Consider the following 104,565-nt stretch of genomic DNA (forward strand, 5'->3'; position numbering starts at 1 on the left):
TACTCAGCTGTCCTTCCCAAGGACCCCAAGAATGCTGGGGACTGAGGGAGACAGAGCCTTGCCCTGCAGGTGGCCAGGCAGGCCTGCCACCCTCTTGGCTCAGCTTGGAGTCACCAGCTTTGGTAGCACCTCACCTTTCATCTTAATAGAGGGAGAACAAAGATCGACATGACTGGTCCCCAGACAAAAACAGACAGAGCATTTTAATGATTAACATCGTAACACTGTTATTGGCCTGCGCCAGCCTCCTGCTGTCATTGGGCAGCACACCCTGCTGTCAGCTCCCCGGTGCCCTAAGCCCTGTGGTGAAGAACAATTTCATCAGGATTCAGTGCTTCCTTGTGAAAGTCCCCGTACAAGCTAGCATCTGCCATTAAGAGACTGCCCGGATGGTCCCAGCAGGTCTAAAACCCTTCCCAGAACCCAGGAGCACTTTATACCTGCTCCCAGGTGATCTGCTGGGCACTTTTCACCAGTTACCTCATTTTTACCCTCTCAGCCACCCATCAAAGCAGCTACTATTAACTCCATTTTATAGATGGGAAAGCTGAATCCAAGCCTTAATCCTTTACTCTCAAGTGCTATTTCAAGGAATCTAACAACCCTGAAATGAAGTGCCTGGAAATAAGATGGTGCAACACAGCCAGCAGTTTACCTACTTCTTAATCACTTCTTTTCTTTTTACCTGTCCTAGTAGAATCCTCTGACCTCTTAATTCCTCCTCACCTTCCTTCACCCCCTTATCTAGAGTAGATGCAGAGGGACTTAAATTTGTCAAGTTGAGTATCATGATTTGCTGACTAGTCTTTCAGTCAGGTGCTGACTCAGGTGTTCATTTATTCATTTACTCCCGGCTCATTTATTGAGCTCCTTCTTCACCCAGCACCAGACGCCATGCCACACACTGAGGAAACACAGGTTATGGTCCAAATTTTTAGAATCCTCATTGTCTGGTGGAGAAGGCAGAGCCCCAGGAAAGCAGTTTCTAGTTAACAAGGAGAGTGTTCCTATAGAGGGATTCACACTGAATTGCTAGAATGTAAGGAGTAAAAGCCAACCTGGAGAAATCATGGAAGACCTCCCAGAGAAAGTGTCACCAGAGTTGGGAAGTGAAGGATGAATAGGAATGCATTTGTTTCTCATTTATTCCTACATAGACCATGTTAGCAGTGCTGGCTTGCCTTCTTAAAGCTTCCTTCACAGAAGCAGACATTCTCCATATCACACACCTGGCCTTTACTGTCAATGGCCGTTGAGATCAGAAATTGACCTTGGACCCCAGGACAGCTGATTCTCAGGTAGGCCGGTGACCACTGATTAGCAACCTAGCTTACAAAGATGTGCTCAGCCAACCAGAGTCCTTTTCCAGGAAGTTGCTGCTGCTGCTGCTGCTAAGTCGCTTCAGTCATGTCCGACTCTGTGCGACCCCATAGACGGCAGCCCACCAGGCTCCCCCGTCCCTGGGATTCTCCAGGCAAGAACACTGGAGTGGGTTGCCATTTCCTTCTCCAATGCATGAACGTGAAAAGTGAAAGTGAAGTTGCACAGTCATGTCTGACTCTTCGTGACCCCATGGACTGCAGCCTACCAGGCTCCTCCGTCCATGGGATTTTCCAGGCAAGAGTACTGGAGTGGGGTGCCATTGCCTTCTCCAGGAAGTTTGACTTGGGAATAGAGATGAATCTGGTTGGCACTGGTACTGCATTTACGAAGTTACAGGGTAGAGTTGAGATTGGGAGATGACTCTGATTGGCAGGAAAATAATAGATAAGCAGAGATCATGGGAGAAAAAGGAGACTGGGGCAGACAGGTGGAGAGAAGCCTGGGACTCTGCCTTCTCTTGGTGGTTTCCACGAGAGAGGGAGCAAGAAGTACCTGGGTGGCAGCAGTTTTCCAGTCCCCAGTGTCGTCCTCTACTTTTGCCCCTGTCTTGGGGTATCTTTAGGAGACCTCTGAGCAGCCCCACTATATATACCCTCTTTTAAAATGAACTTGAATAATGAAAAACAACCTGATATATATATATATATATGTTATGAAGTGAAATGAAGTGAAAGTTGCTCAATCATGTTTGACTCTTTGCGACCCCATGGGCTATACAGTCCATGGAATTCTCCTGGCCAGATTACTGGAGTGGGTAGCCTTTCCCTTCTCCAGGGGATCTTCCCAACCCAGGGATAGAACCCAGGTCTGCTGCATTGCAGGTGGATTCTTTACCAGCTGAACCACAAGGGAAGCCCCAAAACACTGAGTGGGTAGCCTATCCCTTCTCCAGTGGATCTTCCCAACCCAGGGATCGAACCAGGGTCTCCTGCATTACAGGCGGATCTTTACCTACTGAGCTATCAGGGAGTATGGAATCACTTTGCTGTATGCCTGAAACACTGTACATCAACTATACTTTAATAAAAAAATCCATGAGAAAAAATATTTAAAAATCTAAGAATTTGATAGATGCTGAAAAGGCCTTCAATAAAAACAACATTCATGGAAGATAAAAATACTCAAGAAAATAGGAATTGAGAGTTTTTAACAAGAGCAAATATATATAAAAATAGAGATTTTATTTTATTGATCTATAAATAAAAGTATATTATATATATGTTATATATACACACAAATACATTTGATCCTTGAACAACACAGGTTTGAACTACACAAGTTTACCTGATGCGTGAATTTTTTTTTAATAAATATAGTATCCGTAAAGATTAATAGTTAAAAGATATAAAAAAGGAAAATGAAGTCTTCTTAGTTCTTGAAACCCAGAGTGTTGCTCTAACAATAATCTATTCTAAAAATGCTTTCAGGCAAGCAGAGTTTTTCCAATTAGGGACCAGGAAGAGGTCATGGTAGAACATTCTGCTGCTGCTAAGTCACTTCAGTCGTGTCCGACTCTGTGCGACCCCATAGATGGCAGGGGTCGCCACCAGGCCCCGCTGTCCCTGGGATTCTCCAGGCAAGAAGGGCCAAGTTCTGGGGAGCTGGGTGGGTCAGTCGGATTGGTCCTAGGGTCAGTGATGGGGCTGGTGAGTTCTAGAGCCAGCTTGGGAGGATTTTCAGGAGTCCTTCCTGATTTGTGGAAGTGCAATTGCAGTAACAATTAGTAAGCCCATCTGTACATCAGGATGCAAAAGACTGGTCTTTGTCAGGAATGAAGCCATTCATTTCCCTTTTGTTCTATAGACAGTTCTTCCCTGAGGCATCTTAGTTGGACTTTTGGCAAAGGAAGAGGTAGAGGAAATTTTTTTTTTTTTTAAATAAGCCTCCACCTTTTTACCTTTTAACCGCTCCTCTTGCCAACACTCTTTCTGTTGTTAGGAGCTGAGAGATCTCACGGTTCTCATTTGTTGGTTGAATGAGAGAGTTTGTCTTTCCTGCTTCTTGGTGTTGACCTTGGGCAAGTGACTCAGTCTCTTTGAGTCTCATTATTTTTGCCTGTAAAATGGGAGTAATTATGTCTACGCAGAGAACATTAGGGTGGTGCTTTTCCAGTGCTCTGTGGTAAAGAAGTGGGGTTTAAAAAAATTTATTGATTTACTTTCGGTAAACACTTAAAAAATTCATCACACGCCAGTGCTAGACCATAGCCTGTGGGAGATGCAACCTGCGTTCAATACTCAAACAGACCCCGTTCCATGAGAGTCTGCTAATTACAGGCTTCAGCATCACAGCTGTGTCAAAGCATTATAAAGGTTTCTACTCGCTTTCCTTTCTGTATTTATCTTGAGTTGGAAACAAACAGTTTATGGCCCATCGTGGGTCCATGGACCATTCTTTGAGTGACACTGGTTTAGGGGGTCTTATGAAATCCACTTGTGATGACCCATGGATGCGGCTTTGGGAGTGGAGGGTGCCTTGTTTGGCCCTTGTGTGTGTATGATCTGTTTATGGGGTCATAATGTGATGCCAACTCTGGGTTCCTGAACATTGTTAACTCTTTCTTCAGCTTTTCAGGCAATGTTCCTACACTGACTTCACAATTTCTGTGTGTGTCTCTTTCTCATCACTGGTGGCTTGGTACTCCATCCCCCACTGGAGGGTAACACGTCTGCACTCAGAGGCTGCTGGTTTTAGAGTCAGGCGGCTTGAGGCCTGGCTCTGCCGCTTTCTAGCTGTGGGATGTTGGCAGCTGTTTAATCATGCCTCAGCTTCCTCATTTATGACAGAGTGCTGGTGACAACTTAGCTGGCAGTTACTGTGAGAATTAAATGATTTGGTGTGTAAAAAAAGTGCCGTGTGTCCCCGAGGTACCAATAAAGTGGCTCCTTTTGCTCTTGTACCCTGACTATATTTTTTCCTAACATATCCTGTGAGATGCAGAAGCCTGGAGAAGTGGTGTAAACAGGTGAACAACTGGTAGTGGCCGCACTGCCAGAAATCGTCACACCAGCGCTCCCCTCCACTCCTCCACCACAGACTTGGCTGAGGCCCTTAGAGGAGCCAGAAGCAGACAACATGGGTGACCCAAGTGCCTAAGCCCTTCCCTGCCATAGCCTCCCTGCCTGAAGAGATGCCTAGAACCCAGGCAGCTTCAAATCGGAAAGGCCCCAGTTCATGGGGAACCTTTTGTACAGGTCCTATTGCTTGCCCGGACTTTGCCTACTCCCCCTTTCTAACAGAATCTCAGTTTGGTAGTGAAAGGCATCTACCTCACGTGAATTGTCATTCATTTACTTAGTTACCATAATCACCCTTTGCTTCTTCAGCAATGGATTTTAGGGCAGGTGTATCATCTAGTATGGCCTAAGAGACAGAATAAAGGGGGAGCTGCTGGGAGGCTCCCTGGAAAGGTTTCTTCAACTCATCAAAAGGGGAAACTAGAAGATTAAGTCTCTGTTCTGTCTCTGGATATTTCTCTGTTCCTGTGGTGCCTGGCATCCATTTTGTGACCATGAAGGGAGTCAGTCTGGGAACAAAGTTGATGTATTCTACATGGAAAAATTCTGGATCCTTGATGAAGTTGTCAAATCAACCTCAAACTCACCCTACCTCTTTCATCTTCATGTTATCTGAATTGGAAAAAATGGGTTTGTCATCAGTGGGCTAGCATTCTGTATCAAAATTCCCAAATAAAATATGAGAAAATGGGTTTTCTGGTGTCCTGTGATACTGAAGGCAGAGTGATGTTTGAGGATTCCTGAGCACACTCTGCTTTCTTCTGCAGGTGAGGAAATGGACTCACTCGTGATTGGTTTGAATACGCCCTTGGAACAGAAGCCGTAGATGTAAATTCCTCTAATCTAGAGATACAAGCCATGAATAAGAAAAGTCAGTGACACAGCCGTGTAAGTTCAGGGGAGCCTCACTAAGACACATGCTCTGATCTACACCTGCCTTGTGTGGTTACTGTGAGTAACTGTGGTTACTCTGAGTTCAATAAGATTCTCTACCTTTGGATAATGAAACTGAAAACTTACTTTAATGGGCACTCATGCTTAATAGTGTGTGGGGGTGGGAAGGGCCTCTTCTGTAACAACCTTTGAAGCCCCAGTAGTTGGTGTATTTGAGACCATTTGTTGTTTAGTCAGTAAGTCTTGTCCAACTCTTTGTGATCCCATGGACTTTAGCCCACCAGGCTCCTCTATCCATGAGATTTCCCGGGCAAGAGTACTGGAGCAGGTTGCCATTTCTTTCTCCAGGGCATCTTCCCAACCCAGGGAATGAACCCATGTGGCTTGCACTGTGGGTGGATTCTTTACCACTGAGCCACCAGGGATGCCCATTCTTGTTCCAATTCCTTAAGCCACTTTAGATTGGGTGGCTTATCGTTTGCTGTTGAAAACACCCTAATTAATATATGTTCTTTAAACTGTGAATGCTTGACCAATGGGTGTAGGGGCAACCCTAGGATTAGGGACAGGAAAGGATATGTTTTTAAAATTCAACTTTACATTTTCACAGTGAATCCTAGAGATAAGCAGGCTCATGTTTGAAACGGTCTACTCCACCTACTCATTCATTCATTCATTCATTCATCCGAACCTGTCACCTCCCTCCCATATGCCAGCCCCTGGGAACACAATGGGTGGTGGGGAGGCTGCCTCTGAGGCATGACTCTGAGGAGTCATGTTCTAATTGACAAACACTGTGGCTGCTGTATATGCACAAACTTCCTTATGGGAATTTCAATACCTCAGCAACTGCACATGTGTCATATCAGTATTTTCAAGTCTTCTGAGATATGTCAGGGAAGGAGAGATTTATTCCAACTGTCATTAGAAAATCTAGGTTTATATGGCATTGCTTTCAATAGATATGTCCACTGAGTCGGTCACAGTGGGAAATGTTAACGGCCACATCTTGTCCTTTACATAGTTAAAAAAAAACAAACATTTACATTGAGGTGTAAAGTAGGCATACATGATCATTTATGCATAGTGATTATTGGCGTTCATTTGGGCATCTGTTCAGCTTTATGACCCAGCCCAGGAACAGTGGTGATAATCTTCAGTTCTCCTGTACATGTTCTAGTGAACTTTAACTGGCTCCTACCTCATTATCTGCAAAGCACTGTATTTATAGAAGATAACAATAAATCTAATCTTCAGGAAAATATCTTTCTTTGCAGGTGGATAGGGATAATCATATCCAGCCCTGAAGGATTTGAGCTTGTGATCAATTTCTGGGGAGAAATGAAGATGTGAATTGGGGGAATAACTCTGCTTTTATGTCACGAGCTAGCGAATAGCATTCTTGTGATAGTGTAATTCTCAGGACACGGGTCTCTGATTCCAACTCTCTGGAACTTGTGTTTTTGCTTCTCAGAGGAGTGCCCCTTTAATATCTGGTCCTTCTTTCTCTGATAGCTCAGTTGGTAAAGAATCCGCCTTCAATGCTGGAGACCCTGGTTCGATTCCTGGGTTGGGAAGATCCGCTGGAGAAGGGATAGGCTACCCACTCCAGTATTCTTGGGCTTTCCTGGTGGCTCAGCTGGTAAAGAATCCACCTGCAATGCGGGAGACCTGGGTTCGATACCTGGGTTGGGAAGATCCCCTGGAGAAGGGAAAGGCTACTCACTCCATTATTCTGGCCTAGAGAATTCCAAGGACTGTATAGTCCATTGGGTTGCAAAGAGTTGGACACAACTGAGTGACTTTCACTTTCACTTTCCTTCTTTTTCATCCCCTTCCTCCATCCCTGAGCCCCAGAAAGAGTGGCTGGGAAAAAGAAAAAGTGGTTGAAGGACCTCTGGCGCGTGGGGAGTGGTGATTCTGACCTTTAGCATGTGCAGACATGCTGTTCATTCTGCTTTCCTTTAAGCTCGGGTGAAGAAAATCAGCAGGGTAGAGCGGTGGCTTGAGGCCTGTGCGTGCTCCTTGTGGGCACCCACGAGGGTGGAAAGCAGACGACCTGATTCACCCTGTTGGGCAGAGCTGGGGCCGATTGGAAGGAACAAGGCTCCTTGGTAAATGCAGAGCCTTTGCTCGAGTGAGTGAGTGAAAGTCGATCGGTCGTGTCCCGCTCTTTGCTACCATAGGGACTATACAGTCCGTGGAATTCTCCAGGCCAGAATACTGGAGTGGGTAGCCTTTCCCTTCTCCAGAGGATCTTCCCAACCCAGGGATTGAACCCAGATTTCCCACATTGCAGGTGGATTCTTTACCAGCTGAGCCACCAGGGAAGCCCAAGAATACTGGAGTGGGTAGCCTATCCCTCCTCCGGGGGTCTTCCTGACCCAGCAGTTGAATCGGGGTCTCCTTGACAATTGTTCACTCTCTCCTTGTGTGTGTGTTCAGTCGCTCAGTCACGTCCAACTCTTTGCGACCTCATGGACTGTAGCCCGCCAGGCTCCTCTGTCCATGGGATTTCCCAGGCAAGAATACTGGAGTGGGTTGCCATTTCCTCCTGTAGGGATCTTCCCAACCCAGAGATTGAACCTGCATCTCTGGCGTCTTCTGCATTGCAGGAGATGGATTCTTTACCTCTGAGCCACCAGGGAAGCCACCAGAATTGTTTCTGCTGCACAGTGCGCGGTTTCTCATATATCCATTCAATCCAAGGCAGGCTGAGCTCAGTGAGAGATACATGGGAGAGGGAAATCAATCAGATCAGAGTCTGCAAGAGGGGACTCAAGGAACTCATGGGGTAGACTGACAGCTAGGCATCCCCCGAAAGCTTAGTGTCTAAGTGTCTCCTGAGCGCAATACACAGGCTCTGAGGGAGCAAGAGATGAGACCCCCTAGCCCAGCCATGAGAGATCATGATGCCGTGTCCAAGTGCTGAGAGCAGCAAGAGGGGATCCTGGGAGGGAGGCTCAGGTTGGACCCTGGAGCCCCTCACGTGGGGCGTGTCAAGAGGATGGACTTCATCCTGCAAATGAAGGGGGTTGACCAGCAGGATTTATGCTGGGGAAGCTTGTGGTCACGTTTCTCCCTCCCCCGCCCGTCTCTCCCTTCCTTTCTTTTGTCCTCTCATTTTTAATAACTTCCTAACTGGCTTCTGATATCCTCTCTCGAGTCTTTGTACTACTGCTACTGCTGCTACTAATAACTGTTGCTTTTCGAACACATACTATGTCCAGAACTTGTGCTAGGCATCATCCCCAAATCTTATTTAATCCTCGTAATAGCCTCAGCAGAGAATGGCCTTGGGGAGTTGAAATAACTTGCCCAGAGTCACAGCTAGGAAGAGGCAGAGCAAGAATTTAGATAGAGATGCAGTTTGACTGTAAACCTGTTCTTCCAACGAGGTCAGGGAGGCCCAGGGACTGCTGTAAGGTGCTTGCGGTGAGGTCAGGGAAAGCCAGAGACAGCTAGGAGCAACGCTAAGAGGACGAATCGTTGGCACACGGGATGGATTAGATCTCTGTCTGCTTCTCAGGAGAGTGATGGACCATGTGCAAAGCGGTCCTGCCCCTTCAGTGGTTCCTGATGTGTCTCTGTATCTTGGGAGACAGCTCCTCTTGGGCATGGACAGCATCTGCTTCTTCGCCTGATCTCAGAGCTCAGGAGTAAAGAAGGCCTGCAGAAGAGAGGGCAGATGACTTAGGCTTCCCCCACTCGACTCCCAGTGAGCAGCGAATAAGTGATTGCAAAGCACTTTACAAGAGTCAAGTACTCTTTTGATGTGACATAGGAATAATATAAAAAAAAATCCCCTCTCTTGAAGGGTCAGTGATTCATTTCTTTCTACACATCTGTGTCCATTGAAGCCTTTTTCTCTGCACCCAGTTAACAACAGTAAAGGGATTGCGGGCCTCGGCTAGATCAAGGAACAGAATAATAGAGGCCTGATTGAAACTTCGTTCCCCATGACTCTTACTGCTCACTGCTGACGGTGATGGTGGTGATCTCTCCTGAGTTCTTGCCAGATCCAAGGAAGCTTCAAAAGAACTGGACAAGGTAGATACTGTCATCATCTCCTTTTACACATGGGGACATGGAGGCTTCTAGATGTTAAATATTTTCCCCAAGGTCACACAGGTAGGAGTGGAGCCCATCCTCCTACCTTCAGATAATGATGCTTATCAGCATTATGCTTTTATTTAGTTCTTTTATTACTAAATTTTATGGAACAAACATTTATACCAGACCTACTTCTAAATCCAGGATCCCATGTAAACTTCACAAGAGTTCTGTGGTCGACACTATTCCTAATTTTATTCTGAATCTGATCATTTTGCACAATTCCATGTTGCCCATTTACTGTTAAATCCACTTGGAAGGAGATAAGCAGTACTGTTAAAAAAAAAAAAAAAGACCTGGATCCACACACCCTCCACATCACCTGTTTATTTTTGTGCCTCCCCTCCCTTCCTGTACTTATCCACATGTGTTTAGATTTTGATTACAGGTAGGTGTTTGTCTTTAAATACAAGCACAATCCAGATAATGTTTTAGTCCTTCCTTTATCACTTGATATCATTTGAGGACATTTTTCTAAACTTTTTAATTCTCTCAGACTGCAGTAACCACTTTGTGGCGATGGCATTATTCACCTAAGGACCTTGATTTTGAAACAGTTTTGTTTGCAAGGACTATCTGTGTTTCTATTAAATGGTTTTCTTTTGAGTAGCCTTTTTGGAATAATTGTCAGGAGAGTAGGTCTGGGGTCAAAGGGTGGACAGACTGTATTTATTGAGCACCTGCTGTATTCCGACTGTGTTTAGGCGCAAGAGACGCAATAGCTAGGGGAGCTGAATAGAAGAGATATGTCCCTGTCTTCCTCAAGCTTGCCTTCATTCCCCTGGGAGAGACAGACCAAAGGGACAAACAAATAAGTAAGCAAGATAATTGTGGACCACGGCGATATGCTGTGAACCCATGAGCCAATTGATGGGATGGAAAAGAACCAGTGAGGGGACTTCCCGGGTGGTCCAGCAGCTAAGACTCTGTGCTCCCAATGCAGGGGACCCAGGTTCGATCCCTGGTCAGGGAACTAGCTCCCACATGCTGAAACTAAGAGTTTCCGTGCTACAACTAAGACCTGGTACAGCCAAAATAAATAAATAAATATTTATTTTTTTAAAAAAGACGTGGTAGAGTCCACTTGGGTAGACGCCAGTCTGAGAAAGGGTCCTTTGAACTGAGACCTAGAATATGGGAGTGATCCAGGCTGGTGGAGGGAACACACGCGAAGTGTGGGTGCCTCTATCCATCAGGTGAACCTGACCTGTGAGAGGGATGCAGTATACAGATGGCCAAACGTTTCAGTGTAATCAATTGCTCCAAAAACCTGGATGCTGTTGGGTGGAAGTTTGGATCCTGCTCTCCTGACGCCCAGATGGCCTCCCGAGGGGTCTACTCTGTCCCTTCTCAGCCAGTTTGCCACCTGGGAGTCAGTATGGCTGCGTAAGGGTGGATCGTGCATGAATTGTAAGTTGGAGAAACTCTGTCTCAAACTTGGTTGAGAAAAAAAATGGATCTAATGACTCACATAGGCGAAAAATTTAGGTACAGCTGGATCCTGGGGCTCAGACAATAGCTGCAGGACTCGTTCTCAGCTCTGCTCTGCTCTGGGGTGGCTTATTCTAAGGTGTGTCCTCCTGTTGTGGTGTGATGGTCCCCAGTCACAACTCATGCTTACATCTTTACCAGAAGTTCTGGTGGAAGTCTTGTTTATTGGCCTAGTTGAGTAACGTGGTGTCCAGGCTGGTGGGGTGGATGGGTGGGATAGTTGGTGGGATGATGCGGGGTAGATGGAGGCAGGGAGTCATGATCCAAGCATGCTTTTCCTGCTCACTTCTGGTGCTGGGAGCAGGGTCAACCCACCCAACCTCATGGCATGAGAATAGTGGAAGAATAATTATTCAAAGGAAAATGATATTCTGAAGCCAGAAGAAGGGAGTGGGAAGTTGGGCAGGCAAAACCAAATGGTCTCCATCAATATCCAGGTCTATACTGACATTTACATCCACGGAAGACTCTTTTCCCTGAGTCATATTCCTGTCACATTGGCCTCCTTCCTCATCTAGGACTCTACGGACTCTTTACTGCCTCCAGCCCTTGACACATGCTCCCTCCCTCTGCCGGGAATGCTCTCAGCAAGACTGGCTCATTCTCATCCTTTAGCTCTTGGTTCATATGAACATTTCTCCGAAGCTTCTAGAGCTACCCATCCAAATGGACTCCTACAATTACTTTTTTCTTTTCTTTAAAAAAAAAAATAGAATATACCTTCTTTAGCTTTAAAATATTATTTATTTATTATTTATTTTGGCTCTGCGGGGTCTTAGTTGTGACATGTGGGATCTTACCGAGTGTGTGGGCTCGGTAGTTGTGATGCAGGGGCTTGGCCGGCCCTTGGCATGTGTGATCTTAGTTCCCTGACCAGGAATTGAACCTGTGTCCCCTCATTGCAAGGCAGATTCTTAACCACTGGACCACCAGGGAAGTCCCACAATTACTTTATATTCCATCACCTTGTTTCTGTCTTTAACGGCACTCCTCCCAGTCTCTAATTATCTTGTTTATCTTTATCACTCTTTGGTCTTTGGGGAGGACAGGGACCATCCTATTTATTGTGACTCTAGCTCCTCAAACAACCTGGAATATATCAAGTGCCGGTTACAAAAGCATTGAGCAAAGGAATGAATGAATAGATGGACATTGTTAGTTTCTCCTGTCTTCCTAGACTGTGATGGAGTCACAGGCTTAACACTGTGTAGATTTAATCCAGGGGTTCCAAGCCTGAAGACCAGGAGCCACCAGAGCTTTGACTTCAGAAGTTTCAGTTCCTTGCTCTGTTCTTTTCCACCTCGGACAAACCGGCAGACCTTCCTGGACTTGAGCTTCCTCTTCTACAACATCAGCACAAAGACCTTACCTCTTGCAGGGGGATGAGAATCGAGAGATGCGGGCTGTGGAGGGGCTTTGTAGTCTTGAAAGTGTTACGCAATTTTGCTCTTGCCAATAGACTGCCGAGCACTCTGGGTGGAAGATTTCAACCTACATCTGCTTGGTCTCCTCTCCTCTCTCTCTTCCTCACAGTCTGTTTTCTAGCTCTCATTTATACCCTTATTTATTAAATAATTTATTTGCCAATTAGTTATGTCGCCATACTAGCCCAGCCCCAGTGCCCAGTGTGAGTTATGATGGTGCAGAAGCCTTGCTTGAGGAGTCACATGTGTGTAAGTGTGTGCATGTGTGTGTGTCTGTGTATGCTCATGCACATGAGTGCACATGTGATATGCACACCGGGAGAGCAGGAATGAAGGACTCCCCCTCAACCCCACCAACCCCAAGCTGCAAGTCTTCTCAGACATTGTTCTACCTGTTTATTTACAGAAAGCTGGAGGCCCCTGGCTTTCGATGATAATTGTATGTGTGAAGAACTGGCAGGTCATCAACCGTAATTTTTGTTTTTCAATTAAAAAATGAAAATTCCCTTCAAAGGCACAGTATTAAAAACACCAGGAATGGGAGCCACTAGCTTTATAACTTGGTCTGGACACAATGGCCCGCTTCCGCCTTCTTCCTCCCCAGAGGCCTGGAGTATTGGGCAACTGCAAGCCAACCCTTTCAACTCTTCCTCATTTGGCCAGGATGCTTGTGGAGTGGGAAGACATCTTCCAGGACTCTTCATGTGAACAAACCGTACACAGTCCTCGGTTGCATCACCGCCTTTAAGGGCTCGGAACCCTCCAATGTGCTTTTAGCTGGGCCGTCTTCAGTCTCTGGTATAATCTATCTGTTCTCAAAGGGTCTGTGCCTGACAACATGGTGTGAAACTCTAGAGATTTGGCCAAATGTTGCCTTAGCTTTCTGGTGAAGACTTAAAGAATATCCGCCCAGCTGAGGCTGGTACTTGTCACCCTCCCGGAGAGTCTGGCGATTGGCTCTGGGGATGTGAGCTCCACATTGAGGCCCCTCTGAAATCTCCATATGGAGGCATTGATAGGCAAAAAGGAAACCTTCTGAGAGCAAGTCGAAAGGTCAAGAAGAAAACGTGTTTTTCTTTGCCTTGAACCTGCTCTTTTCTGTCAATTCAGTTCACCCATGCATCATTTCTGCTTCTTTGACTCATGAATACTTTCTAAAACATTTGTCAGTTGGCCTCTAATCTAGATTTGTTCGCTGTCAGGCTGTAGCTCCCATCTGTGATGGTTTTTATATTATTTTTGACTGCACCATGCATATTGTGAGATCTTAGTCCTCCAACTAGGGATCGAACCTGTGCCCCCTGCAGTGGAAGGGCAGCATCCTAACCACTGGACCACCAGGGAATTGCCCTATCTGTGATGGTTAATTTGATGTGTCAACTTGACTAGGCTAAGGGATGCCCAGATGCCTGGTAATGCCTGATTTCTGGGTGTATCTGTGAGGGTGTCTTCAGGAGAGCTGAGCATTTGAATGGGTAACCTGAGTAAAGGTCATCCTCATCAATGCTGGTGAGCATCACCTAATCCCCTGGGGCCTGAACAGAACACCATGGCGGGGGCAGGGGGAGGGACAAGTTCTTTCTCTCCTTAAGCTAAAGCATCCATCTTCTGCCCTTGGACCTCAGTGTTCCCGGGTGTCAGGCATTCAGCACCTCTGACGGAGATTATCTGGTTTGCTGGCGGCAGATTGTGGAACTTTCGGCCTCCATAACTTCATGACCCAATTCCTAGGATAAATCTCCTTGTATAAATATCATTATATACATATATGGGCTTCTGAAGTGGCTCAGTGGTAAAGAATCCACCTGCTAATACAGGACACACAAGAGATGTGGCTTCAATCCCTGGGTCAGGAAGATCCCCTGCGATAGGAAATCCCATGGACAGAGGAGCCTGGTGGTGTACACACACACACACACACATACACACTCACTTCCTATTGGCTCTATTTCTCTGGAAATCCTAATACACCACCTTTAAGCTTTCTCTTGCTCCTGCTCCTCATAATTATCAATTTACTTAGATTATCCCAGCTTGGCCCATGGCATTCCCGCAGGACCTGTCTAGGATTCCATTCTCTTGACCTCTGACGTGCCTGCATGCTACGTTGCTTCAGTTCTGTCAGATTCTTTGCAACCCTATGGACTGCAACCCACCAGGTTCCTCTTTCCATGGGATCCTCCAAGCAAGAATACTAGAGTGGGTGGTCATGCTCTCCTCCAGGAGATCTTTGCGACCCAGGGATTGAACCCACATCTCTTTTGCGTTTCCTGAATTGGTAGGTGGGTTCTTAACCACCAGCACCACCTGGGAAACCTCTGACAGGATCTTCCAACTCTAGCCGTGCCCACCAGGCCACACTCCTTAGCCTAGGTCTGTCTATTTATTTACTTGTTTATTTGGCCATGCCACGTGCCCTGCGGGATCTCAGTTTCCCGACCAGGGATTGAACCTGGGCCCTCGGCAGTGAACATGCCATGTCCTAACCCGTGGATCGCCAGGGAATTCCCGCTTGGGTCAGTTTAACCGGCTCGTGCTGGGCTTGGATGTCTGCCCCTGGCCAGGCTCTGGCCGGGTACCGGTGGTTTGTTTTATCGGGTTGGTTCGCATGAGGGCATCTTACTCCTCTGTGGGTTTTGTCTTCCTGAGATTCTGGAGGCCCGTGTCCCCCACCTCTGACCCCCAACAGGTGTCCAGCATGACCATGGCCGGTGCGAGAGCAGTAAAACAATTCCTCAGCACTATAAACTCCAGGGCTCACCTGCTGAAGGTCAGTGTGTTCAGAGATGTTTTTACAGCCCGTAAACAGAGCAGCCATTTACAATGGAACACACTGGGTCATAAATTATTTCACCGATAGCGCCAGCCCCTTATTTACAGAGAAATGGGGGGAAATTTCACATCCACTCTGCACGGTGAGAAAGTGCAGTTCTGGTTTTACCCATGGGCTTCCTATCATTCTACTGATAAATTGTTTTCTCCCCCACCCCCAGCTTGTTATTTACCACTGGAGTCTTAGCCTATAGGCCCAAACCACATTTGCTCAATCCGTCATTTTGCCCTGCTAGAAGTGCAGTCTTTGAGAGGTGCTAGTTTGGCCCAAGTTGGCTGTGTGAAGAGTATTTTGTAGGCCGGAGGCTACAGACTTTGGCAGCTTGTGAACTCCGGAACTTTGGGGTATTCCAGGCACTGATCAGATGGTTTCTGTGCCCCATTCTGCTCAGGGGTGACTTCCGGAGCCGTGGTCAGTGCTACTACAGGCGAAGGCTGGGTCTTCCTGCCCCGTGACTGTGCAGAAGGAAAGCCCCGATTCACCCCCCAGCGTGTGTATTCTGCTATGTGGCACCTTGTGCTTTCTTCCGCTTGCCCTTCAAGCTGGGCCTTGAAGCCACCAGAAACTTGGGTGGAAAGTCTGAAAAATAATAGGACGCGGGTGTCTGACATGTCCTGGGGAGTGGAAAGGACACTGCAGGTGACTTGAGGTGCCTACGAAAGAACCCAGCGTGTAGTAGGCAGAGAACTGAGCTCAGGTTCCCAGGGCTACTTAGCAGTTTCTCCTCCTCTCCCTGTTGCGAGAACTGATGGGGCTGGAGACGATAGCAGGCACTGCCCAGAGCCGCATGTGTGTGAGCCTGGGCTTGACGTGCGCCGCACCGGGATGATGGGGCACTCAGGCAATGTGGATGGGCAGTTGACCACTGTCCCACAGAATAGGGCTTCGGAGGCTTGCCCCTTCACAAGCCTCCTTGCTGCTCTTCTGCTGTGAGAGCTCTTCCTAAACATAAGCTTGCCCATGGTCTGGGTTCTTGAGTTGGGTGTTTGGGAAGGATCATTCTGAGCCAAGAATATCCCTTCCTGGGCTGATGCCTAACTGCCTGTGGACAGACAGCAGCTGGGCAGAGAGAGAGGCAGAACCCCAGGGCAGTCAAGAGGAGATCTGCTAGCCCTTCCAGCCGAATCAGCCTCCCAGCCCTGGTGGAAGGCGCCAGAGGCTTGTAAAATACCAGGATGTTTCTATAGGCTTTTGCAGCAAAGGGCTTCCATCCAAGACTGGTTTGAGTCTGGGGATTTCTCACTTCCCCTTCTTCGTGAGCAAATGAATCAGATCCACTGGAGCTTCTTCTAGCTGGATCCCCCTGTACACACACACACACACACACACAGAGGAGAGAAACTATGATCTGCCAGCACCCACCATAGGGGAGCTGTGATATTTTGCTAACCGCTGACAGCAGCTCCCGCCCCTGAGACTGAGTGGATGATCCTGGATATGAAGGGAACTGAGGTCCGGGGAGGTGAACTGAAATGGGAGGTCATGCACGTGGATTTGAACCCAGGACTCCGGCCCCAAATCGCTGAGCAGTTTGGCCACCTCGGGGGCTGGGAGGGAAACAGAATGAAGCAGGGGGCTGTGAAGAAAGCAGTGGGTGAGTGAGGAGGCCCGGAAAAGGGGCGAAAAGGGAAATACATAAAAGCGTGAAGTTATTGCCTCATCGAGGCAAATGAAGTTTGCTCATGTGGTGGAAAATTGTGAAACTTGGCTTTGAAAGCTTTATGTTCTGTAGAGTGCTGAGCTGTGAATCCTGCATGGTGAGAATTCTTCTAGCACAGCCTGTTCCCTCCCCACCTCTAATTAAAGATCTGCTTGTTGGATTATGCTTTCCCGCACAATTTGATCACATTTATTGAAATGGCAATTTTTCTTATCCAACCACATCCCACTGGCATCTCATTGGCAACTCCAAGATCATAGATGCCATCCAGCAACGTGGCATAAAGTGATGGGGCTTAAGTGATGGGGATGTGTGTTTGGCCAGCAGCCCACTCTGCCCATGTCTTAGTGCCTCCTTCAGAGCCCCAGGGAGGGCATCACTGCCATCCTCATTACTCAAAACAGGAAGCAAGCGCAGAGAGTTTAAGACTGCTTGCCCAAGGTCAAATACCCGGCAATGGTAAAGCCAGACCTGGAGCCCAGCTCTGCTAGAGTTTGGGACCCATCCCTTTCTACATCCTAGTCTGAGGGCTGCTCTCTCCAAAAATGTGTTTACATATATTCTCTAACTCAGTTGTCACAGTAAACAGAAATCCAGTTGTGTGTTCTTAGTGACGCCATCCATCTTGTAGAGGGTAAACCAAGATGTTGTTGTTCAGTTGCTTATTGTGTCCAACTGTTTGCGACCCCATGGATGGCAGCACCCCAGGCCTCCCTGTCCCTCACCATCTCCCGGAGTTCACCCAAGCCTGGAGCCATTAGTAATAGCCCTCCTCTCTTCCCCAGTAGCATGCTGTACACCTTCCGACCTGGAGAGCTCATCTTCTGGAGTCATATCTTTCTGCCTTTGTATACTGTTCATGGGGTTCTCGTGGCAAGAATATTGGAGTGGTTTGCCATTGCCTCCTCCAGTGGGCCACGTTTTGTCAGAACTCTCCACTATGACCCATCCGGTCCTGCACTGCATGGTTCATAGCAAGCTCCTTTACCATGACAAGGCAGTGATCCATGAAGTGGGCGATTAAACCAAGACTCAAGACTAAATGCATTGACTGAGACTTCATGGCTATCTGGAGCAAAGGACAGCCTGTCTTTGAGTTTTCCAGACTCTTCCTGTTCTTTTGATTTTACTATACTTAAAGATCAGCACCTCCATCTTTCCATCTCTCTATTTACCCATCCACCCAATCATCATCTTTTCAGTGCCTACTTTTACCTGGTCTAGATTTATACTACTATATACTATATAAATGATGAGTGATGAAAAGTCATCATTTGCCTCCAGGAGCCTGAGGTCTGAAAAAACCAGTAATCAATTACATGAGAAAATGCGGAAATAAGGGTGGCAGTAGAAATGTGTGGGTGGAGGGAGATGGCGCTGCCAGTCGGCTGGGGGAGGCTGAGGCACTCTGCCCCTGCCTGTTGAAGACCTTGTTTTGAAGAGTGTGTTGTGCATGTGTTTTTCAAAATCTCCTCTTAATTGAACAAGGCACTTGCCTCTATGGCATCCTCATGGGCCGTGGTTGAGCAGGAAGTCATCCTCCATGTGAATTAGGTTAATTGGGTGAAAATGAAATGAAAAGCTCTGTAATCTGTGGTGATGGGAGAGCCCGGGCAGCACAAAGCTGTGCTCACTGCAGAAGCTGCTAACTGAATGGTGACCTTGGGCTCTCGCTGGTTACATAAACCATCTTCAGGTGAGAACTAACCGGGCTGGTCCAGCTGACAGGAGCAAGGCTGCCTCTTCTTATTAGGATCCTGAATGCACTTCTGTAACTGCCTAGACATGTAAAGAGAGCTCCTTTTTTTTTTTTTTTGCAGTTCACATGTCCTAGGAAGACTGTGGGTGGACTTCACTGAATTCCTGAAATTGGAAGTAGAATGCATATATGTAGTCGTTCAGTTCTCTGCAAGAAAGAGTACAGCTTTAATGAATTTCTCAAAAAGGTCCCTGAACAAAATAGTATCAAGAACTAGTCATGTGGCTTCTGGTTCCTACCGAAGTGGAATTTTGATTCAGCAGGTCTGGGGTGAGGTCTAGGACTCAGTTTTTTTGCTTTATATATTTGGTTGTAGATTTCCGGGTGATTCTAAACCCTCAGTCTTGGGAACCATTGAGCCAGTACTCTACTTCTCAGTCTTCAGTGAAGCACATGAAGCTCCTGGGGATCTTGATAACATACAGATTCTGATTCCCACGACTGGGATTGGGGCAGAAATTCGGCTTCTGTTACCAAGGTGATGCTGCTGCTGGTGGTGGGTGGACCACACTTTGAGTATAAGGTTCTAAAGGCACCCTTACTCGGGTCAGTTATGGGACATTGGTTAGATTCAAACCACATCCAATTCCTTTGCTTGAGAATTGAGGCAAATTCCTCAAGCCACTTCCCTTTGATGAACATTATTAGATGGGAGTGAAGATATTTCTTAGGTGTGTTGAGTACTTCAGAGCCAAAAAATTCCATTTCTAGTGGCAGAATGGAGAATGGAATGAATAAGTCAATGGTTCGATGGGCTTACATCCTCACCCCCATATTGATCATTCTCGTGTATCTTTAGGGATGATAGCTATAAATAATGGAATGTATGACTAATAGTGGCTTAAACCAATTGGGGTTTATTTTTCATACGTAGCAAAAAGTGTACAGTAGTGTTGGGATTGTTGGGCCAGCTGCCAATATTCAAGGACCTGGGGATATTTTGTCCTCCTGCTCAATGTCTCTAGCATGACATGAAAACAAATCTCCCAGCATCCTGCTAGGATTTGGTACAGGAAGGAGGGACCCTGGTTGGAATCATGTCACCTAGTCAACTCCAGCTGCAAGAAATGTTGGACAAGGATAATGAACACTTTCAACCTCTATTCTTTTTTAAAATTAATGGATTAATTACTTTTTAGGCCATGCCCTATAGCATGTGGGATCTTAGTTCTCCAACCAGGCATCAGAACCTGTGTCTGCCGCATTGAGAGTGCAGAGTCTCGACCCCTGGACCACCAGGGACGTCCTCAAACTGTTTCTTGAGAACAGCAAGAGGGGAGAGATGTGAGAAACGTTCTTGGGGCAGCTCACCGTAGTCTCTGCCACATCCTGTGATTCTGGGCACCTTACTGACTCTCCCTGAGCTTCCATTTCCTCATTTGTAAAACAGGAGAATTAAGTGTCGTGTGTGATTCCCACACCAGAAGCAACGGCATCACCTGGAAACTTGAGTCCCACCCTGGACCTACTGAATCAGAAACTCTGAGGTGGAGACCAACAGTCTGTATTTCAACAGGCCTTCTGGGCATTTCTGATGCACTCGCAAGTCTGAGAACCACTGCCTATAGAGACTTCTGGGAAGACTAAGCAAGATGATTATTTAATGCTTTTAACACACAGGGAGTGTTCGTAGCTTGGACGCTGGCAGTTCACATCTGAGACCCAAACAGACTGTGATCAAGACCATTTCTTGGAATGCTGACTTGGAACCAGAAGTTTAAAAAACATCCAAGAAGGAATTTCCAAGGTTTGTTCTGACTGGTGATATCAGTCATCTGAATCTCTGGGATCCTTTGAGGATCTGTTGACTAAGGGCTCTATGGAAAGGCTGAAGAAAGTCAACATCAACTATTCCTATATTTTCCCAGATGATCACAGCTTTTGTGAGAAAAAAGTCACATATTGTAAGATTCGCCCTTTCTAAGTGCATAATTCAGAGACTTTCGGTATGTTCACTGAGTTGTGTAACCGTCTCCTATCAGATTTCAGAACGTTTTAATCACCCCCCAAAGAGAGTTTGTACCAATTAGCAATCCCTCCCCATCCTCTCCTTGCAGCTCTCCAGCAACCACTAATCTACTTCCTGTTTCTAAGGATTTTCTCTGTCTGTCTATCTATCTATGATTTATTTATTATTATTATTATTATTTTTTACTGATTTGTTTACTAGAAGGAATTGCAAGATTAATGTTGACATCATTGAAGAAAACATCACAATTCTGAGACTGAAGTCCAATATGAGTTCATCCTGTGATGTGGCTGCCAGTGAAAACAACAACAATGATGATATTGTTTATTGTTGACAGAGGTGATTCCGTTGTTCTCCTGGGATATCAGCACCCTGGGGTAAATTCCTGCATGTCTATAGCCTTTGGTCTCATCTGTAAGGTAGGGGAGCTGGACTTTCTGGGATGATCTTTAGGGCCTTCTGGTTCTGAGAGTCAAAATTGTTGTTTTGAGCTGTTTGGAGTCAACCACAAGTTCTGCCCTCAGCTCTGGGTTCTGCATTGTGAGTGGGACCAATTGGCAGCGATCCATTGAAGTGGAAGTAGATGACCAGGTTGGGGAGGGCTCTGAAGCCTTGGCAGAGGAAACTGGGGTGTTGCTTTGGAGGAAGGATGGGGCTGGGGGTATAAGAGCCCTGCCTTGAAAGGTCTGTCCTGGGAAGAGGAAGCAGACGGATTCTACGGGGCTCAAGGGGCAGATGGATGACTAATGGAAAAAACTGTAGATCAACATTAAAGGAAACTACAGTAGTCAGAGATATAAAATGTGGAATGGATTATTTTGATAGGTAGCGAGTACCCGGTCACTGGAGGTATGCTCTTTGAATGGTATTTAAACCTCCAATGGGAGTCTTTCAGTTTTTTGCTAAAATATGATGCTGCAAATCTCTGAAAGTCTGGGATCAAAGTGAAGTAAATGTGTGTACAAAATCCTTGCCTCTTTCCCGCTTCCACAGACAACAGCTTATGGCAAAAATTGCAGATTTTATTTGCGCCCCCTGCCCATCCCTCCTTTTCCTTCCTGAGAAAATGTTTACCTGCCGCTGCTCCTCTCTAACTGGACTTGTGTTCCGCCTATAGGGAATTTCTCCAGGGGCGTGTGAAAAAAACAGTCCTCCTGTTGGCATTCTTTCATCATGGAGACAGTGAGCATTTGGAAAACGGTCCCCATCTCAGTGTAATGGGAGAGAGGCATGGAAACAGATGTTGCTGTACAGGGGCCTGGGGGCTTCACAGTGGCATAAACAAGCTGAACGGGAACCTCAGACAGGTGAGGGCTTCTCTGCTAGGATGGCTAAGGATGCCTTTGCAGTCCAGAAGCTTAATTTGAGCTCTGATAGAAACAAGGAGTCCTCACCAAAGGCAAAGGCTGAGGGGGTTGCTTTTGAGGTTGCAGCTCCTGTTAGAAAGTTCCCTACCAGTTCCCTTGGTACCAGAGTGGCAGTGCCAGATGGATTAGCACTGAGGCTGGCCAGGCCGTGTCTCATCATTGGGTTTATTTCATGTCATGAATTTCATGTCATGAATCTTCACATCAACCCAAGGATACATTGTTATTATTATTTTGTTATTCCTGATTTACAAAGGTGGGAACTGAGCCATCAACTTGCCTAAGAGTTTACACAGGAGCAGACAGCACTGGGTAACAGGAGCAACCAGGGACTTAGAAAGACCTCCCTTGGAGATGCCAGTTGGATTGGCCTCCAGGGATGAGCAGAGGTCGATCAAGGGTGGAGTCGACTTTGGAAACATTCAGTGTGAAGCTGAGGAGAGCCTGAAGCATCAGAGGTGCTCGACCTTTCTGAGCAATGGGCTGAGCAATGGCCCTGTACAGATGGCAGGGAGTGAGCAGAAGGCAGCTGCCTGGGAGGAGAGGCCAGTCCATGAAGGACTTGTGTGTCTTGCTCTAGGCAGCTAGACTTTGACCTCTAAAGCAGGCACTGGGGACTTGCCCTGGTGGGTGTGAGAAGTCTCTCTCCAGGCAGTTCTTGGCTCTTGGAAAGTGGGCTTTCCCTCCACTGTCCTGTCCCCTGGTTCCCTCAGGGTTGAACTTCCCCACCTTGACCTTCTCTTAACAAGTGCGTGTTTGTGACTCTAGCGGTTTTCAGGAGTCACCGAGGGGCCCGTCTCACCTGATCTGCCCCAAGAAACTTCCCAGGCAAGACCTTTGAAATCTGGTTCCCAATTGCTACGAGGTGCATCTCCTTCCAGCAGGGCTGCCCCATCCTATGGATGCTGAATTTGACTTTGACTCAGCTTTGCTCTCCATATGCAACAGACTGGCCACATTGGGGAGTGGTCTTCCTTTGGGGCCCGACACAAAGTGTAATGATTTAGGCTCCCGCAGGACTCTTTATGAAAGACTGGGCTGTTAGGGAATCCACTCCCAGCATGCAGTGTGTCGCCCTTGTGTCCTGGCAAGTGGATGCTGGGAAACACAGAGTGAAGACTTTGGTACCAAGGGTACCAGAATTTGGATGCTGGCTTAGCCTGTCTCCAGCTGTGTGACTATGGATGATAAACTAGGATAAAAATACCTGTTAAAGGTTAAAGATCGTAGAAAGTATAGCTAGCTGGGAGGTGTTTGGGCACCAATTTTTTTATTCTTTGTATTTAATTCTTCTTTGCAGAGCCCCTGACAGGATGTCTTGAAGAAGCTCCTCCTTCCTGGGGCCCCAGAGTGTGAGCAGAGTTTATGATGGTCCCCAGGCAGTTGGGTCCTCCCAGTGTCTCCTGCAGACAAATGTTTAGACTGAACTTCACCCTCTGCACAATGAGGAACATGTTTTAAAGGCCTCACTTGTCAAAAAAGACTTATAAAATGGACTTAACGAGACTTCTGGATAGAGTGGGAGCCCTCCGATTGGCTGGTCTGGCCAGCAGGGCTGGAATGCAGCCTCCAGCGTGCTTGCCACACTGCACTCCATGCCTGTCACATCCCGGCTGGGTCACGTGCCCCCTGCCCACCCCTCCCTTTACTTCCTGCTGAAATGTTTACCTGACGTTGCTTCGAGATGACTGACTGTTAAATGCCCTGCAAATATAAAACTCTGCTGTGAAGTTACACTAGGGGAAAGTCCAGAAAACCCTACAGTTTAATGTTGCAGGCGGCTTCTCCTGAACAGAGGCCAGACAGCAGAATCCTTCTAGGCTAGCCCCTTCACTTTCTGAATGGGGAGACTGAGGCCCAGAGAGGAGGGAGCTTGCATATGACACATACTTTACAAAAGTAATTTTTAAAAAGATTTAAAACATGAATAGATAACACGTAGGACACAGCTTTATGCTGGGTGGGAGCTCTTAGACTCTTCCCATCCCCCAACCCCCTCCCTACTCCTGCCTGCTCCTGATCCTTCATTTTTTTCCATAAACAGAGAGCAGTTTATCCTCTTAGTACCAAATGAGGTGGGTAGCATATTGTTCCCATTTTATAGAAACATTAACTTTTTTTTTGGTTTTTTTGATCATGCCTCACAGCTTGTGGGATCTTAGTTCCCAAACCAGGGATCAAACCTCTGACTCCTGCAGGGGAAGCTCAAACCTCTGACTCCTGCAGTGGAAGCTCAGAGGCCTAACTACTGGACTGCCAGGGAAGTCCCGAGAAACACTGAACAAATCCCCCAGGGTGACACAGCTTAGCTGGCTGGGTGGTGGCTAAACCAAGATTCCATCTTGGTTGTGCCCAGTGACAGGGCTGTCTCTTAATTACCATCCCATTTTACAGATGAGCACACTGAGGCTGGTGAGGGAGGGTTTTACCGCCTGAGGCAGCAGCTGATCCACGATGCAGATCAACTCCGGCCTTGTGGAAAATCACTGGTCCTTTCCCAGCACTTCTGACCCCTGCCTATCCATGGTCAGCTCCTGAAAACTCAAGTCTGTTTGTTAAGCTCCATGGCCCTTTTCATTGTTAGAAATATTTGAACTTCAAAAATGAGGGAGTGTAGGGGCATATGTGGCTTCTGTGGGACAGAGACAGTGAGGATGGATGTTTTCATGTTCAATGGGCAGCCCCAGGCTGGATTCCTGATTCCCTTCTGTATCTATTTTCTCCTTGGCCCCTTTCCTGGTACATAGTAAGTGCTCAAGAAACAGTCCCTGAATAAATGAGTGACTGAATGGGATGAATGAACTGTGTTGTGTGAACATGTTAGGTCCTCATTTGGCCATTGGCTCCTGGTTCTTGGGGATGGGGCCTCTCCTTCCCTCTGCCTGCAGGGCCTGGCATGGTGCCTCGGCTGGAGAAGGCATTCCCTGGTACACACTGAACAAGTGCTTTGTAGGCTGCTGGTGCTGAATCACCCGGCTGGCCTTGGTCTGTGTAGGAATTTGGACCCCACTTTTGGAAATACTCTCATCTGGGTGCATTTATAAACATGTGCCCGTATTTTTAATCTTGCAACCACTTGACCTCTGCAGTAGAGCCATTGTTAGCTGGGAAGGGCATCCTGTGAGGCCTATGATCTCACTGAAGGAGAACTGGGAGCAAGGGAGGGGCTCATGGAAGGCACTTAAGTGCCAGGGCCGATGGATCCTCAGCCAGGAGGAAATGGAGACCACCACCTACAGAGTAGCGCTGACCCTTTGAGAGCTCACTAGTCATGAGAACATGGGTGCATTGACCCCCTGAATGTGATTCGTTAGTAAGAACTGGATTCAGTTGGAAGGTTTGAAACATTGCCCTTCCTCCAAAGCCCTCACAAAGTGACACTGTTAGGGGCTTAGGCTCCTCGTCTTGTTGCTGTTCTCAAGATCACCTCCTGATCCAAGATGCCAGCTGTAGCTCCAGCCATTATACCTGCATTCTAGAAAGCAGGGAGGAAGAAAGATAGAGATTAGGACAGCATACTTCCTGGAAGCTGCAGAAAACATTTCCAATTATATTCCACTGATCAGAGCTTAGTCAGTTGGCCAAATATAACAGCAAGAGAGGCTGAAATTTATTCTGGGTATCCATGTCCTCAGCCAGTGTCAAGGGGTTCTGTTATTGAGAGAGGAGAAGGGAGTCGATAGTGGAAGATAACTAGAGTCAGATGCACAAATGCAAGCTTCCCTTCCTCCTGTTCCACCCTTCCCAGCCTCTGGGCCAGAGAAGGTCTTATTTAAAGTTGAGTTCCTTAAGGAATCAGAGGTTCAGAGAGTGAATGGCTTGCCCAGGTCACAGAGTTGGATGTTAGAGGAGCTGGCATTTGAATCTAGACCTGTCTGGAGGATAAAAGCTGAGTCGTTCCCTTATCCTGCTTTTTGATTGACTAGATGTTTTCCCACGAGCAGGAAAGACCAATCTGTCTGTTTGAGCTACATCAGCACCCAGAAAACACAGGGAATGGCCATGACTCATTGCTTTCAACTCGTGTGCCCACTGTGTGCCATTTATCCTTCTTCAGCTTGGAGGTCTTATAGCTTCTTGACACATCTTCTCTTCCTCTTCTGTATGCCCGGTCTTCCTACAGGGTTGGGCACATAGGGCATGCCCTGTCAATTTTTGTTGAGTGAAATTGATAAGCCTTGCCTTGGGAAAATCACCTTCAAATCATGATATCACCCCTGCCAGGTAAGCACTGTAAATCAGCTATACTTTAATACAATTTTTTTTATTGTTACTATTGAGTGAATGAATGAATGAAGCTACATCACAGGGCCATTTGTTACCCTGGACTTTCTCAGGACTCTCATCCATGTGTCCCAGAGAACCAGCCCATTCTGCGTTTATCAGACACACAGGGGCTTCAGAAGCCCAGTCCTTGTCTCAGACTCTTCAGGATCTCCCCACCCAGCTGTGCCAGGTGTGTGGCCAGATCCTGGCGTCCAAGAGGCGAAGGACAGTTGCTGACATTTTGGAGAGCTATGGTGAAGCCAGCGCTGTGCCAGCTGCTTCACACAATCACTCCAATTCCACTTAACCCTCAAAACAACCCTTTTAAGAAGGTGGTATTCCCATTTGACAGGTGAGGAGACTGAGGCTATAATTATGGGATGTGATTTTTCTGCAAGTCACACAGCTAAGAAGTGGCAAACTGGCTTTAACAGGACATCATTCATGTTATTCATCAATGTTTAATTACTCATAGATTTGTCAAGTCAGTCATTGAAATGGGTGCTTAGCAGTACCTTTTCCAGCAAAAACCCAGGAGCTAGGTAAATGACAGAGATCTCGGTTTGCTCTGGTCACATATTATCATGCACCCTCATTTTGGCCCCCTCCAATGGCCCCCTCTCTTTTTTACAAACCTTCCTCTTTAGCTGAGGGCGGGGTCAAGGGGAGGTGGTCGGCCAAGGCTATACTGCGAGTCAGCCTGGCTGGGAAGGGACAAGGCTGGGTCTCCGGGTCTGCAGCTCTCGGGGGTCCGGAGGGTGTCCCAGCACGCTTCAGCACACACGTCAGGGGCAGGGGCGGCCGTCAGGTCTCAGGGCAGCCCTGCGTGGTTGCCGAGGGCTTTTCCGTCATGTCTTTATTGCCTCTGGCCCACACCAGTCCCAGAAGGGCGGCTCAGAGTGAGAACTCATTTTACAGCCCGGGGAGAGGAGGTCCTGCCAGTTTAAAGGGAGGATCTGGAAGCAAAAAGCCAGCGCATGTCAGATGGGGCTTTCTGGGCTCCTCCAGGCCCTGCTTAGCTCATGTGTTCACGCACTTTTAGGACGTCCTTTGGGCCAGACCCTTTTCTACCCATGTGCCCTCTTCCTCACCCTCTGGGCTCTGGCGTGCTGGCTTTCCTGGTGTTCCTGGAGCCTTCCACGCTTGTTCAGGCCCTGGAGCCTCTGCTTGGCTCTTATCCCTGCCTGCAAGGCTCTTCTCCCCTTTCTCTGTGTGACGGGCTCCCCATCACTCAGATCCCAGCCCCACGACCTTTATTCAAAGGCCTTCCCTGGGTACTCGATACAGGCGCTGCCGAGCCCTGCTCAACCACAGCCCATGCCTTTCCATTTATTTACTTATTTTTATCCAAGTTGAGTTGATTTATACTGTCGTGTTAATTTCTGCCGTACAGCAAATGACTCAGTTGTACATATATCTGCATTCTTTAGTCTATTCTTTTGCATTAGGGTTTATCCCAGGATATTGAATATAGTTCCTGTGCTGTACAGTAGGACCTTGTTGTTGAGCATGTGCCGTTTAAATATATTTTTAAAAAATTATCTGACACCCCCACTCCCATCCCCAGTATGATTTCATGAGAACAACAACCCTCTTACGAAGTCAGGATGCTTAGAATAGTGTCTCAGAGCAGGGGCTGGCAAACTTGTTTTGTGAAGGGCTAGATAGTGAACTCTGGGAGATTGTGAAGGACAGGGAAGCCTGGAGTGCTGCAGTCCATGGAGTTGCAAAGAGTCAGACATGACTGAGTGACTGAACAAAGATAGTGAATATCTTAGACTTTGAGGAGCCGTATCACCCTGCTTGACTCTGCCATTATCCCGGGAAAGCAGCTACAGACAAGGTAATCCAAAGGGCCTGGTTGTGCTCCAGCAAAACTTTGTTTATAAAAACAGGTGGGGACTTCCCTGGTGGTCCAGTGGATAAGAATCCTTCCGCCAGTGCAGGGGGCACGGGTTAGATCGCTGGTCCAGGAGGACTTCACATGCTTCCGGGCAACTACAGCCGTGCACCACAACTGCTGAAGCCGTGTGTGCCAGAGCAAAGAGAGAAGCTGCGGCAGTGAGAAGCCCGCACGCCGCAAGGAAGGGTCACCCCCACTTACCGCAACCAGAGGAAGCCCCCACACAGCAAAGACTTGCCAGCACAGCCAGAAAATAAACCAGAATAATGGCTACAACAACAAAAAACAGGTGATGTGCAAGATTTCGCTCAGAAGCTGTAGTTTGCAGAGACCTGGTTCAGAAACTGAACCAACTGAACCGAGCTTGAATCCTCCCTCTGCCTCATTTTTTTCATGAAATCTTGAGTTTCTACCTTTCTCGGTGCCTCAGTTTCCCTCTCTCATCTGTGTGGAGGAGGTGATGACAGAGCTGGTCTTATGGACTCTTGTGAGATGCGACTTGTATCTGGCTTGTGTGTTGCTCAAGGCTCAGCCCTGCATGATGTGCTGGCACAGAGCAGGAACTCAACACATAGGTATTTGTTAAGCAAACGCAGGGCTGAGTGATCTGCTGGCCTTGTGCTGGGCTCCAGGGGATACGGATGAACTATAATTGGCGGGACACTCAGCCGTCCAGGTGCTAAGAGTTTCAGAGCTCTGGCAAATGGTTTTGACAGCAAGGGTGGTAAATGCCCCGTCCCACTGGCACATGCGATGGGATGGTGGGCACAGTGGAAAACTCAGGCGTGCGTGTCCCTCTAAATTGTGGCCATGGGCCATGCAGGCCCAAGTTGCAGGCATTCTGATTAGTTTAAGAGGTTGGAAATTTGTACTTTGAGGGACAGTCTCTCATTTTTTTACAAGTAACCACTGATACAATAGAGCAAAAGGAATCAAATAACATCAAAATAGCCAAATGGACTAATTGGAGGTTGGGTTCTGCCGTCCTCTCCTCACAAGTGAATGCTATGAAAAGAGAAACTGAGAGTCAGGGACGTGACGTGTTTGTCCCCAGGCACATGGCTGGCATGTGGGGTCTGAACCCATGTTTACTGATTCCCACACTTGAGGGTTCTATGGCAGACGACTCGAGTGGAATCGAGTGAGGAGGCAAGGGGGGGCGGCTTGGGAGGTATGTTTTGGGGACTCAGAGCTCAAAAGCCCTCAGACTCTCACCTCTACCCCAACCTAGCCATGAGGGTTGGCTGCAGGACAGCCCCCTGCAGCGGACTGACCTCAAAGGCCAGCCAAAGGAATGCCCATCCCAAGAGGGCTCGATACTTGACCCTCTAGGTGCCCCTTCATGTTTCCAGGCTGGTCTTCTGCTCATCTGTGTGATTTCTACAGTGTCTGTTATCCCCTTGGTACAGGAGCCTCTGTCTTCAGGTCCCTTTCGCCTGTCACCCCAGATGGCCCACGAGAGGGAGGGTGAAAGGAGGCCTGAAGACATGGAGTCTGGTGGCAAGGACAGTGTTTGCAAACTGACTGACCTTTTCGGAATCCTGGCAATGAAGCCAGTTTCCAGCTGGGTGAACTTGGAGCCCTTTCTGCTCCTCTATGAGCCTCAGTTTCCTCACCTTTGAAGCAGGTGCAAGAGTCCATTTGTTGCAGAATTGTTCTGAGGCGACACATGCACCCTGGTGGCTCCTGCGCAGGAATGCCAAGGTCACACACAATGAAGGTCCCCTTTCTTTCTCCCCTCCTCGTCCACTGCCTGCCCTCTCCTGCACCCCACCCCATCTGGCCCCCGCTGAGGTCCTCTTGTCTAGATTCTGAGAGAAGTTTGTGGAACCTGGGTGGATCTCGGCCCCTGCAGCCCCTCTCCCCAGTGCCAGGGCTCCAAGGGAAGGGCTCGGGCATAAATTACGCCCATCTGTTCCCTTCCTGCTGAGAGCGGGGAGGAGGGGGAACACATGGGCCCTGGTGGATGCTGTACTTTCCACGAGCAGCTGTCAGGAACAATGGAAGGGAGGAAGGCAGGCCCAGTGAGGGGTCCACTCCACCCAGCCTCCCCGCCCCTAGCGGGGACCTTGGGAACTGGATTCTCTCAAGGCTGCACTTCTTGGAGAACAGAGACCCTTCCGCATGCCAGCCCAGACTGTCCACAGGGTCACCCATGTGCGCCCTGAAGTTCATCATTATTCATTCCTAACAGCGCTCGTTTGTTTATTCATTCCACAAACGTTTTCTGAGTACATCCTCTAGGCAGCCAATGCTGTGGGCTAAGAATTGAGATGAGCGTCTTGTCTTTGGAGAACCGACGACATGGAAACCACCCGGCTTTGAGTGCAGAGGTGGAGGTGTGCACACTGGGCTGCGTAAACACAGAGCGGGGAAGGCCTCTTGGGGTCACCCTTTGATATGGACAAAAGAAAAGTACCCCACAGACCGACAGCAGGGAGTCCTTGCTGGGGCAGGTGCAGTCGGAGGTGAGACGTGGTGACAGCCCTTCTGCTGCATCCTCTCCATCAGTGTTTAGCCACAATCAGATCGCTCACCTTAGAGCAAACTCTCCGTCCACCTCATGTCTCCCTCTAGTTCCTGCCCCATCAATTTCCTTCCCAGCCAGTTCCCCACATCGGTTTCCTATGCTATGTCTACGGCCTCCATTTCCTTCCCTCCACTCACGCCTGATCTATTGATGCTTCTACCCTCATTGCAACACTTCTGAGAAGATCATCATTTCCTCTATATTCCTGAGTCAGTAGGCATTTCCCTGCCATTTGGTTTGACTTTTCCTGCAGCACTGGCCACAACAGACCACTCTGTCCTTCTGAACTCCTGTACTTCTCAGGCTTTGAGACATCACAGGCTCTTGGTTTTCCTCCTGCCATGGTGGCTGCTCTTCCTGTCTCTTCTGGTGGGTTTCACTCATGCCTATCAGGTTTTTAAACACTGGAACTCCTCAAGGCTAGAATGTCAGTCCTCCTGTGAGCTGTCTTTAATTTTATCCTTGGGCACCTTATCCACTCCCATAATTCAATGGCTATTTCTATGCTGATAGCTCCCAAATCTCCATCTTTCTGTGAAGACCTCTAGCTTCAGACCGTAGAACCAGGAGCCTAGTTATCAACATCTCCACTTGAATACTGCCCTAACTTCCCAAGCTCAACAGTTGAATTTGTTACCCTCCCTCCTATCCCAGTCCCTCCAAGTTGTGGCTCCAAAGCACACGGGCAGAGCAGGTCAGAGACCTGGGAAACCATCCTCAGCCACTCCTCTTCATCATCCCCCAGATCTTAGCCCTGCAAATGCTGCATCCTGGGAAACCCCTCGGTCCTGGGTATACTGGGACTGGGATGGTTGGTCACTCTTCTGAAATCCAAAGGTTAAACACAGAGCATCTTCCAGGACTTAAAAGGCTCTGTGAAGATGGTTTGGAGAACATACACCTATTTAGGGAGACTGCTTAGGAGGCCTTTGGGCTTTGGAGGTGGCATGAACTTGGGCATCAGCCAGGGAATTGGACTGTGCGGGCTGTAGCCTTTCAAGGTCAACTCTTCATGGCTTGGAGGCCAACTGCAGGAGGCCAACTGACAGAACTAAGTGAGTTGAAGTTGTCTCCTAGGGTTTGGGCTTGGGACTTGGGTGTCTGGGTGAAGGTCACTTGGTGGATAAATTCTGTGTGACGGTGGCAGACACTGGAAATCAATTAGTGTGGTTGTTGGGAATGTCCAGTCCCCATATTTTTGTTAAAATTACATTTCCTTGCATCCTCCTTGGATATATTTTATCCCTCCCCTCCCTGTACTGCACCCCACCCCCCAACTTTCCAGCTCCAGGCAGAAAAGAGCAGGATTCATGGTGAGTCAAGGGGAGAGACACATTTTTCAGACTCACACGGAATGCTGTGGCCCAGGCAAGTGGACAGACAGCTAAGCTGGCAGGAGGATGTCTGGGCTCTGTTCTAAGACTGGTGTCTCCCCAGCCCTGGGCCTTGGGCCAGTCCCTCTCTCTCTCTGGGCTCCCCCACTCCTACCTCTACAGTGGTGGGGGGGCGCGGTCAGAGTAATTCAGGGACTCTGAACCCTGACTGCGTATGAGAATTCTCTAGAGGGTTTTACAGAATCCAAATGACCACCCCCTAGAGATTCAGATTTAACTGGACTAGGGTGGCATCCACACATTGCCTTTTTTCAGAAACATGATCCCCAGGTAATTCTCAAGGGCGGCCACTTTGAGAACGACTGGATCAGACGATCCTGGAGCCGGCTCACCTCTTTGGACCCTCAGGGTCTCTCCCTGGTTGACCTGCCTAAGTCACCTGCACCTCATGATCTGGACTTGAACTGGAGCTCTGGGCTAGCTAGCGGCAGAGGTGGTTTTCAGCTGAGGCCGGGGAAGCAGAAAGGCAAAGACCAGAGAGAGGGGGGTGGGGCGGGAGTTCTGGGAGGAGGAACAGATTGAAGCTATTAACATTTGATCAGTTTGGTATTGTTCTTCTGGAGACCACAGCTTATGAGGCTGCTTAATAAACGTCTGGTCAGGGTCCAATCCCAGCCGCCAAATGGGTGTTGCTATGGTTTCTGAGGAGGTTGTTTCCCACACAAGTCACTGCTTCCCACCCTGAACTGCGAAAGACCAGCGCCTTCCCCGTGCTCCTTAACTCTGTCCCTTCCCAGCTGAGCTGCAGAGGGAGAACACTGCACGCTGGTCGCATCAGCTGAGTCAGCCCCCAAAAGCAGCCTCGTGCATCCTCAGCCTGCCCTCTGCCCCGTGGGCCCATCCCTCAGCTGGTGTCATTTCTGTGCCCAGGTTTCAGGGTCCCTGTGTGGACCCTGCTGCCCCCGACTCAGGGAGTGGAGAAGTGGTGGCAGGCACTGTACGTGTGTGAGTGTGTCTACTTGAATGCATGGGTTCTTACGACTGAACACGTGTAGGTGAACGTGCGAATGTTTATGTGTAGTGTGTGTTGGTGCTTGAGTGTGCTTGTCAGTGGATGAGTGTGTACCGAGCATGACTCTGTGTGTGTGTGTGTGTGTGTGTGTGTGTGTGTGAATGGCCAGAACTGAGAGTAAGCACCAGGCGATGCTGCTTAATCTTCAAAAAACATATTGTGACATATTTAAGACAAATGAACATTTATAGACTCCAACAAGAAGCACCCATATAAATACCACCCTGCTTAAGAGGTAAAATTGGACCAAACAACAGCTGAAGCTTTCTATGCACTCTTTTCTGTTTGCATTCCCCTCCACCCTCAAAGTTAATCCTGTAGTGGATTTGGGGTTATCTTTTGCCTAATGGTACTCATCTCCCCTGTTTATTTCAAGGCTTCTTCGACTCTATGAAACACAATTAATTGTGAGTATGTGCAAGTGTGTGAGCACATGTGTAGGGTTGGGTGTTACAAGGGAAGGACGTGAAGTGGTGGATAATACTGGAGAAACCTTGTAAAGCAGAAAGGCTTTTATAATGCACCAGGGCATCTTGATGTCTGACTGGAGGCAAGGTTCCTAAACTCTCTGAGCTTGCTTCCCACCTATAAAATGAGATGAGGACGAAATACAATATGTGCCGAAAGAAATGGCAGAGGGTTGGAACGCAATTATCTTTAATTAAAAAAAAATTAACTATTAAAGAAGAGGCAAGAAGGCTACCCAATCTTGCAGAAGAAAATAAACAAATGATCAGATAGACATTATTTTAGGGGTGGTGGTGGAGGTGTGCTGACTTAAGCTGGGTTCTCCCCCTTCCCCCGCCTTTCCCTCCTTCTTCCTTTTAAACGTATGTATTTATTTATGTCTGTGCTGGGCCTTCGTTGCGTCACACGGACTCCTCTCTGGGTGGCTTCTCTTGTTACGGGCACAGGCTCTAGGCTACGCGGGCTCACTAGTTGTGGCCCATGGGCTTAGTTGCCCCAGGGTATGTGGAATCTTAGTTCTCAGACCAGGGATCACACCCATGGACCCTGCATTGGCAGGTGGACTCTTAACCACTGGACCACCGGGGAAGTCCCCCTCCTGTTTCCTTTTGAGTTCCTACAGTGCTTTCCTCTTTTGAAGTGGTTTTATGTCTGTGGAGTAGGGAAATTCAAACAGGGGCAGTTTTAGCCCCAACAAAGGACTTCAGTGGAAGGTTCCCTGCCTGCTCACTGCTAAATCAAACTGCAAGGAGAGAGGATCGTTTGAGATGCGGCTGATTCGGAATACACAACCAAGGTCAGTGAGCAGGCCAAACAAATCTGGGCTGTCTGGCAATACCTGAGCTAAAAAATAAAATTACTTGAAAATTGAGGCCAAGATTCAGGATACAGATCCTGTAAAGGAACAAGAGGCCTTGACTGGTGTGTTTATCCACTCACTTACCCAGCTACATCCTGGGTTTACAAAGGTGGATGAGATTCTCTGGTAAGAGAGAAAGACAAGGAAATAGGTAAAGACAGAAAATATGCTTGTGTTGTTGGAAATACACAGCATTGATGGAAACGGCCGGCACTTCACTGATTTCGTCCTGTGTGTCTCTGCTGAAGAACTGATGCTTTTGAACTGTAGTGTTGGGGAATACTCTTGAGAGTCGGTTGGACAGCAAGGAGATCAAACCAGTCAATCCGAAAGGAAATCAGTCCTGACTATTCATCGGAAGGACTGGTGCTGAAGCTCTGATACTTTGACCACTAAGAGCCAACTCATTAGAAGAGACCCTGATGCTGGGAAAGATTGAGGGCAGGAGGCAAAGGGGACAACAGAGGATGAGATGGTTGGATGGCATCACCGACTTGATGGACATGAGTTGGAGCAAGTCACGGGAGATGGTGAAAGACAGGGAAGCCTGGCGTGCTGCAGTCTATGGGGTTGCAAACTGTAGGACACGACTGAACGACTGAACAACAACAACGTCTCTGCTAAGAAATGACCGTGTGCCTCAGGTTGCACTAGACACCCGGATGAACTGAGAACCAGAGACATGAGATGCCAACTAGGTGGTATAAAGACAAGATAAATGTGAGTCAACAGCGGATGGGGGAGGGGCAGAAAGCGTGCCATTTATTGAGCACATATTATGTACTATGCACTGTGGGGAGACTGGACCTAAATTAATCCTTATGATAACTACTGAGTAAATATTATCCCGGTTCAACAAGCGAGCAAACTCAGTTTTCAAGAGGTTAAGGTATTTGCTTGGTAAATATCAGAGCAGAGAGTCAAACGCAGATCTTCCTGATTTGCCAGCCTACTGCTGTTCTTTGAAAATAATTCTGTGGTAAGAACTAGCAGATGGCTAGTCTAAGGTAGTTTCCAGTGAATAAGAAAGCAAGAATCTGGTATTGACGTGAGTAGTGAGAAAGTCCAATGTAAGATAGAATATTTTGGTTAGCATTTGTCTAAGAAAGCTTTGGAAAGCAAGTTGTAGATTTGGCTTCGAAGGAGTGGTCCTTTCATTCCAGGAACCTCAGTTTTTTTGTTTTCTGAGACTATTGTTTAAATCCTATATTCCTGGTATGACACTATGAGAAGCTTCTTGAGACAAAAGAGAAAAGGGGCCTAATATCATCTGTCATGGCAGAGGAACTGAAATCCAAGTTTTATGATCCCTTCTGAACAGCTCTGAGCTTTTACAATTTGCTAGAATCATAGAAAGACTTATGTAGCCCAAGTGGGAAAAAATGTCTTGATTTCTAAGGCTGTAAAGAGATTTTTCAATTACTTCTTATTTTTTTTTTTTTATTAAAAAATTTTTTTTGAATCCCAAATCACCCCACAGTTTCCTTAGATGGGCTTAGACATGAGTTTCAAGTTTTCAAAGTTCAACTGGTTTGGAGTTTCCTGTGTCCTAAAAATGTCTCCAATTAAAGGCAAGAAAAAAAACGTCATTTTTTTTTTTTTTAAATCCTCATCAAACTAAAAAATGGCTGAAGGGATTTTATTCAAACTTTCCCCCAAAATTCACCTTGTGCCAAGACCCAGCATGGAAAATTTCAGCCCAAAAGGATCACTCTTTGGCAAGTTACCCGAGCTAATGAAAACAGAGGGGCATAAAAGGAGTCTGTGTGTAGTTGCAACTATAGTGGTCACTGGAGCCCACATTGTGTGAGAAGAAGGACCTCATTCAACAACCCCCCCTTTTAAGTCTTATCATCAATATGGATGAGACTTGGATTTGAAGTGGTCACTGAACAAAAAGCACTTACTTTATGAATACAATCTGGCAGTGACATTATTTCAAGTGGCTTTGCTCAATTATGATTGACACTGGAATAAACTTATTATACTGGAAAGGTAAGGATTGCTCTAAAGAGTGTAGATTCATTCACTTATTCACAAGTGTTTACTGAGTGCCCACATGTGTGTGGCCTCTTAATAGATGTAGGGAGTACCTTGGTGGGAAAACAGAAGTGGCTCCTGAATGTATGGATTACTGGGGGGAGGGGAAGGACACAGACTGAATTACAGACTGTGACAAATTCCGTGGTGCAACAGAGAGGGGTGCTGAGGTAGAGAAAATTGGGAGCGGTGATGATGGCAGCCTGTATTGTTAGAAGACTAGTGGGGGCGTAATGCATACTCATTCACTAGTTAGCCAACATTTAGTGAGTGGCCACCATGCCCTGAACTTCTGTTGGGATACAAGTCTGAATACAGAGCTGAACCAGACCTTAATTCTGTTCTCCCAGTGCTCTCCAACCAGTGGGAAAGCTGGCCAGTGAGCAAGGAGCTGTGACAGGTGACAGGTAATTTAATGCAGTCATCAGCAATGTCCAGTGGAGGATGGGAAGGGAAGTTGACAAGCTGCATTGGCAGTGGCCCAAGAAGGCTTCACTCAGGAGGGACAGTTGAACAGGCATTTGTGAGAGTTGAGGCTGGAAATGTAGAGACAATGAGAAGTAGGACTGTCTACATGGAAGCCTTGCTTCCGGACTCACCTGTCTGAGGGCCTGGAACATGTGGTATGAGCCCCATAAACCCAGGAGCAAGCATGGAACTTGAGCCAGAGGGTTGTTTAGTAACTGGTGGGCCCCTTTCTCCGACGTCTCATGGCATCTCTTTGGCTTTAGCCTTGTGGTTAAGGGCTTGGCTTCTGCAGTCAGACTCCTTAGGTTCGAATTTCAGCACTGGTACTTTCTAACGGTGTTACTTTGGGTAATTTCTCTCTGTGCTAGTTTCTCTACAGCCAAGCAAGGATAAATAACCCTGTCTTCCTCCTAGGTTTACTGCAAGGACTAAATGTGGTCACGCTTCTACAGTCGCCACAAGTAAGACCAACACATATCACCTGAACATGTCTCTGGGAGCTTCCCCTCACTTCTGCACAACCCACTTTTCACTTGGTCCAAGGATTCTGGTTGAATACTTTGTCAGGGAGTGTGCTGGGCATTCGGTCTGGCAATGACCATGCAGACAGTGGGGTTTCTTGCCTCATGGGTGGCCAAATTCCTCAAGTTCCCTAAATGAAACTTGTTTGCCTCTTCCAGAAAATAGCTATTTGTTATCTCTGTAATGCAAAAAAAAAAAAAAAAAAATAAGGGTGAGTATCATTTCATTTTTCATCAGAATCTTTGGTTAGGTGAAAAGCTGCCAGAAATTTTGAAATATCTTGCTCCTTTAGACATCAGAAGGCTGGGAGATTTCCCATTATTAATTAGAAATAAAAACTTCTTTGTGGCCCAGCACAAGGGCAAAACTGTGATTTCACAGGTCAGTGGAAAACTCAGCAACACTGTTTTGCTTGGTATTAATTTTCTTTAGGGAGTAGGAGGAAGATGGAAGGTGGTTTCCAGAATGATACATCGATGTGGCCATGTACATGCAGTTGAGGGAGGTGACTGAGGTGGCGTGTTCCCCACGAGCGGACATGGACAATCATTTCACCTCCGAGTCTCAGTTTCCTTTCATGTAAAATAGGGATAATGGAACCTCCCATACGGGGTCGTTTGTGGTAGGTGCCATACAGGGTAGAGCCCTGTTCCCCGCGGCTTTTCCTGGGGAGACCCAGGATGTGGACTCATCTGGGGGCAGCAACACTTCCTCCTTTTTCATTTTCTAGGTCCCTGGACAGGTCAGAACGAGGGCAGTGGTGAGGAGTTCTGGGGAAACCTGTAGGGGCCTCAGGTGGGTGGGTGGCTAGGTAGCACTCTCCTGGGAAGCCTGTATTCTCCTCTGAAATTGCTGAACTCTGCAAGGATCCGCCCCATTTTCTTTGCTGAGCTGGTTCTTGTTTGTTTCCAGTCCTGCTTTGCAACAAGCAGTTCCAGCGTTTAAGAGACTGCAGAGGAGGCCTCGCGGGTGTGTGGACCATGGGTGTATGACTGGGGCTGTTTTAGTGGCAGCTCAGTCTGTGCCTTCCGGCTCAGCGTCAGGCTCCGCGTCCCCCTCCGTCTGCCACAGCATCTTCCCATCTGCAGGAAAGCAGGCCACAGGACACAGAAGCCAGGCCAGCGGCCCGAGCCAGGCTGCCGGCGACCAGCCAGCCTTGCCGGCCTCTCTCGGGGACCCTGCGAGGCTCGGCAGGCCCGGGTGACGGGCCCGGGCCCGCAGGTCACCGGCGATGGCACTCGCGGTGGCTCCCCTGCGCGAGGAGCGCGCGCGGACCTCCCCGCAGGCCCTGCGCCCGGCCGGCCTCGGGAACTGACCAGGCCGCGTGTGAGCGCCGGGATTCCTGCTCCTGCCTTAAATATGCCGGTTATTTTTATCTCCCTACGTCAGGCGGCGAAGGCCATCCCACCAGTGGCCGCGGCGGCTGCTACACAATGTTTCCCTTTAGTCGGGAGGGGAAATGGAGGGAGGCCAGACTTCCTGATCACATGGTGCTGAAGTCAATGAAAAAAAATTAAGGGGGACCCCTCCCTTTTTCTGCAATGCCCGATCCAGGTCTCCCCCCTCACCCGCTCCCCCCACCCTCAGCCCCCTTGGGCTCCCCGCGTCGGAGAGCAGCCGAGGCTCCAGGCGGAGGGCCAGCGAGGCAGGAGAGAGGGCAAACATAAACACGAGATTGTTGCAGTAATTGGTGCTCTGAAAACACTGAGGAAATGAGAGGCTTGTACGAAACATCAGCCGACAAGAAACGGGGTGATGTCAGACAGCCTTCCAGGATTAGAAACCCTTAAAAGCTCCGAGCCCGCGGCCGCGGCGGAAAGCGCTCGGCGATCCCGGGTAGGGAGCCCTGGATCGCCGCGCGGCTGGCGCTCGCTCGCCATCGCCTCTCTGCCGGCCTTTCCTCTCTCCTGTTTTCTCTTTCTCTCTTTTTCTTTGTTTTTTTTTCCTTCCTTCTCGCTTTCTGTGTCTCCCTTTCTCTTTATTTGCATTCTCTTTCTCTTTTATTTCCTTTTCCTTCTGCATTAAAAAGAAAAGGACAGATCACATCAAATGTTTTCTGTTTCTAAGACACCTGGTACTTTTAGATTTTCTCTGACTTTGAAACAACAAACCGTACTCAGCCCCCACACAGACCCCGCGGCGCACACTCTGCCCTTGGGTGTCTGTCGTTGGGGCTTGCACTTTTCCTCTCATTCCCTGTCCCTGTCTCCCTCTCCCCCCTTTTCAGGGGTTAGAACTACACGTTGCAATAAAGCCCACACATGTGGAAGGCCTGAAAATAAACAAGAGGCATTTATCAAGGACAAGCTCCCCAAGAAAATGGGATTATATATGTATATATATTTTTTGGTAAAAATCCGGCATTTTCAAAAGAGAATATGAACTTCCCAGTAACATGTCACCCAGCCTTCAGCTGCTGTGGCCTCACTTTTCCTGGACTGAGTTAATTAAGAAGGCTAAAAGCACACAGAGAGTACACGCGCACACACACACACACACAACATACATTCACTCCTTGACAGCTCCCCCTCCCCCAACCCCACAGGGCAGGGTAGCTAAACTAACATCGTTGAGGAAGGTCTTGTGCCAGATCCACCTGGAACCTGGCCGGGTCTTTAAGTTGGAGGCCAGGTCTCATCTGTTCAGTTACACAAAAGATGCCGCCGGTCGGACTTTCTCTCCTGGTGTTTGCCAGGATTAATGAGGCGCTGTTTGGAAAGGGCCTGAGCCCCTCCGACCAAAGGCACCAAGGACACCTTTTCAAAGAATGATTTATGTCCAGCTTTACCCAAATAGGAACCAAAAGAGGGGTTTCTGTTTTCTCATCTTTAGAACAGATGAATTTAGCACCTGGATCCTCGCATTTCAGAAGCTTTAGAATCTGCCTTATTAATTGCTCTGTCACCCTCTCCTGGCAGCGTAGGCTTTTCACCCTCTCTTTTCAAGACCCAGTGAAAGGTCACATCGAGGTCCGTATGTCCTTGGGGAACTGGACGAGTCTCAAAGACTTGGGGGGTTCCCTCACTGCTGCTCATGGTGGGAACAATGTCCCTATCCCTTCCCTATACACTCATAAATCTTGCGGTAACTTAGCCCCCCTAAAATTTGACACTCCTAAACTGTAGTAAGTTGAGCCGAGTATTCTTCTCAGTCTGATCCAATATACCTATGGTGATACCACCCACCAAGAGGTAGACAGCAACCCTGTTTTCCAGTTTTCATGGGAACATTTTGCATCTTTGATGTTCCCTTTATGCTCTGCACAATCAGTGGTACGCCTCCTCTCTTCCCTGATGCTCCTGTATCTCCCCTCCCTCAATTTCTCAGCCTAGGGAGCTAAGGGTCTTCCTTGTCTATTCTTGCTCTCTCCCCATATCTATCAAGGTCAATGGATCCTGTTGTTTAGTCCCCCAAAATCTCAGGTTCTCTGATGCTCCTTCTCACCTCCTAGCATCAGAAACTCCTAAGGTGAACCACCTTTTTCTGGGTGGTGCCTAAGAATCTTCACAGTTTGAGTTAAAAATCCCAGATTTGCTACTTAGTGGCTTCATGACCTCAAGCAAGTTACTTCTGTGAGCCTCAGTTTTATCTCCTATAAAATGGGGATAATGATAGACCCACCTCATAGGCTTGTTGCGAGGATTAAATCAGATAAACGCATAAAGGACTTAGCCTAGTGTCTACCACGAAGTAGGGGCTCTGTAAACAGAGGCAGATCTTTATTACGCTCGATATTAGTGTTCTTAGGCTATACTTTGCCTCAGGATCACCTGGAGGCCTTGGTAAAATCCAGACTTCTTGGTACTACCCCCATAGCTCCTGATTCAGTCCACTGATACAATTGACACGCAGCACTGTGGAAGTTTCAGGTATACGACCTGAGGATTTGACGGAGGTGCATTTCTAACTAGCTCCTGGTGATGCTGATCTGTAGGTCTGCAGACGGCACTGTGGACAAAGTCAGATCTTCTATGCCTCTGATTTTCTTTGTCCAGATTCCTTGGCAATGGCCATGCGGCCCCTTTTGCTCCTGACCCAACTCACCTCACTTGCTTGCTAATATTCCCCATCACTCAGTTGACACCCCACAGCCCTCCAGGCTGCCATGCTGGTAGAGCTGCCTCTCTGCTGGGAATATCCTCTCCCTCCCTCCACTGCTTTGTGAGCTCCCCCAACCTGGAGGCCCAGACGCAAGGCTTCCTCTTCTCCAAAGGCTTTCCTACTCTCCCCAACCACAAGAGCCAGCCTCTCCCTCCTGCATGCTTTGCCCTCCACTCAGATTCCATGGCGGTTGTCACTGGATGCCAAACCATTATCTATGGATGGGCCCGTCTCCCCACTGGCCAGTGGGCTCCTCCAGGGAGGGTCAGGTCTTGTTTGTCTCTGAATCACAACGGTATGTAGAGCCTCCAGTTCAAGGAGAGATTCGGTAACTGTTGAATGAATAAGAGAATGAATGAACCAGCAAGCGTACCCTCTAGGGAAATCGGCCTAGCTGATAGGATTGTGGGGGTGCTCTGGAGCTTGGGACACGCCCCCCGCCCCCGCCCCCCACCACAGCCCCAATCTGAAAGATTCGCAGTCTGCCCTGATTTAAGGAGCTACTGCTAAGTCATTTCAGTCGTGTCCGACTCTGTGTGACCCCATAGACGGCAGCCCACCAGGCTCCACCGTCCCTGGGATTCTCCAGGCAAGAACACTGGAGTGGGTTGCCATTTCCTTCTCCAGTGCATGAAAGAGAAAAGTGAAAGTGAAGTCGCTCAGTCATGTCTGACTCTTAGCGACCCCATGGTCTGCAGCCTACCAGGCTCCTCCATCCATGGGATTTTCCAGGCAAGAGTACTGGAGTGGGGTGCCATTGCCTTCTCCAGATTTAAGGACAGAAAGCACTTATTCATTGAACTCTAAGCTCCCTTTCCCTTTATATCACTGAATCATCCTAACATTTCCCTGCTTATGAGAGGATGGTTGAGGCTGTGGGAGAGGAAGTGACTAGCAGAGGTTATGTAGCCCAGAAGAGGAAGCGCCAGGCTCGGGTCAACTTGGACACGCAGCTCCCCACAAATTCCACACAACACACACATGCACACACGTACACACACATGCACCCGTGGATGCACACACAAGTGATCTAGCGATTACCTCATTATCGAGGTTAACGCCCAAAGCCACTTCTAGAAGGAACTTGCTGGCATATCCCCTTGTGGCAGTCGGTTCGTGCAGGGCCCTCCCTGTCCACCTCCTTCTCTGGGCTTCGAGCTCCTCGAGAATCTTCCTGGCCTCAGCTGCAAACTGGGAGGCCCAGGAAGGTAGCAGGAGGGATGCTCCCAGGCCAGCTTTAGAGACTGAGGAAGGGGATCAAATCGACCAACATGGTCTGCAGAAAGATTTTGTGGCTGAACTACATTTGAGTTGCAATCTATGTGGCCCGGTGATATGATATGGTTTGGGTGTTTCCCATGTACCTGACGCTGTATCAATGACTCTGCATATGTAACACTCACAGTAACACAATAACCTGTGTGCATGCTCAGTCGTTCAGTTGTGTCTGACTCTGCGACCCCATGGACAGTAACCCTCCTGCCAGGCTCCTCTGTTCATGGGATTATCCTGGAAAGAATACTGGAATGGGTTGCCATTTCCTCCTCTAGGGGATCTTCCTGACCCAGGGATTGAACTTGCATCTCCTAAATCTTCTGTATTGGCAGGTGGATTCTTTACCACTGATCCACCTGGGAAGCTGAACCCAATAACATAGATATTGCTGTTTTTCCCATGTGTAGATGAGGAAACTGAGGCTTGAAGAGGTTAGATAACTTGATCAAGATCACGCAGCTAAGCAGGGAAAGCTAACTAGGAAATATACATCCTTACTTCCATCTTATCGATATGGGAAGCAACATACTGTTGTTGTTGTTGTTTAGTTACTTAGTTAAGTCTGACACTTTGCAACCCCGTGGACTGTAGCCTGCCAGGCTCCTCTGTCCATGGGATTTCCCAGGCAAGAATACAGGAGTGGGTTGTCATTTCTTTCCCCAGGGGAATCTTCCCGACCCGGGGATAGAACCCATGTCTCCTGCTTGGCAGGCAGATTCTTTACCACTGAGTCACCTGGGAAGCCCAAAGCAACAAAACTCAGCTTAGAAAGCAGAAGAAACCAAGAGGTTTGAGACTCCATGACTCAGCTTTATTTTGTGTCCATTTGTCTTCTTCAGACAAGCCAGATGGTACAGAGGAGTTAGAATCTGGGATTCCTAGAATGGATGAGATTGAAAGGCTGAGCAATCATCTTATCCAAACCCTACTCTGCCCACATGTTGCCAGGTTGAGGCACAGAGAGGGCTTGGTACATGCCTAATACCACACAGCTTGTGAATGAGCATCTGAACTGGACTGCTTACCACCCAGGCAGACCTTCCTTCTTCCTTTCCTCCTGCAAAACTTTATCAGGACACCTATCCTAGGCCAGGCACTTGTGGTTTTGAGATTATTTCCCACCTGACTCCTTAGACCATGGCAAGACTCTGAAACAAGAACGTCAACTATGAAGTTATTCAGATATGAATGGAAGGTTCAGGTGGCCTGGTGCCTTAATGCAGCCTGGGCGGATGGCTGCATTGTCTACACTTAAGTTCTGGCAAGCAGCAAAGGCAGAAGCTGATATTGACCTTTGGCAGGGATGGCATCTCTTGGGCAGTCATCTCCCTGCATTCTTGGCACCTCCAGACAACTCAGAGCTGGGCATCATTCTCAGCATCACCCTTTGCTTATACATTAGAGTTCAGGGAAATTTGAGAGCTTCACTTGGTATCGGTTACCAGCTGAGTGGCTCAGACGGTAATCTGCCTGCCATGTAGGAGACCTGAGTTCGATCACTGGGTTGGGAAGATCCCCTGGAGGAGGAAATGGCAACACTCTCCAGTATTCTTGCCTGGGAAATCCCATGGACAGAGGAGCCTGGTGGGCTACAGTCCATGAGGTCACAAAGAGGGCGGACACAACTAAGCAACTAACACACTAACAGCAGCTGAGTGGGCCTAGCAAGTGATATAACCTCTCCCAGCCTCCATGGACCCATCTGTAATGTGGGGATAAATGGAGTACCTGCCTTGAAATACCAACCAGACTATTGATGTGAGTTGAATGGGTCTGTCTATGTTAAGAGGGCTTCCTGGAGCATGACTACATATAGTTTGTTAATATGACTGTTAGTGGCCTTGGGCCAGCTGCAAGCAGTCAGCTCAGGAGACCAGCTTCCCAGGAGAGGGAGTGGGTAGGTGGGATAAAGGCAGAGGAGAAGGGAAGGAGAAGACCACGTGAAGATGGAGGCAGAGGTTGGGGTGATGCCACTATAAACCAGGGAACACCTGGATCACCAGAAGCTGGAAGAGGCAAGCAAGGGTCCTCCTCCGGGGGACTTCAGAGGGAGTGCAGCCCTGCTAACGCCTTGCTTTTGGACTCTTGGCCTCCAGAACCGTGAGAGTACATTTCTGTTGTTTTCAGCCACCCCGTCTGGGCTCATTTATTACCACAGCCCTAGGACATTATTCGGAGAAGGCAATGGCACCCCACTGCAGTACTCTTGCCTGGAAAATCCCATGGACAGAGGAGCCTAGTAGGCTGCAGTCCATGGGGTTGCTAAGAATCGGACACGGCTTAGCGACTTCACTTTCACTTTTCACTTTCATGCATTGGAGAAGGAAATGGCAACCCATTCCAATGTTCTTGCCTGGAGAATCCCAGGGATGGGGGAGCCTGGTGGGCTGCCGTCTATGAGGTCACACAACTGAAGTGACTTAGCAGCAGCAGGACATTATTAGGCTTCGCTTGTAGCTCAGTGGGTAAAGAATCTGCCTGCAATGTGGGAGACCTGGGTTCGATCCCTGGGTTGGGAAGATCCCCTGGAAAAGGGAAAGGCTACCTACTCCATCCAGTATGCTGGCCTGGAGAATGCCATGGACTAGTCCATGGGGTCGCAGAGTCGGACATGACTGAGCAACTTTCACTTCACTTCACTTTAGGACACTATTACAACTTTATCTTTACCCCCATTTTACAAACGATAAAACTGGATCAGAGAGGTTGCATGCCTTCTTCTAAGCTGCCCAGATAACAAGGAACTGCTGTTCAAGCTCAGGCTTATCAGACCCCAAAGCCAAGACTCCCTTCAAGTGAAACATGGGGGTGTTTGAAAGATGCGGCAATGGGTCCCTAAGATGAGAAAACTAGGCTTCCTAAGTGGAGGAAAGGTGAGAATTGGTCCTTTCGGTCCCAAGGCTGATCTTTCAATCCAGAGAATTCCCCAAGAGACATGACTGCCACAAAGCCCACTCAGATGCTGAAGGGAGGAGTTTTTAAAGGGAGTTTTGGTAGTTGGATTTGCATAGATGGTTCCAAGGCGTGTGGTTTTGGGAAACACTGGTTGAGCAGCTCATCCATAGGGTGACCCAGGCAGCCAGTTCTGAGCTTGGAAAAACATAGATTTCTTTTTTTTTCCCCTCTTTCTTCCTTTTTTTTTTCCTTTTTAAACACGAGTCAGGCTGGGAGGGACCTCAATAAGGAAGGAAATCAATAGGAAATGCCTTTAGAAAATGAGATTTTTCAGAAAGCATGCATGTCATGTCATCATTCTTGATGCAAAGGCTTGGGTCCTGTGATTTGAAACAGGAAATCAGAGAAATCAAAGGCAGCCAGTGAGAGGAGAGTGTGGAAGCTTCCTCGGTCCCGGAGCCAGCTGTGTGATCTGACTGGCAGCTGTGATTACAGAGCCCAGTCACGTGGAGGCCAGTGGAGGGAACGGCGGGTGTTGGCCTGGGGAAGAGCAGTTCTGGGTGGGACCTGAGAGTTTTCTCCACACACCTGAAGGGCTGTTTTGAGGCAGGGTGACAGGCGTGTTCTGGGGGGCCTGGGGTGACCCACGGAAACTACCAGGCTAGGTATATCACAGGAGGCACTAGAGCAAAAGGTTCAAAGCCACAGGGCTGAGGGTTCAAATGCCTATTTCACCACTTAACTAACTTGAGCCAATTATTTAAGCTTTCTGGGCCTCTGTTTCTTCATCTGTAAAATGGGAGTCATAATATCTTCCTGGTAGATTTGTTGAGATGCTTAACTCTTTTCTTTTTTTTCCACTGTGCTGGGTCTTCATTGCTGCTCACAGGCGCTCTCTAGTTACGGGGAGCAGGGGCTTGCTCACTGCAGTGGCTGCTCGTTGCGGAGCACGGCCTCTAGCCTTGGGCTTCAGTAGTTGCCTCTCTCAGGCTTAGTTGCCCCATGGCGTGTAGCATCTTCCCAGACCAGGGGTTGAACCTGTGTCCCCTGCACTGGTGGGAGGATTCTTAACCAGTGGACAACCAGGGAAGTCCAGAAACTTAACTTTTTTTGAAAGTCAAGTTCTAAAAAATAAAAAGAAATGAAAGTCAAGTTCTTGGACCAGTACCCAGTATATAATGAGCACCCTGTAAATGTTAGGTGTTTTCCTCTCTTCTTGGAGAGGTCAAGGAAGGCTTTCTAGAGCACAGAACTGGGATGTAAAGAATTAGTGTTGGGATTTGCTTTGTGGAGGCAGATGGGCGAGAGCATGGAAGGTGGAAGGAACAGCAAGCCCAGGGATACGAAGAGACCCACCTGGGTGTGTTTGTCCCGTACGACGTTGAGTTCTGTCTGGAAAGTAGAAAGTGATGGGGGCTGGGGACGCTGGCAGGGCCAGGGCATGGAGGGCTGGGGAGTCTGAGTTAGGAGCTTGGAAATCATCATGCAGGTCAGCGCCTGAGTGTTCATCAGAATCGTCTGGAGGATTCCTCCAAACACTTAGGGGCTGGGCCCCACCCCCAGAGAGGCTGATCTATTTATTCTGATCTTTATTCTGAGGTGGGGGCTGCGAATTTGCAAATTCTGACAAGTTTCCAGGGACCACACTTTGAGAAGCCCCGCTGCAGATGGTGAGGGCAGTTGAAGGATTGAGGGCAGTTCAAGATGAGGTTCAAGGTCAGTCTTGTTACCTTGAGGCCACACGGGTAGCCACCTGAGGGCACCGTGGGAGGCTGCTGGAAGCAGAGTGGCAAGAGCTGACATCCTCTGTTCTCCAGTGACAGCTGGGCCTGGAGGTTGACAGGCTCCAGGGAAGGAGAGCTGAGCAGGCTGCCTCGAGGGTGTGTGGCCAGCTAGGTGCCACTCCGGGCAGCTTCACACTTTTTCTTCTTTTATTAAGGGTAGCCCAGGGAAGGGTGACTTACGGACATCCTGGGGATCCCCAGGGATGCAGAGGGCGAAGTCCAGCAAGCAAGGGAAAACCTCCCAATGGCCGCTCCCTCCAAACCCACGGCTGCTGCCCACCTGGGGCCCCCATCAGTCAGTGCCGGGGCGGCACGTGGCTTCCTGGAGTCGCTGGAGGAAGGGAGGACAATTATCAAGGCCGCATCCCACCCCTCTCTGTCAGTGCTGGGGGAAAAACAATATTTAGTTAGTTAAACACCCGGCTATGGTTTCGTTTGAAAAGCTGGCTTTCATTAGGAGACTGCAGGGATTGATTTATGAGGACAGATGAAAAAAAGAACAGGCATAAATATGTAGAACTCACCCAAATGATGACTAAGGGGACACAAAATGTACAGAGCCCTTGCAAGTGGAGACGGAAACGACTTATTATGATTCTCGGTGCTGTCTTGGGTTCACGCAGCCATAGCTCCTGATGGTGGAGGAGCTTTTTGACTTATTTGTCTAGAATGATTTAAAATCAGGGAGTGTGTGTGTGGGGGGGGAGGGGGATGGGTGGGTTGAGGTGCATATTTTCTCACTCAGCACTGAAAATAAGTTTTACCCTTATATATCTGATTATATGCAATAGAAAATATGAAATAAAAAATACTATATGTGAAATGCAATTTCCTTTGCTTCCTGGTGACAAGCTTGTGAAAGGATGTTCATTAGCACGTTGCTCAATAATGGAAACTAGGAACAGTCTAATGTGTGCATTAACGGGGGGGTTGGAGCAGATAATTTTGACACTCCTCCAGACTGTGTGGATAGATGTGGTGGTTTACAAGGAATGTGATGGCTCTGCCGTGTATGTGTGTGTGTGTGTGCACATGCGTGTGTGCACAGTGATCTCAGTGCAAATAGTGAGATTCAGGATAGTGTGTAAGGTTGATTTCATGAATACAAAACTGCACACACAGCTGCATATTTCCCCATGAACATATATGGGTATAAACTCACAGATGGGGCATTTCTGGTGGCTCAGTGGTAAAGAATTGGCCTGCCGATGCAAAAGACTTGAGTTCAATCCTTGATCTGGGAAGATTCCCATATGCTGCAGAGCAACTAAGCCTGTGAGCCACAACTATTGAGCCTGTGCTCGCCAGTCCTTAAGCAGCAACAAGATAAGCCATGTCAGTGAGATGCCTCACACTGCAACATAGAGTAGCCCCCTCTTGCTGCAACTAGAGAAAAAGCCCACGCAGCAATGAAGACCCAGTAAATAAAAAAATTATAAACTCATAGACAAGGGCTGGGAAGGATGCACATTAAAATGAGCCTCATGGAATAGATAACTAATAAGGACCTACATGTGTAGGTGGGGAACCTACACGTGTAGCACAGGGAACTCTACCCAACACTCTGCAGTGACCTATGTGGGAAAAGAATCTGAAAAAGAATGGATACGTGTTTCTGTATAACTGATTCACTCTGCTGTACACCTGAAGCTAACACAACACTGGAAATCAACCATGCCTATGTGCTCAGTCGCTTCAGTCACGTCCAACTCTTTGAAACCCATGGACGGTAGCCCATCAGGCTCCTCTGTTCATGGGATTCTCCAGGCAGGAATACTGGAATGGGTGGCCATGCCTTCCTCCAAGGCATCTTCCTGACCTAAGGATCAAACCAGCATTGCAGGAGGATTCTTTATTGCAGTGCCATCCAGGAAGCCCTGTAAACCAACTGTGCTCCCAAAAAATTAATTTAGAAAAGTGATCTTCTGGGGAGCATGGTGGAATGATATCCAGGAGGTTTCTGCTTTGCATGTCATGTTCGGATGGTTTGCATTGGGAATATATTGACGTAGAGCTTGTGTAATTGAAACATCGTTAGAAAGACAATCAAATCCTTACTCTGAACTCTTTGGCAAGCGTGAGATGAGGGCAGCAGCCTTTTCTGCGGGGTCTCAGGCACACCCTCCTGCTTTTTAGGCTCTTGGTATCCACCTCCTGCCTGGGCCCTTGCTGATGACCATGGGTTGTACGAGGTCAACTCCTTTTGGCTGCTTCCCAAGATTTAACGTGGGATTGACCTGACCTCACCTGACAGCTCTCTTTATGGTCATGATGCTCATCTCACTGAGGTCTCAGAGAGAGCTTCTAGGTTCCAGCTCTCCCGGTAGACCAGCTCTTACTGCCTGATGAGGCACCTGGTGAGGCCCCATTTCTCTTTGCCTTCCCTCCTTCCCTTCTTCTGTGGGGTGGGGGGTTGAGGTGAGGCAATACGACCCATCCTACCCCACCAGGTTTCTGCATAGCACTGGCATGCCTCGCTGTCTCCTCCCTCGAGAGGCAGCCCTCCTCTCCTTGGCCTCCTGCCTGGGAAGTTGGGGGCAGCTGTTGCTTCTGTACTGATGCCAGAATCTGGTTCCTGGGAGGTCTGGCCTGGGAGCACCCACACATCCATGGTGGGCACAAGGAGAAATCTGGGACACTCACGAGATCATGTTCTCCCACTGACCTCAACAATCTACCCAAGGAACATGCTAGCCCATGGCACTTTGGTTTCCCCATCTGTAAGTTGAGATGATTGGTTTCGATGGTTTCTGACCCAGCTCCCAGCTATGCTGGCCAGCATTTCATTGCATGCCTTTGTTGGCTCTCACCTCTCCTTGGTGGCCCTTCGATCATCTTATTCCACTCCCAAGACTCTGTGGAGCAGACAGGGCAGCTCGTGTTTCCCCCACTTTACAGCCTAGAAAACAAGGCTCTGAATTGACAAGGGTGCCCAAGTTTGTCCAGCTGGCATTGGGTCCTGGGCAGGTGTTTGCATTCACAGTCTGTAAAGAGATTCACCAAGAGTGAGAGCGTCTCTGGGAGATAAGAGGAAAGGGACCTTCCTGGCAGAGGGCAGAGGGCAGAGGGCAGAGGGCAGAGGGCAGAGAAGTGTACAGAGGGAGGGTGGGGCCTGATTTGGTTCAATGAAGCTGGAGGAAAGGGTGTGGAAAGGAAGGAGGAAGGAGGAATTGGGGCACCTTTCCATCTCCTTATAAATTATCTGTATTAAATATTCCTCCTCGGGGAAGTCCTCCAGGCAGTGGTGTGCTGGTAAACATTTAACAACAATCCTTCAAACAAACAAAAGCAAAGCCAACCTTCCTTTATAGTGATGACCACTCACTCCCACCATGGCCATTTTCAAGTTAGCGTGTGATCACTGAATTTTTGGTTAAAGCGCCCCTAAGAGCTGCCTCCAGCCCACTCCTGGGTCACTAACTTTTCGGTCTGCTCTTAAACATCTACTTGGCTTCTGACTTAGCAGCCGTGTCCCTGGTCACATCGTTGAAATCATTTGTACATAAGACTCCTACACGAGGTACAGGTACACCTGTCAAGCGGTAATGCAGGTGTCCTAAGGTGAGCTCAGGGAGGACAGAGACCTCCCGTGGAGCAGAAGGGCAAAAGCGTGCTTGATCTTGACTTTCAGTATGAATACAGACCATGAAAGTGGGGCCTCCCGATCCTTCTGATCTTTGGGGTTTTAAGCAGGAGGTGTCAGAAAAGTCACCACAGGGATAACTGGCTTGTGGTGGTCAAGTGTTCATAGTGACATCACTTTTGATCCTTCAATGTCAGCTCTTCCTATCATTGTGAAGCAGAATTCACCTACATGAGACCCTGTCAGTGTTTCAAGAGCCGTACTCATGTCTGATTACATGAGACAATGATGGCTAAGTGCATTAAATCTACTATTAAAATGTGTAAATGCACAGAATGTACTTGGAAGAGCTGTGGCCCTTGGAAATGCCGTGTACTTAAAGGCTGTGTCTACCAGCTGACATGCCACTTCCGGTCCCGCAGGAAGTGCTGATGGCGCTCAAGGACATGTCTCTTGAAGGACGATGAACTCCTAGCCCACGTGGGCACACAGCAGCCACTTTTCTTATTCTGCTTGTTTGTACAAACCATTCCTTAACCCACACTCATTTAAAATTCTATGCAACCTTTAGGTTTTATGTGGGAATACCCTCCCACTCAATCCTTCTGGATAAGGAGGGGCTTTCAAATCTGTTCTCTTAGTGATTGGCATGATGGAGTCCATGGAGGCCACACTGAGGAGATGAATTCGGATTCCAGTGGGGGCTCCACCAGTTTTCAAGCTGGGTTTCTGAATGAGTTGCTGCACCTTCCTGAGTCAAATTCTCTCATCTGAAAAAGAAAGATAATGACCCCGATGTTCTTAGGGTTTAATGAGATGAATAAATGAATTTGGGAGTCTGGGCTGTTGTTCTGTTGGCTCCCTGTGCTCGGATTTGTGCTTCACCAGCCTCTGCCCTGCTTCACTGGTGCCTGGGAGGTGGACCTGAACGGCATTCCTTGCTTTCTACCTTCTTCTTGGCGTTTAGCCAAGGGGAGGCAGTGACAGAAGACTGAGGGGCACTCGGGGAGAGAGAGAGGGCCTCCTAATCACTCCTCCTGCTTTTGCTTGGTTCTTGGCCAATGGCTGCATCCCTCTCACCACACTCTAACTCCAGCTGTCGTGGTTGGTGGCTGATGTCCTTGGGCTCTGGCTTTCAGCTGAGGCTGAGGGACAGAGGATAAGTCACGAATGTCGTTAGTTCCTGGGTGTCTCAAGATCTATTACTCTTCCCCTTACTCTCACCCAGACGTCAACAAATAGTCCCTTGGATAAAATGTATTTTAAGTGTCCCAAATGAGTCTGTCATCTGTTTCCTGCAAGTTCCTGCACAATGACAAACCTGGTGCCCGGGCACGTAAGAGGCACTTAATAGTACCATTAGCAGCCACCCTTTATTATGGGCTTAACTTGAGCTAAGCACTATGCCAAGTGTTTCTTTTTCTTTTTTTTCACATGCATTGTATCATTTAATCCTCAAAATGACTTTATGTGGAAGGTACTAATTATTCTACCCATTTTGCGATTGAAAAAGTAGAGTTTAAAGTTAGTGATTTGCCAAGGCACCAGCTAGTGAGCAGGGGGAGTCAAGTTTCAAGTTCAGTTCAGTTCAGTTCAGTCGCTCAGTCGTGTCCAACTCTTTGCGACCCCATGAATCGCAGTACACCAGGCCTCCCTGTCCATCACCAACTCCCGGAGTTCACTCAAACTCACGTCCATCAAGTCAGTGATACCATCCAGCCATCTCATCCTCTGTCGTCCCCTTTTCCTCCTGCCCCCAACCCCTCCCAGCATCAGAGTCTTTTCCAATGAGTCAAGTTTCAAGTTAGTTAATGTCAATCGTGCTATTATTTGTTGTTGTTGTTGTTATTCAGTTGCTAAGCCGTGTCTAAGTCTTTTGCGACCCTGTGGACTCCAGCCCACCAGGCTCCTCTGTCCGTGGGATTTTCCAGGCAAGAATACTGGAGTGGATTGCCATTTCCTCCTCCAGGAGATCTTCCTGACCCAGGGATCGAACCTGAATCTCCTGCATTGGGAGGCGGGTTCTTTACCACTGAGCCACCTAGGAAGCCCCATTATTTGGTGACTGGGGACCAACTCTTAGAGTCAGACCCTTGCTACGAGGCTTGTACTAGGAGCCGCTGGGTCAGCACTTGCCAGGGGACGAGGCCGGCACTTCCTAGGTTTCTGTGTCATTTTTCCCGGCACTTCTCTCTCTGGCATTAGGGCCCCTCTTGCCTCCATAGCCCCTTGCCTCTTGTTCAGGGAGTGTCCCCAGGCCTCTCTCTGTTCCCAAACAAGCCCCAGTGGACGGAGTTTCCTTCATCACCTCTCGCCCATATTTCTACCCGCTCTGAGCTGCTGGAGCAGCCCCTGCCTGCTTCTCCACCCTCCTAGTCACCCACACCCATTGGTGTTTACAACATGTCTCCAGCATCTGCGAACTCCATTAGAGCCAGAGCTACACCCTCTTCCTGCTCATTGTGGCAGACTGTGCATGAGGCCAGCCCCAACACAGCTCCCCAGGGTGCCTGCCAGACTTTGCCACCAGCCAAGGCCAGATCACCTTCCCTGGGGACCCCCCACCAAGCACTAACCCAAAAGTCACTGCAGGAGAAACATTTCGAGGGGCGTATCAAGGCCGCACTCTGTCATAGTTTGTGGCTGTGGTTAGCATGATTTGGACTGGCTTAGGAGGAGTATTAGTTTTGGAGTCAGCGTCATCTGCCACTTAATAGCTCTGTGATCTTGGCTCAGTTGCCTAACTTCTCTGAGCCTCAGGTTCCTGATCTGTAAAAATAAAGATAGATAAAGCTGTTGATTGAAAGTGCCTGGCACATCTTAGGTGCACATTTTTTCTCTCTCTCTCTCCCACCTCTCCCTCCCTGCTCTCCTAAAGACCACTTTGGGGGTACCAGTGAATAGTGTAAAATATATTTGTCACTTGTTTATTTTCAAAGTGCTCTCTATTCGATGTGGATATGTTATCAGAGATTATAAGGATAATTATCCTCATTTTATAGATGAATGGTCTAGGTTTCAGAGAGTTTAAAGTACTTTTCTCACGGTCACCCAAAGAACAGATTGGATTTGCAAATAGCTCTAATTTAAACTGACTCATTATTTTCGATTTTCTCTTGCCATTTTTTAAGAGTGAAAATAAACAACCCAGTTATATAAACCAAAATGAAATAGCTTTTATTTCTTGTAAAAAGATAGCTGCCTTTGGTCTTCCCTCTTCTTCTTCTCTATCTGGAGGTTCTCCTGCCTAATCAGTTGTCATTTGTGGCTCCATCACTTCATTATCTAGTGCCCTGGATGAACTGAGCTTTCCAAGGTTTTTCTGAGATTTCATCTCACAAGAATGGGCTGCTGGAAGCCGCACCAGGGGTGGGCTGACACCAGAGGGGGTTCTTCCATAGGAAACAGTTCAGGACTTGGGACTGAAGATGGGATGCCCAGGATGATGAAGTGAGTCTGAAGGTCATTATTGTTATTGTGCATTTTCTCCTTATTAAGCTCAGAAGGTGACAGAAGTTTAAAAGTGTTTTCTTCCTCAACATCCTTTTATTGAGAATTAAAAAAATAGAAACTTTGAGCGGTGAGCTAGCACGTACCACCTTATCGTGAGCTCCCTGCTGGCAGGCTGGGCCTTACTGACCTCTGGGCCCTTTGGTGGCCCCTTCCCATAGTGCTTTGCACACAACAGTGAGCAAACACAACGATCAAACATTTATTGAGGACTCTTCTCTGTGTTATGCTAGATGCTTTCATGAGAAAAATGAAAACTCCTTGTCCCAGATCACACCAACAGTGGTGGAGGCTGGCTCTGAACCCCGTTGGACTTCTGACGCCATATCTGGTACTCCTTCCTCTATATCTCAGCTGTCACTCAAAGTCTCCCTCAATGATGATTGTTGAGCAAGATTTAAAAGGTTTTTCTTTTAAAGGCTGCCAGCAGCGTTGTATATGCTTTTGGGGGAAGGAGACTGAATGAAGAAGGCGTGATCCTTCACAGAAAGGATTATAATGAACTTCAGCTGTCTGGGTGGTTCACTCACCATGTGAGAGTAAAGAGGATCAAAGAGACCAATGTGTCACCATGGGAACTGTCCCAGTTTTATAATCATTTTTTCAAAGGCCTAAACATATGAACACATGGAAAGCAGGGAAGATGCAGTGAATGGGAAGTGATACAGGCTAATGATTCAAGCACAAATTTGGAAGAGGGAAAACAGAGTGTGGAGAAATATTTTGAGCAAAATTATAAATAGCTGCTCAACTCACTTTTCCAGGATGAGTAGCAATTGACTACAGGTGAGAAGAATTATCATCCTGTGTCTGGAAAAGATGCATTGAGATGGGGCTTCTTGGCTGAAACATACAGTGATGGCTCTGCCCAAGGAGAAGTGAAAGAGCTTCTGGAAGGAGACAGGATAGGAGGTGAGATTTTTGAGGATGTTTGTCAGATGGTGAAAAATGGTCACAAATTATCCTCCACCCTAAATACATATCCCTTTGCATGTGGCTGCAATTTCTCTCATCAGGAGGTGGGATCTCTAACCCTGGAATCTGGACTTGACCATGTGCTTGTTTGGTCAGTGAGATACTAACAAATGTGATGCAGACCGAAGCTGGAGAAATTCTTCAGATGGGGAGAGCCTTTCTTACTGTTCTTTGTTACACTGTGACTACCATGATATGAATAAGCCTAGGCCACCTGCTGGATGATGAGAGACACGTGGTCTAGTTACTCCCATCACCTCTCCTGACCTACAGCCAGCCAGACATGTGTGAAGCTGTTGACGGCTAGTGGACCTCAGAAAAATGAGTGGGCCTAGCTGATCCCAGATGGAGCTGAGCTGAGTCGTCCCAGTTGGTCTCAGCTCAAACTTTTGACCCTTAGATTCATAAGCAAATAGATGGTTGCTGTTTTAAGCTGCTAAGTTTTGGAATGATTTGTTATGCAGCAAAAACTAACTTATACATGGTATAATGCTACAGATTGCAAACATCAAGTGGGAAGATAAAAATGCACTGTTGATGCTGGAGTAGAACAAGCTATTGCCCATGAACCAGACTCAGCTCCCCTACCCCACCTGTTTTTGTAAATTAAGTTTTAATAGAATATGGTCAAACTCATTTGTTTACATAATGTCTATAGCTGCTTTTGTTCTATAATCGCAGAGTTAAGTAGCTGTAACAGAGACTGTCTGGCCAGTAAAACCTAAGATATTTACTATCTGGCCCTTTATAGAAAAATTTAATATAGGATGTAATATTAAATTGGACTTCAAGTATAAAACTTTATTCAAAAAGAAGCAGATAAGTATATATTTTAAGAATTTCCAAAAGAATATTATTTATTTTCAATAATATTAAAAAACAACACATGCTCATTATTAAAAAAAAAGACACAATAGAAAAGATGAAAAGTCACATGTACATTTATTATTTAGAGATAACCTTCTTGCAACTTTAGAACACATCCTTCCAAACACTTCTCTCTTCCTATATATTTTTTATTTCTTAAAAAGAAATTGAACTAATCATACTTTTCCCACTTAGTATGTTTTTAATATTATATTGTACAGCATATTAATAACACATATGTTAATATCATAATTATATGATAATACTTAGGGCGCTACATCTTTATTGTTAATGTCTACACTGCAATCAGTTTCATAGTCTATCATATGTTTATGGGCTTCCCAGTGGCTCACAGTAGGGAATTAACCTGCAATGCAGGAGATTTAGGAGACCTGGGTTCAGTCCTTGGGTCAGGAAGATCCCCTGGAGGAGAGCTGGCAATGCACTCCAGTATCCTGGAAAATCCCGTGGACAGAGGAGCCTGGTGGGCTACAGTCCATGGGGTTGCAAAGAGTTGGACATGATTGAAATGACTGAGCACATCACATATTGATACCCGATTCCTCATTGCTTTAAGATTTATTTGTCTCCAATTTTTCAGCGTTTTAAATCCTGCTGTGATTAAAGATGAATATATATATATATATATATATATATATACACATATATATATACACATACATTTAACACACTTCTAGGAAGTCATCCCTGAGGCAGTATAAAGAAACTTTTACAGAAGTGTAATTTTGGTGTCAAAGATTATCCACATTTAATTTTACATAAACATCCTTCATCTGCCTTCCAGAAACTCTAAATCAACTTACATCCTTGCCAATAATGGACTAAAGAAAATACATGCTTTTCACTTGCAAGGTAGACCATTTCATTTCCCAGAGCACGGAGGAAGGAGCTAGAGGAATCTACCTACATTTGTCCTACAAGGAGGAACTGGGATAATTTTGGGAGAAAATGACCATGTCTTTCAAAGTTGTTAATTGTGCAGTGGGATAGCAAAGATGCTCTTTGGTTGACTTGGGCCCAGTAAAGCTTTCTACAGGCTAAAATAATGCGCTTAGTCTAGGCTGATGAAATGTCAATAGAGATAGATCTCAAGTCCCACGTGTGCGCATGCTCACTCTCTCAGTTGTGTCCGACTCTTTGCCATCCCATGGACTGTAGCCCACCAGGCTCTTCTGTTCATGGATGTCTCCAGGCAAGAATACTGGAGTGGCTTGCATGCCCTTCTCCAGTGGATCTTCTTGACCCAGGGACTGAACCTGTGTCTCCTGCATTGGTAGGAGGATTCTTTACCTCTAAGCCGTGTTGGAAGCCCTGTCAAGTCCCTCATCTGGGCTCAAGTACGCAACAGTATTAATAGGTAGTAGGGACTCAGTGACTTTGCAAAATGTGTGAAAGAGAGCAGATAGGACTTCAGTTGTTAAATATTTTTGCTGTTATTAGCACATCAATTGTACATTGGCAGTGAGGTGTGGTAGTCAAAGCTTATCTCACGTTTGCCGCATGGCATTTGGAGGTGGGTGTGATTCTACTCTGGGCAGGAGAGACCATATTCATAGCACTGTATTCCATTCTGGTTCCTGGACCTTCTAGGGATCTAGGTCACCTCTGGTTAGGGACTTTTGAAAATGGAAGCCAGGATGGCAAGGGATTTTAGTTCATTTCATATGAAGAAATTTTGAAAGAGTTGGGAAAGCTTAGCATAGAAAAGAAGAGAGTTAGGAAGGCCTACCTTTATTTATTTAAATATACAATCATATATTCTCAATTCAAAAAAGAAAAAAAAAAGAACACAACCAACAAGAGTAAAGAAGAAAGGGAAATCACCCTGAATTGTATCATCCAAGAAATGCCATTAGCATCTTGATGAACTTGCTTCTAGACAGCAGCTTGCAAATCTGTACACATACAGTATATATACAGTTTTATATGAAAGATATAAAATCAATTTTTTCTCCCTGAACACTACATAATACACATGTATCATGTCAGCTAGGTCATCATATTTAATCGCTGTTTAGAATTTCATTGTATGTATCTACCATAAAAATTTATATAACCAACTTCTTATTGATAGGATTTTAGTTGTTACATATTTTTGCTGTTACAAGCACACATTTTGATCAATATTCTTGACTTATTATCCACTTGGCTAGTTATCTTCTTAGAATAAATTCCTAGAAGCGAAACTTTTGGGTCATAATATTTGCACACTTAACGTTTTGATGCCATTAAACTGTCTTCCAGAAAGACTGAACCAATTTATACTCCGTGATGATCTTGCATTTTAAAAAAGTAATTAATTAATTAACTTTGGCTGCGCTAGATCTTTATTGGAGCATGTGGGTTTTCTCTAGTTGTGGTGCGTGGTTTTTTCATTGCAGTGGCTTCTCTCGTTGCAGAGTACAGGGTCTAGAATGTGCAGGCTCAGTACTTGTGGCTGGCCGGCTCAGTTGCCCTGAGGCATGTGAGATCCTCCCAGCCCATGTCCCGTGCATTGGCAGTCAGATTCTTGATCCCTGGACCACCAGGGAAGTCTGATCTTGTTTTTATTTACATTCCTTAGGTTACTTTTGCAAATTTGAATATTCTTTCATAGATTTAGTCCCCTTACATTTCTTACTTTATGGATTGCCAATTAATATCTTTTGCTTATTTTGGGGAATAAATTTGTATGAGTTCTTGGTAGATATGATAATACTTTGTCTTTCATACATGTTGCACACACGTGTTTCCCTTGAATGTGCCAATTAAACTACTTTATGGTGGCCTGTTTGTTTTGGTTGATTTTTTTTTTTTTGCTTACTGAAGTTTTCAATTTTTATGTAGCCAATTCTATTTATTTCTTCCATGCTTGAATATTTTTAATGGCTGTCATATGGAAGAGGATTAGACATTTACTCCATGTATGCAGAAGACAGAACCAGTCTAATGGGAGAAAAGTTGCAGCATGGCAGGCTTCAGCTAAACATAGTAAACAAGTTTCTTATAATGAGAACTGTCAAATATGGAATGTGCTCCTCAAAGGTAGTGAGATCTCCCATGATTAGGGGCTTTTAGGCAAGAATTCCAGGACCACCTGACAGTGACGCTGTACAGGATGAGGCCAGATGGCTCCTAATGTCCTTAATTACCCACAAGGCAGATTTTTAAAAATGGGATAACAATATTTTAATTCTACTCATTTTTCCCAGAGAATTTTTTTTTTTTTCCAAAGCTATAGCACCATCTAAAATTTGGGCTTTCCAAGAGCAACTGGACACCAGTTGATAATGGCAGAATGGCAGAGCTGGCAATACTCAGAATAGTTCTGAACCCCTGATTATTATGAAAAGCATACCAGCAGAATGTTAGGGGTCATGTGGTTGTCATTCATGAGTTTTACTTTCATCACCATGCATCACCTTGTAGCCACAGAAATATTCATGAAACCATATGAAGCCCATAGGAGCTGATTTCCTACAGCTGGGAATGCAGATGGGTTTAGGCAGAGCTGACTTCCTAGGACAGGTCAAGTCCAGGCCTTGCGAAGTCCTGTGTTATTAGCACCAGGCTAACGTGGTACTGGACAGGGTTAAAGAAGCAATCTGGGGACTTCCCTGGTGGTCCAGTTGTCAAGAATCCACCTGCCATGCAGGGGACATGGGTTCGATCTGATGCCTAGTGTGGGAAGATTCCTAATGCCGTGGGGCAGCTGAGCCTGTGCACACAACTACTGAAGCCTGTGTGCCTAGAGTCCATGCTGCACAAGAGAAGCCGCCACAGTGAGAAGTACGTGGCCCCCGTGCAGCAGTGAAGAGTGGCCCCTGCTTGCTGCAAGCAGAGAAAGCCCGCACAGCAACAAAGACCCAGTGCAACCAAAAATAAATAAAAACAATATATAATGAACCCCTACTGTGTGCGAGGCATTGGGAATTCAGTGCTAAACAGAAAAGATGGCAGCTCACAGCCTAGAGAAGACAACTATAAACCATTAATGACAACATGTGTGTGCTTAGTGGTTCAGTCTTGTCTGACTCTGCAGCCCCATGGACTGTAGCCCACCAGGCTCCTCTGTCCATGGGGATTCTCCAGGCAAGAATATTGGAGTGGGTTGCTATGCCCTTCTCCAGGAGATCTTCACAATCCAGGGATAGCACCCAGGTCTCCCGCATTGCAGGTGGATTCTTTACCACCTGAGCCACCACAGAAGAACAGTGACAACATAGGGTAGTAAAATTACTGATGTACAGTGTGGTTTGGTCACTCATGGCCATGGCATCAACATTTGGTCCAGGGGATCAGGAAAGGCCTTCTGGAAAGACTAAAAGTAAGTAGAGACTTGAGGAGGAGTTGGCTAGAGAAGGAAAGATCAGAGGAGAGAAAAAAAGAGTGTCCACCTAAGTTTCAGGGAAAAGAGAAGCTTGTACAAGGGACCAAAACCAGAGAGAAATGTAAATTTACACATCTTCTAAGTTGTATAGGGATGCTTCCGATGAATGTGATGTAGTGGAAAGTTTAAAATAAGGGGCCAGGTGTTTGGCTCTTAGCCCTACTAGTTCTTGGCCATGTGATTTTAGGGACTAATTTATCTTGACCTCAACTTTCTCATCTTCAAAATGGGTATAATGATACCTATTAATATGTCACAGGATTATTCTGGGAATAATTCTGAGGATGAATTAATATAAAATTGGCCAGCATCAGGATAGGTTTTATTTTATTTTAGTATTTAAAAAATTAATCTATTTATTCATTTTTGGCTGTGCTGGGTCATTGTTGCTGTGCACATGCCTTCTTCAGTTGCGGGGTCACTCCTAATTTCAGTGCACGAGCTTCTCATTTTGGTGGCTTCTCTCGTGGAGCAGGGCTCTTGCCACCTGGGCTTCAGTAGTTACAGCACTTGAGCTCAGTAGTTATGGCACATGGGCTTAGTTGCTCTCAATCTTCCCAGACCAGGGATTGAAGCCATATCCCCTGCACTGGCAAGCGGATTTTTAACCACTGTACCACCAGGGAACTCCGGGGCTAGATTTTAAATATCAACCCACTCCAGTACTCTTGCCTGGAAAATCCCATGGATGGAGGAACCTGGTAGGCTGCAGTCCATGGGGTCGTGAAGAGTCGGACACGACTGAGCGACTTCACTTTCACTTTTCACTTTCATGCATTGGAGAAGGAAATGGCAACCCACTCCAGTGTTCTTGCCTGGAGAATCCCAGGGACGGCGGAGCCTGGTGAGCTGCCATTTATTGGGTTGCACAAAGTCGGACATGACTGAAGCGACTTAGTAGCAGCAGCAGCAGCAAAGCCTATTCTTAAAGCTGTTGACAACCAAAATCTGTTTCTTTTACCTAGCCCCAGTCTTTCTTGCTGTCCGTGGATACATATCAACTAGGTGAATTCAGCAGGTTTTTATTTTCCTAGTTCCTACCATGGGTCACGTGAATTCAGGCACTATGGAAGATGAAACAAGTATGAGGCAGAGATCTGAACTTGGAATTTTGTTAGGAACAGAAGGCTAGTCTAAAGTGGTGTCTGTCTTCTGTAATGTCTGTCTGTCTCCACCTCCATCTGGTCCATGAGCTCCTACAGGGCATATAAAATAGGATCCATAAAATAGGTCTTCTCCTCACTGCCGGTGATAAGATTCCCAAATGCCTTATTGAGGAGGTATTCAGTGAATATTAGGTAAAAGAAGCAAAGGAAGTTTGAGAACTCAGGGCAGAATTTAAAGAGTAGTAAACACATGATACGGATCAGAAGGCTTATCTAGGAAATTTTGTGTAGATCACATTGGATTTATAGAGGTAAGTTTGGAATGTTCCACTTTTGTAGATACTGCCAAAGAACTTTCAAAGCGGTTGTTCCACTTTATTCTCCCACCAGTGACGTATGAGAAATCCAGTTACCCCTCATCCTTGCTTGATACTGCCAGTCTTTTAAATTTCATCATCTCTGGTGGGGGAGGAGTGCTATTTCATCATAGTCTAATTTTGCACTTTTCTAATGATTTTGAGCTTCTTTTCATATGATCGTTAACCATTTAAATATCCTTTCTGTGTAGTGTCTGTATAAGTCTTTTGCTCATTAAAAAAAAAAATGTTGGCTGTTTTTTTCTTATCAATTTGGGGGAGTTCTTTATATATGAAGGATACCAGTCCTTTGTGGGCTGTATTTCCTGCAAATCTCAGTCTGTGGCTTGCCCTTTTTCTCTTCATGACCGTTTTTAATAAAAGAAGTTCTCATTTTAATAAAAAGAAGTATGCCATTTTTTCTTTTAGGGTTAGTGTTTTGTGTGTGCAGTATTTAAGAAATCTTTACTCCAACATGATGAAGACATTCTCCAACTTGTTCTTTTCTAGAAGTTTTTAGTAAGTTTTTATTTTGAAAAAAATTCAAACCAACAGAAAAGTTATAAGAATAGTAAAATAATTCATACATGCCCTTCAGTTAGATTAACCAACTAAGGATTTTTTAAATGAACTAGTTTTTCCTAAAAAAAAAAAAAAAAGCCTGCATATAGTTGAAAATATCCAAAGAGTCCTGAAGCAGAATGAAATAACAAGTAAATCTTTAATTGTCCTGATCAAGTCCTCCTCCCCAAAGGCAATCACTATTAACAATTTTTTAATACAGACTTATAGATATTTTCTGTAGATATACATCAATATATTGAGTGTCCTTTTAGTAATTTACCAAAAGGGACATATTAAAAAGGCTGTCCTGGATGTTGAGATTTTACTTAATGTATCTCAGTGACCTTTTCCATCAGCCTCTGTGGAAATGACCTTACTCCTTTTAAGGGCTGCAGATGATTGCTTTGTACTGAAAGCAATTTATCATTTAAAATTTAAAGCTGCTGATCTCTCCTGAAGGGATCAATTACGTTGTGTTTAGTCTTTCCTTATCACAAACAACGCTGTAATAAACATCCTCGTGCGCAGGACTTTGTGGGAGTGACAGCGAATGGCTTGTTCTAAGGGTATGAGTGTTTACAATTCTCTTAGTTCTGGCCAATTTACCAGAAGACTTTTTTTGGCTCAAAACCTCCAGCAGCATGTGATGGAAACTGTCCTCTCTCTGCAGAGGTAAGATTTAAGGAAGGAGAGAAGGGGAAAGGGAACACTTACAATGGAAAGAACAGTGTAAATAAAGGTTCAGGGCTGTTCCTTAACCTCGGCATGACTGACATTTTTGGCTGGCTGTTTCTTTGTCGTGGGGGCTGTCCTGCGAGTTGCAGGGTGTTTAGCAGCATCCCTGGTCTCTGATGCCAGTAACAAGCTGTCCTCCTCCAACCTGAGGGAGTGACAACCTAATGTCTCCAGACTTTGCCAAATGTTCCATGTGGGGTGAAATTTCCCTAGGTTGAGAGCAAAGACTTGAAAGAAGGAATGTTTCAAAGATCAGGAGCCCCAGGCATTGCACCTAAGTTATCCTAAGGACCCACGACCAGGCCTCAGTTCCAGGAGGTTCTTTCCTACTGGCCAGAGAATAGATGGTCGGATGGTATCATTGGCTCAATGGACATGAGTTTGAGCAAACTTCGGGAGATGGTGATGGACAGGGAAGCCTGGTGTGCTGCAGTCCATGGGGTCACAAAGAGTCAGACATGACTGAGCAACTGAACAGCAAACCGCATACTCTAGGGGTAACCCTCTGTAAAAGGTCATCGCTCATTCATTCAAGCAGTCATTCACTGAGGTTCATGCCTTCAGGTGACCCTCCCTGAAGAATGTATGTGTGTGTGAGTGTGTGTATGTGTGTAGTGAGCACAGCATGGAGTTACACACTTGAGGGCTTTCCAGGGTTTGTTAGGGGAGTGATCTGTTTCTTTCCTTGAATATCTCATTGTGGAATAAAAGCCACATTATGGAAACTCCCACCAATTTTGTGTGTTTTTGTTTGGCGAGGTGAGAAAGCCACAGAACCACCTCTCTGCCTCTTAATTAACAGTGAACATCTCAGGGGTGGAGCTTCCAGGGCACATGGGTTGTTCATGACCTCGGGTCTCATTTGAGTCTTTCAACAGCACATGAGAGTCATGACCTCCATCTGCAAATGAGGAGACTGAGGCTCAGAGAAGTGGACGCTGGGGACCCCTCAGGGTTTCAGGGCACCTCACTTGCCATCATTGTGCTCCAAGGGGCTGGTCAAGCTGGCTTAGCAGCTGAATTCCTGAAAGCACAGTAGGGAGTTATTTGAATGTGTTTTCATCATTATTTCCATCATCTGTTGAACCTCAGATTAGGCTCTCTGTCATTGTCCTCTCCTCACATTTTGGTTTATTTTTGGAAGTGATACCATTCGCTTTCTTTCAGGAACCTCTCTGCTGCATTTGTAACCACACCCAGATGTAGAGGTCATGGTGGGACCTTCAGGGAACATATGAGTGCCTCTTCTGGCCCAATTTCCTGACGGGTGAGATGATACCCCTGTTCTCACATTCTGCAGGTCTTGGTTATTGGTTATTGTTATTGTTAAATTCTCTCCTTGGGAGAGATTGCTTACTGCCTCATAGTAGTAAATACCAGTGAATATGTAACTTCAGCTTCTAATGAAGTACCTAGTGGATAGCACGTGCTCAGTAAATGTTTGTTGAGTGACAAAATGTCTAAGCACAGGGATATCTCGGAGCAGTACCACCTGGGCCAGCAGGGAATCTGCCTGGGTCCTTGGCCTTGGAGGCCCCTGAACTTTGGAATGCCATCCCCAACACTGTCTAAGAGCCTTAGTGATCAGGATCAGCCAGAGTTAGCAATGCTATCCAGAATGCTCTGGACTCACCTTGAACCCACTTTGCCAAGGTCCCCATCTCTCCCCTTTGGCATGCATTCCAAACTTCTACCTGGTGCATACATTGATAGATGTCCCAGAGGAGCCCCAGGCCTTGCACCTAAGTAACCATCCCAAGGACCCATGACCAGGCCCCAGTTCCAGGAGCATCTTGCCTGCTGGTCAGAGAGCATTTCCTTTGTAGGATTACACAAAATTGGGCTCTCAGAATGATGCTGAGTCAGGGATTTGGGGTGACTCAAATTGTTTGTATATACAGAGGACCCATAAATATATTTGCATGGGCCTCCACATACATACCCTAGGGGTAACCCTTTCTAGAAAGTCATTGTTCATTCATTCTAACAGTCATTCAACAGTGTTCATGCCTTCAAGTGACCCACGAATTAAGTAGCATAATCTTTATGAAAAGTGCTATGCTATTTAACAACGATAATTATCAGCAGTATGAACGTGTGTATGGGACCCCAGACAAGAAAGTGGTTAATTCAGCCAGCCCATGGTGTAAAGGCTCAACGTAAGGGAAAGCATTTCTTTCATAGAGGTAAAAGCGTTAGGTTTGAAAGAATGGCTAGCGTTTTTCCAGGAGGCTGTGCCGTGTTCACAGGAGAGAAAATAATCCTGTGAGACTAAAGGACATGGTGGTGGCTGGTGAAAGATGGCAGATGAGCTGGAAGGGGAGGTGGGGCCATAACATGAAGGATCCTGTCACCAGGCTGAGCTTTCGGAACCTCTTTTCTGCAGAAAATACAGAGTCACGCAAATGCTTTTCAGCCAGGGAAGAGATGGCCAGATACATAGTCTGGAAAGTTCCTCCCAGTATCTGGGAGGGGGTGAGAAGGGAAGAAAGGAGACCCTTCTAGAAGCTCCAGGTAGGAGGCAACCAACACCTGACTAAAGGTGGGAGAAGGAGAGGCTGTAAAGACACAGCCGCTTGGTCCTCAAACCCTGAGAAATGAGGGAGTCAGAGTCAGTCTCTCTTCTCGGGGCAGCTTGGCTATTTGAGGAAAAGAACTGTTTCCTTTCTCCCTTTCCTACTCTCTTCTCTTGTCTCTCCCCGGCTGACAAAACAGGACAGGGTGTGGAAATAAGAATCTCTCCTGGGTGTGAAGGAAGCTGAGATGAGCGGCATTTTAGACAGTCTGCCCTCCAGAAGACTTTTCCAGAAAATCCCGCAGTGCAGAGAAAGTGATCATTTCCAGCCTGCATGGAAGGCCTCCCAAAGCCTTCAGGGTTTATCTAGAGGGGCTTCGGGTGGGCTTGTCAGATGCCTTCACAGTGGCACCAGGCAGGGGGACCAGCTCCTCCGAGCGCGTAGGGAGGGGGTCTGTGGTCTCTGCTTCATGGCCTGGTTCCCCCTCCCCCACCCCATCCCCCAGCACTCCCAGTCGTGTTGCTTAGTCCTCCTCCCTCTCGCCTGCCTATGGGTCCCCATCAGGACCTGTTGCATCTCTGGAAATGACCTCAGTCAGTAGAATATTTGTTCTTTTTGGCTTTTCAAACAATGTCCTCGTTTTGCCAGAGGAAAAGGGAAAGAGACTCTCTAAACGAGCTGGCCACCCTTTGTTCTGGGCCCATAAATCTGGCGCGAGCACATGTCCGGCCTTCCCGCCCCTCCTGCATCTTTGTCCCCGCTGCTGATTAATAGGTCAGAGCTAACTTTAAACTGGCATTTCCTGACCAGCCCATCTCCCTGCCCCCACCCTGCCCACCCTGTCCCTCCAAACTCTCTGTAGTTGAGAACCTGATTTCACAGCACCCCGCAGCCTTCTTCTCCCTCAGGGATCCCCAGGGAGCAGCTCTAACTTTGGCCAAATACGGCTGGGAGGTTCAGGATGCGGCCGGAGGGAGGGCTGAGGCTGAGGGGTGGATGTGCAGCTGGGTGGGTGCTTTCTCAGGGTATTTGTGCCCCTTGGGCCCAGCCAGGCTTGGAAGATTCCACCTGAACACTTTCAAAGGGGCCATGTGGAGAGAGGGTGTGTTGATAGTATATGGCAGTTCTGTGTCACAGAAGAGAGGCTACTGATATGGAAAGGTGATCTTCAAGTTGATCTAATAAAACAGGGTAGAAAAGCTGAGCTATCTACTCACATAGTTTATATATAACTACGTTTTACTTAGGGCTTCCCTGGTGGCTCAGTCAGTAAAGAACCTGCCCGCAATGCAGGTGGACCCGGGTTAGATCTCTGGATCATGAAGATCCGCTGGAGAAGGAAATGGCAACCCACTCCAGTATTTTTGTCTGGGAAATCCCATGGACAGAGGAATCTGGTGGGCTACAGTCCATGGAATCGCAAAAGAGTTGGACACAACTTAGCAATGAAACCATCATCAACCATGTGTTATTTGCTTAACAAGGAAGTGGAATATATATGTTATATAACATATATATTCCAGAATATGTATATACTGATCTATGAGTGCATGTGTACTCAGTTGTATCAGACTCTTTGCGACCCCATGGACTGTAGCCCGCCAGGCTCCTCTGTCCATGGAATTCTCCAGGCAAGAATACTGGAGTGGCTTGCCATGCCCTCCTTTAGGGGATCTTCCTGACCCGGGGATGGAACCCATGTCTCTTGTATTTCCTACATTGGCAGGCAGGTTCTTTACCACTAGCGCCACCTGGGAAGCCCATCTATATTTATATCTGTATCTACATCTCAAAACTGGCTTCAGTTTTGTGAGTTGTCCTTGAACTCTGGGATAATCTCCAGCATCTCTGCAGTGACTATAACCTCCAGCTTGTCAAGAACACAGTTAAGGGACTTCCCTGGTGGCCAGAGGTTAAGACTCTGAGCTTCCACTGCTGAGGGCACAGGTTCTATCCTGGTTGGGTAAGTTCCACATGCTGTGCAGTACAGCCAAAAAATAAATAAATTTAAAAAGAACCCAGTTAATAAGAACTCAAAAACATTTTCAACTTAGCCAATCTGGCTGAAAAGCAGCTCATCTAACAACAGCTTATGCATGAAAACCTCCTGACATCAGACTGCAGATGGGGGAGGTTGAAGCCACTCACATCAGTTCATTCAGCCAGCAGTCTCAACTGCCAGTATTCTCCCCATCCTACAGGGAGGACAGCAGAGTCAGAAGAGGATAAGAAGCGAGGCTACAGTCATACAGCTAGGAAGGAAGAGTGGAATGCCAGTCCCTGTGTTTCTGATACCAGTGGCTGTGTTCTTTCTTATATTCTGCTTCCCTTGTTGCCAGTTTGGGGTTCAGAAAACACAGTTACCATGTAAAAATCTCAGGAAGCTTAGCAAGAGCCCTCCTGCAAGTCCTCCTCTGGTACTAATAGCAGGGAGGTCAACTCCACAGGCTCAGGGGGTCTCCTAAACTCAATAACTTTCTTGCTTTCACTTGGCGTCTGAGGCCAGTGTGCACCACTGGACCCCAGAGTCTTGCAGGGTAGCAGCATCAAGGATAATTAAAAACGTACAGAGTAAGTGAGTCAAAGTCGCTCAGTTGTGTCTGACTCTATGCGACCCCATAGACTGTACTCTTTGAGACCCCATAGACTGTAGCCTGCCAAGTTCCTCTTTCCATGGAATTCACCAGGCAAGAATACTGGAGTGCATAGCCTACCCCTTCTCCAGGGGATCTTCCTGACCCAGGAACTGAACCAGGGTCTCCTGCATTACAGGCAGATCCTTTACTGACTGAGCTACCAGGGAAGCCCTAAAATATACAGGGCTTATGGCCAATTTCTCTGCTTTCTCCACATTCTCAGCTGATCTGGAAAACAGATTCACTATAAATAAACAGGCCCTTGGAGCATCCAACAGAAATAAACAATGCCTGACATCGAGCAAATCCAATCTGGATCACCCTAAATCCTGGCTTTGTGAGGCCCCGATGCCTTCCACATTTCAACAATTATTCTTTTGGAATAAATACAGTTCAATCCAGATTGGTTCTGGGCCTCCCCATGCCAGAGGCTAGCTGCATGGTCCTATAAACCCTCCCACTATGATCCATTTCATTATCTGTAAAACAAAGGTAATGAAACTCATCGCATGGAATATGTGAAATTCAATGAAGGGAAAGGACCTGATCAGATCTCTGGCCTGTGATAGCTATTAATAGTAAAAATATTTGTTCCTTTTCTCTCTTTCCTTTGCAATTGATTTACTTATATAAAAATGTAACTGTTTTGCTTTCTTGGTCTCTTAAAAAAATATTTCCATCCATCCTGGACTTTGATTGTCCTATGTCTTAGGCTAATGGTGGTTCTTAGCCACGATCAGTGGCTCAGTCGTTTCTGGCTCTTTGTGACCCTGTGGGCTGTAGCCCACCAGGCTCCTCTGTCTATGAAAATTTTCAGACAAGAATACTAGAGTGGATTGCCATTTCCTACCGCAGGGGATCTTCCCAACCCAGGGACTGAACCTGTATCTCTTGCACGCCTGCATTGGCCGGTGGATTGTTTACCACCAAGCCACCAGGGAAGCCCCCATGCTATACTTAATCTTAGCCAAAAGACCAGTTCTATAATGATACTTCCAGCGTTTCGCTCTTCCTGACAACAAACCCCCAGGATAGAATATTATTCCACTTTGAAACACAGCAAATTGAAGCTGGAGAGGTGGAGTGGCTAGACTGAAATCAGAAAATTACTCAGAGAGCTTGAAACCCAGGCCTGTCCATCTACCCTGCCTTCCCTTGTAGGAAGCACTTAGAATGGATGGAAGTCTCTTACAGAGTGGCCTTCAATGTCAAGGCCATTGGCTCTCTCTTTCTCTTAGTATTGTCTCTTTCATATGTGACTGTTCTATGGGCCATGTTCAAATGTCCAGTAAACCAGAGGGCCCAGGGACCCCTGTGATTAGAGTCAGTATCTGGATGGGGATCTGGCAGGGTGGTACTTTTCACAATGATTACATCCAAAAGAGAATGAAGTGTGCCCATAGAAGTGCCCCATCCTGCCCGTTGGTCATGCCCCCCTCCACCACTGATAAAATCGTAGAGGATGTTTGGGATAGGTGTTCTTTCTTAACTCTGGAAATGAAACTTTGCCGTGTTTAGCTGTGGACACATCTGCCGAAGCAGCTGCACATGTTACACAACTGTGATTCCCACCCGCTAGCTCTGGCCTGACTGTGGGCAGAGGACACCATCACTTTTCTTGCTCAAGGATAAGCTGTGGTGATGAAAATAGGCTTTCCCCCCAGCCCACCCCAAACCAAGCAAGAGAAGAGAAGTGGTTCCGCTCAGTCTGTGGGAGGGATCCCCTGGGATGTGGGTGGCAGAGTGAATCCTGCCTTCATAGTCAGAGAGACCCAGGTTTCAATTCCAGCACTCAGTCTGAACTTGCTAAGCTTCTGCTTTCTCCCTGGAGAAGCGGAGACAAGATCATGACTTGTCTATGGTGAGGAATAGGAGGCAAGGTTTATATCAGAGCCTGGTACTGCAGACTTTGTTTATCAACTCATTTTATCCTTACCACAAACCCTATGAGCAGACACTATCATTATCTCCATTTTGCAGAAGAGGAAACTGAAGCAGAGGGAGATTATGTAACGTGCCCAAGGTCATGTAGTAAGCGAACTGGGATTCCATCTGGGGTGTCTGTGTTCTTATCTAGGATTCCACACTGCCTCTCACTACAGGACATGGTAAGCTCTCGAGGCCCCTTATACATGTTCTCTTGTCAGAACAGAATCTGTCTATGAGAGCTGAGACATGAAATTCAAATATGTTAAGCCAGAGTGGAAATCCATAAAAAGAGTCTCCCAGAACAGTGGGATTTCTCAATATCAGGACTATGGTAATTACGTTTTAGAAGGCCTATGAAGGCCATTTTACCATCCACGCTTTATGGGAAGTCACAGTGATACCTGGGCAGAGCCCATCCTGGCGTCATCCAAGCCAGTTTCAGGTGATAGACCTTAAGAGTTACAACTCCATGGACACAACTATCCTCATTGAATCCATTTGCCAAGGGGAAAAGAATGTCTGATGAGAATGACTTGAATTTCTAGTCGACCTGATGACTCTCTCTCCTTATAAATGAATGCACTGACAATCTGGTTTTCACATCCATCTCTGTGTTTGGTTGATATGAATCTTCCATGAGACACTATTTCTTTTGTAATTAAATCAGGTTTCTGATTGCATCAATACTGATGGCCCTAGAGATTATCATATTAAGTAAGCTAGAGAAAGACAAGTGTCACGTGATGTTGCTCACATGTGGAATAAAAGAAAATAATACAAATTAACTTAGTTACAAAACAGAAACAGACTCACAGACTTAGTAAACAAACCTGTGGGCAGCGGGGAGGGATAAATTAGGAATTTGGGGTTAACATATGCACACTACTATATACAAAATAGATAACAACAAGGACCTCCTGTATAGTCTGGGGAACTCAATACTCTGTTACAACTTATATGGGAAAAGAATCTGAAAAAAATAGGCATATGTATATGTATAAAGGAATCACTTTGCTGTGCATCTGAAACTAACCCGATACTGTAAATCAACTGTGTGTGTGCACTCAGCCACTCACTATATGGTTGTATAAGGTAAATACAACAGTCCTTTTCATTCTCCTATTTTCTTCTGCCAACTGTAGGGATGGCCTGCATGGTCTGACCAAGCTCTAATGAGGTCCATGGGTCCCAGTCTCCGGGTCTTGAGTCTCTCAGTATGGTTTATAACTGTATTAATAAGGCTGCTCACAGACAGTTGTCATGGTGGGGTGTGGTGTAGTGGGAGGCCTGGAGGGAGAGTTGTTCAGCCACTAAGTTGTGTCTGACTCTTTGCGACCCCGTGAACTACACAGCAAACCAGGCTTCTTTGTCTTTCACTATCTCCCAAAGTTTGCTCAAACTAATGTCCATTGAGTCGATGATGCCAGCCAACCATCTCATCCTCTGTTGCCCCCTTCTCCTCCTGCCTTCAGTCTTTCCCAGCATCAGGGTCTTTTCCAATGAGTCAGTTCTTCACATCAGGTGCGCCACAGTATTGGAGCTTCAGTTTTAGCACCAGTCCTTCCAGTGAATATTCAGGGTTGAATATTCAGGAGGGAGGGTAGCTATGTGGAATTTTGACTATGTCTGTCAACTCCGTAGTCCCAGCCACCCTACCTAAGGGATCTAACGGCTGGGGATGCTGTTACAGTGCAAGACCTGTGGAAGTCCTTACCACAGTGGCAAAAAGAGCAGCAGTCTCAAGTCAGGTAGCTGTGTGCATGCTGGGGACACACAGAGCTGTATTGTTTCAAAGGCTGGGGAGAGTGGGGTGAGTCTCTGTTCACTGGCTTGGAAGGTGGTCCAAGGTCTACTTTAAAGTGAAAACAAAATTCAGGCTTAAGAGCATTCTGCAGAGTGGAATTCCATTTTTGGTGTAAAAGATTATACACGTTATAAAGTCATAGAGAAACACCTAGAAGAAGATGTACACTTGACTTTTTTTTTTTTTTTTTAATTTAACAATTCAGTGGTAACTTTGCTCAGGACAGAGAGAGGGTGGGAGATGATTTTTTTTTTTTTTAATTTATGGGGTATATGTTTTTCATTTTTTCTTTCTAGATAGTTTCTGTAGATTCCTTCTTTTTTTTTTCTTGATGTATTTCTATATTGTGTCAACTACAAATTGGCACTTACCAAGAACCTTGCCATGGAGAAGGAAATGGAAACCCACTCCAGTACTCTTGCCTGGAAAATCCCATGGACAGAGGAGCCTGGTAGCCTACAGTCCATAGGGTTGCAAAGAGTCGGACACAACTGAGCGACTTCACTCACTCACTCACTCACTAACTCAAGAACCTTGCCAACGACTGAATAACAAAGGCATTTGCCATCTGCCTCTACTGAGAGGCAGTAGAGCCAGACATCCTGGAATGTGAAGTCAGTGGGCCTTAGAAAGTATCACTACGAACAAAGCTAGTGGAGGTGATGGAATTCCAGTTGAGCTATTCCAAATCCTGAAAGATGATGCTGTGAAAGTGCTGCACTCAATATGCCAGCAAATTTAGAAAACTCAGTAGTGGCCACAGGACTGGAAAAGGTCAGCTTTCATTCCAATCCCAAAGAAAGGCAATGCCAAAGAATGCTCAAACTACTGCACAATTGCACTCATCTCACACGCTAGTAAAGTAATGCTAAAATTCTCCAAGCCAGGCTTCAGCAATATGTGAACTGTGAACTTCCTGATGTTCAAGCTGGTTTTAGAAAAGGCAGAGGAACCAGAGATCAAATTGCCAACATCTGCTAGATCATAGAAAAAGCAAGAGAGTTCCAGAAAAACATCTATTTCTGCTTTATTGACTATGCCAAAGCCTTTGACTGTGTGGATCACAATAAACTGTGGAAAATTCTGAAAGAGATGGGAATACCAGACCACCTGATCTGCCTCTTGAGAAATTTGTATGCAGGTCAGGAAGCAACAGTTAGAACTGGACATGGAACAACAGACTGGTTCCAAATAGGAAAAGGAGTTTGTCAAGGCTGTATATTGTCACCCTGTTTATTTAACTTATATGCAGAGTACATCATGAGAAATGCTGGACTGGAAGACACACAAACTGGAATCAAGATTGCCGGGAGAAATATCAATAACCTCAGATATGCAGATGACACCACCCTTATGCAGAAAGTGAAGAGGAGCTAAAAAGCCTCTTGATGAAAGTGAAAGAGGAGAGTGAAAAAGTGGGCTTAAAGCTCAACATTCAGAAAACGAAAATCATGGCATCCGGTCCCACCACTTCATGGGAAATAGATGGGGAAACAGTGGAAACAGTGTCAGACTTTATTTTTCTGGGCTCCAAAATCACTACAGATGGTGATTGCAGCCATGAAATTAAAAGACGCTTACTCCTTGGAAGGAAAGTTATGACCAACCTAGATAGCATATTCAAAAGTAGAGACATTACTTTGCCAACAAAGGTTCATCTAGTCAAGGCTATGGTTTTTCCTGTGGGCACGTATGGATGTGAGAGTTGGACTGTGAAGAAGGCTGAGCGCCGAAGAATTGATGCTTTTGAACTGTGGTGTTGGAGAAGACTCTTGAGAGTCCCTTGAACTGCAAGGAGATCCAACCAGTCCATTCTGAAGGAGATCAGCCCTGGGATTTCTTTGGAAGGAATGATGCTAAAGCTGAAACTCCAGTACTTTGACCACCTCATGTGAAGAGTTGACTCATTGGAAAAGACTCTGATGCTGGGAGGGATTGGGGGCAAGAGGAGAAGGGGACGGTAGAGGATGAGATGGCTGGATGGCATCACTGACTCGATGGACGTGAGTCTGAGTGAACTCCGGGAGCTGGTGATGGACAGGGAGGCCTGGCATGCTGCGATTCATGGGGTCACAAAGAGCCGGACACGACTGAGTGACTGATCTGATCTAATCTGATCTACTGAGATTGAACCCCATGCTGCTACAGCTGTTGACCTTCAACAAGCCCTGAGGGGAGTTCACGGTGGAGTTAGGCCCTCTGTGCTCCAGGGAATCTGGTGGGACAGGTCTTTAGATAGCTGGATGTTTTTAGGAACAGATTTTATGATCTCAATCCTTGCAACTCATATCTGTGAGTGAAAGTGAAAGTCAGTTGTGTCCGACTCTTTGAGACCCCATGGACTATATAAGTCCATGGAATTCTCCAGGCCAGAATACTGGAGTGGGTAGCCTTTCCCTTCTCCAGGGGATCTTCCCAACCCAGGGATTGAACCCAGATCTCCCGCATTGCAGGCAGATTCTCTACTGTCTGAACCACCAGGGAAGCCCAATATCTAGAGAAGCACTAAATCCCTTCCTGGTGACATCAGATCCTCGTGACTAACAAAAAACCTTTTGTAAAATGAGTGCTTCATGGTATTGAACTCCCCCTTCACCAAAACCTTGACCTTGCCCCACTGCCACTTTGGAGCAGTCTCTCAGAGCTATCCTGCTCTGCAGTCCTCATTTTGCCCTAATTAAAACTTAACTCACAACTCTCAAGTTGTACATCTTTTTTTAATTGACAATTGTTTGAATGAAAGTGTATTGTTTTTGTAAATAAAACCAGTGCTTTCTAAAAAGGATCGATGGTGGTCTTTATTTTTTTTCTGTTAATAATAGGTTTTAAAATTACAAAGCTAATACATCCTTGTAAAAATTTAACACACATAAAATGTTACACAGTGAATAGTAGGTCTTCTCACCAGTCCCCTCTCCAAAACTTCTATGCAGACGCAACTGTGTATTGGACAAAATGTCCTTTAAAGACCACTCATGGAGGATACCGTGTTCTGCACTGTACTTCTTTTTTAGCTTAATAGTATATCGCGTAGACTTTTTCCTATAATGACATATGCAGATTATCATATGATTGTTTCATGATTTACTTATCAGACATTTAGGTTATGTTTTCCTATTTTAAACAGTGCTGTAAATGATGTATGTGGTATGTACATATGCTGCTGCTGCTAAGTCGCCTCAGTCGTGTCCGACTCTGTGCGACCCCATAGACTGCAGCCCACCAGGCTCCGCCGCCCCTGGGATTCTCCAGGCAAGAACATTGGAATGGGTTGCCATTTCCTTCTCCAATGCATGAAAGTGAAAAGTGAAAGTGAAGTCGCTCAGACGTGTCTGACTCTTAGCGACCCCATGGACTGCAGCCCACCAGGCTCCTCCATCCATGGAATTTTCCAGGCAAGAGTACTGGAGTGGGGTGCCATTGCCTTTTCCAGGTATGTACATATAACAGGATGGTAAATGGAGGCTCTTTTAGGCTCTGTTTCTCAGCCTTAGACTGAGCCTCTTAGGCTTAGCCTCAGTTGAGTCTCCAAATCCCTAGAAACAACACAGTCAGTAGTAAATATCTCCCTTCCCAATCCTAAATGAGGCCCTAACCCACCTAAGCAGGTCCTGCTGAGATGTACAGCCAGCATGGACCATCCCCTGACGTGGGTCTTCAGAGGGCAGAAAGGGGTAAGGCTGGGGAGGGAGAACTCTTTTTGAGAGTGTGGTCAAGCTGACTTCAGTCCACTCCCCACCTCCTTCCAAAAGGTAGGTTGGATTAAGTCCAGTGAGAAAGGTTCAGCGAAGACTCTCGAAGTGCATGGCATCAGATTCTGGGGCCTGAGCTCAGGACCCTAAAATCAGTGAGGAGCAGCCGGGCTGGACTGAGGTGGAAGAGAGAGCATCTTGCTGGGAACAAGGATGCTTCCTCCAACAAAGGCTAGAAGAACCTGGATTCTGCACATCTAAAAAGGATCAGCAGGTGATATTCCTGGCAGTCCAGTGGTTTTGATGCTGTGCTTCTACTGCAGGGCACAGGTTCAATTCCTGGACAGGGAGTTAAGATCCCACATACCATGAGGTGCAGCCAAAAAAATATAAAGAAAATAAAATAGTAATAGAAAGGAAGAAATAAGACCAGTAGGAGAGAGAGAGAGGGAGAGAGAGAGACAAGGGCTATTTGGAAGAGACTTTTCCCAGCGGGGTTTCAGAAAGAACAAACAAGGGGACTGACTGTCCAGGGCCTAAGGCAGAGATTAAAGGGAACACACAGGAGGAAGATGAACTGATGCTGAAGCTTCAATATTTTGGCCACCTGATGTGAAGAGCCAGCTCATCACTGGAAAAGACCCTGATGCTGGGAAAGACTGAGGGCAGGAGGAGAAGGGGGTCACAGAGGATGAGATGGTTGGCTGGCATAACTGACTAAATGGACATGAGTTTGAGCAAACTCAAGGAGACAGTGAAGGACAGGGAAGCCTTAGCAACTGAATAATAGCAACACAGGAGGAGGCCTCCGGTATCTAGGAAATTGTTAGCGAAGTTCCCAAGGGTGGGATTTCTGGGAAACTCAAATAAACCATCCAGCCCAGAGGGCACAGCGCTGCTGGCCAGGTGAAATCCCGCCCCTTTCTCTAGTTCCTCTTTATGTGGTTCATCCTGAAGATTATTCAGAGTTCTGGTAAATACTCTGGTGTGTGCTTTGACATGATGGAGACTTTCCATGCATGAAAGGATAAGGTACAGGACACAGTGAGAAAAACCAAGTTGCATTCTAACTGCCACTTATCAAATCCGGTTCATTCTGCATTCTTTGTGAACAAGTGTGATTTTATATGCAGCATAAATTTCTACAAGTGGGATTCTGTGCAAGCAAGAATATATTTTAAATTTTGATAGATGTAGTCAAATTGTCCTCCGCATAATTTGTTCCATTTACATTTTCCCAGTGATGAATGAAATTGGCATTTTCCCACTTTCTTTTCCACTTTCCTTTCCCACATATCCTTTCCACTCTATAAGTTTCAAACATTTTAGTCTTTGCAACTGTAACAGGTTAAGAAGAATGATATTTCATATATAAAAATATTTTCATTATGAGAAACATTAAGGTAGTTATAATGTTTTTTTTCTATGAACACCATTGCAAATGTCCCTTGCTATCCATTTTTTAAATCCTATTGGTTTGTTGGTCTTTTTCTTATTAATTTGTAAGAACTCTTTACATATTAAGGCATTTTGTTGTTCAGTCACTCAATCTGGTTCGACTCTTTACGACCCCATGGACCACAGCATGCAAGGTTTCCCTGTCCTTCACCATATCCTGGAGCTTGCTCAAACTCATGTTCATTGAGTTGGTGATGCCATCCAACCATCTCATCCTCTGTGCCCCCTTCTCCTCCTGCCTTCCATCTTTCTCAGCATCAGGGTCTTTTCCAATGAGTCATTTCTTCACATCAGGTGGCCAAAGTATTGGAGCTTCAGCCTAAGCATCGGTCCCTCCAATGAATAACCTTTGGCTTATCACATGTTACAGATATTTGTCTATATGTATTATTTGCCTTTAGTTTTACTAATGAGCTTTCAAGTGTGTGGATGCTATTCTATAGAATGAATACAAATTTACTCTAGAGTGCTCCTGAATTAATGGATTTTTTTTTCTTTCATATTTTCTCCATCAATAGATGCTACAAGCCTATATAAAACCATGGCAGGTGAAGGATGACCTTTGAAGTCGAGAGTTTGGGAACCTCTAGACTCTACTTGTTCTGCCTAAACTGTGACCCAAGAACTGAGCCCAGCCCTCCTGGGTTGAAGTTCAGCACTCATGTCTCTTGTGAAGCCAGAAATCGTTACATTTCTAGTTCTTTACAAGACACAAGCAACAGCATGTCAAGGTGGGGCCAACTAAAAGGAACTGGAATGTCTCTCTTCCTTTCTCCTTTCTCCCTTCGCACTCTCTCCCTTCCTCCTTTTCTTTTCTCTCTTCTCAAGTCTCCTAAAGGGGAGACATAAAACAGAAAGAACCAGTGGGAGGGAAGGTAACACGGAGGGGAAGGCTCTTGATTGTTGAGATGAAGCCTACACTGCTTTCCATGGCCTCCCAGGCCCTCCCCATCTGGCCCTGCTGCTCCCCCCGTCTGGTCCCTGCATCCTGCCTCTCAGCCACCCCCTGCATATTAGTCCTGCTCTGCCTGGGCAACCCTCTGGCCTCGCCACCAGCTGCTTTCTCTACCCAGAGCTTGCTTCCCCTTCCCCGCCTGATGTGCAAGTACTTTCCAAATGTCACTTCCTCTGGGAACTTCTCCTGGCCCCCTGCGGAGTTAGCCTTCCAGCCACTGGCTCTCGTCTTTGTCGTTGTTGTTACAGCATTTATGGTGCTATTTCACTGAGCTCTGGTCTCTTCCACCAGCCTGGGAGACCTCTGCAGGTAGAAACTTGACTGCTTGCCCTCTGAGACTGACTTAGTGCTCCAGACCTGGGGACATGGTCGTGGGTTCGTCAGTGTTCATTGGCTGAAACTTTGTTTAAAGGGCAGAAATTTGTGTTGGGGAAGGCATCAAGAGCATGCAGCTAAAATAATATCCCTCCCAGGGGTGATGGGGTCCTAGAGAGCTTCCCCACCACCAGTTCCCTCTCCTCAGGTCCTAACGAGAGACTGGCAGCTCTGACTAATTCTTGTGGTTCGTACATAGGCAGTACCCTGTATCAGGCAGAGGTCAACCACTGACCTCTACCAGAAGCCTCATGCCCTTTATGACGCCAGGGAAGAACCAGAGAAAATTCAGTCTTGGTTATTGAGTATCACCCCTGAGAAAAGTCTGCTTAGAATGTCCTCAAACTTTGGCCAAAGTCAGAACCACCTGGGGAACTCTGGTAAAATACCAAGGGCCAGACCCGATCCTCCTTCAAGGAGCTTGGGCCTCTGCATTTTCCCATTGCTCTCCAGGTGATTCTGCTACATGCCAGTTTGAGAAGCCCTGGCTTAGAGGAAGTGGGTTAAGGCCCCCCATATTTCCCCAATATCATTCTTCCTTCACTGGCAACAGCTATTATGCCAGTCTCTTCAAATACTGTTTCCTGCTTGTGTTTCTTCCTATAAGCTCAATCCAAAATGCTCGTTCTGTTTCTTTCCCTCACACTCTCCCCTACCAGGTTTCAAACAGAATTTAGTTTGCATATAAGTTATTCATTATCCGCAGCAGCATTATTTGGTGCCCACTGCCTATATGTGGGGGCTTCCCAGGTGGCTCAGTGGAAAAGAATCTACCTGCGATGCAGGAGATGCAGGAGATGTGAATTTGATCCCTGGGTTGGGAAGATCCCTTAAAGGAGGGCATGGCAACCCACTCCACAATATTCTTGCCCGGAGAATCCCATGGACAGAGGAGCCAGGTGAGCTACAGTCGCAAAGAGTTGGGCACGACAGAAGCAACTGAGCATGCACACACGTGCCTATGTGTGGAGTGAATACATGTACAAGCAAATGAGATAGCTGAAGCAGGAAGCACTCACTTGGAGCATGGATTAGGCATGAAGGGAAATAGAAGCCATGGTTCTGCACTTGGGGAGCTTGCTGTTGGGTTGTATACAGGGAGGAGGTGAACTGGGAGCCAGGCGTCACAGTCCTTCTAGTGACTGCCTGTCTCTCTGAGCTTTGGTTCCTTCAGCTCTTACATGGAAATAATCACAATCACAATAATCTTGTCTTAATGGCTTAGTGAGGGCTACAGAGAACAGAAGAGTGAAGGTGTTTTCTAAACAAACCTGTGAGCGTAATATATGTCCCAGAGAAAACTGGGTGAGAAATTTTAAAAAGTCTTGGGACTTCCCTGGTGGTCCAGTGGTTAAGACTTCGAGCTCCCAATGCAGGGGACACAGGTTATTTAAAAACAAGGTCTCCAGCCCTCCCTAGTCTATGTTTTTGCCAGTCTTCCCCATAAGTATCCATTTTTAATCAGAGGGCACATCTTATGACGTTGAGCTATTCTTTCCCATCTTAGTTTCCAAGATCTTGCAGAGATGTGTTAAGCCATTGGTGGCTACCTTTGGGGCCTTTTGAGAGGGGACAAGCTCTAGAATCTTCTTTCCTGGCCTCGTGGTCTGCTCATTTGCCTTCTGCTGATCCAGAGCCATGGTTCATACTGTTGGTGTTCCTTTGTCTCTGAGTGGCATTGGGAAGACCACACTCAACATTTCTGATATGTTTTCTGTTAGCAAAGCATCACTTCCCTTATATGTATTTCATCACTTCCCTTATATATATATTTGGCTTCACTGGGTCTTAGCTGCGGCACTTGGGATCTTCAATCTTCATTGGGGCATGCAAACTCTCAGTTTCGGCCTATGAGATCTAGTTCCCTGACTAGGGATCAAACTCTGACCCCCTGCATTGGGAGCGTGGCACCTTAGCCATGGGACCCCCAGGGAAGTCTCATTATCACTTTTTTTTTAAGAGAAAAAATTTTTCTTTATGAGTGTAAAAAAAATGCCAACTCTCTGTATGGTTTACACAAATCATACAGAAATAGGCCACAGAAATATGGAGAAATATTATAAAAGCCAGGTACAGTTTTTGACTTGTAAAATACTCCTGCTAACCCTGAACATTTATTCATGCTTCTTAATTTATTGGCAAGAAACTCATCAATTTCTCATAATTACCTTTCAAAGGAGCTGGTATATTTTCCCTCTTTTATAGGTAATGGGAGTGAGCCCCAACAGGGACATGAGGATATCCCTTCCAAATGGGTGAAGGAAACTTTCAGGGTGCTTGAAGAACCTAGCATGCTCACACACCAACAGCTAGGATGTTTCAAGAGTCTCACCTGTTTTTGTGAGTGAGTGCCACAGTTGTCACTCTCCAAGTGTTGCTGAGAACACCCGTCACATCCGTCAGCGTAGCTCCCATTACAGTCATAAGGAAGGGCCTGTTGTGGGGTTGTTAGTCATGCACGTGTTGCCCCTGGCGATCAGCTTCAATTCGAACCTCACCCAACAACCCAGCTTTCCTCACCAGTCTTTCAAGCCCTGCAAAATGTGAAGTGTGGGTTCCCTGTTCACAGGAACACTTCTTTGACTTCTGAGTTTGCACCATTTCCTTCAAGAAGGCCTCTGCCTTAGCATTTCAAATCACTTGATCTGATTCTGCCTCCCCTAGTTCACCTTCTCATCAGTTCCTTTCTCTGTGTCTGGGCTTCTTTTTTTTTTTTTTCCTGCAAAATTAGAGTTCCTATTGAGTCATTTCCTAAAAACCTATAAAACCATCCTTCCTCCCCACCTTCACATTCATGGTCTTAGTCCGCATCTTCTCCTTCCATCCTCTAGACAGGGATGAAGGCAGCAACTTCTGAAGGGTCTCCTGGCTTCCAATCTCTCACCCTCTGATTAGTCCACACCTAACCTCCTAGAAAAGCATCTATTTCTGCTTTATTGACTATGCCAAAGCCTTTGACTGTGTGGATCACAATAAACTGTGGAAAATTCTGAAAGAGATGGGAATACCAGACCACCTGATCTGCCTCTTGAGAAATTTGTATGCAGGTCAGGAAGCAACAGTTAGAACTGGACATGGAACAACAGACTGGTTCCAAATAGGAAAAGGAGTTCGTCAAGGCTGTATATTGTCACCCTGTTTATTTAACTTATATGCAAAGTACATAATGAGAAACGCTGGACTGGAAGAAACACAACCTGGAATCAAGATTGCCAGGAGAAATATCAATAATCTCAGATATGCAGATGACACCACCCTTATGGCAGAAAGTGAAGAACTCAAAAGCCTCTTGATGAAAGTGGAAGTGGAGAGTGAAAAAGTTGGCTTAAAGCTCAACATTCAGAAAACGAAAATCATGGCACCTGGTCCCATCATTTCATGGGAAATAGATGGGGAAACAGTGGAAACAGTGTCAGACTTTATTTTTCTGGGCTCCAAAATCACTACAGATGGTGACTGCAGCCATGAGATTAAAAGATGCTTACTCCTTGGAAGGAAAGTTATGACCAACATAGATAGCATATTAAAAAGCAGAGACATTACTTTGCCAACAAAGGTTCATCTAGTCAAGGCTATGGTTTTTCCTGTGGTCATGTATGGATGTGAGAGTTGAACTGTGAAGAAGGCTGAGCACCGAAGAATTGATGCTTTTGAACTGTGGTGCTGGAGAAGACTCTTGAGAGTGCCTTGAACTGCAAGGAGATCCAACCAGTCCATTCTGAAGGAGATCAGCTCTGGGATTTCTTTGGAAGGAATGATGCTAAAGCTGAAACTCCAGTACTTTGACCACCTCATGTGAAGAGTTGACTCATTGGAAAAGACTCTGATGCTGGGAGGGATTGGGGGCAAGAGGAGAAGGGGATGACAGAGGATGAGATGGCTGGATGGCATCACTGACTCGATGGACGTGAGTCTGAGTGAACTCTGGGAGCTGGTGATGGACAGGGAGGCCTGGCGTGCTGCGATTCATGGGGTCGCAAAGAGTCAGACATGACTAAGCAACTGATCTGATCTGATCTGAACCTCCTAGAATGCATGTCTGAATGTAACTTCCCTGCAGTGACTCTCCATTGATCCCATGATAAAATTTATACTCCTCAGAGGGGGCATCAAGATCATCATTACTTGACCCCACCCCCACCTTCCTATCCAGTGCCATACTGGCTCTCTTCTTTTTAGCTCCAGCCAGATCAATGTAGTCGTCATTCCCCAAATTATCACATTCTCTCATTTCTCCTTACCTTTGCCCATACTTCTTCCTCCCTAGGAGTGTCCTCCCCTGTCTTGTAGGAACACTTCTAATAATTTCTCAAGGCTCAATTTTTATGCCATCTTCTCTACATAGCCTTTTCTCATATCCCTAGTAAGGATGAATCTTTTCTTTTTTGTGTCTGCATGTTTTTAATATTTTATATCCATGATTCATTCATTCATTTTTATGTTTATTTGAGCAGAAAATACATATCAAGCAGTGATAATTCCAGGGAAGGGGTAAGGGTGTTAGGGAAGTGAGTGACCTATACAAAGATGTCTAAGAGCCTATCCTTACCCTTAAGGGACTGCTGGGTGGGACATGAGACACACAGATCAATAATTTTAGTACAGCATCTAGACACTTTGATGAAGATGTGAACAAAGGGTAATGGGATTATGGAGAAGGTGGCAGACTAATTGAGAAAATAAAGGAGGGCATCATGGAAAGGTAATCAGTTGAGTTGGGCCTTCGAATTATTGAGCTTCCCTGGTGGCTCAGTTGGTAAAGAACCTGGATGCACTGAAGGAGACCTGGGTTTGATCCCTGGGTCAGGAAGATCCCCTGGAGAAGGGATAAACTTGAGCTTTACATTTCCATTTTTGGTCTTTTCACATCATCCTTTACCATAGAGTGCAGTATCAGTATGCACTCCCTGTACAGTAATGTGCATAACATGAAACTGGATCGCCATGGAGACCATGACTTCATTGTCCATTGTGTTGTGAGCACATCTGATAAGGTAGGAAAACTCATTTGCTTGCAGAATGAGTTGCTCTGTAAAGGGTGCACACAGAAAGGACCAGAAAAGTGAGCCAGCATCAGAAGAAGACTTACTCAGCCAGTTAGGGGACTCCAAGAAATCTCTTGAGTATTGAGGCGGCAGTGACACTCGGAACTTAATGTGTTGCATTCATCAGCTTGCCCTGAATAACGAGGGTAAGAGGAAAGAGAAAGAGCACATAGTTTCTCCTGAAGGATCCACACAGAATCCCATTTCTGCTGTTCTTCTGTTGAAGGCTTTCATGGATATGGAGAAAACCTAGTGATATTTTTTTCGTGCTATTAAATAGGTAGACCCTGGACAAAGATCTTTCTTCCTAACTTTCAAAGTGAGGTAGAGAGAGTAGAGGTTCTGAATTCAGGCTTTGTGTTTTCCAGGTTTCAGTTCCAGCATAGAGCCTTCTTTGCTATGTGACCTCAAGTGCATAACATGGTCTTCCTGTGCCTCAGTTTCCACTTATGTACAGTGAAAAATGAGAGTTCCTTTAGTCATCAAAAAACTGAAATGAATGATAGGTAAGTTCTATCATCAAAGACCTCTCAATTTGTCACTGAAATACTGACAAGTATTTCCACAAGAAATACCATTTTCCCCAGGTTGTGGTATGGGAGACTTCAAATAGGCAATGCAAATTAATTTGAATTTTGGGAAAGAATGCCAGTGCACTAAATAAATGAGGAGAAGCAGCACTGGGGGGCAGAAGAATCAGTACATGTACAAGCACAGAGATGAACAAATTCACAATATTGTCTAGGATCTGTAGTAGCTGGGAAAAGTTGAAGCACAGGGAGCATGTGGTGAAGGGACAGAAAAAGGAGGAGAAGGATGATGAGGAAAGGGGGATGGAGGAGAAGAAGGGGGGACAGATCACAAAGGAACTTATAACCATATTAAGGGTTTAGACTTTATTTTGCCAGCATTGGGAGATCAGAAAGGTTGGCAACAGATGAATGAATGGGACCCTTAGCTTTGTTAGACCCACTTTGGCTATAATGTAGTACAAGCGTGGGCAAATTATGGCTCATGAGCCCAGTCCATCCAGCTCCTGTTTTTCTAAATAAAATTTGGTTGGAACATAGCCGCTTCCATTGATTTATGCATTGTCAGTCACTGCTTTTGCATGCCATGGTGGAATCCCCTAGTTTTAATGGAGACCCTACAGCCACAAAACCTAAAATAGTTGCTATCTGATCCTTTACAGAAAAAGTTTGTCAACTTCTGATGTAAGAGGATGCATTAAAGGACAGTAAAATCTGGTGAGAAGGAGTCTTGTTAGGAAACTCTGCATAAACTATTAAAGTCATGGCCTATAGTCTGGACTAAGCAGACAGTGGAGCTAGAGAGAAGGGGAAGGTGTCAGAAGAGGTGAAATCAACAAGACTCGGTGACTAATTAGATGTGGAGGTGGAATGGTAAGAGCATTCTAGAACAACTCCCAGTTTCTAGCTTGGGCAATTGAATGGGTGTTGGTGTCAGTTGCTAAGATTGGGATGCCAGGAGGAAGAGCAGGCTTAGGGATGAAAAGAATGGTTCCTATTTGGACACATAGCTTTGGGACATCCCGGTAGAGATGGTAGATGGAAATGTGGGTCAGGACCTCAAAAGAGTGATCCACTCCAGACATACACATTTGGGAGTTGTCAGTATACTGATGCACAGATTACACAGGTATGTAGAATGGGGAGACATGAGATGACTAATAGTGGAACCCATGGAAACATCAGTGTTTAAGAATGAACATAGGGGACTTACCCAGTGGTACAGTGGATAAGAATCTGCCAGCCAATGCAGGGGATACAAGTTTGATCCCTAGTCTGGGAAGATTCCACTTGCTGCAGAGCAGCTAAGCTCGTGCATCACAGCTACTGAAGCCCGAGTGCTCCAGAGCCTGTGCTCCGCAGTAGGAGAAGCCACTGCAGTGGGAAGCTGGTGCATGGCAACGAAGAGTAGCCCCCGCTCGCCGCAACTAGAGAGAAAGCCCTCAAGCAGCAATGAAGATCCAGCACAACCAAAAATAAATAAATAAATGAAATTAAAATGTATATAGATAAGAATGAACATAGGAATAGGCACTTGGAAAGAAAATGGAAGAGAGTTACTTAAAAGTAGTTCCAGAGGGGATGAGGAAAAGCTGAACAAAGTAAGACAGACAAAGCAAAACTAACCTCCAATGTCCCTTAAAGAGAAGGGAGGTGGGTCATAGCCAGGAGCAGGAGAGAGAAAGGGTGAAAGCAAGAAGGTTGTAAGGAAGCAGGAGATGAGTGAAGCTGGGAAGAAATATTTGCCTCCACTTCCTGCACATTTTTTAAGCACAGCACAGCACAGAGAGCTTGAGTTCATTTCGTCTGCCACAACAGCATCTTAAGTTAGGAATGGTGATTCCCATTTTACACATGAGAAAACTGACACGTAGATACTTAGAAACTCACTGGAAGTTATACCTCTGGTGAATTGTATAGTGAGGATTCTAACTCCCAAATCAATGCCCTTGAACCCTCTGTCAGGCAACACACCTCCCTTCTACCGCACTAACTCCTTGCAAATATCAATTGTCATCAAAGACCAGCTCCAGTGCTCTGTCTTCTGGAATGACTTCCCACTTACCTGTGCCCTTTCTGTGCTGGGTCAGCATGGCGGGGTCCTGAGGCAGAATTGTATTAATATTAGGTCAAGAGCATCGACTTGGAAGCCTTACTGCCTGGGTCAAATCCTTATAATCTCTGCGACCTCCTCTCCCCAGGCTTCTCATGCCTCCTGTACACTGATAAAATAGGGTCGACAAGAGTCCTTACCATAGAGTTGTTGGTTCATGTAAAACTTAGAACAGGACCTAGTTCATAGTGAACAGTTAATAATGACAGCTCTCCAATAATGACAACTCAGGATGTGACTGGGGCTACTCTAAATACTTTACATAGATTAACATTTAATCCTGCAATACACTTTCAATGAAAGCGTGGCTTTTCTTTCCATTTTACAGACAAGGAGCTGGGGCAAAAAGAGTTTAAGTAACTGCCTGAAGGTCACATGGCTCAAGCAAGGCTTTGGTAGTGAGGACAGTCTTCTTATCCCAGTCCTGGTCCCACAGAGTCAGTGTTTCTCCTGCTCATGCTAGGCCCCAGCCCTCACCTGGTGCTGTGGTTCACTGTGCACTTGTTGATCCGTCCACAGGTCTGAGCAGGGATCTGCCGTTTTCCCCTTTGTAACCCCAGCAACAAGGAACGATGCATGACACTTGGTAGATACTCAGGAAATTTTTCCTGAGTAGTCAGGTGTGGATGTGAGAGTTGGACCATAAAGAAAGTTGAGTGCTGAAGAATTGATGTTTTGAACTGTGGTGTTGGAGAAGACTCTTGACAGTCCCTTGGACAGCAAGGAGATAAACCAGTCCATCCTAAAGGAAATCTGTCCTGAATATTCATTGGAAGGACTGATGCTGAAGCTGAAGCTCCAACACTCTGGCCACCTGATGTGAAGAACTGTCTCATTTGAAAAGACCTTGATGGTGGGAAAAATTGAAGGCAGGAGGAGAAAGGGATGACAGAGGATGAGATGGTTGAATGGCATCACTGACTCAGTGGACATGAGTTTGAACAAGCTCCAGGATTGGTAATGGACAGGGAAGCCTGCCATGTAGCAGTCCTTGGGGTCGCAAAGAGCCGAACACAACTGAGTGACTGAACTGAACTGAAACAAACTCCTCCTGAAGATCTTAAGCTGAATCCATTCGGTTTCAGCATGGTGGGTGTGTCGAGTCTCACACCAGGATACCTCACTCAACTCTTGGAACATCCCCTCAGCCAGTACCTGGCATTCATATGTTCTTTTTGCCCTAAAATGATCACCACTGTTTAACCCAGGACAGTAAAATCCCTTGGAGGGTCTGGGATTGGCAGCCAGTCCTTGGGCACTCTGGAAAGCTGACCTCACCAATGCTGAGAACTTCTCAGAAGTTTCCAGAATGCACTTCCAAGCAGTATCAGAAGCCAGCCCTGCAGGTCTCAGGCACAGGTGCTTTGGGACCAAGTAACCTGTCCCTAGGGGCTTCCCTGGTGGTTCAGCTGGTAAAGAATCCATCCGCAATGTGGAAGACCTGGGTTCGATCCCTGGTTTGGGAAGATCCCCTGGAGAAAGAAATGGAAACCCATTCCAGTGTTCTTTCTAGGAAATCCCATGGACAGAGGAGCCTGGTGGGTTATAGTCCATGGTATCGCAGAGAGTCGGACACTACCACGCAATTAACATACACACCAGTATCCTTGCCTTGGAAATCCCATGGATGGAGCAGCCTGGTGGGCCACAGTCCATGGGTCACAGAGGGTCAGACTTAGTGAGTAAACAGCAGCTGTCATGTCCCTAGTTCCCTGCCCTGTTCATCTTCACTCCCAATGGCTTTCTGCTCCTTGGAAGGCCATTTTCCTTCCTCTCTGCAAGGGATGACTTGCTCTCACTGTAGTTCTCAGTCAAATGCCCTTAGCCTCTCATCAGAGGAGGGAAATGTGCTCTAGTGGTGGCTTTTCCTTTGTGACCCTCCCCGGGGAGCACTCAGCCTCCCCACTGGGTTGTTTTGCACAAGGAAGTTCTGCACTGATGGTTAAGGCCAGGTTATGGGACCCTGAAGGCAGGTGGCTAGTTCTCAGCCTCTTTACCTCCTGGAGGTAAGGGGTTTCTAAATCTACTTCACACTGTTGGAAACACTTGATTTTTGTTGGAAGGGATCTGCAAGTGATGGGAGACTCCCAGGGAGGGGACGTGGGTGGAGTAGGAGAGAAAAGCCCCCTGCAGTTGATCCCTTGGGTTCTAAAGCTGAAAGGTACCTCGAGGATCTCTTAGTCTGGTCCTTCTGTGAAAAGCATTGCCCTGATAGGCAGGCTGTGCCTGGCTGTGTGACCTCATGCAAGTCCTTAAACCTCTCTGAGATTTTCCCATTTGTGAAACGGCTTTTTTAGCAAGGATGGTCCAATCACAGAAATGTATGTAAATGTGTAGGATTAGGGATTTTTTTTTTTTTTTTTAACTTCAGGTCTTGAGTTGTATGCATGCTAGTTACTGGGAATATTACCATAGAAAGTTTGTTCTATGTGTGTGTGTGATGAATTTGTTGAATGAATGATCATTCTTGTGCCTCAGTTTCTTCTTTTGTGAAATGAGACAAGGCTAAGTACCTCATAGTGTTTCTGTGAGCTTTAAATGTCTTTCTGCATGCACAGCTTTTAGAAAAATGTCTGGTATAGAGTAAGCACTCAATAGTTGTTATTGATGGTAGGGAATTTTCTTTCATTTATTTATCAAGCATGGTGATGCTCAATAAAAACATGTAATGAAAGACAGAGAATTTAAAAACCAAACAACAACCATAAAATACCTTAGTATACTCAGGCAATGTCTTCCTTTTTGTTAGCAGAGCTTCAACTTGGGTTCCAGTGCCAACAAATATGTGTGTGACGTGTGAGTTCTCAGGGAACATCTGGGAAGATTCCTTGTGATCCTGGGTGCCCTGTGCCCCCAAACATCTCTGCCTCCCATCACTTAAGGAAGCTAATGGTCTGGAGCCAGCGAATGCAGACTTACACTGAGGGGTACTAGCTTCCAGCTGCAATGGAGATGCACAGAATCTGGCAAGTGCTAAGTTTCACTGTAGCAGTGGCTGCTGTCCAGATAAGTGCTCCTTGTCACTGCTGAACTCTTTCTAATCCCCAGATGGCCTGTGCAACCCTCCATATTGAGGAGATTTCCGGGAAGTGATGAATTCACTTCATGGTTCTGATCTGTAGCTCCAAGTCCCCTGTCTCTGCTGTGTGTGCTCTGGGTTTTGGTGACCTATTCCTCTCTGTTCTTTCTGCCACTTCAAGGGGCAAACTCCATGATCCTGGCTTCTCTGGATGATGAATCATCTCCATTACAGTCATTTGGGGTTAGTGGTTCTGCTTCAGTACAGATTCCTTATGCTAATAATCATGTCCAGCAGCTCCTGGAGTTCATTTGTTTCTTAGCCAGACAGCAGAAGTATCCATACCCCATGTTTTTACTGAACGGTGTGAAGAAAAGGGCTTCTCAGATGGCTCTAGTGGTAAAGAGCCTGCCTGCCAATGCAGGAGACGCAGCAGGTGCAGGTTCGATCCCTGGGTCAGGAAGATCCCCTGGAGGAGGGCATGGCAGCCCACTCCAGTATTCTTTCCTGGAGAATCCCCATGGACAGGCTACAGTCCATAGGGTTTCAAAGAGTCGGACACGACTGAAGCGACTTAGCACATGAAGAAAAGAGCATGGCTTTCGAATTATACCCACCTGGGTTTGTGCCTTTGTGCAAATCTTTTACTTCTTAAAAATCTTGATTTTCTCCATCTGCAAGATGGCGGTTCCATGTAACTCTGAAAATAATGCCTCCAGCGATTCCTAGCACGGAGCCTGGCATGTAGGTGAGGCATGACAGAAGGCAGTCACTATGGTTGATGCAAGCAAGTAAACAAATTTAGCCTAGAGCAAATGCAGCAAACTTTGTAAAGGGCCAGATGATAAATATTTAAAATATTGGGTTTTGTATGTTAAATATTGGGTTTTGTGGCACTAGTCACTATTGTAATGAATGAATTCTGCCATATGAAAGTGGCCCGAGACCATTCTTAAATCAATGAACAGAGCTGTGTTCCAATAAAACTTTATTTGTAAAGAGAGTCTGCTGGTGGAATTTGGCTCTTGGTTTGTAGCTTTCCCACACAAAGAGACTGAGTCCTGTAATAGCTACATATTCTAGCCACTAAGAATATTTTATCTGTTTTACTTTTAGGGTAGATATTTAATTCTTCCTTGTGCAATAGAGAGCCTCAGCTTGGAAGCCTAAATTGTGTTTGTCTCTGGACCCAGGTATCCCAGGGCACATCCTTGGAGTCCATTTTACCCATGGAATCAAGGTTCTGTATCAAGGGAATGTAAAAGTGTACCAGCTTGGCACAAGGATGTTTATTAATGTAACAAGAAAAAGTGGTTTTGAGTATATTTGTTTCTGGAAGGCCAGGGATATGTCTGGCTTATCTATAGAGCTGGTACAGGGTAGTCAGTCTTTGGTGAGAGAATTCAATAAATCTTAAATAATTCCCTGTGTAATTCTCTTTACACAGTTGTATATCCCTCAGATTTTGAGACTTTTGCTACTTAGATGGAAAGCTTCCATTTGAGATTCATAGCAACTGTTCATGACCAAGTTAGAAAGCCACGTAGGGTTATTTGTCTAATGTGCTCCCAATACTTCATGGGATTAAGGTTAGCGCCCACACAATAGCAGAGGGTGGTGTTCCTTGAGATCATAGCAGATATTTTCCAAATACGGCCACGCCAATGTATATGCCTTCCCACATGTTCTTATGACAATGTGATATTGACACTTTTCCACCAATACGTGGACTTTATGTTCCCTCCCTTTGGACCTGACTGGAGAGAGCTTTGTGACTGCCTGGTCAATAGAATGTGGCAGAAGTGAGGCTGTACGACCCCCAAGGGGAGTTCATCAAAGTCAGTATGGTTTCCACCTGGTTTTCTTCTCACTCCTTGGACCCTTGTCCTTGAAACCCATACACCCTGTTGTAAGGGAGCTCAGGATACACGGAGAAGCCACGTGGAAGTGCTTTGGTGACAGTTTAGCTAAACCCCAGCTGATAGTCAATGTCAACATGTGGGTAAATGAGCTTTCAGATAGTTCTGGGCCCCGGCCGTTGAGTCTTCCAGCTGAGGTCTCAGACATCACGAGGGAGGGATTAGTGGCCCCTTCAAATGCCCTGTCCAGAGAGAGATCATAAGTGATGACCGATTTTTTTTTTTTTTTTAAGCTGCTGAGTTTGGGGTAATTTATTATGCAGCATTAGTGAACTAATGTAAAGATACAGCAATTCTTTACTGCCCTGATGGTCCTATTACATCACTGAGGACTTGAAAGGATGATAATGTTGGGGAAAGGCAGTGGGCACCATCATTCATTCATTCATTCATTCAGTACCTACTCTCTTCTAGGCTCCATGTAAGATTCTAGGGAAACATAGATGTAGATGTCACTTCAGCTTCTACACTCGAATAAGTCATCATATACAGGAGAAGACAGACTCTAATCCAATAACTAAATTTGCAAACTAATAAGGCCTTTAAAGAGACTGTAGGAAGAGCAGCAGGAAACAAGGAAGAGAACCATTATTTTTACCTGGAGAAATGTGGAAATGATAGGGGAAGCATACAGACTGAAACTGCCTGCTCTGGCCAGGCACTACAGTAACTATCTCTGTGTTATTTTATGACAGGAGGTCCTGGTAAGCCACTATCAACCGGAAGAGTTCAGGAAAGGTCACAAGGAGATGCCATGCCTCCTTCCACCTCCCAGAATCCTTCTCGCTGGCATCTATCTTGGCTGAGCAATGCATGCACCACCAGGAAAGACCCTGAGTCAGAACAATTAGCCAAAGACAACCCAGAAACTAATCCCTTCACCATAAAACCTGAGATTCTGAACCAGGGGGAAGAGCAATTCTCCTGGGTTTCTTTACCCTGCTGCTCTCTGCCCGGGTGCCCCTTCCCAATAAAGTCTCTTCCTTTGTCAGCATGTGTGTCTCCTCGGACAATTCTTCTCTGAGTGTCAGACAAGAGTCCACTCCCAGGCCCGGGAAGAAGTCCCTCTTCCTGCAACAGAATGGCTCTACACAGAAGGCGACTCTTGGTTGGGTTCTGCAGGAAGAATAGGAGTTTTCTATGTAGTCAGGCAGGGAGCTGGAATTCTAGGCAGAAGGAACCTTGTGCATCAAAGTCTGCAGGAAGGAGTTTGTAGGGTTGGGGGAGTCCGGTGGCTGAAGTAGAATTGAAAGGAATACTGGAAAGAAAAGAAACAGGAAATATGGAATGGCATCCTATCTGAGAACATTAAAATTTATTCTACAAGCAACAAGGAGGCACTAGAGTATTTTAGATGGACTATTTCCCAAGAGCGTGGAGGGAGGGGAATTCAAAGCCAAGGAACGTAGTTTGGAGGCTGTTATCTCTGAAGGGACCCTGAAGGGAGGGCTGAGCAGAGGCCGGCCTTCAGTGCAGGAGAGGAAAAGATGGGTGTATGAGATAGTTTAGAGCTGACTCTAACATGGGAAGAGCCGGGGCGAGGAGGCATCCCCAGGGCCTGGCCTGGGTCATGGGGCAGACGGTGAGCTCACCTTCAGACCTGTTAGGTTTGAGCCTCACAACTGGAAACATCCAGTAAGGAGTCCCCGTGGGATCCTAAGCAGAGATCTGGGCTAGAGATAGAGCACTGGGAGTTGTCGGCTTCGAGGTATAATCGAAGCTGTGGGAGTGGATGAGGTTACTGAGAGCAGTGTTTCTCAACTTCACACGCAGGGCATGTACTGTTTTGGTAAACATAAGCCCCTGCTCCCAAAAAAACCCTGAAAAACAAACTGATAGAACTCCATGAGTACAGCTGAGTCACTGCATCTTTCATCACCAAGGAGATTTTGCAGAGTATAAGTTTCAGAAGTTTGTATTAAAAAACAGACGTCTCAAAACAAACGGGTGGATATAGAGAACAGAGTAGTGGTTACCTGAGGGGAAAGGGTGGGGTGGGGGTGAAATGGGGAAAGGGGGTCAACTATAGGGCGAGGGGTGGAAACCACACTTTTTGGTGGTGAGCATGCCGTCACATGGGCTTCCCAGACTGCTCAGTGGGAAAGAATCCACCTGCCAATGCAAGAGATGCAAATTCAATCCCTGGGTGGGGAAGATGCCCTGGAGAAGGAAATGGCAACCCACTCCAGTGTTCTTGCCTGGAAGATCCCATGGACAGAGGATCCTGGCAGGCTACAGTCCATAGGCTCTCAGAGTCATACCCAACTTAGTGATTAAATAGCAACACCGCTGTTGGGTACACAGAAGTTGAAGCAATCCTGTCCATGTGAACCTTAAACTGTTATATAAACCCATACATTAAAAAAAAAAAACTGAGACATCTCTTTCCTTTATTAAATATTAACTATTAAATATGCTTTTTCAAAATGTATTTATCGTATCTTAGCAATTCCGACATATACAGCTGGCATTTTGCTCTCCCTCATCCTCCTGAGGCCTGGGTTATGCCAATTTTTAAAGAGAGGACTGGGAAAGATGATTGAAAGAAAAACAGGAAGAAGGGGAAGGGAGGTGGGGACTAGAGGGAAAAGGCAGGGAGGAGGGGTTTCTAGGGTGCGGTCACCGGTGCCAGGTACTGCAGAGGACCAGGGTGAGGCCTGCCCCGTGCATGGCTGGCTCTGGGTGCACGTGGCACTTACGCTGATGGCAAGGAGATGCCCAGGAGGATGGTGGTCAGGTCACCTCCTCTTAGCAAGGGGACCTTGACTGTGTGCTCTAATGCTGTCGCACAGCAGCTATTTCACAATTTAGGAAGCTGATTTCATGCACTTCTGAAAGTTCTGTCACATTTCTGGCAGTTAAAATTGTTCCATCTTTGGGCAGTCAGGGAGGTGGGTGTCCCCAAAATGGTGCCATTTGGCCAGAGAAATTTTAGAAGTTGGGATTGCAGGAAGCGGGGTGCCTACGGGCTAAGGGGAAATGCCAGAGTGGGGGTGGGGTGGGCTCCCCTGGCTGGCTGAGGACACAGCTACTGTCTCCCTGGTTCTGACCCAGAAAGGGGGCCCTTTCTAGACTGTGCTTGTGATGTCCGCTCTGAGCAGCTGAAAACCATCCACTCAGAATAGGCTGCCGAGCTGGATTTTATTTGCATGTCACCCCCAGGCGAATTTCTTGAGGAAGAAAACTGAAAAACAAACAGAAAACCCTGTGTGCATGTGGGTTCGTTGGTAATTTTGTCAGCAAGGATGTTAAATCGAGGCCAAAAGAGTCATTAAAATCAAACATACCTTCTGTACCCTCTCAATATCCGGGAACAATTAAGCCTAAGCAAACGAAATTGCCAATGGCCTAAAAATGGAAAAAAAATCTGTCTGCCTCGCCTAAGTGGGGTTTACTGAGAAATCCCTGACTCTGGATGTCGGAATCAACCAACTGGTTACTGCTCTGGAGATCTTATGTTTGTGCGTTTGGTTTTCCCATTTTTTTTTTTTTTTTTTTTATACTCTACACACGATGAATTGCAACTGTTTCCAAGATTGTCTTGGGTAGTCAATAAGTAAGTACATTTGTTTTCTGAGAGGGATGTATTTTGATGAAGAGCAGAAAGTACAATGGGGAAAATGTCAGGAGGAATTAAATGAAGGAGTGACATAATTCCCAGGGGGAAGCAGACGTCAGCTGCATTCCCTGTGTCTTGCTCTACCTTGGAAATCTTTCAGAACTCATTGGAAAATAAATATGTATGTGATGGAGACGTGGGTGGATTCAACAGCTACAACAAGAGAGAGGGAACGAAATGCAAACACACCCTTAGTTGGATTGTTAAACTGATTTAAATTCATAATTCACAGCTGGATGTAAAGCATTATTTTCCATTGTATCTTCTTTTGTAGGAAAAAGAAAATGAAAAGGATAACTTGCAGTTCATTGTTTCCAACTTGTACCATAGAACTCTGTAGAATAGATTCTCAGTAAGTATTTGTCAGACATTAAGTGCATAAATGAGTGAGAATGAGTGAATAAGTGGCAAATATGTCAGGGTCAAAGGAACTTGTTAGGTTATATAAGATTAAGTTGTTGTGCAATTAAAAACAAAACCCTTGTGCTCCTATGCCAATCATTATGCAGGTTCACACCCATTATTGTATTGAACTCTTCCAACAATACTGTGAAGTAATTATGGAGTCATTATTATTGCCATTTTATAGTTAAGGAAACCCAGGCTTAGGGAGGATAAAGCAATTGCCCAAAGTAGCATATTTAGACTTTCAGACATTCAGACCCTGGATCTCCTTATTCCTCACCAAGTTTTCTTTCCGTATGTGATCGACACTGGAAGGCTGCTGCTGCTGCTAAGTCGCTTCAGTCGTGTCCGACTCTGTGCAACCCCATAGACGGCAGTCCACTAGGCTCCCCTGTCCCTGAGATTCTCCAGGCAAGAACACTGGAGTGGGTTGCCATTGCCTTCTCCAATGCATGAAAGTGGAAAGTGAAAGTGAAGTCGCTCAGTCCTGTCTGACTCTTAGCGACCCCATGGACTATAGCCCACCAGGCTCCTCCATCCATGGGATTTTCCAGGCAAGAGTACTGGAGTGGGTTGTCATTGCCTTCTCCAGTGGAAAGCTGGAGGTGGCCATATATCCAGCAGAGCCTCCAGGAAGACTGCCTATTCCAGACACCTCATACAATTTCAATTTCTATTTCCATTTTCTATTACACCTCATACAATTTCATTTTCTATTTCCCAGATCTAATATGAAAAGAAGAAGGACTCTCGTTTGTTTGGAAAGGTGAAATGGAGTTCTTTTGAAGCTGTAAGTCAGGTGAGGTTTTTGGTTTTTGATTTCATAAAAATGCCTTCTCCTGGAGCATGGGTATTTCTCATTTTTTACAAATAAATTTTATTTGGAAATATGCACAAACTTACAGAAGAGTGATAAGTACTATGTGAAGAATTTTATCTCCTTCTGAATTGTTTGAGGGGTTACCAATCTGATGTTCTATAACATTCAGATAGTGAAGTGGGTATTTCCTTCAAATAAGGAGATTCTCTGATATAACCACAGTTTTGCTGCTGTTGTTTTAGTTGCTCAGTCATGTCCAACTCTTTTGTGACCCTATGGACTGTAGCCAGCCAGGGTCCTCTGTCCATGGGATTTCCCAGACAAGAATACTGGAGTGGGTTGCCATTTCCTTCTCTAGGGGATCTTCCTGACCCAGATATTGAACCCGCGTCTCCCACTTGGCAGATGGATTCTTTACCACTGAGCCACCTGGGAAGCCATATAATCACAACGCAATCATCAAATTCAAGAAATTAACATCTAGCCAACACTATTCTCTAATTCTCTGACCCCATGCACATTTCACCCACTAACAATTTCCTGTTAGAGCTGCTGGAAGACTCAACTTTTCTCGTTGTCCTCAGTTGTTAATGCCCTTTTGTCTCTTTCAGCTTGAGACAGTTTCTCAGTCTTTCATTATTTTCATGACCTTGACCCTTTGGAAGCTTACAGGCCAGTTATTTCATATAACATCAGTTCAATTGCATTTTTTCTGATAATGTCTTCACAACATTATTTTAGATGTGCTGCTCTGGCAGGACAATTCCACAAACGATGCTGTTCTGCTCATTGCATCCCGATATGCTATGCGAAATTCTCGCTGTTACATGACACTCATTTTTCCCTCTGCAGTTTTATGGGCATGTACTTTGAAACTAAATATTTTTTTAATATCCTGTTTTTGGTCAGATGTTCACCTTACAAAGTTGTTTCTCAGTTGCTTCCTATTTTATTCAATGACTTATCATCCTTTGCTGTTATTATTTATTTTGATGTTCAAAGGGTCCCAGATTTGGCCAGTGGGGGTCCTTTAATCTGGCTTCAGGTGCTTTTGATTTTAGTTAAAAAATAAGACTGCTAGAAAATATGTTCATTTCTGAGAAAACTTTATCCAGGCTAGAAAAAGGTTTTTGCTTGTTTGTTTTTTAAAGAGCCCATACTTCATGTATTCAGCAGGCAATTATTATAATTATTCTTGACTGTGCTGGATATCTTTGATTAGAAGCAGGCAACTATTCCCTTCTGCTTCTTAGGGATTTTTCTTTATCACAGGGGGCTAGAAACTACATTTTCCTGACTCCCTTGCTGTGGGGGTTCTGGCAGCAAATTAGATTTCACCAATGGGATGAAATTCCAGGAGACCTGGGAGTTTAAAGAGAGTTGGAAGCCCTAGCCTTGTTGTCATTGCTACTGGCCAGTGAGGTCATTAGCTCACATGTGTGTCTGTGGACTGACTCAGGGTTAAGGCATGTAATGCAGTCACTGGCTTTCTGAGAATGAGAGGTGTTGGCAGTTGAAGTCAGAAGCAGCAGTAATAGCACTGACCTCTGAATCTCAGCTTTGGAGCTGTGAACTTGAGCCACTTGCCTCAGAGTGGCTCCTTTAGCCCTCCAAGAGGTTCAAAATGGAGGGGATGTATACCTATGGCTGATGCATGTTGATGTTCGGCAGAAACCAACACAACTCTGTAAAGCAACGATCCTTCAAATTAATTTAAAAAATTATAGTAAATAGTTACAGAAGCACCTCATTCCTGTATTAAATGTCCTCTGTTTAAAATACCTGGAGAGACTTCTTTTCTCTGTATTAACTCCTAACTGACACGCTGGCCTTGTATACAAAGGAGGATAAGATAGTAGGCAACAGCTATTAACTTCTGGAAGGGTGTTACTGATTTTTATTTACTTCGAAACTTGTTTTGAACTTCTTAGGGGCAGTATGCTAAACTAGACTTGCAGATATGAAGGTAACAAGCATGCAATCTTGGTCTCAAGGAGTTCCAGACTGGAAGAAGGAAGTAGAGGGGAAAAACCCAAGTTCAAAATAAGACAGATGGAGATGAGTGTTATGGAAGAGAGGCAAGCACAGCATTCCTCAGGGGTCATGGACCATGGCTTAAAGATCTCCCAGTCTGACCCACCTTTCATTTGCTGCTACTATGCAATGGGCTCCACCTGATCCTCAGCCACATCAAACTCATTGCCATACCTTAAATGTCACTTTCCCTTTCAGACCTGGAATGTTCTTGCTCTGCCTTTCCTGCTGAAAGAATCCATGCTCATTCTTTAGAACTAAACTTCGGTGTCACTCACTTACTCTGCACAGGTATCATATTGAATTTGTCTCTCCCTCTTGACTATGCCAAAGCCTTTGACTGTGTGGATCACAATAAACTGTGGAAAATTCTGAAAGATATGGGGATACCAGACCACCTGACCTGCCTCTTGTGAAACCTATATGCAGGTCAGCAAGCAACAGTTAGAACTGGACATGGAACAACAGACTGGTTCCAAATAGGAAAAGGAGTACGTCAAGGCTGTATATTGTCACCCTGCTTATTTAACTTATATGCAGAGTACATCATGAGAAATGCTGGGCTGGAAGCACAAGCTGGAATCAAGATTGCCGGGAGAAATATCAATAACCTCAGATATGCAGATGACACCACCCTTATGCAGAAAGTGAAGAGGAGCTAAAACGCCTCTTGATGAAAGTGAAAGAGGAGAGTGAAAAAGTGGGCTTAAAGCTCAACACTCAGAAAACTAAGATCATGGCATCTGGTCCCATCATTTCATGGGAAATAGATGGGGAAACAGTGGAAACAGTGTCGGACTTTATTTTTTTGGGCTCCAGATGGTGACTGCAGCCATGAAATTAAAAGACGCTTACTCCTTGGAAGGAAAGTTATGACCAACCTAGACAGCATATTAAAAACCAGAGACATTACTTTGCCAACAAAGGTCCGTCTAGTCAAGGCTATGGTTTTTCCAATGGTCATGTATGGATGTGAAAGTTGGACTGTGAAGAAAAGCTGAATGCCAAAGAATTGATGCTTTTGAATTGCGGTGTAGGAGAAGACTCTTGAGAGTCCCTTGGACTGCAAGGAGATCCAACCAGTCCATTCTAAAGGAGATCAGTCCTGGGTGTTCATTGGAAGGACTGATGCTAAAGCTGAAACTCCAATACTTTGGCCACCAAATGCAAAGAGTTGACTCATTGGAAAAGACTCTGATGCTGGGAGGGATTGGGGGCAGGAGGAGAAGGGGACGACAGAGGATGAGATGGCTAGATGGCATTACCGACTCAATGGACGTGAGTTTGGGTGAACTCCGGGAGTTGGTGATGGACAGGGAGGCCTGGCGTGCTGCAACTCATGGGGTTGCAAAGAGTCGGACACAGCTGAGTGACTGAACTGAACTGAACTGAACTTGAACTTCTTTTAAAAATTTTTTTAAAATTTATTTTCTTACTTTTGACTGCCCTGGGTCTCTGTTGTGGCTCCAGCTTTCTCTGGTTGCAGCAGATGGACTTCTCTGGTGGAGCAAAGGATCCAGAGTGCATAGGCTCAGTAGCTGAGGTGTATGGGTTGAGGAACCAGGGAAGTCCCTCCCTCTTGAACTTCTGATTGACTGGGAAAACCAAGCGTCCCTCCTTTCTTGAAAGTCTTTCCTGGATGGTCATTCTAGAGAAAGTGGCCACTAAAAGGAGAAATTACATGATTAAAAGCCACTCCCCTTTTTCCCAAGGAAAAAAAATGCTTGAATGTTGCAGTGTACCTAAATACAGCAAAACTTTCAGTGACTAATCCTTTACAAGATTTTCTCTATACACACACTCTGCCAAATACACACATTTGCATATGTGCATTTCTAATTCCTGACAGACTTTGCCTACACTTGGGAATTTTTTCTTGGAGTTCAGTGTCTCTAGGATCTGCCAGAACAGTTGTCAAGCTGATCTCTGGGCAAGCTTAGGAAAGATTGTGTAGTTTCATTTGTTTCTGTGAGAGGGATCCTTTGTTGACTTCTGAGTTAATTCGTATGCTGCACTCTCCCATCGCTTGTGTAGGATCTGGGGGGTGTTTAGCATTTCCAGTGTTATTACGGAGCATTCACGGAATGCTGCTTGTTTGGAAAATAGTTTACAACGGTTTGTTAACCAGCAAAAGCTGAGAACATTTCAGGAATGGTTGATTTGCTTTGTAAAGTACTGGCAACAATATACAATATGTATAAGACTGGAAAATCTCATTAAATGAATGAACCTACATTGTCCTTACTTGAATTTGACTAACATTTATGGAGTGTCGACTGAGTGCTAGGCACTGTGCTGGGATTCCACAGATTAAATGAACATTCATTAAGCAACTACTATGCCTGTCACTGAGCAAGTATTCCACTGAGTGAATAAGCATTTATTAAGTGCCTTTTGGGCCTCAGGTGGCTCAGTGGTAAAGAATCTGCCTGCCAATGCAGGAGACACAGGAGATGTGGGTTCAATCTCAACTGGGAAGATCCCCTGGAGGAGGAAATGGCAACCCACTTCAGTATTCTTGCCTAGAAAACCCACGGACAGAGGAACCTGGCAGGTTATGGTCCATGGCGTCACAAAGAGTCAGACATGTTTGAGCGACGGAGCACACACGCACACAAGTGCCTTTTAGGGACTCTGGTCTAAATGGTAAGATTGAACTGGTTGGATAGCCTCTTATTATGAGTATATAATGTGACAGATACCTCATGTGCATTGCATTGGATGGATAAATATTTATTAAGCTTTTTCTATGTGCTAGGGGGCTTCCCAGCTGGCTCTAGTGGTAAAGAACCGCCTTATCAATGCACTAGACTTAAGAGATGTGGGTTCAGTCCCTGAGTTGGGAAGATTCCCTGAAGAAGGGCATGGCAACCCATTCCAGTATTCTTGCCGGGAGAATCCTACAGAGAGAGGAGCCCTTGGACTATAATTCCATTGGATCATAAAGAGTTGCACATGACTGAAGCAACTTAGAATGCAAAGCACACACATGTGCTAAGCACCAAAACAAACACTTTAACATACATGATCCCCACTTAGTCTTCACTGTTATAGTGGAGAGAGGCAAGTATTATCTTCCCATTTTATAGATGAGGAAACAGGAAAGGAGGCTAAGATACTTGTCTAGAGCTCATAAGGACCAAGATTTGAACCCCTGTCTCCTAATGTTTAATCCAGTGCTCTTTCTGTTATACCACCGTGACTCTATAGAATTCAACTTAGTTCTATGCCATTAAAACGAATGGGAATTGATAGCCCACTGAATATCAGTAAATTGAATTTTCTAATAGTCTCATTGCAAAAGAACTTGATCTTACTTGTTTAAGACCAATCAGAAACAGTTAAAACTGCCATGTTTTTGAACGCCAGCTTCTCTTGCTTAGAAGAATATCAACAAGTTAAATTAGTTCTTGGAGCTATGGTGACTACACCTCCTGGAGACACTAGAACTCGTTAAGACTGTTGATCCCAATAAGATGTAGTAAGAATGACCCTTCCTGAGGGAGACCAGAGCACTGTACTCCCGAGTTTTTAGACCACATCTCATCATTCCTTCAGTTGATTGGTCTGCACGTTCTCCCCGAGTACCTAGTACAATGCCAGACATTGTCCACTTGCAGGTTGTATGATGTCCAAGTGCAGGTCTATTATTAGCAGGGTGCCACCAAGCAAGTAATCTCATAGCTCTGAAGTCTCAGGTCCTTCACTGAGAAAGTGGATAAGTGTTTATGAGAATGTCATTACTCTTCCTAAAATCTTAACACTCAATTTCTCAAGTTACAAAATACATTTCATATTTATATGTTGTTACCTAGCCATCAGTCTATCACTGATCTATCTAATCTATATCAACATTTTACAGATGCTTTTCCTGGCCCATTATTTCTCTTAATCTCACAAGCTTACAACGTAGACATTCTTAACCCCATTTTACAGATGAGGAAATCAAGGCCCTGGGAGATTAAGCAAAGTGCTTAGGGTCACAGAGCTGGTCAATGGCAGAAGCAGGATTTCATCTCAGGTCTGTCTGACGTCAGAGCCTTGCTTTCTTCTTTATACTTCATTGGGTCTGTGAAGACACTGATCAATGAACACGTGAGGAAGCGATTCTTGCAATAATGTAGTAGAGTGGGTCCAGGCAGAACTGGCCTATCTGGTTAGTTTACTCTCAGTTTGCTCTAGAAGTGGCCTTTAGGTGCTGATTTGAACTAGAGAAAAAAAAAAAAAAATCGACGTCCTCCAGGAAATGTCCCAAAGGAAAGTGGTGCAGTTGACAACTTGGCTGACATCCGTGTTAATGTTCTTCCTGGCTCAAAGTGAAGGAGGGACACAGACCACGCGGAGCATGGGAGAAACAGGCCTGGCTTCTAGCAGGCACCAACTACTCTTTCTGCCTCCATCCAGGTACCTTTTGGGACTTCTTATTTTTTTCTATAAAGTAGGACAGAGGGTGGTTTGTTAAGTGATTGCCATGGAAGTCAGGTGAAAATGTAGGCTAGTGCATTTGCTTGAGACCTGTGTTAGTTAAGTTTAATGAAACAGACTTATTGAACGAGTCTATGTATCAGGCACCCTCTGAGCCACGGGATTCAGTGACAAGTAATGTGCAACTTCAGGCTTCCCTGGTGGCTCCATGGTAAAGAATCCTCCTGCAAAGCAGGAGATGCTGGAGACACAGGTTCGCTCCCTGGGTGGGAAGATCCCCTGGAGGAGGGCATGAAACCCCCTCCAATATTCTTGCCTGGAGAATCCCATGGACAGAGGAGCCTGGTGGGCTACAGTCCTTATGGTCACAAAGAGTAGGACTGAAGCAACTGGGCATGCAGTCCCAGTGAGCAACTTGTGCCATTTTGATGGTCCTTCTAAGAAATGAGTAACGGTATGTGTGATGATGGTGTGGAGAGAGTGCAGAGCAGGGAGTGACTGACTGTCTAAGGGCTGGCTGCAAAGCTACGGAGAGGCTTCCAAGGGCTGCATTGTGAGGGGAAAGAGGGAGGGGGAAGGCGATTCTTCCACCCAGACAGGGAGGAGATGTTACTGCCTTATTCTAACCCTGATGCTGCAGCTTTCAGAGACCCTCGCCTCTGACCTTGTTCTTGGCAGGAAGCACTGCGGTAAGTGGTACTGTGGAAAATATCTCTGTGGCTGATGAATCATCTAATTAAAAAAATACTTAAAACAATGAGAAAGCATTTAGCTGGCTTGTTCCCATCAAGAGTGGGTACTAAAGATCACTTCATCATAGCTTTCAACTCAGTGACCCAGGGCTTCCCCTCATGACTGGAATCACGGTCTTTGTATTTCTCAAGATGCTTCTGGGGCTTGGTGGTCCTTCCAGATGTGCTATTTGCACAGTACTTGGGCCATGTGTAGATCCTCCCACGGCCACACACTGGTTCTCCAGGGGATGAGTGCCATGGTAGACACTTGTTAGAATTCTAGGGCCATTTCATGCTAGCTGTGGGGTTTGGGGTGTACTTTCTTACTAACACATGTAGACATATACAAATATAGGAATATATGGAGTCTCAGTTTTCCAATCTGTAAAAATGTATCTACCTTGGTTCTATGAGTTCTATGAGGAATCAGTGAGATAATCTGTAGATGTTTGACACAGACTAGACTCTAAGGAGGGCTTCCCTGGTAGCTCAGCTAGTAAAGAATCTGCCTGCAATGCAGGAGACCCCAGTTCGATTCCTGGGTCGGGCAGGTCCCTTGGAGAAGGGATAGGCTACCCACTCCAGTACTCTTGGGCTGCTTCCCTGGTGGCTCAGACAGTACAGAATACTCCTGCAATGCGGGAGACCTAGGTTTGATCCCTTGGTTGGGGAAATCCCTGGAGGAAGGCATGGCAACACACTCCAGAATTATTACCTGGAGAATCCCTATGGACATAGAAGCCTGATAGGCTACAGTCCAGGGGGTTGCAAAGGGTCAGATACGACTGAGTGATTAAGCACAGCACAGTGCAGACTCTAAGGAAGTGTTGCTTTCCTCCTTCTACACCAGGGGTGGACAAACTATGTTTTGCAGGCTAAACCTGAGCCACCATCAGTTTTTGTAAATAAAGTTTTATTGGAACACAGCCACACTCATTCATTTCCATATTGTCTATGCTGCTTTTGCATTCAGTGGCAGAGTGTAGCTGTGATGGAAATCAGATGTGCCACAGTTTCTATATCC

General features: G+C 46.2%; 2 long non-coding RNA genes across 2 annotated transcripts; both read left to right on the forward strand.

Annotated features, from left to right (window-relative positions):
• Positions 1 to 21,664: 21,664 nt before the first annotated feature.
• On the forward strand, positions 21,665 to 23,416 carry LOC133253461 (uncharacterized). The gene is made up of 2 exons (XR_009738303.1): positions 21,665 to 21,850; positions 23,211 to 23,416. It is a non-coding gene; the product is annotated as an uncharacterized LOC133253461 (long non-coding RNA).
• A 13,990-nt stretch (positions 23,417 to 37,406) lies between these two features.
• LOC133253126 (uncharacterized) lies at positions 37,407 to 81,214 on the forward strand. Its single transcript, XR_009738199.1, has 3 exons — positions 37,407 to 44,506; positions 78,067 to 78,279; positions 81,084 to 81,214. It is a non-coding gene; the product is annotated as an uncharacterized LOC133253126 (long non-coding RNA).
• Positions 81,215 to 104,565: the final 23,351 nt, after the last annotated feature.

This window comes from Bos javanicus, chromosome 8 (genome assembly GCF_032452875.1).
Source record: "Bos javanicus breed banteng chromosome 8, ARS-OSU_banteng_1.0, whole genome shotgun sequence".
Taxonomy (NCBI): domain Eukaryota; kingdom Metazoa; phylum Chordata; class Mammalia; order Artiodactyla; family Bovidae; genus Bos; species Bos javanicus.